This window comes from Narcine bancroftii, unplaced genomic scaffold, assembly GCF_036971445.1.
Source record: "Narcine bancroftii isolate sNarBan1 unplaced genomic scaffold, sNarBan1.hap1 Scaffold_164, whole genome shotgun sequence".
NCBI lineage: Eukaryota > Metazoa > Chordata > Chondrichthyes > Torpediniformes > Narcinidae > Narcine > Narcine bancroftii.
In genome coordinates this window covers 1,127-120,590 of record NW_027211899.1, presented here as the reverse complement: position 1 = coordinate 120,590, position 119,464 = coordinate 1,127, and the positions used below count along the sequence as shown (strand labels likewise).

At 41.9% G+C, this 119,464-nt stretch overlaps 3 protein-coding genes across 7 annotated transcripts; 1 reads left to right on the top strand and 2 right to left on the bottom strand.

Moving 5' to 3' along the window:
• Positions 1-12,945: 12,945 nt before the first annotated feature.
• LOC138750530 (uncharacterized) lies at positions 12,946-18,825 on the bottom strand. The gene is made up of 2 exons (XM_069912617.1): positions 13,598-18,825; positions 12,946-13,492 (listed from the first exon to the last, which is right to left on the bottom strand). The coding sequence occupies exons 1-2, from the start codon at positions 13,943-13,945 to the stop codon at positions 13,076-13,078; spliced, it is 765 nt and encodes a 254-aa protein (XP_069768718.1). The 5' UTR covers positions 13,946-18,825; the 3' UTR covers positions 12,946-13,075.
• Positions 18,826-23,615: 4,790 nt separating this feature from the next.
• LOC138750529 (microtubule-actin cross-linking factor 1-like) lies at positions 23,616-53,775 on the bottom strand. Of its 2 annotated transcripts, XM_069912614.1 has the most exons (8): positions 53,409-53,775; positions 42,824-43,033; positions 38,409-38,637; positions 37,878-38,194; positions 36,850-37,017; positions 34,101-34,224; positions 32,500-32,595; positions 23,616-27,625 (listed from the first exon to the last, which is right to left on the bottom strand). In XM_069912614.1, exons 1-8 carry the CDS (start codon positions 53,604-53,606, stop codon positions 27,618-27,620), a joined length of 1,350 nt encoding a protein of 449 aa, XP_069768715.1. In that variant the 5' UTR covers positions 53,607-53,775; the 3' UTR covers positions 23,616-27,617. The 2 variants fall into 2 exon arrangements, with proteins under 2 accessions (XP_069768715.1, XP_069768717.1); XM_069912616.1 differs by lacking the exon at positions 32,500-32,595 and having other exon boundaries at positions 23,617-27,625.
• A 9,145-nt stretch (positions 53,776-62,920) lies between these two features.
• LOC138750531 (microtubule-actin cross-linking factor 1-like) lies at positions 62,921-111,413 on the top strand. 4 transcript variants are annotated; one of them, XR_011349377.1, is made up of 9 exons: positions 62,921-63,290; positions 72,571-72,780; positions 77,048-77,276; positions 77,509-77,825; positions 78,689-78,856; positions 83,962-84,085; positions 85,636-85,731; positions 91,412-91,513; positions 104,044-111,413. XR_011349377.1 is itself a non-coding variant. In XM_069912618.1 (8 exons), the coding sequence occupies exons 1-8, from the start codon at positions 63,093-63,095 to the stop codon at positions 91,417-91,419; spliced, it is 1,350 nt and encodes a 449-aa protein (XP_069768719.1). In that variant the 5' UTR covers positions 62,921-63,092; the 3' UTR covers positions 91,420-98,781. The 4 variants fall into 4 exon arrangements, 3 of the variants coding, with proteins under 3 accessions (XP_069768719.1, XP_069768720.1, XP_069768721.1); XM_069912618.1 differs by lacking the exon at positions 104,044-111,413 and having other exon boundaries at positions 91,412-98,781; XM_069912620.1 differs by lacking the exons at positions 62,921-63,290; positions 104,044-111,413 and adding an exon at positions 67,104-67,160 and having other exon boundaries at positions 91,412-98,781.
• The last annotated feature ends 8,051 nt before the right edge of the window (positions 111,414-119,464 follow it).

Here is a 119,464-nt window from a genome sequence, read left to right as displayed (position 1 = left end):
ATGAACCTTCTCCAACTGTGAACATGGTGTCACTGTATCTGCCTCAGTCTTCCGTACATGACCATTAAATTTTCTCCCAACTGTGAACCTGGTGTCACTGTATCTGCCTCAGTCCTACCATACGTCACTGTTAAACCTTCTATCTTCTGTACACCTGGTGTCACATTATCTACCTCAACATACCATACATCACCGTTAAACCTTCTCCCCACTGTACTCCTGGTGTCACATTATCTACCTCAACATACCATACATCACCGTTAAACCTTCTCCCCACTGTACTCCTGGTGTCACATTATCTACCTCAACATACCATACATCACCGTTAAACCTTCTCCCCACTGTACACCTGGTGTCACATTATCTACCTCAACATACCATACATCACCATTAAACATTCTCCCCACTGTACTCCTGGTGTCACATTATCTACCTCAACATACCATACATCACCGTTAAACCTTATTCCCATGTGAACCTGGTGTTACAGTATCTGACACATTTCATAGTATATCACTGTTAAACCTTCCCACGAATGTGAATCCTATTATAAAATAATGCTCCCCTTCTAAATCTCACAGTATTCTAATCCCCACCTATTTAAAAGATTCCAAAAAAAAGAGAAAAATCAATCCCCAAACGAGCTACTCAAAAGTAGTAGCTCCTTAAAAATCTGGGTGTGGTAAAGTCCACAAGTGGCAGGTGACTAAAGGACTCAGTGTCAGCCACTCCCCCTGTCAGACTTTCACAAAGTATTGAAACAAAAACATTCAACCCAGTGATTCCAGTCCCAATGATTGTTCCGGATCTTCAATATCGAGAAGACTTTGCGTCAATTCAACTTTTTCATATTCTTTCCATATTTTCCAATCTTCCCATTTCCATTACCATTGACCCTTCTCTTCGGTGACATTGGTGACGATCGCCCATTTCCTTGTACATCTGGCAATGAATCAGCAAATAATAATGCATCATGGTCATTTTCAAAAAACTGAGATTGAAAATTCCCATAAAAAGCTTTCAATACTGCCGAGTAATGAAAAGCAAATTTATATCCCTTTCTCCACAATACTTTTTAAGCCGAATTAAATTCTCAGCATCTTCTGATAATTTCTTGACTCAGATCTGCATTAAAAAAAAACCCTATTATTTTGAACCATCGTTGGAGCCTGATTTTGCCGGGCTTTCTGCACCGCCAAATGGAATATCATCTTCCTGTCTTGATATTTAAAACAGCAAATAAAAACTGCTGGTGGTAATTGGCCTGGAAATGGTTTCTTCCTTAACACTCTATTTGCTCGATCTAATTCCAGTCCATCCGGAAAGAATTCCCAGCCCAACACTTCCGGGATCCATTTCTTAAAAAACTTCACCGGATCCGAACCTTCCATATCTTCCAGAAGACCAACTATCTTAACATTACTTATTCGACTTTGGTTTTCCAATGAGTCAAACTTCTTCAATAATTCCTTCTTCTGAATCCCCCAATCTACAAAAGGATCTTCCACTTTTTCCATTTTTTACTAATGACGCTCCACTTGACTCTTGCATTCAAGAAACCCTCCTCAATCTTTTTAAAATGATCTTGCACAGTATCCACTGATGGTGTCCATCTCGTAACATCACTCTTAACTGCATTAATATCTTCCTTCGGAAAAGTTACTTCTTCACAAACAGTGTTCATTTTAGTTTTCATTTCCGAAAATCCTTGAGTCATCTGATGAGTCATCTGCATTGACATATTTGACATATCGTCCATGAGCTGAGCAATCCCTTCCAGAATTGGAAACACAGAATCCAGTCCAGGATCGATCACCTCCCTTGAGGCCGACCTTCTTTTCCCTCAGACCCAGTTCTTCAAACTCTAATGAAGTTGAGCTTTCTTCTTCCTCCAAAGCAGTAGGTCCTCTTCCGGTGCGGCTGCAGGTCTGGACACCCAACGACAGTGTGCCAACATCATCAGCTCACCGTCGCTTGGGCTCCCCCACAGCCCACACCTTCTCCAAAGGTCCGTGGACCCTTGACGCACTGCGCTTGCCCGGTAGGTCTACCCACACGCAGGTGCGTCATCCCCGGACCACCAGGCAATGCTGTGGGCTCGCGGGCCTGTCATGCGCCCGGGTTCACGAATACACGATTCGAAATTGGGCAAACTCAATGCTAAACTGGTGTAATACTTAGCTGGGCAGGAGTTCTATGAGGCTTGGAGACTCCAGTCGACGATTCTGTTGCTTCAACTTGATAGGTAGGCCTCAATTCTTTAACACTTTTGTAAGGTAATTTCTTCTGTAACTGAGTTTTCGATTTTTTTCACATTTGCAGCCGTTTTGATAGTTCACTATTCCAACGTCTATGAACAGTATTTTAATCACTTTTACAACTTTAAAAATTGACCATTTTATAGTCTAACTGGGGAAGGTGGCTTTTTGTCACAGTAGCTGACACAGTTTGGAGTAAATCACTGTTAAAGCTTCACATTACTCTGAATGCTGTCTCACAGTTTCTGCCTCAGTCTACCGTTCATCAACGTTAAACCTCCTCCCCCTGTTAACTTGGTGTGAAAGTTACTTTTTTAAGTTTACCACACATCACCATTAAACCTTCTACCCACTGTGAACCTGGTGTCACAGTGTCTGACATCACTGTTAAACCTTCTCACCACTGTGAAAACTTTCTCACAGTTTCTACCTCAGTTTGATGTACATCTACTTTAAACCTTCTCCCCCTGTGAAGCTGGTGTTACAATATCTGCCTCAGTTTCCCGTAGATTACCAGTAAATCTTCTCCCCATTGTGAGACCAGTTTTACTGTATCTGCCACAGTTTATCGTACATCACTATTATACCTTCTCATTACTGTGAAATCGGTGTTACAGTGTCTGCCAAAGTCTACCGTACATCACCAGTAAACCTTATCCCCAATGTGAGCTTGGTGTTACTGCATCTACCACAATTTCTTGTAAATCACCGTTAAACATTCTCCCTTTTGTGAACCTGGTGTCACTATATTCGCCAAAGGTTATCGTACAGCTCTGTTAAACATATTCCCCACTATTAACCCGGTGTCACAGTAACTGTCTCAGTTTCCCATACATCACCAATAAACCTTCTTCCCAGTCTGAGCCCAGTATCAACGTATCTACGTAGTCTCCCATACATCACCATTAACCTCTACTGTACAGAGTCATCCAGCATTCAGGATCCACCTTCACACCAGACATTAATGTAAGAGGGAACTGTTTACTGTGGACAGATTAAAGCCAGCACACCTCAACCCCAATGAGCCAGCGGTCGCGGCTCAACCCAAGAAGCGAGGCTGCCCGACAAAAAAGGCCATTGGCACCGGTTCTGGGGGGGGGCTGTGTGGCGCATGCCATTAGGCATGTGATCCAGCCCCTCATGTCATGCATGCGGTGGGGCAGCCGTCCAAAATGGCACCGTCGCGGGTTTCTCCCCTACCTCGGCACCAGGCTCAGAAGCCCGTGAACTGCGGCCCACGTGACCCCCCGGTACGCTTCTCAGCCAAGTCTGGGCTGGGAACATAAGACCAGCCATGCAAACCTGAATAAAGGAATTTTTGCTCACTGAACTCAACCTGCCTGGTTGTAGCTGCCGCTACTGTAGTATCTTAGTTTCTTTTCCTTTCTTTTCTTTTTTATATATTATCAACATATATTTGTAAGCTCTGTAACATTGTGATTTGATTTTTAATTGTTATAACTTTCATATATATGTTGATTTAAATAAAATATTCAATGAAAGAAAATTCTTCAAGAATTGTGCAGAAGAAAATTTGGATGGGATGAAACTATCTCAGAATCCATCGCACAAGATTGGAGAAATTGGATTGAGTGTCTTCAAATACTTGGACGTTTGAAGTCAACAGACTTTGGAGTGGCCACGTTTGCTGTTACACCATTTTGCTGATGTAGTGAAGGTGATTTTGATCCTGTCAGTTACTGAGTCCTGTGAAAACCAAGTGCGAGTACATGGTGGATTTGTAATGGGAAAAGCCAGAGTTACTCCATTAAAGTCAGTCACCAGACCTTGAATGGAATTGACTGCTGCTACTACGGTGAGCAAAATGGACACTATGTTAAGAAGAGAATTACAGATGGAGTTAGCAGATTCTGAGTTTTGGCCTGATAGTACATCAGTGCTTAAATATATTAATAATGAAATCATGAGGGTTCATATCTTTGTGACTTACAGAGAGAATGAAAACCTGGACAACAACAAATGTCTGATTTACCACAGGCCAGAGTTTCACCTGATTAATTCCCTTTTACATACGTGGAAGTTGATTATTTTGGTCCTTTTATATCCCAAGATCTTCCCATGATCTTCCAGTTTAAAGTGTAGTGTTACCAATGAAATTGCTGGGTCTGTCAAACATATCAGGACATCATCTGCAAATAGATTAATCTCATCTTCTTCCTGGTTTATTTACCCACGATCCTTTAATGTCTGGATCTCAGTGAATATCTTCCACCAACGGTTCTCGAATCAAAATGAAGGGAGCTGGAGATAATGGGCATCCCTGCCCACTACACCTGGTTCATGGGAATGCTGAGGACATTTGTCCATTAGGTACAACCCTAACTTTGGGCTTATAATATAATACCCTGATCTAATTTATAAAATTGGACTATTGTCTGATTATTTTAAACCCTTTTCTGTTTATTTAATGAATACATAAAAACCCTTCAGGTCTGTAATATTTCAATATTATATATCTATTATAAAAGCCCTCTCTGCTCAGCAAGTTTCTGCCATTAAATACTGGGCCAAAATAACAAATTAAATCTTGCTTTGGATCCTGTTTTTATCGGTTCATTTGATCCAAGATAGACCTTTGCTCCAACTATGAACTTTATGGCCTGTGTGAAGAGGGGATAACAGAGCCAGTTCCTTGTTACTAGTTGTAATTCCCCAACTTCTGCTGGGAATGTAATAAATGGAAAGAGTATAGCATTTGGATCAGGCTTGCTTTAGATAATTTTGGAAAAATCAGTGAATCGCCCTTCATGGGCCATGACGGAATTACAGTTTTCCAAAAAAGTTCTACAATAGGATCATTTTCACCATTTTCCAAATTTGACACATAATCCATGATTGAAAAACTGATAGAGAATTTTGGCCAATTTAGGAACTGTTTTGGGCTAAATAGTTTTACATTGGGCAACCCTATGATAGATAACCATCTTTTTCCACCATCCTTGTTGGATGTAGATTTCAAGGATTGTATAGAATAGATATTCAAAGTTTCAATTACTCCTTTATTTCAGTTAATTTTGCCACATTCAAACAATTATCAACTAAATTTTGAACTTAGTTATCACTCTTTTTTGACATTGAAAATTTAGACATTTTCTTCAACCTAAGATGTTGGATTTTCCGTGAATTTATAAGACTAATATTCTTCTTCTATTTCTTTAAATTTATGGCATTATGTTCATGGTGGATTAATAGCATGTATTTATAATAATGTATTGGGTTTAAAATCCAATATTAAGAGCAGTTGGGAATGAGATTTAAATATAAAATTTCCAGAAGTAGCTTGGTATTCTATTCTCAATCGGATCAATGACTCTTCACTTTATGCTAGGCATTTATTTTTACAATTTAAGATGGTACAGGAATACATATGTCCAAACTGAAACTATCTCGCTTGTATGCAGGTGTTGATTCACTATGTGAGAAATTTAAAATTTTCCAAGTCTCTTTAATTCCTCTGTTTTTGGAATGCCCAAACTTAGAGAAATTCAGGAAAGGCATTTTTCAAACTTTATCAATGGTTCTTACTATCAATTTTGAACTTGTCCGTTAATTGCACTGTTTGGTTTTTCTCGTGATCCAGATAAACCATTGTCGGCAGCTCAGGAAAAAAAATTTGAGCTTTTGCTACGTTAATAGCCAGACGAGCAATGTAATTGAAATGGAAAGATGATTCTTCCCTGACCCATACACAGTGATTACATGATGAAATGTCCTTTTAAGTTTAGAGACAATCATATCTAATATTAAAGATAGAAAGTTCCAATTGATGAAATAATGGGGGCCCATTCTTAGATTTTCTACAATTGGAGGAACTAAATGTGTGTTTTGGCCGTTCATTGCCTGTTCTCTGGGGGCTGCCAGCTGTTCCACACGATTGGTCTTTTCTTCATTACATAAGGTAACCTTGATTAGAGGGAGAGGTTGGATTAGACCTAATTTTTAGTTTTTTTTTAGTTTTAGCTTTTAATTTTTTCTTTTTTCCTTCCATTTAATTTATTTCAGTAAACAGGTTCGACGGTGTTCTATAGATTATTTCTGATCAATTGTTTTGGAGGTTAATGAAACAGTTTGACATTGTGTTCAAGATGGTTAAAAGAGAGAAAGAGTAAACACTCTTTATTCTGAATAAGATGGCATCTAAAGGATGACATGGTTGGTGTGGAAATTAGCACAACACCATCACAGCACCAGTGATTGGGACCGGACCTGGGTTCAGGTCCTCCACTGTCTATAAAGAGTTTGAAAGTCTTCCCTGTATCTGCGTGGATTTTCCCCAGTGGCTCTGGTTTCCATGATCCATTCAAAATGTGCAGGGGGTGTAGGTTAATGGTGTAAATTGGGCAGCATGGCTTCAGGGCATGAGATGTTCTGCTACCGTGCTGTATGTCTAAATTAAAAATTAACTGAATATGCAATATAAACGTAACTCCTTTTATGGCATCACGTGCGCATGTGCCTTCTCATAACATTTACTGGGTGATCTCTAAAATTTCTTGATTGATCAAGAACTGTCTCTTCTCCTTTCTGAAACCTCTCATGTCTGAGTTCATCCCGGTAACCATGTGTGTGTCCTCTCATCAAATTGTTTAAGAATCAGTGGCCATAACTAAATCTTTCAGGTTCACATCCTTCCTCCCAGTTTTGTAGTTGAGTCTAATTCTTTGAATGATATTGTCATTACATGTACAACATAGATGTTGTATTTAAAATATAAAACAATCCACATCAGTCATCAAGGTGCCATTTACACCTACCTGAGGGATGTGAGAGGACATCAGTACCCAGAGGAAAAAATACAAAGTGTAATCTATAACTACCCTCTACTACCTCCCTCCTCCCCCTCCCATCTCTCCAAGCACCTATAACCCTCACCCCTACAGAGCTTATATTAAAAAACTGAATGACATCGTCTCATAACAGGCTGTTACGGTGCGCCATCCATTTACATCTTGCAACACGTATAAGGCTTTTACTTAAAATCTCAAACCATACATTCCAAATACCAACTCCACATCTTTATAAAAAAAGAATAATTATTTTGCAAATTATACATTATTTTCTTAAAGTAAATACATGATTGAATTTCATTGTGTCATCTATAAATACTCAATTCGACATCATTTTTCCAAGTTGCAGCTATACATTTTCTAGCCACTGCTAATTCTAAACGAATATATGCAATTTGAGGTTTCTCCAAGCGTAAATTTGCCATAATTGTATTCATGTATCCCAGTAATCATACCCATGGATCCACATATAAATCTATTTGAAAAGAAATCGCAAAAATTTAATCACTTTTTACCAAAAGGGCTTCAACTTTAAACATTCCCACGCTGAGTATAAAAAAAGTACCTGTCTGATCACCAAATCAAAAACACAAATCTGACCCACTAAATCCATATTTTGTCAGTTTTTCAGGAGTTCAATATAACTGATGCAGAAAGTTATAATTAACTAAACTATATCGTACATTAATTAATTTCATAACACTAACCAAACACATGTAAGACCACTCATCCACAGAAATAGGAACACATAAATCCTTCTCCCATCTATCCTTTATTTTAAATATATCTACCTTTTTCATCTCTTTGTGTAATAACACATCATTTCAGAAACAAATCCCTTTTTTCCCCTTATCAACAATGAACCTCTCAAATTTCATTTGACCAGGTTATACTAAATTTCTACCAAAGCATTCCAATAATAAATCTTGTACTTGATAGTAAGCAAATAAAGTATTTTGCGATATTCCAAATTTCTCTCTGTCTATTAAACCAAAGAAGTGAATCGACTTCAAAACAGTCCTCCAATAATATCACTTCTTTTGATTCCCAATCGTTCAAATAAGAATTATTCATAGAAAATGAAATTGTCTGATTCTGATATAATGGTGTCTTAGCTGAAATCTTACCTTTCGATCCTATAAACTGATTCCATTTATACCATACTCCTATCAAATGTTTCAATACTGGCAGTTGATACTACTGCAAAAGCAGAGGATTCCATTTATATATAAAATAATGTATTGTTCTTTCTTGTATTTGATCCCTCTCCACATTCACCCACATCGGAGGTTGGTCAATATCAAACACTCTATTAATAAATTTTAATTGTGCTACTTGATAATAATTTTGAAAATGTGGTAATTGATGACCTCCCAAAACATACCTCCATGTTAACTTTTGCATAGAGATTCGAGACAACATACCATTCCATAGAAAGAAACAATCTGCTTTATTTAATTCCTGAAAGATCTTTCCCAGTATAACACTCAGAATAGATTGAAACAAATACTGAATGCGAGGATATATATTCATTTTAATACAATTTACCCATCCAATCAGTGTTAGCAGTAACTCCTTCCATCTATTTAAATCAAACTTAATCTTATTTAATAATGGTACATAATTTAAGCTGTATAAATTTTGATACTCTTTATCCATTATAATGCCCAAATAATTTTATTTGACCATTTAAACTTCATAAGTTGTTTACAATCTGAATAATATCCATCTGATATTAGTAATATCTCACTTTACTTTATAACCTGACATTACCCCGTATCTTTTCAACAAATTTTGTAATGGTTCTAAAGAATTCTTAGGTTGAGACAAATATATCAACACATCATCTGCAAACAGATTAATTTTATACTCTTGCCCACCAATTGTAATTCCCTTAATATTCATTTCTTGCCTAATTGCTTGGTTCTATAACTAATGCAAATAAGGCTAGTGACAGCGGACGACCCTGTCTAGTGGATCTAAACAAATTAAATGCCTTCAAAATCTGTCCATTCGTCACCACCCGAGCAAAGGATTAGAATATAATGCCTTAACCCAACTGGTAAAGAGTGGTCCAAATTTATATTTTTCTAACACCTTAAATAAAAATTCCACTCCACACTGTGGAAAGCCGTTTCCACGTCTAGCGCTAATATCATTGTCTGGTTGAGTTGTCTTGAAGCATTAATTATTGTAATTAATTTAGTAATATTATCAGCTGAACATCTGTCCTTGATAAATCCTGCTTGATCCACATGTACTAATTGCGGTAAAAAGTTAGCCAATCTGTTTGCTAAAACCTTTGCTACAATTTTGTAATATACATTCAAGATTAATATTTATTAATATTAGTCTGTATGAGACAACTTTTAATGGATCTCTGTCTTTCTTTGGGATAACTGTTATTAATGCCCTTGAAAACCACTCTGGAAATAAACCTGTATCAGTGGCTTGTTATTCCGGAAATAACAAATCATAAAATTCTTTCTAAAATTCCAATGTAAATCCATCTTCTCCAGGTGATTTTCCACTTGGCATAGATTGTAACACCTCCTTAAGTTCCAAATCAGTAAATGAACCATCCAAAGTCTTAATATCCACTTCCTCTAATAAAGGTAAATTTAAATTTGACAAAAAACAATCAATCTGCTCCATATCCGAATTCCCTTCAGATAAAGTCCCGATAAAATGTACAAAATTCATCATTAATATCCTGTGGTTTATGTTATCTCTGAATTTCTCCTAACTGCATTCTAGACACTTGTTCAGTTTCCAATTGCCAAGCTAAAACCTTATGTGCTCTCTCCCTCAACTCATAGTAGAGCTGTTTCAATCATTGAATTATTTTTTCACAATTGTATTGTAACAAAGCTTCAATTTGGACAACTGTATTTTATTATCCTCAGTTGAATTTTTCTTAAATGTCTTCTCTAATGTTGCAATTTCTTTCTCTAAGCCCTGAATTTCTGCTATATATTGTTTCTTCACTTGTTCTATATAACTAATAATTTGACCTCGTAAATATCTTTTTTAAAGTATCCCATAACATAAACTTACTTTGAACTGATCCCTCATTCGTTTCTAAAAAAACCTAATCTGATCTCTTACAAGCGTAATAATTTCAGGTTTTTTTTAAACAACGTTTCATTAAATCACCAACAATAACAAGTTTCCACCATCTCAGCGATACTACGTGAAATTAACAATAATGAGTGATCTGACAGAATCCTACTCTTATACTCAGCCTGTCTGATTCGATCCTGCAAATGGGCTGATACCAAAAAAATCTATTCTTGAAACCGAATCATGACGTGCAGAATAAAAGGAAAAATCCTTTTTGGTCGGATTCCTCCGTTCCCATATTTCCACTAAATTTAAAACCCCCATTAACTCAGTTATTCTTTTTGCCATTTTGTCTTTTTTCACAATTTTTGGAGATTTAATCAACAACGGATCCAAACAACAATTAAAATCTCCTCCAACCATAATATTCTCATTGATTGATTCAAATATAAAAATGCATCAGGAACAAAGTGAACATCATCTTCATTCAGTCCGTAAAAATTCATCCATGTCCAAGCCTCTGAAAATAGTTTCCAATTAACCTTCAAAACCCTCTCTACATGAGCAGAAAAAGATTCTAAAAAGGCACCTTTTTATGTATCTCCCGATAGTTTTTACCTGGCCCACCAGGAGTCACTGTTTTCACTTTTGTACATGGTTTTTCATTGTTTGAGAAGATTTTATAATTTGCAATGTTTTCCCGAGAATTTTAACAGCTCTTGGCTAATATTGTGAACTCCGAGTTGCGCACATATTGAAATATGAAAATAAAGTATCTATTTTGAGGAACAGAAGGAAAGGACACTGCTGGTGACACATCTCAGAGAGCAAAGGTGCAGGAAGGGGGAACATTGCAGAGTGCGTCGAAAGAACCAAACACTTGTTGATCCAAACCAAGACTTTTATTAACTAAAAGACTGGAGCATATCATAAGTGGGTCGACCAGTCCAGAATGACCTGGTCTGGCTAGGAAAAATCCTTTAAGACCTGCCAGTAGGTGTGGCTACACTCTCAGCCAATCACAGTCATCCTAAAGTACACTCTGGACAGATACACATTGGTGTTAGAATCTGTACTATCAGGGGGAACGACCAGAAGGCAATTGCTGTGTTATGTGGCTTTCTGCAGGTGTGCAGAAATGCTGGGAAACAATTCTGGGGGCCATCTCTTTTTCTTCACCCGTTACAGAGCAGCAGGTAGCTGGGAGAAAACAGCAAGGCTGCAGAGAGACAGATAGATTAGGAGAATGGAAAAAGAAGAGGCCAGTGAATTCCAAAGTAGTAAAATGTCTGGTCATGAACTTTGGAAGAAGGAATAAAAGGGCCGATTGAAAATTCTGGGGGAGATGGACCTTGGCATCGCCGTGCAGGATGCCCCATATGTTAACTTCCATGTTGGTGGTCAATCAGCTGATTGGAATGTTGGTATTCATATCACAAAGAATAGGATATAAGAGCAGGGATGTGATGTTGAGGCTTAAGAAGGCACTGGCGAGGCTGCACCTGCAGTAGCGGAGAGAGTTTTGGGCTCCTTATTGAAGAAAGGATGTGCTGGCATTGCAGAAGATTCACAAGAATGATTCCTGGAATGAAGGGATTAATATATGAGGAAGGTTTGATGGATCTTGGACTATACTCCTTGGTGTTCAGAAGAATGATGAGTGGTAGGGGTCCTAAGAAGCACTTCGAATGTTGAGAAGCCTGGATACAGTAGATTTGGTAAAATTATCTCCCATGTTAGAGGAGTCAAGGACGAGAGAGCACAACTTCAGGGTTGAAGGATTCCCACTAAAAACAGAGGTGCAGAGGGATTTCTTGACACACAGACTGCAGAACCTCTTGAATTTTTTAACTGGTGGCTGCAGTGACCAAATCATTGGGTGCATTTAATGAACTTCAACTCTGTCTGCTGCAACAGGGTGGATCTCCCTGTGGCCACCCATTTCAATGCTTACATGGCTGACCGTGGACTCAAGCACATTTAGATTCTGATGAAAACAATTCATTAAATCAGTAAAAGTTCAACCACAGCAACTGCTGGAATATAAGTTTTACAAAACTGCTGGAAAAAGCAGGTCAGGAAGCAGAGAAACCAAGAACTGGAGAAGTAAGAAAACAAGTGTATTTGAATTGACAGGCTGGAGAAAACACAGAATAGGTGTTGGGAAATTTGCAAAGAAAGTCCTGGCCAAATAATGTAAGAAGCAGCCAAGTGGAACCACAAGATGCCCCTGTTATGCAATTTTCCCAGGTGGCACATTTTTGTGGCCTTGTCTTGAGATGTGCATCTATATGTTGTGGTTAAAAACCCACCGTTAAGCTGGAGGAGCTCAGCCCGGATTTTCAGTGTCCATAGGAGATCAAGATATATTCCCAACATTTCAGTCCTGAGCCCTTCTTCAAGGAATGAGCCAGATACAGGAACTCTTAGAAAAGGCACTTTCAGGTGGCCAAATGCCCCACTTGTAAAGCCGCATATAATGGCAATATGGGCTGCCGGAAGGCCACCTGAATGCGCAGGATGCGCCTGCCAAATGAACTTGGTAACCCTCCTCCGAGAGGGATAATCGGCACAACACAGAAATGCTGTGGTGCCGGGTGGAGGTGTTTGTTGTGTTTACCATTTTTGTTTTTGTTCTGCAGTGTTCAAGTGTGGAGTGTATTTGCAATGTGATTTGTCCGTTCCATGGTTTACATCTAGTTTAAACATAATGTGAAATGTTTACATTGCTATATCGAACTCAGATATTTATGAAGCAATAAGATTTCTCAAAAAATGTTTTTTATTACATTTTTGACAAGCACACAAGTCTCATTTATATGCAACCATTACTTCACGAGAACACATAACATGCCAGGCAGTAGGTTCATGTTGTCGCATTGGGTGGGGAGGGTGGAGGGGGGAACAAGTTGTGGAAATTAGGAGCTAGGTGGCAGGGTCATACCCTTACAGGATGGACAAAATGGCAGAATGGATGGCCTGGTGCCCATGGGCCTGCTGATTGCGACAATCTGTGCTAATGGGTGCAGGACCATCTGCTTCAACCAACGTCCACTCTGACAGAAAGTCTTCCTTGTTAATCTCACATATATTGTGCAGGACACAGCGAGCAAACACAACACCTGGGACTAAGGTGGTAGAGATATCCAGACGGTTGGACAGGCACCACCGGCAGCCATTTAGACGGCAATATGCATGTTCCACCACTATCCTTGCAGAATTAAGGGCCTTGTTAAATCTTTGCTGATCCAGATCCAGTCCTTGGTGCTGTGTGAACCCCTTCATCAGCCAATTTCGTAGTGGATATGCCAGATGACCCACAAGATGCGTTGGAACCTCCACTCCATTAACATCCTTGGACACCTGCACGCACAACAATGGAGAATGTTGTTAATTCATACACATGACCGTTGACACAATAAGCATACATAAGATTGACACATGGAGCTTTGTAGGGTGAACACTCACATCAGGTGGGAAGTGGTATCCGCCCTGGTCCTCTTCCTTTCTATACAGAGGAGAGTTGGCAAGCACTCGGGCATCATGGGTACTGCCCAGCCAACAAACACATCTGAGAAGCTGTAACGTGAATGGAAAGCACAGTGAAGTGATAGACATTGAGATGTGATGTGATAAAGACCAATAAAGGCTTAGCTCACCAGAATCTGTGGTCGACCACCGCTTGCAGAACCATTGAATGCCAGCCTTTGCAATTGTAGTAGGCTGCAGCATGCAAGCTGGGGGCAATAATGGGAATATGTGATCCATCAATGGCACCGGCACACATTGGGTATCCCCTTTGCACCAAGCTGTCATTGGTCTCCTGGAGACGTGTTCCAATGGGCAGGGACATGAGACGTTTACCGAGGAACTTCGTCAAGGCGGCCGTCACCTCCTGCACCACCATGCACACGGTGCTGATGCCTATTCCAAAGATGGGACTGATGGATCGATACTCACAAGGGGTGGCATACCAGCGCAGAGCCACAGCTAATCGAAATCCCGGCTCCATGGTTGCTGCGCCTGGTCTATGCGGCTTCAGGTGAGGTTCTTAGAGTTCCAGCACGAAGTGAAAGGTGCCATGCGACATACGAAAGTGTTTCCTCCATTCAGCAACATCAAATTTGGTGTGGTCATTTCTCCAGAACTCAGTGCCCTGGGATCAGTTCAACCTCCAGAGAGACCCATGTGTCACTGACAAGCATCATTCACCTTCGTCTGTGAACAATGGTGGGCGAAACCTCTGAGCAGAAACAATTTCAAGCTGGCACTGGAAGGTGTTGTTAAGGTTACTGAACGCTTACTGTAGCTTTTGACAATTCACATCTGATAGGTAATAGACTCAATCAGCTGTGTTTGGGCGGGAAACCAATATATGAATGGGCTGCCTTTTGGAGGTTGGGACCCTGTTGGGAAGAATTGATCATTGAACCCTGTCTGGAAGATTTGCTGGCCTAAAGACTTGTATTTTCTCACCCACTCTGGAAGCCTGTGAGTGAGTAAAACCTATACTGGTTGTATTTTCATCGGAATTTATAGCTATCCTATAAACACAAACTTCTCCATGTCCGCCACAAGAGCGGGGATCTCCCAGTGGCCACCTGCTTCAATTCCCCATCCCATTCTCTTGCTGACAGCCTGTTCATGGTCTTGTCGTGACTGCAAAAGGTGGTGCTACTGAAATGAAGCACCTCCACACAGCATGAAGTGAACCAGTAACTGCCTTTATATGAACCTCTCGTGCTGCTTTTAGGGGACGACCTCATTCCTCTCTGGGGTGCGCTGGTCTAGGGGAGTGATGTCAGTGCGTTGCGGAGTTGCTGCAACCAGGATGTGGCGACATCTCCCAGGCAACATGTGTCACCAAATGCATGCTTCTCATGAGAAGGGAAGGGGGGCCTATGCCATCTTGTACCAACTGACTGGGACAGCGATTCGGCCCGCCTGACCACATGGTCGCTCGGCCTGCTATGAAAAACCTCATCCCTATCACATCCAATTAACACCTTTTGTTGGGCTGGATTTGTCCCCTAACCAGAATTCTGAGCCTTTCTGAGATTTCCTGCTTCTGGGTTATTCTGTTTATTCCTTGAAGAAGGGCTCAGGCCTGAATGCTGGAAAGAATAGCTGAGTTCCTTCAGCATGTCGGTGTGTTTGTAATTATAATCACAGCGTCTGCAGACTTCTGTGTTTCACTCATCTTTATTTGTAATACAAAGAACTGATGTTGGCAGTGGTGGTGGGGAGAGAGTGGGGGGTGGGGAACCACCTGATGGCATCCTCATTAGTACCTGGACCTACCACTTTGTGTCAGCCTATCCCAACAACTGGGAGCTACAACCCTGCGACAGTTCCCATAGAATTAGAGGACTAACAGTAGATCTGTGTGGAAAGAAGAACCTTAGCTGCTTCTTGCCCTTTCGTGTAAGACTTTATTCGTAATAAATGATCGACCACAAAAAACCCTGTTCCAAGTCTCTTTCAGCCCTTAGTATCATGTCCATACATTCCCATCATTGAACATTTTACATGCGCTCTCTGTTTGCACTCGGATGGTGAGTGGGAGCAGTTCCTTTGGTGCTTCAACCTTCTCCCGACCCCTGCACAGAAGCTGTTCTTCATCCTGCTGATGCTGGTTCTGATCCTCCTTTCTCTTCCTTGATGGGAGCAGCTGAGAGATGCTGTGGGCAGGGTCAAAGGGCTTCTCCAGGATTTGGCATGGCCTCTTCAGACAAGGATCCTGCTAGATCACACTGATGGGGAAGAGGGAGACTCCAGTGATCCTCTCTGTTGCTCTGAGGGTCCTGTGGATTGACTCCAATCCATTTCTCTGCAAGGACCCTCTCATCCAGTTTAGTTTGTACTTGTGTGGTGTTTCAAGGTCCCTCGGCCTGACGGAGATTGCCGATTCTATCGCATCTGCTGATTCCAAACGACCTTAGTTCCTCCGTCCTGTCGGGTCAGTCCGATTTAATGTTTCTCATCTTTTGTTTGATTTTTTAAGATTGTGTAGTGGATGTGTGTGGGGTATAAGTGCATGGGTGCTTGTGGGTGGGTATATGTGTGAGCGTGTGTAAGAAGGGGTGTGAGGGACAGTGTGTGTGTGTGTGTGTGTGTGTGTGTGTGTGTGTGTGTGTGTGTGTGTGTGAGGGAGTGGGAGTGTCTGTTGGCATTTGGGTGTGTGTGGTAGTGTGTGTGTGCGTGCATGTATGTGGGGGTTTTATTTACAGTGAAAAAGTATATACAGAATATTTACAATATATACAGAATATATACAGAAGAGTGAACAAATATATACAAATATATCAACGATCAAATATATACAGAACATATGTATAAAGCACAACATCGACGTCAAATGAAAAGAACTCGACAAAATTATCTCACTTATCGAACACATCCCTGATATAAAAGCACATCTACCAATTTGCCCCGAAATAGTTGGGGTTGTGTGTGGGATTTGGGATGTGTGTGTGGAGTTGTGTGGAATTGGGTGTGTGTTTGTGGACTGCATGTTCGGGTATTGGGGTGTTGGATGGAACGTGTGAGTGGATGTGTGTGGTGTGTGTGGGTGAGATTGTGCAGTGGATGTGTGTGGGTTATATGTGCATGGTTGCTTGTGGGTGGGAATGTGTGTGGGCGTGTGTAAGAAGGGGTGTGGGGGAGGGTGTGTGTGTGAGGGTGTGTGTGCAGATATGTGGGGCTTTTGTTTACAGTGAAAAAGTATATACAGAATATATACAATATATACAGAATTTCTACAGAACAGTGAACAAAGATATACAAATATATCAACGATCAAATATATACAGAACATTTGCACAAAGCACAACATCGACGTCAAATGGAAGGAACTCGACAAAATTAACTCACTTATGGAACACGTCCCTGATAGAAAAGCACATCTTCCAATTTGCCCCAAAATCATTGGGATGTGTGTCTGGAGTTTTGTGGGATTGGGGTGTGTGTTTGGGGTCTGCATGTGGGGTTATGGAGGGAATGGGTGAGGGGTTGTGTGTGGGGTGTGTGGGTAGGATTGTGTGGTGGATATGTGTGGAGTGTATGTGCTTGGGTCCTTTTGGGTAGGTATGTGTGTGGGCGTGTGTAAGAAGGGGTGTGAGGGAGGTTGTGTGTATGTATGTGTGCGTGTGGTAGGGTGTGGGAGTGGGTATGTGTGCGTGTGTGCATTTCCTTCTTTCCATTTTCCATAAGTGAACAAATATATGCAGACATTTGTACAAAGCACAACATCGACGTCAAATGGAAGGAACTCGACAAAATTATCTCACTGATAGAACATGTCGCTGATATAAAAGAACATCTTCCAATTTGCCCCGAAATAATTGGGGGGACCTATCCTGAACGATTTTCAGAACCTTTCATTCTAAAACCCGACTTCCAGACCCATATTATATTCGTCTAGGAACAAAGTCTACTTTAAATACAAGAATCTGGTTCGGAGACGGGATTAAGGGGAGAGGGAGAAAAGAGATTCTATTGGAGTGTGGATGTGTGTGTGTGTGGGGTCACTGTGGGAGTTGTCTGAGTGTGTGGGAAGTGTGTTTGTGGGTGTGTGTGAGAGGTGTGTGTGGGGTGTGTGTAAGTGGGAGTGTGTGGGTTGTATGTGAGGATTAATGTAGGGGGCTGTGGGGGTGTCTGAGTGTGTGGATGGGGGGTGAGAGTGTGTGGGATGGGTGGATGGGGGTGTGGAGGGGTGTGTGTTGTGGGTTATGTGTGTGGGAGTGTGTATGAGGGGTATGTGTGTGTGGGTTATGTGTGGTGTGTGTTTGTGAGGGATGTGTGTTTGTGGGGGGTGGATGTGTAGGGAGTGGGGTGTGTGGGGGTGGGTGTGTGTATGGTGTGTTAATGTGGTGTGTGTGTGAGGGATGGGTGTGTGTGGGAAGTGTGTGTAGATGTGTGTTTGTGAGAATATGTGTAGGGGGCAGTGTGGGGGTGTCTGAGTGTGTGGATGTGTGGGTGGGGGGTGAGAGTGTGTGAAATGGGTGGAGAGATGGTGTGGAGGGGTGTGTGTATGAGGGGTGTGGGTGTGGGTTATGTGTGGTGTGTGTTTGTGAGGGATGTGTGTTTGTGGAGGGTGGATGTGTAGGGAGTGGGGTATGTGGGGGGTGGGTGTGTGTATAGTGTGTTAGTGTGGGGTGTGTGTGTGAGTGATGGGTGCGAGAGGGGTGTGTGTGGGAAATGTGTGTAGATGAGTGTTTGTGAAGTGTAGGGGGCAGTGTGGGGGTGTCTGAGTGTGTGGATGTGTGGGTGGGGGGTGAGAGTGTGTGGGATGGGTGGAGAGATGGTGTGGAGGGGTGTGTGTTGTGGGGCATGTGTGAGGGTGTGTGTATGAGGGGTGTGGGTGTGGGTTATGTGTGGTGTGTGTGAGGGGTGTGTGTGTGGTTGTGAGGGGTGTGAGTTTGTGGGGGATGGGTGTATGGGGAGTGTGTGAAGGGTGTGGGTTTGGGGTGTGTGTGGGGGTGTGTATGTGTGAGTGGGTGTGTGTGGCAGCGTGAGTGTGTGTGTCAGTGTCTGTGTGGGGCACCAACGTATATAGGACATGGCAAGCATTGCATGCCCCCCCACCCCGCTTGTCAGCGCTACTTCCATCCCCATACTTGTCAATGACGACGTCATCTTGCACCCCTTGACACATCAGCGATGGCACCAACCTCCCTCCCTCCATCAGCGATGGCGCCAACCTCCCTCCCTCCATCAGCGATGGCACCACCCCCCTCCTTCCATCAGCGATGGCACCAACCTCCCTCCCTCCATCAGCGATGGCACCACCCCCTCCTTCCATCAGCGATGGCACCAACCTCCCTCCCTCCATCAGCGATGGCACCACCCCCCTCCCTCCATCAGCGATGGCACTAACCTCCCTCCCTCCATCAGCGATGACACCAACCCCCCTCCCTCCATCAGCGATGGCACCAATCCACCTCCCTCCATCAGCGACGGCACCAACCCCCCTCCCTCCATCAGCGAAGGCACCAACCCCCCTCCCTCCATCATCGACGGCACCACCCCCTCCCTCCATCAGCGATGGCACCAATGCCCTCACCCACACCTCCCCATGGGTCAGCGACTGCACCAATGCCCTCACTTCCACCATGGGCGCTATTTTGGGGTTTGTGTGTGTGGGGAATTTGGGTAAGTCTCTGATGTTTGGGGATGTGAGTATGGTGTGTATGTGTGGTGGGTTAGTGTGTGTGGTGGGTTAGTGTGTGGGGTGGATTTGAGTGTGGGGGTTGTTTGTGTTTGTGTGGTGTTTTTGTGTGTGAGTTTGTGTGTGTTAGGGGTTTTGTGCTTGTGTGGTGTTTATGAGTGGGGTTTGTGTGTGTGTGGGATTTGAATATAGAGAGTGTGTGTGTGGGTATGGGATGTGTGGCTTGTGTGGGGTTTGCATATGGAGGGTTGGTGTGTGTGTGTGTGTGTGTGATATACATGGAGGGAATGTGTGTGTGTCTATGTGTGAGCGCATGAGTGTGGGGGAAATATGTGTGGGGTGGTGTGGGTGGGTGGATTTGCGGGTTTGTGTGTGAGGGGGTTGTATGAGGGAGTGTGTGTGTGGGTGTATTTATGGGGTGTGTGTGTGTAGGGGTATGTGGTTCGGGATGTGTGTGTAGGGCCATGTGAGTGGGAGTGCATGTGTGAGGGACTTGTGTGGGAAGGTGTTTGTGCAGGGTCGCATTAGTGCGTGTGCATGGTGGGATTTGTCTGGCAATGTTTGTGTCAAGGGTGTGAAGGGTGTGTGTGCGGAGAAATAAGTGTGGCAGTGCATGCGAGGGAGGGAGTGTGTAGGGGGCATGATTGGGAATGGGTTTGTGCGTGGGTTGTGTGTGCAGGGGTGTGAATGCGGTGGTGAATATGGAGGGGCGTCCATGTGCTGGGTGTGTATGTGGGGTATGTGTTTGGGGGATGGGTGGAGGTCTATGAATGGGTGTGTGTGTGGTTTGTGTTGGGTGTGTGTGGGACGGGTATGTTATTGTTTTTGTGGGGAAGTCTGTAGGGTTATGATTGTGTGGGGTGTGTATGTGGGGAGTGAGTGGGGGATGTCCATTGGGGCCATGTTTTTTGGGGCAGATGTGTAGGGTTGTATTGTGTGAGTGTGCATGTATGTGTGTGTGTAGCTGGGTGTTGATTTTGTGTTGGTTGTGTGTGGGAGGTGGTCAAGTGTGAAGGTGTGTGTGTTTGGGTGTGTGTGTGAGAGGTATATGGGGTGTGGATAGGTGTGTGTGGGGGGGACTGTGTGTGTGAGAGGATGTGTGTACGGGTATGTGTGTGGGAGGTTTATCTGTGTAGGGGTTGTATTGTGTGAGTGTGCGTGTATGTGTGTGTGTAGCTGGGTGTTGATTTTGTGTTGGTTGTGTGTGGGAGGTGGTCAAGTGTGAAGGTGTGTGTGTGTTTGGGGGTGTGTGTGAGAGGTATATGGGGTGTGGGTGGGTGTGTGTGGGGGGGACTGAGTGTGAGAGGATGTGTGTACGGGTATGTGTGTGGGAGGTTTATCTGTCCAGGGGTTGTATCGGGTGAGTGTGAGTGTGCGTTTATGTGTGGGATGTGTGGCTGGGAGTTGATTTTGTGAGTTGTGTGTGGGAGGTGGTCATGTGTGAAGGTGTGTGTGAGGGGTGTATGTGGGCGGTGTTTCTGGGTTGTGCGTCGGGGTATATGTGTAGGTGTGGTGTGTGGAAGGGGACTGTGGGTGCATTGGGTGTTTGTGGAGTGAGGGTGTGGAAGGTGTGTATGAGTGTCGAAGGGTGTTTGTGTATATCTGTCAGAGGTTGTGTTTGGGGGAGTATGTGTATGGGGGATATGTGTGTGTGTGTGCGCAGAGTGTATGTGTGGGAGTTTGTGAGCGTGAGGGTGTGTTCCTGGGATGTGTATGTGTGTGTGGGGTGTGCATGTGGGAGGTGTGTGATTGTGGGGGTTGTGAGTCGGGGCTTGTATGTGTGGAATGTGTGTCTGGGGATGTGTGTTGGGGGTTGTGTGTAGGGTGTGTGTGTGGGAGGTGTGTGATTGTTGGGGTATGTGTCTGGGGTATGTGTCTTGAGTGTGTTGCAGTTTTTTCAGGGGGGGGGTCTAGTGTTTTTCATTGTTGGTTGAGGGTTTTTGTTTAAGTTAATTGTGAAAGATTGGGTGCCATTGTGTAAGTTGTAATAAGTAATTTAAGTTTTACAATTGTTAATGTTAAGGGTTTAAATCACCCAATAAAAAGGCAATGTGTGATAGATTATATTAAGAAGCTAAAAGTAGGGATTGTGGCAAGATAGCGTAGAGTCTAGACATGTAATCTCGACCTCTCTGGCCAGATTTTTAAATACCTGTTTTTTAACCCTTTGTTTTCAAGTTTAAACTTTTTAAATTTTAGTTTAAAGTATCAAGCAATTATTATGGCCACTAATGGTAAAAAGATTAAACCTCAAGTTCATAAGAATATACATTTTCGAAGTGCTGAGGATCTGGGGACTAGACGACCTGAAACAGCCCCTGGCTCAATTTCTTCATTGCCTAGACCCCAAAGATTTCCTGTGCGGGCTGAAAAAAAATCTATTGCTACCAAATGAAGGATGGCGCTGGAATTACCCATTCCCCGGAAGAAGGTGCGTGTTCCCAAGAAGTAGAAAGCCTTTTGATTTCAATGGAGGGAGCACACAGGAAAATGTCTCCATTGTTGGAAATGCATCAGGTCGACGTCGATTCAATCCAGTTAAAGAAGTTTTGTGGCATAAAGGTTATAAGTCTACTTTTCGTTACCCTGCAGTGTTGAAGGTGTTTTACGGAGTCTATCAATTTTGGTTTTTTGAAACTGATTGTGAAGCAATGATTTTTGCTGACTCATGGCCAGATATAAGAGGACAAAGACATAGTCCAGCATTATTTCCTAAAGAAAACTTTGGTAGCTCTGGAAAAGGAAGAAATGGCAAAAATGGGAAAAAAACAGGAATGGAAAGAGTCCAACTTCTGAAATGGGATTTTCAACATTGGAGTCTTTTGGGTTAAAAGAATTTTCTTATTCTATTTTTTCTTTTGTTCTTATAATATTTTGATGTTACTGACTGTTTGGCTGGGCAAGGAGAGATTTGGACTTTCTTTACTAGTCATCAGCCACTGGTGGGTGACCCACACCCAATTTTTGTTTAGGGGATTACTACCTTTTGGTAGTTTTTTTTGGGGGGGGGTTTCTTTTTTTTTCCTTTTTCTTTATTTTTTAATTTTTTTGTAGTTTTTAATTTGTGATTTTTTTATTGGAGGGCCTATATACATTAATTTGAGTTTTTATATAAAGATATTATTGGTATTTAGTAATAATAGTAGATATGTCAAAGTTGAGGTTTGCTACTTTTAATGTTCGAGGATTAAATAGTTAGATTAAACGTAAGCGGGTCTTGGCATATATTAAGAAAAAGAAAATTGATATTGCTTTTTTACAAGAAACACATTTGAATGTGATGGAAAGCGTGAAATTAAAAAGGAACTGGGTTGGGCATGTATATTCTTCTTCATTTAATTCTAAGGCTAAAGATGTAGCTATTTTGATACGTAAAAATGTATCTTTTGAATTACAATCAAAGGAGAAAAAGGCAGAAAAAATAAAAATTTAAAGAAGCTAAAAGTAGATATTGTATTTTTGCAAAGGACTCATTTGACAGAAAAAGAACATTTGAAGTTGAAGAGAGATTGGTCAGGACATGTCATTTTGTCTTCATTAAACTCTAAAACTAGAGGCGTGGTGATATTAGTTAATAAAAAAAAAACTTTTTGCTGTGGATTTTTTTTTTGATAATGTTGGAAGAGTACTGATTGTTAATTGGAAGATTTTTTTCTGAAAGTTGGACTTTAATGTATGTTTATGTACCAAATGAAGATGATCAGACATTTATTTCAGGGACATTTTTAAATTCGAATCAGGCATATGGGAATGTGTTAGTCGGAGTAGATTTTAACTGTTGTTTGGATCCCTTGTTGGACAAATCTCCAAAAATTGTTGAAAGAACTAAAATGGCAAAAAGACTGTTTAAGATGATGGAGTATTTAAATTTAGTGGAAATTTGGAGGAAATTAAATCCAACTGAGAAAGATTATTCACTTTATTCAGCTCGGCATAATTCTTTCTCTAGAATAAATGTATTTTTGATTTCTGTGCATTTACAAGTAGATTTAATTTTGCAGAATATAAAAGTAGGTTATTCTCATATCCTTCATTAAATGTTTAGGGATTGAATTAACTGAGACAGCTTATCGATGGAGGTTTAATGAAAAGTTATTGAAGACCAGATTTCATTTAGTAGATGAGAGATCAAATTATTTTTTATTTACAAATGAAAGAAAATTCAGTTCAAAGTAAATTTATTTTGTGGGATGCTTTAAAAGCATATTTGAGGGGACAAACTATTAGCGATACAACTAAGAGAGAAAAAAACTATTTATTCGTAAGTTTAAATTTGGAAAAGGAAATCGAAGGCTTGGAGAAGAAAATTAAAAAAAATTATACAGAGGATGAAAGGATAAATTTATCTAAAGTGAAATTACGTTATAATTTACAAACGTATAAATATGAGAAAATGATTTTGCAGTCTAAACAATGTTATTATCAATTGGGAGAAAGAGTGCATATGGTTTGGCATGGCAATGTAAAACTGAGCAAGTATCAAGGACAATTAATGCTATTAGGAAGAATGGAGAAATTACATAAATGAATACTGATGAATTTTTAAAATTTAATGAAAATTTATATATGTCAGAGGGTTATCAAAAAATGGATCAAATTGATTTATTTTTATCTAGTTTAAATTTGCCAGTGTTGAATGAATTTGAGGTAAAGAATTTAGATATTTTATTTACTGAATTAGAATTGAGAGAAGCTTTGCAATCGATGCCTGATGGGAAATCTCCTGGAGAGGATGGATTTAAGGTGGTGTTTTATAAAAAATTTAATGATTTATTATTTCCATTATATAAAGATGTTTTGAAACAAGCAACTAAAATGGATGTATTTCCAGAATCTTTCTCAAAAGCATTGATTACAGTTATACCTAAAAAAAGAAAGGAACTCTTTAAAAGTGTCACCTTACAGACCGATATCATTATTAAATGTTGATTATAGATTGGTGTCAAAAGTTTCAGATAATAGGTTAGTGAATTATTTGCCAAATTTTTTTACGTAGCAATCAGGTAGGGTTTGTCAAAGACAATATAGTTAAATTGTCATCAGATAATATAGTTAAATTGATTTCATTAATTAATGCTAAAAACAACAAGATAATCAACCAACGGATATATCTTTGGATGCTGAGAAGGCATTTGATCGAGTTGAGTGGAAGTTTTTGTTTAAAGTATTGGAAAAATTTAATTTTGTTCCATTTTTTAGGGGTTGGGTTAGGGCTTTATATGCAGAACTTACGACAAGGGTAATAACGAATGGTGAGATTTCAAAATCTTTTAATTTATCTTGTTCTACAAGACAGGGTTTTCATCTTTCACCTGCTTTACTTGCTTTGGTGACAGAACCTTTAGCTCAGGCTGTTTGACATGATTTTGGTGTAAGAGGACTTAAAGTGAGAGAAAATAAAAATAAAATTAGCTTATTTACACATGATGTTTTTGTATATTTAACTAATCCAAAAACTTCACTAAAATTATCACAGGACTTGTTGAATAAGTATGGTAAATTATCGGGATATGAGATTAATTGGGAAAAGAGTGAGGTTTTACCAATAGCAGAAGAAGATTTTATGGATTGTAGACAAATTACTAAATTTAGATGGTCAAATAAAATTAAATATTTAGGAATAGTTGTAAATAAAAATGATCATGAATTATTTATTTTGCATTATGTACCTTTATTAAATAAGGTTAAAATTGATTTAGATAAGTGGAAAGATTTACCACTGACCTTAATAGGAAGAGTGAATTGCATAAAGATGAACATTTATGCTGGAGTACAATACTTTTTTCAATTTATTCCTTGCATAGTTGGGTTATTCTTATGGAAAGGTAAATTATCGAGGGTTTCTTTCCAAAAATGGACTTGGCATTATAAATTGGGTGGTTTGCAATTACATTGTTTTTATAATTATTATGAGGTGGCACCGATGAAGTTTATTAATTGGTTATTTTATAATCAACAATCTCCTAGGTGGGCAAAGATAAAGATGGCTCAGATTTTGGAAAATAATATTAATCATTTCATTTATAAATGGAATCATTTATTGTTACAAGAATTTAAATTATCCGTTTTTCGACATATAATGAATATTTGGTAAAATCGCAATTTAATTCTTGATTCTATCGGAATAGTTTCGATAAGATCACCATTATATCAGAATAAATTAATTCCCTTTTCATGATAGAATCCTTACTTAAAAGATTGGGAAATTAAAGGATTAGTGAATGTAATAGATTGTTTGAAGCAGGGAGGTTTTGTTCATTTAAAAGGTTGCAGGAAAGATATGGTATTGCATCAAATTCTTTGTTTATTACCAACTTTGAGATTATTTAAAGAAGAATTATGGGAAGGAAATAAATTTACCAGGTCAAAAGAAATTTGAATTATTAATTGCAGATAAAGGTGAAAAATGCTTTATTTCTGATATGTATAGGTTGTTGCAGGAGAAAATGGAAGAAGACAAATGGGAAAGAATTAAATATTATTTTGACATGGGAGGAATCGTCAAAACTGTGTGTTGACGGTGTTAGCAAGTTAATTAATGTGAGGTATACTATGGTCAATTAGAATTTTTTGCATCAATTATATTCAACCCCTGAGAAATTGAAGAGATATGGATTCAGTTTAACAGATTTCTGTTTTAGATGTAGAGAGCAGAAAGTTACTTTTGTACGTTCTGTTTGGTCGTGAAATAAAATTAAGCATTTTTGGGAGGAAATTATTAAATTTTTGAGGGATTTGTTTCAAAGGGATATTTAATGGATCCAAAAATATGTTTGTTGGGTTATGTTAATGTTCCATTTGTTGATTCAAAATGCCTAAACCATATTTGGCTTTGTTAAGATTTGGGTTAGCAGTAGCGAGAAAATATATAGCTGTCACATGGAAGAATATAAACTTGCAAAGATGGCATAACGGATTTCACTCTTGTCTATATTTAGAAAAATTAACATATAATGTAAGTAATTACTCTTTTTTATTTATATGTGGTGTTTATATTTGAAACACATGGCTATAGAAATTAAATCAATGTTGTAATGTTGGCAGACCAATCAGGGAATATTTGATACATTTCTCTAAGGTTTTGGGGGAGGAGAGGTTGTTTTTTTTTCTTTATTTTGGTTATTTTTTTCTTTTTTTGGTTTTTATTGTATTAGTAAGGGGGAGGGGATGTAGTTTACAGTTATTTTATGTGTATTTGATTTTCTTTATGTAATTTGAGAATATTAAATAAAATCTTTCAAAGAATCGAGTGTGTATGTGTGTGTGTGTGGTGCGTGTGCGTCAGGGTTTGTGTGTGTGGGGGTGTGGTAGGAACTGCCGCTGATCCCCGAGTCCTCCCCACTGCCGCCGCTGATCCCCGACCCCTCCCCACTGCTGCCTGACACATCGATTCCTCCAGACGCTCGAGATTCCAGCCGGCTTCTCTGAGCAGGGTGTCACGGTTGATGTAGTGGTTAGGGCAATGCCTTTACATGGCCAGTGGTCAGGACTGGACCTCAGTTTGAATTCTGCGCTGTCTGTCAGTAAGTTCTCCTCCTCGTTGCTATCAAGTGGCTTCTGTGTTCAATCTTGCCTTTGAAAGTTCTTCTGCATTCAGGACAGGTTGTTCCAGATGGCAGATCAGGCTTGGGTTGGTACGGCCTCTCCTCTCATCTTCTTCTATTTCTGCACATCTGCTGGCTTCAAAGGTTGCTGTTCCCTCTCAGATGATGGTTTGCCAGACCTTTCTGTCCATGGTTCATCCACCCTTTGACAGGTCTTGTTTTTCATCCTGCAGGGTGTCTAGCCACCCTCCTCACCAGGCAAGCCTGGTGGGGGAGCCGGTTTAGTCGCCGACCACTCGACCATGCAACAGGTAGTACTGGGTTACATGGTACCAGTAGCACTCAGGCGAGTGACCTGACACAGATCCTTGTTTACTCTTCACTTCATGCAAAAAGGCTCCCAAGTGCTCATGTTGACCACGACTGTGGCCAATATGCCTTTGTTGAAGAGCCTCAGGATCCGTACTTCCATTTCTGTTCATCTAATACTAGAAGGGGTGTCCTATAGTTGTTTCCTTGATGCAGAGTTAAAGGCTTTGGTGTGGGTGATGAATGACGTGTACAAAGGTTGGATCTGTTCACTACATTTTTTTGGAGTTGTCGAATTTTTAGGTGTTGGCAGAAATCTCGCTTGAACTTTGTTGAGATCCTCCAGGACTGGATGTAGAAATACCTGAACATGTTGATTGTGTTTCCAAGTGTGGCTGCCTTATTGACAGTTGGTCCTGCTACCAGCTCGACTTCCAGCACAAGTTGTTGTCCTCCCTTCTGCGCTTCACGAATCTACAAGCAATGGAAACAAAAGTCATTCAAGGGAAGAGATGAACAGAGTTGAGGAAGATCACGCGAAGACGACCAATGGTCTTCAGCTCAAAATCATCTTCACTTTTTCGTAAAGATTCAGAGACAATAGAAACCCATTAATCCCCTATCCCTCTATCCCTCCCCCTTCGTCGACAACTCTTCCTCCCTCTCCCTCCCTCTCCTTCCCCTCTAACTCTCACTCTCTACGAATATCCCTCCCCATCCTCAAAAACTCTCCTTTCCTCTCCCTCTCCTTTTCCCCTCACCCTCTCCCTCTATCACTCCCCTTTCCTCGACAACTCTCCCTCCCTCTACTTTCCTCTCCCTCTCCCCCTCACCCTCTCCCAAAATCCCTCCCCTCAAAAAATTTCCCTCCCTTTCCTCCTCTTTCCCCTCTCCCTCTCCTTCCCCTCTCCCTCTCCTTCTCCTGCCCTCACTCTCTCCCTATATCCCTCCCATTCCTCAAAAACTCTCCTCTCCTTTCCTCTCCCTCTCCTCCTCTTCCCCTCACCCTCTCCCAAAATCCCTATCCCTTCCTCAACAACTCTCCCTCCCTCTCCCTTTCCCCCTCCTTCCCCTCCCTCACCTTCCCCTCCTCACCCTCACCCCATTACTCCCCCTTCCTCGAAAACTCTCCCTCACTCTCCTTTCCTCTCCCTCTCCTTTCCCTCTCCTCCTCTTCCCCTCACCCTCAGCCTATATCGCTCCCCCTTCCTCACCAACTCTCCCTCTCTCCTTTCCTCTCCCTCTCCATCTCTTATCGCTCTCCTTCTCCTCTTACCCTCACTCTTCCCTATATCCTTCCCCATTCCTCGACAAGTCTCCCTCCCTCTCCATCTCCTTCCTCTCTCCCTCTCTTTCTTCTCACCCTCCCACTATCCCTCCCCTTCCTCGACAACTCTCCCTCCCTCTCCCATTCCTTCCACTTTCCATCTTCTTCTCCTCCCCCACTCTCTCCCTATATCCCTCCCCCTTCCTCAATAACTCTCCCTCCCTCCCTCTCCTTCCCTTCCCCTCACAATCTCCCTATAACCCTCTGCCTTCCTTGACAACTATCCCTCATCCTCTTTCCCTTCTCCTTCTCCTTCCCCTCACCCTCTCCCTATATTCCTTACCCTTCCTCGACAACTCTCCCTCCCTCTTCTTTCCTCTTCCTCTCTTTCCCCTATCCATCGACTTCTCCTCTTCCACTTCCCCTATCCCTTCCCTTCTTTGACAACTCTCCCTGCCTCTCCCTCTCCTCTTCCCCTCTAACCCACCCCCTTCTTCGACAAGTCTACCTCCCACTCCATTCTTCTCTCTCTCCTTCCCCTCTCTTATGCCCCTCACCCTCTCCCTATATTCCTCCCCCTTCCTTTACAACTCTTCCTCCCTATCCTTTTCTCTCCCTCTCCTTCTCCACTTCCTCTCCTTCTCCTCAAACTCTCCCTGTATCCTTCCCCCCTTCCTCGACATTTCTTCCTCTCTCCTTCCCCTTTCCCTCTCCTCCTCTTCCACTCACCCTCTCTCCCTCTATCCCACCGCCTTCCTTGACAACTCTCCCTCCCTCTCCTTCCACACTCTCTCTCTTTTTCCTCTTCCCTTCACCCTCTCACTATATCCCTCCCCCTTCCTCGACAACACTCCCTCCCTCTCTTTTCCTCTCCCTCTCCTTCCCCTCTCCCTCCTCTTCCCCTCTCCCTCCCCTGAGTGAGGTGCTGGATTTGGGAGGGGGGGAGGTCAAATGCAAGGGAAAGTCTACAATATATCCTTTCTAGCATTGATGGAGAGAAGGATTTTGAGCTGAACGCTCTCTGCACCCTGAAAGAGACAACATGGTGGAGAGGATGGTAAAAAAACATCCAGCCTGCTGGACTTCATGATTTGGGGCACTGAGTGTAAAAGTTGGTGAGTCAAGTTACAGCTGTATAAAATTTTGGTTCGCCGCATTTGGAATATTACGTAGTGTTCTGGTCCCTGAATTCACGGAAGGATGTCGAAGATCTTGTAGACCTCTATCACGTCTCCTCTAATCCTTCTACACTCCAGCTCTGCGAACCTTGCCTCATGAGAATTGTTTCCCAATCCAGGCAGCATCCTGGTAAATCTCCTCTGTCCCCTCTCCTTCCTATAATGAGGTGACCAGAACTGAACATAATATTCTAAGTGAGTCATACCAAAGATTTATAGATTTGCAACATGACAACTCTACTCCTGAATTCAAACCACCTATGAAGGAATCTCAGCACACCATAATCCTTCTTCACTCTCCTATCAAACTGTGCGGCAACCTTGAGAAATGTGTAGATTTGCAACCCAAGGTTCCTCTGTTCATCCACACTCTTAAGTAACTGACCATTAACTCTGGACTCAGCCTTCTGCTTTGTCCTTCCAAAATGCATCAACTCTCAGTTATCTGGATTGAAATCCATCCACCACTTTTCTGCCTAACTCTGCATCCCACCTTCATCATTTTGTAACCTTTAACAGCCTTCATCTCCATCCACAACTCCTCCAAACCAACCTCCGTGACATCCGCAAACTTACTGACCTATCCATCCGCCTCTTCATCCAGGTGACATGAAAATCACAAAGAGCAGGGGTCGCAGAACAGATCCCTGCGGCACCAACCTCCAGGCAGAATACTTTCATTCCACTACGACACTCTGCTTTCTTCCGACATGACAGCTTTTATTTCATGCAGGTAATTTTTCGCTCATCCCATGACTCAGGACTTTCCGAAGGAGTCTCCTGTGACCGACCTTCTCAGACGCCTTGCTAAAATCCTCGTAGACCTCATCTATCACCGTACCCTCATTAATTTCTTTTGTAACCTCCTCCAAAGACTGAGTTAGATTTGTGAGGCCCAAGCTTGCCTTCACAAAGACATGCTGACTATCCTTGAGTAGAGTGTATTTCTCCAGATCTTCATAGATCCCATCCTTAAGAATCCCTTCCATTAGTTTACTCACCAATAATGTAAGACTAACCCTAATTCCCAAGATTCTCCCTATTACCTTTTTTAAACAAGGGGACTCTATTTACCATTCTCCAATCCACCCGAGTCGCGCTGCCGTCTATCTCCCTCCTTGCCCACGTGAGTGGTGCTGCTGTCTCACCCCCCCCCCCCACACATCTGGGTCACGCTGCTGCCTCTCCAACCCACCCCCCCACCCCTTCACCAAGGGTCGATATCGACCACTTTGGAGACCCCTAATATGTTATTTAAAGTAACTTAATGTCACTTTATTCGATTCAGCAAAGAGTGGGGCAGGGAGGCAAGGTTAGGGGGGCTTTACTAAAGCTCAGCCTGGAGTGGTAGTTAATCCGCCACAGTTGACATGGCGTTGCAGTCGTGCTCCAATCTTCAAATATACCTGGATGCAGCAGGCATGGATAATTGCCGATGATTTGCCACAACCCATTTTTTATACACTTGTGGATGCATGAAACTATGCACCAGCTTTGATCTTTTTCAAACTTCGAACATGCGAGGCAGAAGCTTTAATAGTAAGAACCCATTTACTTGTTTCAGATGGTGAAGAGAAGCAACATCCACGTCATTCTGTGCATTTCTAAATGGCACATTGGGGAAGTAGTGAAATCAAATTGCATGAGTGGATGCAATTGCTTTGGATGAGACCTTAAACCACATCCTATATGGTTTTTAAAGAACATACAAGATTCTATCGTACAATAAATTCTGTTCTTTACCCGGCCTCGGGCCTAGTCGGTTCGAGCAGTGAGTCGGAGGAGGCGGAGACCAGAGTTTGGGCAGTGTTCGGAGGTGGAGCGAGTTGAGAGTGACAGGTTTAATTGGTCAAGGCCGATAAAAGGAGGGAAACGCAAAGGAGAGGCCAGCGAGGAGTGGCCCAGTGAGTAGTGGCCTGGTGAAAGAGTGGGGTTTCGAGGCTTTGGCTTGAGAGGGTTCAGCGAGTAGAGGCTGAGGTCGAGTGTATCTAGATTAAGGTAAGACTATATTTTTTTGTTATTTTCTCTTTCTAAGGTGAGGGGGAAGAGAGAAGGGTTGAGTGTGAGAGCAGTTTGCTCTTTTCAGTGTCAGATGTGAAAGGTCCTGGAGTCTTCGACCTCCTGGACATCCACGATTGCACTAGGTGTACTGAGCTGCAGCATCTCAGGGACCGTGTTAGGGAATTGGAGCTGCAGCTCAATGACCTCGACCTGGTCAGTGAGAGTGAGGCCATCATAGATAGGAGCTATAGCCAGGTGGTCTCAACAGGGCCACAGGAGGAGGATCAGTGGGTTCCAGTTAGGAGAGGGGAAAGGGAAGAGACAGATACAGGAGGGGGCACCTGTGACTGAAGCACTCAACAAATGGTACACCTCCTTGAGGAGCATTCAGGCTGGGGAAGGAATCAGTGGCTGTATCTCTGGCACAAGGTCAACCTCTGTTGCCCAAAAGGGTAGGGAAAGGAAGAGGAGGGTAATAGTTATAGGGGATTCGATGGTCAGGATGACAAATTGGGGATTCTGTGGATACGATTAAGGAAACAGATTGGTGCCAGGGTCTGGGATGTAACTTCCTGTGTCATTTCAGAACAAGTTGGATAGCTGCATGGATATGAGGGGATTGGAGGGTTATAGACAGGGAGTGGGTAAGTGGGGCTAGAGGAGCCCACTTAAATCGGTGTGGACTCGAGGGGCCGAGATGTCCTGTATCTGGACTGTAATTGTCTCAGCCAAGATTTATCTTGCAATCAACATCATTAGGTCATTCCTGCATTGCTATTAGGGACCAGTTATGTGTGCAAAATAGCAATGTTTCTCAACTAGGTCAACGACCCTGCTTCATCAATCCAGAAATAAAACATTTCCAAAATCGCAGTGGTGAGAAGTGCCAGGTAAAAGTAAACCTTCAAGATCTTCCACTTGGACATTTGTCCGTTCCAACGTCCTCTTCTGCTCTGATGTTTCCTGACGCAAACACTGGAATCTCTGTTCGATGGTAGCTAAAATGAACACAAGGTTCTGTTACACATACATTTAAAAATGTCTTCAAAGATTTACCATGTTTCCGGTGTTTTCTTCCCAAGAAACACATTTTTTTGTTTTGGAGAGAGAACTGTGGGTTTAGTAATATTTAAAGCAATGCAGAACAGAAGATGACGAGAGAAAAGGTGAGCAAGGAATGAAAAAAGTTTGGAGGGAATCAGCGTGAAATAGCAGACAAGTGAAATGAAGAACAGTGAAAAGGAAGGGACATTTGCAAAAGAAAATGGAGAGAGAAAGAGAGGGACAGTTGTGCAACTCTGTTGAAAACATGTTGACTTCAAGGCCTTTTACTCATCGAGAGGAGCAGGTGAAGTGGGGGGGAGCTGGGGCCGGGGAGGAGCAGGAACAACAAAGAATACCCTGCTGAATAGAGAAGACTCTGAGAGCAGCTGCAACCGTTCTCACCAGAACTGTATCCCGCCCTTCAGGTGCTCAGATGCATGGATCTTCAGTGCCCTCCCAGCACAGCATGAGAAATCCCCTCTCATTGGGGGGTCTTTGAGACATCACAGCCCTAAACACTTCCTTGGCTGCATGTTTGCCAGATGTTCACACTTGGTAAATGGCCGCTGCTTAACCTTCTACCATTTCTACATACCCTCTATTTCTATTAATAACTGATCAACAAGACAAACGGAAAATATAGAATTTCTGAGGTTTAGGAAAGGAAACAAAAATGTATAAAAATAAATGAGCTGATAGAGCATCTGGAAAAAAGAAAAGCAACATTAACATTTCGATGGAGCTCGTGACTTCACCGCCTTGCTGGCATATTTTAACATATGTTTCCTATTTCCAGTCTTGTTTCTATGATTGGAAGTTGTCTGGTTTCCAATCATTCAATCTTCTCTTTAATTGATGAGCCACGGACAAGTATGCATGACTGGAGCCTGGCTGCTTTATTAAATAATCGCAGAGCATCACTTTCAACGAATTCACTGCAAGAATTCCCATTTGCCGCCATTTTCATTTCCAACGCTCCAAATATGGTTCTCAATTCAGTACCTTTAATGCAACAATTTTATAAGACCCAACACTTCTAAGATGCACCACTCGAGCAGAAATTTCATTCAATAAACACACATTTTGCAATACTATTGCGATTCTGGCCTACGAGTCTGAATCACTGACCACAATTCAGTGGAGAAAGTTCGATTGAACTTTCTTAAATACTGCATTTTATTCAAACATTGAAGTGTGCACAGTTCTTTAGTAAATGGTCATTTTCAGAGCTGTTTATGAAATGATAGCCTATTTATGACGTGCTAGGTAAAGATGATTCAACATTTGAAATCCAATCAATTGCAAGAAATATTTTAGAATGGTTCAAAGAGGTTGGTGGGTCCCCACTGGTAATTTGCACAATTTGAAAATGTCTAATTTACCAGCTGGAAGCATCACTTGTATTTGTTGGAATTAGAGAACCACCTTTTGATCTAAACATCAAATGTTGAAATGGTACCTGTGGTCTTTCGAAGCTGGACTATATTTGGAACAACGTCATTGCTCAAATTCAGCAGGCACTTTGCTGCCTCCTGTAACTTTTCGACACCATCTTCATGTTCAGAAATTTCTCCCTGAAGAACCTGTGATTTCAAAATGACACAATGACTCATTCACAATAAAATTAATATTTATTTCTGTATATCTTAGATTTGCCGATGCCTTGGTTAATTTCGATATTGTCTTTGGGTCAAGGAGATAAACAGCCTGTGAAGGCGATTCTATAAATTATCATAAATACCAACAACTCTCTGGCCTGCTTTGGGGTGAGGAGGCGAACATTTTCAAGGACCCAATAACCACAGGATATTGGAATTTTCTCAAACAACCAGATCAAACTTTCTATTGATCATTACTCATTACTCATTAATGCTTCGAGGTATTTAATACGCCTGATGTTTGAGCATCTTCTGATGCTGTTGAGCTCATCATCTTTATCTTGTCTACATCTCTTGACCGGCCCTGAAGTCCCCTTGCAAACCATCAAGGTCACAAGAAAATATTTAAAAATGTTCTGATACTTAGATTTACATCAGCATTGATAAAATAATGCTGAAGAACTCATTTGGCTTTTCACCACTAATGGACATAGATTTGGCTGCAGAGGGTTATTCTGCATTATCGTTTTTCTGCCTGTCTACTTTTACTCCAGATGACCCCTCTCCCCAATCCATCATCCTTCAAAGGTAAATATGTGTTCTCCCTCAGCAATCCGACCCGTTTGCAACTCCTATTCTCTCGAGCACTTAATGGCCCACAGCTTTTCTCCATGACCATCAATCCCAGGCCATTATTGCAATAAATGGTCCGATTTTTCTCTGACTGCAAGACCAGAAATGCCCTCCACCTCAATAAAGCAAAACTTTCTGATTTGTCTTTCTGATGCAAATTCCAATTCCTCAAACATCAACTCCAGTCAACATGATGCCATTAGTTTCGTTAATGATAGAGAAGGATAGGTCTGGGACTCGGGTTGAGATTTTAAATTGGAGAAAGGCCAATTTGAGGAAATTAGAAAGGAATGAGAAGGTGTTGACCTGGAAAAGTATGTGCGGGGTGAGTGGAAGACCTACAAAGGTGAAATTTGGAGAGTACAGACTTTTCATGTTCCTGTCAAGATTAGCAGGCTTAGGAATCTGGTTTGGAAGAAGAGAGGTGTGCAGCAGGTATAGACATCACAGAGCAAATGAGGTGCTTGAAGAGTATAGAAAATGCAAGAAAAAACCTCAAGAAAGAAACCAGGAAGGCTATGTGGATGATAATGGGGTAAATTGGATGAGTAAGCTTGCAGGTGTTGTGGACACTAAAGAAGGTTTTCAAAGCTTGAAGAGGGATCAGGACCAGCTGGAAACATGGGCTGACAAATGGAATTTAATGCAGATGAGTGTGAGGTGTTGCATTTTGGAAGGACAAGCCAAGAAAGGACATACATGGTAACCAGTCGGGCAGTGAGGAGTACGATAGAACAGAGGGATCTGGGAATACAGACACCTCATTCTCTGAAAATGGTGTCACATGTGGATAGGGTTGCAAAGAGAACTTTTGGCACATTGACCTTGATGAATCAAAGGATAAAGTATAATTTTCATTGGTGAGACCCAATTTGGATTATTGTGTGCCGTTTGGATCACCTAACTGCAGGAAGGATGGCAATTGTGCAGAGATTGACTTGGATGTGGCCTGGACGTCAGGAGCAGAGTTGTAGGAAAAGGTTAAACAGGTTATGATTTTATTCCCTGGAGTGTAGAATGAGGGAAGAATTGAGAGAGAGATTTAAAATGATGTGGAGGACAGAGTAAATATAGGTAGGCTTGTTCCACTGAGAGCAAGTGAAATACAAACCAGAGGACATGGGGTAAGGGTGAAGGGGATAAATTTAGGGGGAACATGAGGGAGAACGTCTTCACACAGAGTGAAGAGGTGGGAGAGTGGAACAAGCTGTCCGTTGAAGTGGTGACTGTGGGCTCAATTTTTAATTTGAAAAGAATTTGGACTGGTACATGGATGGGAGAGGTATGGAGGGCTATGGACTAGGTGCGTCAGAGGGCCTCGGCAGAAAAAGGGTTCGGAACAGACAAGAAGGGCCAAATGGGCCTGTTTCTGTTCTGTAATATTGTAAGGTTCTATGGTTCGAATACTTCTTTGGAATAAATCAATCTCTGCCACTTTGCAAACAAATCTTACCTCCAAATGTGCTCCAAATCACCACTTTCCTCCCACCCCCCTTAACCTGTTCCTGAAACCCCCATCTATGGAGTTATCGTCTCTTCACCTGATGATCCCATTAATGATTTGCTGAGATTTTTTGCTCTGCTGTTATAATCTTGGAGGTCGTCCAAAATTCTGCCACCATTTTCTTAGGCCCCCATTAAACATGGATAAGGTCTGAGGAAACCCATACTGAAAATAGACACACAATGAGAGCAGAACTGTTTGGCTTCTTTGTTACAGTTTCCAATCTCGCCCCCACCATCTGGAAGCAAATTGGCTGTTGGATCTTCATCAGGCTCCCATTAAAACCTGATCAAGTTGGAATGAATGGAGCTCAACTTCCTATTTCAGGTGCCAAACTTACAACCTCCCATGTGGCCTTAACCACTGTTATTGGATGTGCACATTATCATTATTTCAAAGCATTCATCATTCTACTCGTAAATTAGAATAAGCAACATTACACAGTGATTTATGAAATAACAACTTTAATTTACCATGATATTTTCAAGTTCTTGCTGCAAGATTTCTGGATTAGGGATGGCCTCCAGCTGAACCATTCGTCTTTCTCTTTCTACTCTCTCTAGCCACAAACGCAGCTCATCTGCCTTCTCTTGCCATTGTTCAAATACCTTGGTGCTAAGACGGATTCCAAGTCCAATGCACTATAGAGTGAAAGAAATGAATGAGTATGTGGATTTTTAAAATGTACGATTTTGTGATGCGATCAAATATCGAGTGTCCAATCGATCCAAAATGGGTCAAGCGATACATTACTGGTCCATTACTTATGCCAACTATCATTTTTTTGTTCCCTGCATCAAGTTTTTTGAGGGTCACAGACAAAAAGGCAATGTTAACTCCTCACCAAAGGTGAAATGCCTGTTACCCTGCCGTACTGTTCCATTTTCTTGTTATGTCAATAAATCTTTTAATTAATATTTTGAGTTTGCTTTCAAAATAAACTGATGGTCAGGAATATATCAGAAGCATTGAAAACCTTCACAAATTTAGTGTGTCAGTGAAGATTAGACAGAAATTCTTTTGGGGCTGGGCTTGTTCCAGCCGAACACTCTGCATTTATGTTATGCCATTCAAGCCTAACCCTTGGGTTTAGGACATACTGAGCCAGCGAGGTGACCTTTATGGATTGGACACATTACACCGTGTTCAGTGACAAATGCACGTGGGAGGCCAGTCTGGAAAATCTTCACCAATTATGATCTGTTCGACATTTGATTTTATTAAAAAGAAATGAGTTCATGACTTATTTTCTGCAGTGGTCTCTGTCCAACTCGAGTGAGTTTGGCCACCAAGAGAGCTCCACAATACTGGAAAGATTTGATCATTGTTCCTGTTCTTCATGGGTATTATTAATCACAGCCGCAAACCTTTTCTAGAGCCACTCTTATAAGACTAAAACTTACATAAGTTGCTCAGTCTATCAAAATGCTCTCATGTTACTGATCTAAAGTAAAATTGGAGTTTAAATGCTATTAGTCAAAAAAAAGGAGATATGTCATACTTCTGATCGAAGTGCGTTGAAGCGAGCATCGGCGCTTTCAACCGTCTCCTCCACACGTTGGCTTATGGCATCAGGATCAATTGGGATCTTGTAGCTTTCAATTGCATTCCTGATTTCAAAGAGAAAGGCAGCATCGAAGAGACTTTTCCAAGATCGTCTGAGGTATCTTAGATCCCCTTTGAGAAACTGAAGATCATTGAAGAGGAATTTCTGCTTCTTAAGTTTGAATGTCAATGACGTGGAGTCAAATTCCTCAGCTTTTATTTTTCGTAGTTCCTTTTCTGAATGAATCATTAATGTTTCAAATTCATCATGATCTGTTTAAAGGAATATAATGGTGAAATAATCAAAATGATCAAATAATACCAGATTATATAGACTTTGACACATTGACAGGATCCTGTAATAATTACAAGTTGGGGTTATTCCAAACCACATGTAGCTTTCAGTTGTCTTACTTAGAATTCTTTTTAACTCTCAGTAAATAGTATTTTATAGTAATCTGGAAAATAAATGAATACTTTCCCTCACCTTTTCGGAACTTCTGCAGTTCTAGATGCAGATCCTCAATCACGTTTAATTGAGAATCTGCACTTGATAAAGCGGATTCGTACTCCTCCATCAAGACATTCAAGTTCTCCTGCAGTGCAACTTCCTCGTCTCGCAAAGGGTCCTGGACATTTTGTTCCAGGAAAGTCTGAGCTGCCTCTATGGCCAAAACCAACTCTTGCTCTTTCTGGGACAACTTTTGGCGATGTTCCTAGAAAAGAAACAATCCTAGGTTCATTTTTATTGCTCCAAGTTGTCTTGGGGGAGGTAAGGTTTCTATTTATTGCATTTGCAATTGAAATAAAATATTCAGGTTTCCCAATTTATTAAAAATCAGGGTACCAAAACACCCTTAAATACACACAGGAAACGTACTTCAAGTCCAGAAATCTAAATGGTTTTATGCTTTCGGAGGTTTAATCAACTACCTTGATCTACAATTCTTTGCTTGTGTCAAAGGATGAATCCTGCTGAGATGGAGTAGAATATATTACATATTTAATTTGACTGACAAGAAAATAAATCCTCTCCTTCAGTATTTGTACACAGTCCCTTCCCTGTCAAACAGACGTACTTTTATTTAAACTTAAGCACATTAAACTTTTGTCATTTGAATGATCTCATCCTTAACTTTCAATTCAGGGATTTAATATTCTTTCATGACGTAAAAGAGAACACGTGAAATCTAACGAGAGGTGACTGTGATCTAGTCAGGAGAATGTGAACTAGTTTGTAACTGTGTAAGAATGCACCCTTCTCACTGAAGTAACTGTGGGGTGGATGTCTATGTATATGAGTGTGTCAACATTTTTAAGAGATGGTGGATCTTCTTGTCTTTTTTCTTCACTGGTATCACTGTTTCCTTCACGCCAGACTTGCACATCTTCGCCCAGTGGTTTGCTATGCCGTAGGCTCCACATTCAGAACCGTGTGCGGGGCAATCATTTTGGTCACGGAGGGGTGTTGTCCGCTGCCCTTCCTACAGGTCCTGGGGGTGGCACTTTTCTGATTGTATTTTTTATAGCATCAACCCTTCCTTCTCTTTGCTGTGGGTGGGTCTGCATTGATAGGGATTTCATTTGCGTCCTCGTGGATTCGAAGACTCTGCCTGTTTCTATATCTTTGGCCAGTTTCAAGCTATCCTTCCCTATAAGAGACTTTTGCACTTCAGGATGGGAATATTAGTGGATCAGCTAATCTTTCCTCTATATCCTTCCATCTGCATTTTGCAGCATTAATTTTTGGTGTAGTAAGGACGTTAGTAACAGTCTCATCAGTCTCTTACACAAAACCTTGAAATTCATTGCATTCAAGTCTAGGATTAGAGCTGAGTTCAAGGTGAGAAACAACCTTTGCAAATATCTGCTCTGGATCATTTTTCTCCACCCCGTAAGCTCTCAGCTATTAAATAAGTCACGGCCTGGCTCCCCTGTCCAGACATGTATAGAACTAACCTTCTCCTCGCTGTTGCATTTTTAAAATAGCTTTTAACTGCTAAATTGTACATCTGCTGAAACGTTTTCAACGATTCAACAATGTCTTCAGCCTCCCGTCCATCACTGGGTGAACTGCTGTTGCACCAGCCATTCATTTCCAGGTGTACTTTTTCTCTTCTTCCCCTTCAGATTTCAGTCACTTCCAATCAATTTTATAGTTTTATTCTTGTTCTCTTAGACCGACCACTGCCAACATGTTCTGTCTCCGTGTTACCTGGGAGGATTCTTAAATAACTTAAAGAAGCAAGATTCAAATAACAGAAGGGAGTTTACTTACTGATGCCTTCCACCATCTCAGGAAACTGTTCACACTCATACTCATGTATAGGTGCCCCCCAGTAGTGCACGACGGTTACCACAGTGAGAAGGGTGTATTCCTAGGAAGTTACAAAAGAGTTCACATGATCCTGACGAGATAACACACCCTTCTCACTGTCGTAAATGTCATGCACCAATGTGGGGTGCATGTCTATGTGAGTATGAACATTTCCTGGCATGGTGGAAGGCATCAATAAGTAAAATCTCTTCTGCTATTTGAATCTTGCATCTCTAAGAAGATGCAAGATTCAAATAGCAGAAGAGATTTTACTTCTGCTATTTAAGAAGCCTCCCACACAGAGACATAACGGTGACTTTATTGTATTGATCTTTAGCATTTTGTTCAACATCCTTTGGACTTTTCAAGACTTTATTCAAGTCGCCTTATTCCAAAACAAACCAGGCTGTCAAGCACACACAGGGCAATAATTTGCATACATGTTAAGCAATGCTTTACGAAAAGAAGATAACATCAATTGGTAAATGTTTAAAGATCTTTGCTCTTTTTTAACGATGAAAATCTGACTTGAGCACTGCATATTAAGGAATGACAAACGTGAAAATCTATCCCCATTTTAGTGAAAACATTCTGGGTAATTATCATTTTCACATTAGTGCTTCAAGATGCAGGTGTCCCTGCCAGGGCCCAAACTGAACGAACGGCAATATCTTTCCCAGTTAGAAGGGAGAGGAGTGTGGAGGGGAATCAGCAGGTAGTAATGTTCCTACGGACCTAATGCACGTCCCTCTCCATGTCAGAAGGCTCCTCTTTGGACATATTCTTGGAGTCGAGTAGATGTCGTTCACTCCGTTGATAGAATACAGGACTACCTCAGTGGAGAGAATGAATGGAGGGCTAATCAAGCCAACTGCTTTGCTCTGCTGTTGAGGTCCTTGGGCCCTTTGGGAATTGTGCTCATTCTGTCAAGTGCGGAGCAAAGGTTCGCCACCTACTGCTTGACAGGTAGCCTCTGATCTGTTTTAGTTATCACAGTACTCAAAGTGGCTGGTCCATGTTAGGACCACAGTGAGAAGGAGACCTGGAGTCATGTGACAAAACCCAATTGAAGTACCATTATGCAGGTTATTGGTGAACAATGCCACTTTATGTCACAGTGTGTGCGACACACTTTCCATCGGGCAGCTGATTAAATAAAGTATGGCTTTGTCCTGCTTTTGGTAGATGGACCAGATACCTGAAGAATTTGCCACTTTGTCAGAAGGATGTCAGTGGATCAACTGTGACAAGAGGTGCAAAAAAATCTAGACTGAACTTCTCCAGTACTTCGAATGTGATGGAGTCTGGTCCTATTTGTCTGCTGCACTTGGTGTTCCTAAGTAAATCAAATAGGGTGAAAGTGATTTCTGTGATGGTGTCGGAAGAACCTGATGGAACATGCTAGAAAGTGTCTTAACCCCAACATTGTTATTCAGAAGCTGAGGCCTACCACCACTGAGAATGAGGAGACCCTTGGTCCCTCTTTTCCTGTTTACTGTTCATGACCCAGCCGGAAGGACGACAGAGCTCAAATTTCATCAGCGGTTAATTCTGTCTTTGGAATGTTATTTTTTTTTCTGCATTGCCTGCCCACTGTCCAGTGTTGTAAGATTATCAGTCTGGCACCTCATGTGCATCTGCATTCCCTATTAAACCATGGTGATGACTTGTCTTGGTTGTAATGGGAGAACTAACGATGGTAAGTAACACTTTCCTGCTGCAAATGTTAAAGGCCCATCGTACCTTTTGGCCACTGTGATTCCAGCTGTCAATTTATTCTGAATCTATCCCATTTAGCACAATGGTGCTACCACACATCAGAATTGAGGGAGCCCCTGGAGAAACATGGGATGAGTCTTTCTGCTCCTGCTGTCACCAACAGTTGCCTCAACAACAGGAAAATTGTGGTAGTGAGGGGGTGTAGCCTTACTCACTCTCTTTTCCAAACCAATCCCTAGATCTGCACAAGGATCTGGCCTGGTTGAGTGGACGAACAGTGACGTTGCTACGCCAGAATTCATTCCGGTGGTGTATGCTTCCTCAACCCTTTTTGGTTGTGAATAGCTTGCATGGCCCATTCAAGGGGTTATAAAGAGTTAATCACATGAGTGGGTGCTGGAGTTATCAAAATAGGGGAGGAGGTTCTTCCCTTTACAACATCAAGATCCACATTATCTGAGAATACAGCATTACTGAGGTGAAGAGTTTTTGTTAAGAAGCTGCCATGGTGAGATTGTTAGTGAAGGGGCTATGTGACCATTGTCAATCACTGCCCCTTCACTAGTGAGTTAATCATATTCCCGTCATCTCTCATCACTTGCGTGACTGGGCCAGAGCAAAGAACAGAAAGTAGGACTGAGTTAGAAAGAGGATCTGCTAGATCTTTGAATAGGATTGGGAGAAGATCGTCAAAATTCAATTCAACATTATTTGGAAATTGTGTTAGTCATTATTTAAGTGAAATTTAGTCAGTTGCCTTTCATCAAATCTGTACTGATCAGAGGTTCTGATGAAAAGTCCAATCCAAAATATTTTTACAATTGTTCGAATATACACTTATCCAAAACACCTGGAAGTGTTCATACCTTCAGGCCTTGCTGGTGGTCATTCAGTCTTTCGCCCATCTCAGCAAATGACCCCATCGCATCGTCCTCTTCCTCCATCTGGAAACCATCACCTAATGCGTAGAATTCGTCTTCGGTGATATGAACTCCATAGTGACCCTCGACTGCCAACCATTTCAGAAGATCACCTACTGTCTTCCGATGTTTTTGTAGGTGATCTTCTGTTGTTTCCTACAAATTGCAAAATCCTGTTAGTTTGAAGACGTGTTGTACTTTCCTGGCAGCAATTCCATATTCCCTCATCTATTTGCAAACCCTTGGGATTGAGGAGGATGTGAAACCACTTGAGTGGAAGATGCCTGTTTATAAACAGTGGCCATTCCACACCATTTCATCGGAATATGCACATGGGCAACACGTGGTCTTGCCCAGTCTTGGATCAATACGAAAAGGATGGAAAATACTAAAGACCAGCCTCCTATACACACACACGGGCATCGACAGAATTCCGCTTCATCATTTCCCTGCTCATGTCTCCCTAACACTGCCTTCATTTCTCGGGCCCCTTCGTCTAATCCCTCCCCTTTCATTTCAAAGGCCTTCTCTGCGTCTAAAGCAACTGCTACTGTTGGCGCTTTACTCCCTTCTACTGCATGAATTAAGTTAATAAATTTACAAATATTGTCTGTTGTGCGTCTTTTTTTAATAAATCCAGTTTGGTCTAGATTTACCATTTTAGGTACATAATCTGCTAATCTGTTTGCTAATAGTTTAGCTATTATCTTATAATCTGTGTTAAGTAATGATATTGGTCTATATGATGCTGGTGCGAGTGGATCTTTCCCTTGCTTTGGTATTACTGTAATTATTGCTGTTTTACATGAATCTGGTAAGCTTTGTGTTTTGTCAATCTGGTTGATTACTTCCAGGAGGGGAGGAATTAATAAATCTTTAAATGTTTTATAGAATTCTATTGGGAATTCATCCTCTCCTGGTGTTTTATTATTTGGTAGTTTTTTTTTATTATCTCTTGTATTTCTACTATTTCAAATGGTTCTGTTAATTTATTTTATTCCTCTATTTGTGATTTTGGTAGTTCAATTTTAGTTAAAAATTCATCTATTTTGCCTTCTTTCCCTTCGTTTTTAGTTTGGTATAATTGTTCATAGAATTCTCTAAAGTTTTCATTGATCTCCGTTGGATTATATGTGATTTGTTTGTCTTTTTTCCTTGATGCCAATACCATTTTCTTAGCTTGTTCTGTCTTAAACTGCTATGCTAGAATTTTGTGCGTTTTTTCCCTTAGTTCATAATATTTCTCTTTTGTCTTCATTATATTCTTCTCCACCTTATATGTTTGTAGTGTTTCATATTTTATTTTTTGATCTGCCAATTCTCTTCTTTTAGTTGTATCTTCCTTCATTGCTAATTCTTTTTCTATATTTACTATTTCCCTTTCCAACTGCTCTGTTTCCTGATTATAGTCCTTCTTCATCTTGGTTACATAACTTATTATTTGCCCTCTAATGAACGCTTTCATTGCATCCCATAGTATAAACTTATCTTTCACTGATTCCGTATTTATTTCAAAGTACATTTTAATTTGTCTTTCAATGAATTCTCTAAAATCCTGCTTTTTAAGTAGCATGGAGTTTAATTTCCATCTATACATTCTTGGAGGGATGTCCTCTAACTCTGTTGTCAATATCAAGGGTGAATGGTCCGATAATATTCTAGCTTTATATTCTGTTTTTCTTACTCTATCTTGCATACGAGCTGATAACAGAAATAGGTCTATTCTTCAGTATGTTTTATGTCTACCCGAATAATATGAATATTCCTTTTCCTTTGGGTGTTGTTTCCTCCATATATCCAAAAGTTGCATTTCTTGCATCGATTTAATTATAAATTTGGTTACTTTGTTCTTTCTGTTAATTTTTTTCCCAGTTTTATCCATATTTGAATCCAAATTAAGGTTGAAATTCCCTCCTATTAATATGTTCCCTTGCGTATCTGCTATCTTCAAAAAAATATCTTGCATAAACTTTTGATCTTCTTCGTTAGGTGAATATACATTGAGTAGATACCAAAACTCCAAATATATCTGACATTTTATCATTACATATCTCCCTGCTGGATCTATTATTTCCTCTTCTATTTTAATTGGTACATTTTTACTGATTAATATAGCTACTCCTCTTGCTTTTGAATTATACGACGCTGCTGTTACATGTCCTACCCAATCTCTCTTTAATTTCTTGTGCTCCAATTCAGTTAAATGTGTTTCTTGCACAAATGTTATATCAATTTTTTCTTTTTTCAGTAAATTTAGCAGTTTCTTCCTTTTGATTTGGTTATGTATTCCGTTAATATTTAAAGTCATATAGTTCAACGTAGCCATTTCAAACTTTGTTTATCTTCCCTTTCCGTTTCTCCATCATCACCTTTCCTTCTTATCCATTTCTGTTTTCTTGTTTTGAACACTTTATAAGACAACATTTCTAAAACATCAAACATTTTCCTTATTCTCCTATTTAAAACTTCTTTAACCCCATTCTCCCCTCCCCCTCCTGAGTTGCCCTTTATCTCTTGTTGGGCAAACACATCTCCCCTCTCCATTTGGATTTGCGAATTCACTCGCAAATGTCAACTGATTTTGCAGTGACCGTAACTCATCCCCAACCAGCCCCCCCGGAAAAGATTTCAATTTTCATATGTAACAAAGGTCACTCTTTTAATTCCCTCCTTATTCCCTCTATTCCCTTTCATTCCCTTATTAATTCTTATCTATACTCTATATATTTTCCTCTAAATACGTATACATTCATGTATACACACGCATACATACACATCTACATATATATATATATATATATATAAAATATATATTAATATATATATATATAAAATATATATATATTATATATATATATAATATATACATACATATACCCATATACACACATACATATAGTTCGTGGTCATTTTTACTCTCATTACATGTCTTCATCTCTCTGCTTGTTTTGTAGTTGTTCTGCAAATTTTCGTGCTTCCTCTGGATCCGAGAATAGTCTGTTTTGTTGCCCTGGAATAACTATTTTAAGTACCGCTGGGTACTTTAACATAAATTTATATCCTTTTTTCCATAAGATCGTTTTTGCTGTATTGAACTCCTTCCTCTTCTTCAGGAGATCAAAACTTATGTCTGGATAGAAAAAAAATTTTTGACCTTTGTATTCCAGTGGCTTTTTGTCTTCTCTTATTTTCTTCATTGCTTTCTCCAATATATTTTCTCTTGTATATCTTAAAAATTTTACTAAAATGGATCTTGGTTTTTGCTGCGGTTGTGGTTTCGGGGCTAATGTTCTATGTGCCCTCTCTATTTCCATTTCTTCCTGTAATTCTGGTCTTCCTAGGACCCTGGGGATCCAATCTTTTATAAATTCTCTCATATTCTTGCCTTCTTCATCTTCCTTAAGGCCCACTATCTTTATATTATTTCTTCTAATGTAGTTTTCCATTATATCTGTCTTCTGAGCTTACAGCTCATGTGCCTCTTTAACTTTTTTATTAGATTCTTCTAATTTCTCTTTTGTCCTCTACTTCCATTTCTACGATTATTTCTCGTTCTTCCACATTCTCCACTCTTTTTCCTATCTCTGATATGACCATTTCTATTTTATTCATTTTTTCTTCTGCATTCTTAATTCTTCTTTTTATCTCATTAAATTCTTGTAATTGCCATTCTTTCACTGATTCCATATATTCTTTGAAAAAAGATACATCCATTGTCTTGCCTTTCTCTTCTTCTTCCACTTGTTTCTGTTCTTCTTCTTCTGGATTGACCATCTGTTGTTTCCTTCTTTTCTTTTTACCATCTTCTTTCTTGTTGTCGTTATTGTCTCTGTTCTGCACCAGCTGCTGTGCTGCAGGTGTCTCTCTCAGCTGTGGAGATCGACTCCGCAGCTGTTTCCCCCTCCCGTCAGTGTGTTTTTTTTCTTGCGCGGTTGCGCACCTTTACTCGGCTCTGCGAGCCATTTTTGTAGTCCCAAGCCCGGGACTTCCACTGACCTGAGGGAGCGGGCTTCTCTCTCCGCGGCGGGCCTCCTCGGACAGGTAAGGCCTTCACCTTCTTCTTCCGACGTTCTTTCTTCTTCTCTTCTTCCCGTTGTTTTCGACTTTTCTCTCTTCGCTGCCATTTTCTTCTCACCTTTATTTTTACTTTGTTTTAAATTTTAATCTTGTACCTTTGTATTTTGTGCGTTTTTTTTAAACTTTTCCGGAGAGGGCTGGAATTCCCTGACCGGCCACTACTCCATCACGTGACTCCCCCAACTGGATCATCTTCAGCTGTCATCATTTTCTTAGTCACAGACCTAGTTACCGCACATGCAGGATATATCTCACCATCCTCTCTAACCACATCCTTACTAGGCCAATTTGTCAATCTTAAAACTGACCCAACTTTATTCTCTGACAAATCATTCCCCAGCAAAAACGAGACACCTTGCATGGGTAACTCCTACTACAACAGTTCCTTTGACTAATTCTGAATTTAGCACAACCTTGTGAAGCAATATTGACCCTACCTCATCTCCAACACCTTTAATCAAAGTTGTCTCCTCTGTGTCTGTCCTTTGATCCACAGTTAAAACGGTTTCTAACAACAATGACTGAGCAGCCTCAGTATCTCTAAGAATGTTAACTGGAACCTGTGGTTCTCCCTCCTTTATTGAGACAAAGCCCTCTGACACAAAAGGCTTGAAAACATCCATGACCTACTGATCAGGTTATGCACCTCTGCTCTCCTTAAATTCCACTGTTTCTGTATACATGGATCTGGTTAAACCTGTTTTTACCTTTTCTGTTTCAAGACTAGACAGTCACACGACCAGCTTTCTTACACAAATGGCATATAAATACAGAAGTTCTGTCCTTTCCTACCTTTCCTTCATCTTTTTACTGAACATTTTCTCCAGACTTTATTTCAGCCCTACTATCCTGCTCCATCCTAACCTTATGAACAGGTTTATTAATCTGGTCCACATGAGCTCTCTGAAAATGCCTATTATTCTGGAATGTCCTTTTGTGAGTCTTCCTCAACAAATTTTCCTTCACATGTAATATTTCACTATTATAATCCTCTACGTTTGTACTTTTCTCATCCAATGTTTAACTTCAACAATTTTCAATGCCTCAGAAATAGCCATCACTTCCTATTTTCTCACCTTCTGCAGTTCTGCAGGTGATGGTTGTAACAAAAATGTATCAACATCCATTGCTGCAGTTTTTCCAGACACAAGCTTTCTGTAAGCTTGTAAAAATAGCCTGCAAAAACATCCCAATCAACTAATAAATCATGAAACTGCAATGTTCAAATCCTAAAGGATGAGCCCCCATAAAATGTTACGGAGTCCAGATGACCCCAAAAACCAGTAGCAATAGATATGCACGACAACACAGGGTTATTTAAACAAAAGTAGTTTAGAATTTTATTTGAACATGAAAACAGAATTGAACTTTAACTTATTACTTAACCTACCTAACCCACTTAATCCGCCCTCAAATACTAAGTGCAGGTGAGTGTAATGTGTATTGAAGATTAGAAAAGTTCTTTGGATCACAGTCCAATCTCACTGGTTGCAGGCAATTCTTGCAACAGTGCTCATACATTAGCATTAACAAAGTTCACCAAGCTTTGGTGTTTAACAGACATATGGTTACCACTCAGAAGGGCTCTTGCTGGTTTTCAGAGAGAGAGATTCCATTTCCAGAGCATCTGCAACTGATTTCTTCTTAATTCTGTCTTTCTGACAGAACTTGCCCCCTTCAGGGTTCTCCGGATGATCCTTTTTCTTTCAGGTCATCTTTCAGACCTACAGTCTTCTCCTTTGACCAGGCAGCCTTCCAAAGTTTGGCAGCTTGTCCCTCTGGAACAGATTTCTCTGACTCCTTCTCTCTCACTCCCTCCCTCTCTGAGAGCAAAGCTATTCTAACTCTGCCTGCTAACGCCACATGCTCTCCTAGGCAAGCTGTATGTGGATACTTTGTTGCTCCTTTGCAAAAAGCAGGATGCAATAATCCTGCTAAAATTCTGGCTTTTCAAATGTGTGTGTGTGGAAGCTGCTCGAGTAATTCATTCCAAGCTACCTCTAAAACTCTTGTCACACTGCACATTCAGAGATCTGAGAAGAACCCTTGGCCGAGCCAACTTTGCTTGAAAGTAAACAACAATCACTAGCGATCTGTGGTCGTCTCAGCCTTCTTTAAGATAGGTTGCAGACACCACTTTATCAATTAGTGCATTGGATCAGGTAGTGCCGGAAATACACAGAGAAGCCGCTGTGTGGAGATTTCACAGAAATACAGTTTAGAAGCAGGAAAGGATCAGATGTTATTGAACAACAATGAAAGGAACTATTAGCATGTGGTCTACAAAGTAACCTTTTTGTATACTTTATTTAAAATCAAATTCAAAATCCACAATAAAATACATCATATTAACATACAAAAATTTCCCCCATATATACCCCCCTCCCACCCCCTCTCTTAGCTCCCTCCCATCCTCTACAACCTCAAACTAAAGAAACAAACCATCATAGTCGGGTTTGATGTCACCAATCAACCATGACATATTTAGACCCATACATTTCACAGAGGGACCCGCACATTAACAAAAATGGTAGACGCATAGCGTAAATTGTAAGTTATCTTTTCCAATGGAATACATGATTGCAAGTCCATGTGCCATCTCTGAATACTTAATTCAATTTAATCTTTCCAGGTTATAGCTTTACATTTTCTCGCTACTGCCTATTCCAACTGAATAAATGCAATTTGAAATGTATCCAATTTCATTTCCAAACTCCAATTTACTTCATATGTCCCAATAAAAATTCCATAATTCCATTCAGAAAGGGTTTCACCTGATCACCTAACCATACTGAATGTAAAAAAGACCCTATCTATTCCCCACATTGAAAACACATATCCAAAGAGATAAATCTATACCTCTTCAACTTCTCAGGTGTTAAGTAAAGTTGATGAATAAAATTATAATGAACGAATCTTTATCTTACGTTTACTGGCTTAGTCACACTGTCCTCACATAATGTCATCCAATCATCCTGAGAAATTAAAACCGACAGATCCTTCTTCCTTTTACTTCTCACTTTATAAATATCCGACTTAGGCATCTTATTTTGTAATAAAGCATACATTTGTGTAATCAATCCCCTTTCCCCTCCTTCAATAATTGAACATTCAAATCTCTTCCTTCGAGGTAATCTCAAACTGTGTCCAAAATTATCTAGTAACAAAGTTACTAAGCATGGACCTGATCCATTTTTTCATTCTATCACTGATATGAAACAAAATTTCCAGCTTCATAACAATCTTCGGCCAAGATAATACCTTTCTTTTCCCAAATATTCAGGAATACGTGATTTATTTTTATACAAAGCTTATTTTAATACAAAGGGTTTTAGCCGAAATTTTGCCCTCAGCACCAATAGCAACGTTGGTCCGATACCATATTTCCATGAAATGTTTTAACACCGGTAAAGGATAATTTTGGAAAAGTTGAGCATTCCATTTATAAATAAACTGTTGCATTCTTTGTTCATGAAGCTGAGCCATTTGGATTTTAGCCCAACGTAAAGATTGTTGTGATCCAACCATTCTATTAATAAACTTGAATTGTGCCGCTTCATAATAATCCTGAAAATGTGGTAATTATAAAACTCCAAGTCAATTTTTGTATAGATACTCTTGCCAATTTACCTGTTCATAATAAAGATCTTCCCAGCACATGGAAATCCTTAAAACCTTTTAGGAATCCCACATGTAATTGATTGACAAAAATACTGAATACGGGGGAAAACATTCATTTTAAAACACTGTCGTGATGGACACAACCAAGAAAGACTCAGCCACCACATTGAAAGCCATTAATGACGTTTTTATTCAAATTCAGCCCGCGCCCGCTTAAGGGCAGCCTAAGCTCAGTCACCTCGTGCATTGTGATATCAGAATCGCTGCCCCAGGCGTGCGCTGGGCAGGTGACTTGAGGCAGGGAGAAAACCTTGACAGCGCCATCTTCCCATGGCTGCTCCACCATGTGGCGTTATACACCATGGGAGACTGCGCCGCCACATCGCCCTATTAAAGTTATCAGTAAATCTTTCCTCCTATTTAAATCTAATTTAATTTTATGCTATAATAGTCTATAATTCAACTCATATAAATGATTATAATTATCATCTACATTTATCCCAAAATACTTAATTTTATCCAACCGCTTAAATGTAACAATATCTGCAGTTTGCATAATCCATTCTTGTCAAAGGCATCATTTCACTCTTATCCCAATTAACCTTATATCCTGATAATGCACCACACTGTTCCAACCTTGCATGTAACCTTCCTAACGACTGCGTAGGATTTGTTAAATATATCAAAGCATCATCGGCAAATAAATTCATTTTATACTCTTCCTCATTTGCCTTAATATCTTTAATATCACCATCTTGTCTAATCATTCGCGCTAACGGTTCAATAACCAAAGCAAATAAAGCCGGTGACAAAGGACACCCTGTCAAGTTGATCTAGATAATATAAAGGAAGAAGATACTTGTCCATTTGTCACCACTCTAGCCAATGGATTTTTATATAAGGCCTTCACCCAACCAATAAAGAGTGGCCCAAATTTAAATTTTTCCAATACCTTAAACAAAAATCCCCATTTTACTCTGTCTGCAAGGTAACCTTGATTAGAGAGAGGCATTAGATTAGATGTATTTTTTAGATTTAATTTTTCGAGTTGTTTTCTTTTTCTTTTTATTCTTTTGTTTTGTACAATTTATTTCAATAAATGGGTTCACCATATAGATTATTTCTTATTACATTACAACTCCGATTATCTGAAAGGGCTGTGACCAACCGGCTGCTGCCGAGAGGCCGCTCTCCTGGATGACGGCAGGACAAGGGATTCTTCCAACCACTTGCTGGGAGTGAGTGGTGTGCAGTTTGATGGGAGAGTTGGAGAGAAAAGTCAATAGGGGAAGGTAAAGAAGGAATAGAAAAAGAGAGGGGAGGGAGTTACCTGAAACGAGAACAATCGATGTTCTAATTTCACGTGCAATAATTTTTTTTTCAACCTGAGAGGTTAGTTTGTCTCTGAAAAATATTTCAGATAAATGCAGATTCCTGATTTGTTTTGGATATCTTCATTTATTTGAATTTTTGTAAACTTTTGGATAAATGAGGATTTCAGCGAATCTGATTTTGGATGATTGGAGTTGGAGTGTAATTGTTTTGGAGGTTAACAAGTCATCCTGAATGTAGTTTCATTAACTTTGTTTTCTTCGCGTGTCCTTACTCGTAATGGAATGAATTGTCACGTGGTTTTCAGATTTCTGTATGTATGCTTATATGTTAAACTCAATAAAAACATTTTACCAAGAACAAGCATGTGGTCGTGAAGGTAAAAGTCACAGTTAAAACTTTATGACTATTTTCAAATCCACTGCAAAGCATTATCTTCATCATGTGAACCATGGCAGTGAACAGAACAAAAGTATCTGGAAAAAGCAAGGCAAAACACCTTTCAGGATTGGCCCAATGAACATTGGTTCAAGGGTTGCTGAAGGCATTGCAACTGAACACATGGCACAGGGTCAATCCCCAGAGACATTCAGATTTTACACCTATACACTCAAGGCTGAGGTTTCTGACTTGAATTTGATGAAAGGCAAACCACAGATTCTTGGTGCATCTTTACGAAGAACACTCTTGTTTTGATTTCAGCTAGAAAACCAGGACTCCAGTCTTTCATCAGTCTTTCTTCCAGGGCAGAAACCAAAGGAAAGGGCACATTCTTCTGGGGGTCCTTGGTTAATATTTACTCTTAAATCACCATGGCAGAAACACAGAACATAGAACACTGCAGCATAGTACAGGCCCTTCAGCCCTTGATGTTGTGCCAACCCATATATTCCTTCCTAAAAAAAGCACTAAACTCTCCCTACTCCAAAACAATAAAGAGAATTTAATTCCTGCCTTTGACAGCCAATTGTTCCCAGAAGAAATATTAAAAATAATTATACTTCAAATGTAACAACAGAAAATGTTGGAAATAGTCAGCAGGTTGGTCACCTCCTGACTTGCTGGGAGTTTCCAGCCTTTTCTGTTCTTATTGAAATATCCAGTAATTCCAGTTTTATCATTTACACTTTAAACCTTGGGGATCCTTTGTGCTGTGAAAGGAAAGAGAATGTTTTTCATTTTAATTTACAAAAATAAGACTATCTGGACCCATTTATTAAGTAGGAATGTATAAATTCCAAGTAGGATTCACTTGTTGATGACCTTGTTTAAGTTTCAGAATAAATGAAGCACCCAATCTGTAGATGCTTTGGAAAAAGATAAGACAAAGCATAACTGATTTACCAACACTGAATTGGAGGTAATTAGCTGCGAAACACCAAACTCTCCTTATAGGATGAGTGTCTGATGTTTACGTGAGTAATGAACCTTGTGCACACAGTACAACTTATGTTCATTTCGACATTGCCTCATAGAAGGGTTCACACGTGACCGAGAGTACCTGCTGCGTGTTTTCTTCCCTGCGGTCGACATTGAAGTCTGACGATTCCTCCGCAGCAACTCGGGAATGAAACCACCTGCCTCTGATCTTCTTGCAGCAGTTGCACGTCATTCTTTTCCGAGGAGTGAGGGATCTCCTACTCTGCTCCTCTTCCCCAGCCACTCGTGCCACTCGTAGACAGCACAAGGCATTGCCCATTTTCCTGCAAGTCACACGCGAGGTGTTTCCAGTGACGTGTGATGTAGTAATTCAAATACGTCACCACCGTGAGCCTCACTTGGCCAAAAAGCCCTGGTATTCGGCAAAGACTGTGCCACGCGCTCGCACCACGTTCAACCCTCACAATGAACACGACTGCAGTCTCAGCAACTGGGTTTGCTGGCTGTGTGATGTCATCAATGGGTTTATTGTTACACAATAATACAGAAAGACAAGTGAAACCATGGCAATCTCCCAATATTTACTCTCTCGCTATGATGTCACAATGAGACCCCAACCCCCCCACATTCTCGGAATGAATGTACTCAAGGGGCAGTTTATATTTGAGGGTCTCCCGCCAACCATTGTTGTCGGGGCAGCCAGGTGGACTCCTCTTGTCATTGCCCCTCCCTCCCAGGTAGTCTGCACCCACCTGGATCGGGTGCCAGGGGGCTATAAGGAGATCGGGGAAGTGATTGATACCCTCCTCTATGAGGGGGTGTGATAAGACAGCCCAATCTGGCCTGTCTGTAATAAAAATGGCACGTGGTGTATGATACTGTAAATTGGACAAATTCACTCCCCACCCCCCCACCCCCACCCCCCCCCCTACTCACTCTTGCTCCGGTCGTTTTCGATGTGGTTAAATTGGTGGAGGATATCACGGGCAGGGGCGACAAACCCTGGTATGCCGTGGTCAACATCGACAATGTGTTCTTCTCTAACCCATTAAGCCCCAACTCCCAGGACAATAGTGGAATCCTACACAGGTGTTCTGTGGGCACTGCCCTTCGGGCAGGTTGACCAGGACAGCAGCATTCAGGGGCTGAAATACCTCTCTTCCATTTATGGAACACCAGAGGATTGCACTGGCTTCTTGCTGGGAAGATCACATTCGGAGAGTACAGTTTTGGGTTGGACGTGAAGATGAATGGAAGATAGTAAATTCTGTGACAAAGAGCCGTTACGACACATTCACATCCTTCACCGTGCTGGAGAAAAGGTCAAGATACCGTAAACCAAAAGTTAACATCGCATAGTGATTCCCAAAGTGGGTGCTGCCTCCCCTCTATGGGCATTTAAGAGACCCTTAGACTGGCACCTAGATTAGCGAATAATAGAGGGTCACAAGGCAGGAAGACTTTAGTATTTTAGTTTGGAACGAATATATGGGTCTGCACAACATTAAGGGCATAAGGGCCTCTACTGTGCTGTAGTGTTTTATGTTCTAATGACATCATTCTTTTCACCTTCAAAGAATAGGCACCTGACCTGTCTTGCCCTTCTTTATAAATGTTCTGCATTTATATAAGTGGAGAATATACTGTGGTGATATGCTATTACTCCTCTAGGTCACCAGCACCACCACCTGACAACCTCATATATAAAGCCGACCAATCCTAGGCTCCTCCATTCTGACCTGGGCTTGCACAGAGGCAAGAACTTGCTTTATATACTTGTCTATTAAAACTAGCATTTAACTTGGACTCTGTCTAATGTGGTTGATGTTAGTCACAATTTAATAGACTAATATATATATATTTTATATATATATACATATATATATATACAGCTCCGCCTGTTAGTTAATTCAACGGAACCGGGATTGGCCGTGCAACCACCTGGGTTTCTGACTTACAATTAAGGATCGCGACAAGCACGGGCAGAAGGCGTACGACAAGTCGCCCTCCTGATCATGATCTACTACCAGGATCTCCTGGATGGGTTGCTAACTCTGAGACACCCCTAGCCAACCCCAATGTCCCACAGGGTGCACACGCTTGCCCAGGACCGAGTGTCCGCATGGCGAAGGGATCAGTTGGTAGGTGTCCACTCACAATCTGACCATGACATTAACCTTCCATTTGTTTTCAGGCAGCAGAGGAACTCAATCTAATGTATAATAGGGACAAGTGTGTCTTTAGCACTAGGTAACTGGCCATCCTGGGATATGTGGTACAGAACGGGGAAAATCAGCCCAGACCCTGTCCGCATGCACCTGCTCCCAGACCTCCCAGTCCCACACTAACAGAAAACCTTAAAGAGATATTTGGGACATTTTGCATATTATGCACAGTGGGTCCCCAACTATGAGGACAGGGCTTGCCCACTGATAAAAGCCTCCGGTTCCCAACCTGCCCAGCAGCTGTCAAAGCCTTCACAGATATTAAGGACCTGACTGCAAAAGCAATCCTGCCATCCATAGATGAGACGATCCCATTCCAAGAGGAGACCGATGTATCAGATGTAGCGCTAGCTCCTACACTGAACCAGGAGGGGCGACCGGTAGCCTTTTTCTCATGGACCCTACAGTGGTCAGAGGTGAGAGACTCAGCAGTGGAAAAGGAGGCTCAAGCCATTGTGGAAGCAGTAAGGCACTGGAGAGATTATCTGGCATGGAAACCTTGTCAGGACCAATGATCTATGGCTTTTACGTTCGCCAACCAGAACAGGAGAAGATAAAAAAACAATAAAATCTTGTGCTGGAGGATAGAATTGACTACATATAATTACGACATTCTTTACCATCCAGGGAGGCTCAATGAGCCCTCAGATACACTGTCCAGGGACAACTGTGAGGCCCTCAACCACATGTCCCAACTGCAGAGCTTGCACAATGAGCTGGGCCACCCGGGAGTCACTAGACTGTTTCACTTCAAAAGGACCCAAAATCTCCCATTCTCGGGAGAGGAAGTAAGGACAGTAAACAAGGGCTGTCCCATCTGTGCGGAATGCAAACTACAATTGTACTGGCCGGATAAAGCTACACTTATGAAAGCTACTAGATCTTTTGAGCACCTCAGCCTTGTCTTTAAAGGCCCGCACCCTTCCTACGACAGGAATGTCTATTTCCTTAATGCCATAGACGAATACTCCCACTGATCTTTTGGAATCCCATGTCCCCACGTATCGGCAGCCACAGTAGTAAAGTGCCTGCAATCCATTTTCAGCATGTGTGAGTACTCCAGCTATGTACACAAAGAGGGGTTCCGCTTTATGAATTCCGAAGTCGACCCAGTACCTACAGGACAGAGGTTTTGCCACCAACTGCACCGCAAGCTACAGTTCCAGGGGAAATGGGCAAGTAGAAAGGGAAAATGCCTCTCTCTGGAAAACCATCCTGTTGATCTGAAAGGCAAAAGACCTACTCGTGACAAGATGGCAAGATGTGTTACCAGAGGCTTTACATTCTATACGCTCGTTATTGTGTACCACCACTAACACAACACCACATGACCATATGTTTTCCTTTACGAGGAAAGCCGCGACAGGCACAGTGCTGCCTAGATGGTTGATGACACTGGGACCAGCACTCCTCTGGAAGCACTGCCCAGACCCACAAAATGGACCCACGGGTGGACCCAGTGGAGTTGAGCCAGGCGAATCCCCACTATGCATTTGTCACATTCAGGGACGGACGGGAAGACTCGGTGGCCACCAGGGACTTTGCACCGGTTGCAATCGTGGACAATGTGGGAGACTCACAGTCCCCTATGGATCAGCATGAAGGCAACAGACACTAGGACAGCCAACCATCACATCACCCCAAAGGGCCCCGCCAAACAATACACTCCCAACAACCAGTACTCGTACAGAAAACCATACACCCCCTCCCACCCTGCAACCGACAGGAATCCCTACACCCCCTCAGCATACTCCCACCTTGCAACCGACAGGAAGCCCTACATCCCCTCAGCATACTCCCACCCTGCAACCGATGGGAAGCCCTACACCCCCTCAGCATACATCCACCCTGCAACTGACGGGAAGCCCTACACCCCCTCGGCATACTCCCACCCTGCAACTGACATGAAGCCCTACATCCCCTCAGCATACTCCCACCCTGCAACCGACGGGAAGCCCTACACCCCCTCAGCATACTTCCGCCCTGCAACCGACGGAAAGCCCTACACCCTGTCTTGGGTAAACTTATACCTCTCATTTTGTTCGTTTTAGATTGGTCACAGTGTTTGAGCTACCGAAAGAAAATAGACACACACACACTGAGAGCAGTTCAGTTTATACAAGGCTTTATTACTAAATTTAAATCTGAATTCACACTACAATATGCAAGCCCTTCCCAATTATACATCAACACCTGGACTGGTCCCAACTGCTGAAGCAAGGCAACGACTGCACATTTGTAGAAGGTTGTCGGGGCGCTGGTAGCAGCTTCTCCACCTCCCTTGACCGGGACGTTAGCTGGATTCTTGAAGTTCTTCTTCTTGCTGAGAGATGTTGCCACCTCTTGGAGAGTCTCAAACTTCAGCAGTGGGACCATGGCTTATATTACCCCAAAAGTTGTTTACTTCAGATCTTATCTCTTTGAATAAATGATTTAATTATCTTCAAGGTCTCCTGACAGTCTGCGACCAACAAAAGACAACTGCATCTCTGGGCCTCATGAGGGAAGTTGGATAATGTCTACTGATTCATATGCATCCCTGGGCCCCATAGTGTAAATTTAGATAATGTCTACTAATTCATATGCAACAAGCAGGTTCTCAGCCTTGCAGGAGCAAAGGCTGCAAAAGTAAGAAACATGGTTTAAATCTTCCATTACACACCCCCTCATCATGCTCCCACCCTGCAACCGATGGGAACACCCCCTCAGCATACTCCCACCCTGCAACTGACGGGAAGCCCTACACTCCTTCAGCATACTCCCACCCTGCAACCGATGGGAAGCCCTACACCCCCTCAGCATACTCCCACCCTGCAACTGACGGGAAGCCCTACACCCCCTCAGCATACTCCCACCCTGCAACCAATGGGAAGCCCTACACCCTCTGAGCATACTCCCACCCTGCAACTGACGGGAAGCCCTACACCCAATCATCATATTCCCACCCTGCAACCGATGGGAAGCCCTACACCCCCTCAGCATACTCTGGGGAGCAGGGCACCAGAAATGGAGAGAACATCCCTGTTAAGAAGGTGAAGCTTGGGATATGATTCCACCGGCCAGTGACCATAACAGTGGATCAGAAATGGGTTCAGCGGCTAAAGGAGCCACACAGGCTGCACATGAGTTATGTTCATGGGAACCGCTCAGGCTGCGGGCTGCTGGAGACTGGCTCATGGGAATCCCCGTAGGAAATGGGATACGAGAGGGTGCTGAGGGCAAAAAGGGCTTCTGAAGGGTCTCGGATGCTGAAGGCTTCCTGATCATGTCGGAGGTTTGGATCTGGAGCTTGTGTTACACAACACCAATCGTTGTGGACCCTGACATCATCAACAACACACTGCCGCAACTACCTGTCCTAGCGGAGCTAGATGCTGAATTTACCATCACCGATGTCATAAAAGCAGTCCATTGCATGAAAAATAACAAATCACCTGGAATCAATGGTATCTCTTCTGAGATCTTGAAGATTGGTGGCGAAGCACTTACCTCCGAGCTCACAATACTATTCAAAACATGTTGGCTCCACCGTTACATCCCCAAAGATCTGCGGGACGCAAATATTGTGACCCTTTCCAAGAACAAAGGTGACCACCAAGACTGCAGTAACTACCATGGCATCTCACTGCTCAGCCTTGTAGACAACATACTCTGTTGTGCAATCCCATTCAACCCCCCCCCCACCCCCACGTCTGCCAACCATCGCCAACAGAATACTGCCTGAAAGCCAATGTGGCTTTCGGCCATCTCCATCAACTATCGATTTGGCCTTCGACTTCCAACAACTGCAAGAGAGATGCATTAAACAACGCAAACCTCTCTATATGTGCTTCATCGACCTGACCAAGGCCTTTGACTCACATCTATTCCATGTCTTAAAACATCTTGGCTGCCCTGACACACTACTGTCCATCATCGTCCAGTTTCACAACATCATAGAGGCCACTGCCCAATTCGATGGCTTGAGATCAGAAGAGTTCCCAATCCAATGCAGCATAAAACAGGGTTGCGTACTCGCTCCAGTTCTGTTTGGCATTTTCATCTCTGCTCTTCTGCGCCATGCCTTTCCAGAAGCTTCAGGCACAGCGCTGCACACAAGGAGCTCCAGAAAACTTTTTAATCTGTCACGGCTCCGGGCCAGGACATAAATCAGAAGAGTTATGATTTGAGAACTGCTCTATGCAGATGATGCTGCCTTCATGGTTCACTCCCAGCCAGAGCTGCAAGTATTGTGTGATGCATTGCATCTGCCTGCACTGAATTTGGTCGGAAAATGAGCCTGGGCAAGACGGGCATCTTTAGCCAACAAACCCACGACACTCCATCAGTTACGATCAATGGGTCAGTGCTCGCCAACATAGACAAATTCTGCTACTGAGGCTTCACTGTGACAACAACGAACTCACTTGATGCAGAACTGGACACAAGCCTGGGAAAAGCATCCACTGTCTCCATGCCCATGTGTGGGAAAACTGCCACCTCTCCACCAAGTTGAAAATCCGAGTCTACGAGGCCTGCGTGCTGAGTACGCTTCTCTACAGCCTTGAACCCTGGGTCACATACATAAAGCATGAACACTGCCTAACGCATTCCATTTCTGCTGCCTCAGATCCATCCTAGGCTACTCATGGCACGACAGAGTCACAAACGTCCAAGTCCTGGAGAAGACTGGAGGTACGGACCTCTACTCAATCATTCGCGCTCACTGCCTGCGGTGGGCTAGCCACATTGTCTGTATGCAGGATGGCCGATTGCCCAAAGATGTCCTCTACGGTGGGCTACCAGATGCTCCCCGCAATGTTGGCCGCCCACGTTTTCACTACAAAGACGTAATCAAGTGCAATCTCCAGTCATTCCATGTCAACCATACTGACTGGGGGGACCTCACCAATAAAATCGCACTGCATGGCGTCTGCGATTCGCAGTGGAACATCACAATGTGCCAACGACTACAAAAAGTTCCGTGAGGGCAGAAGAGCGACAAGACACTGTGTTCATGTTCACTTGCGAAGGGATGGGCCACGATGTTGTCAATGAATTAAACAGGAGACTGTGCAGCCGCAGAGGCTGAGGGAGCATAGGAGGAGAATTCACAGACCGTGGCTCTGAACAGAGGTTGTTTTGATTCCCTTTCTACTCCAATAGCTCAGTGCTTAGAGCACTGGCCTTGTCAACCATTCCTTGCTGGGGCCTCATTTCTGCAAGGGGAGCTGGACAAAGTGGTGACTCTCCGTCTGCCTAAAATAAAAGGAGTCTTGAACCTTGAACCTCAGTCAGAAGTGAGGAGCTGTTTGGAAAGGCTGGGTGCTGAAGCCTATCAGCTCCTCTCTGAGCGGTGAAATGGATCGGTTCCAATTTGCAATCGTAGCAGTAGGTCTATGGTGGATGCCATCTCACTGGCACTACACAAAGCCCTGGAACTCCTGGACAGCAAAGATGCATACTTCAGGATGCTTTTTATCGACAACAGTTTGCCATTTAACACCATCATTCCCTCAAAATTGATCATCAAACTCCAAGACCTTGGGACTCAACACCCCACTGTGTAATTGGATGCTGAATTTCCCTCTCCTCCTGTCCACAATCAGTGAGGATCAGTAAGAACATCTCCTCTACAATCTCCACCAGTACCAGAGGGCTGTGTTCTTAGTCCCTGCTTTCTCTCTATAAACTTATGACTGCGTGGCTCAGTACAACAAAGCCAATGCAACTGATGCTACCATGGTAGTGGATTGTATATAATGGGGCGATGAGACAGCATACAGAAGGGAGAATGAAAACTTGGCTGAATGGTGCATGAACAACCAACTCCCACTCAATGCCACCAAAACCAAGGAGCTGATTGTGGATGTCAGGAAGGGAAATCCAGAGTTGTATGGTTCAGTGATCATCAGGGGATTAGTGGTGAAGAGGGTGAGCAAATTTCAGATCTTGAAAGTCATTATCTTGGACCCAACACACAAATGGCATTGTGAAAAAAAGACGTCGACACCTGTACTTCCTCAGGGATTTGCGGAGCTTTGGTACGACATCGGAAACCCTGGCAAGTTTCTACGGAGGTGTGGTAGAAAGTGTGCTGATCGGCTCCATCCCAGTTGGGTATAGGCACATCAATACCCTTGACTGAAAAGCCCTCTGAAAGGAAGTGGACACAGCCCAAGACATCACAGGCAAAACCCTCCTCACCAACGAAAACATCTGGAACTCTGCCATCGGAAGGCAGCATCAATGTTCAAGAATCCACACCACGCAGCACACACTCAGGAAAGAGATATCGGTGCCACAAGACCCGCACCATAAGGTTCAGGAACAGCTGCTACCATCAGACTCCTCAACAACAAACTCAGTTCAGGGACTTATGTAAGGAGGGTACTTTTACACTTTATTGATGTTTTTCTCTCTGTATCGTACAGTCGGTTTGTTTAAATTTCTTTATTTGTTTACATCTCAGTGTTGAGTCAGCTTTATATGGCATTGCCAAGAAGGGTTAATTCTGCATGGCCCACAGCAAAAATAATTTCAGGGATGGATGTGACGTCATGTATGAACTCTGACAAAAAATCTGAAATCCGAAATTGGAAATGTCAGATGTTTTACACGTCTGGACATGGCAAAAGAAACCTTTTCAATGCACTGTTGCCAAAAGTGACTTTAGTTAGGGAATATTCTGGGATTTGGAGCTTTCATAATGTGACAAAGACAAGGCCATTTCCTAACCCCTGTTGATCTAACTAATGTGAATTAAACATCTGCGATCCTAGCTCCATGAAACAAGCCTTTGATAAGTTGGGTCAGTCTTATGGTGCCATGTTCTCCCAGAGTAAATCATCTCTGATACCAAACTTTTTTTCCCCTCCAAGAGCAGTTTAATGATTTTGGGAGATGTAATGGTGTCAAATAAACATTCCATCATCTGGAATCCAATGAAGTGGTTCAACCACATCGGAAACGACCACAGCAAGAGTGAGTTGAGGAGGGGAGTGAATTTGTCCAATTTGCAATAACATTCACCACGTGTCATTTTTCTTACAGACAGGCCAGAATGGGGTGTTTTTGGGGGGCACGGCGGGTCTTATCACAGTCCCTCATAGAGGAGGGTATCAATCACTTCCCCGATCTCCTTATAGCCCCCTGGCACCCGATCCAGGTGGGTGCAGACTACCTGGGAGGGAGGGGCAATGACAAGAGGAGTCCACCTGGCTGCCCCGACAACAATGGTTGGCGGGAGACCCTCAAATATAAACTGCCCCTTGAGTACATTCATTCCGAGAATGTGGGGGGGTTGGGGTCTCATTGTGACATCATAGCGAGAGAGTAAATATTGGGAGATTGCCATGGTTTCACTTGTCTTTCTGTATTATTGTGTAACAATAAACCCATTGATGACATCACACAGCCAGCAAACCCAGTTGCTGAGACTGCAGTCGTGTTCATTGTGAGGGTTGAACGTGGTGCGAGCGCGTGGCACAGTCTTTGCCGAATACCAGGGCTTTTTGGCCAAGTGAGGCTCACGGTGGTGACGTATTTGAATTACTACATCACACGTCACTGGAAACACCTCGCGTGTGACTTGCAGGAGAATGGGCAATGCCTTGTGCTGTCTACGAGTGGCACGAGTGGCTGGGGAAGAGGAGCAGAGTAGGAGATCCCTCACTCCTCGGAAAAGAATGACGTGCAACTGCTGCAGGAAGATCAGAGGCAGGTGGTTTCATTCCCGAGTTGCTGCGGAGGAATCGTCAGACTTCAATGTCGACCGCAGGGAAGAAAACACGCAGCAGGTACTCTCGGTCACGTGTGAAACCTTCTATGAGGCAATGTCGAAATGAACATAAGTTGTACTGTGTGCACAAGGTTCATTACTCACGTAAACATCAGACACTCATCCTATAAGGAGAGTTTGGTGTTTCGCAGCTAATTATCTCCAATTCAGTGTTGGTAAATCAGTTATGCTTTGTCTTATCTTTTTCCAAAGCATCTACAGATTGGGTGCTTCATTTATTCTGAAACTTAAACAAGGTCTTCAACAAGTGAATCCTACTTGGAATTTATACATTCCTACTTAATAAATGGGTCCAGATAGTCTTATTTTTGTAAATTAAAATGAAAAACATTCTCTTTCCTTTCACAGGACAAAGGATCCCCAAGGTTTAAAGTGTAAATGATAAAACTGGAATTACTGGATATTTCAATAAGAACAGAAAAGGCTGGAAACTCCCAGCAAGTCAGGAGGTGACCAACCTGCTGACTATTTCCAACATTTTCTGTTGTTACATTTGAAGTATAATTATTTTTAATATTTCTTCTGGGAACAATTGGCTGTCAAAGGCAGGAATTAAATACTCTTTATTGTTTTGGGGTAGGGAGAGTTTAGTGCTTTTTTTAGGAAGGAATATATGGGTTGGCACAACATCAAGGGCTGAAGGGCCTGTACTATGCTGCAGTGTTCTATGTTCTGTGTTTCTGCCGTGGTGATTTAAGAGTAAATATTAACCAAGGACCCCCAGAAGAATGTGCCCTTTCCTTTGGTTTCTGCCCTGGAATGAGATGAGATGAGAGACTGGAGTCCTGGTTTTGTGGCTGAAATCAAAACAAGAGTGTTCTTCGTAAAGATGCACCAAGAATCTGTGGTTTGCCTTTCATCAAATTCAAGTCAGAAACCTCAGCCTTGAGTGTATAGGTGTGAAATCTGAATGTCTCTGGGGATTGACCCTGTGCCATGTGTTCAGTTGCAATGCCTTGGGCCAATCCTGAAAGGTGTTTTGCCTTGCTTTTTCCAGATACTTTTGTTCTGTTCACTGCCATGGTTCACATGACGCAGTGGATTTGAAAATAGTCATTAAGTTTTAACTGTGATTTTTACCTTCAAGACCACATGCTTGTTCTTGGTAAAATGTTTTTATTGAGTTGGAAGGTTGGAACAGTGTGGTGCATTATCAGGATATAAGGTTAATTGGGATAAGAGTGAAATGATGCTTTTGACAAGAATGGATTATGCAAACTGCAGAGATATTGTTACATTTAAGTGGTTGGATAAAATTAAGTATTTCGGGATAAATGTAGATGATAATTATAATCATTTATATGAGTTGAATTATAGACCATTATTACATTAAATTAAATAAGACTTAAATAGGTGGAAAGATTTACCGATAACTTTAATAGGGCGCTGTGTTGGCACAGTCTCTCATGGTGTATAACGCCACATGGCGGAGCAGCCATGGGAAGATGGCGCTGTCAAGGTTTTCTCCCTGCCTCAATTCACCTGCCCAGCGCACGCCTGGGGCAGCGATTCTGATATCACAATGCACGAGGTGACTGAGCTTAGGCTGCCCTTAAGAGGGCGCGGGCTGAATTTGAATAAAAACATCATTAATGGCTTTCAATGTGGTGGCTGAGTCTTTCTTGGTTGTGTCCAGCACGACAGTGTTTTAAAATGAATTTTTTCCCCCGTATTCAGTATTTTTGTCAATCAATTACATGTGGGATTCCTAAAAGGTTTTAAGGATTTCCATGTGCTGGGAAGATCTTTATTATGAAAAGGTAAATAGGCAAGAGTATCTATACAAAAATTGACTTGGAGTTTTATAATTACCACATTTTCAGGATTATTATGAAGCGGCACAATTCAAGTTTATTAATAGAATGGTTGGATCACAACAATCTTTACGTTGGGCTAAAATCCAAATGGCTCAGCTTCATGAACAAAGAATGCAACAGTTTATTTATAAATGGAATGCTCAACTATTCCAAAATTATCCTTTACCGGTGTTAAAACATTTCATGGAAATATGGTATCGGACCAACGTTGCTATTGGTGCTGAGGGCAAAATTTCGGCTAAAACCCTTTGTATTAAAATAAGCTTTGTATTAAAATAAATCACGTATTCCTGAATATTTGGGAAAAGAAAGGTATTATCTTGGCCGAAGATTGTTATGAAGCTGGAAATTTTGTTTCATATCAGTGATAGAATGAAAAAATGGATCAGGTCCATGCTTAGTAACTTTGTTACTAGATAATTCTGGACACAGTTTGAGATTACCTAGAAGGATGAGATTTGAATGTTTAATTATTGAAGGAGGGGAAATGGGATTGATTACACAAATGTATGCTTTATTACAAAATAAGATGCCTAAGTCGGATATTTATAAAGTGAGAAGTAAAAGGAAGGAGGATCTGTCGGTTTTAATTTCTCAGGATGATTGGATGACATTATGTGAGGACAGTGTGACTAAGCCAGTAAACGTTATATAAAGATTCGTTCATTATAATTTTATTCATCAACTTTACTTAACACCTGAGAAGTTGAAGAGGTATAGATTTATCTCTTTGGATATGTGTTTTCAATGTGGAGAATAGATAGGGTCTTTTTTACATTCAGTATGGTTATGTGATCAGGTGAAACCCTTTCTGAATGGAATTATGGAACTTTTGCAGGGGTTGTTTAAATTTAAGCTTTCATTAGAGCCGTTAGTATTTTTATTGGGACATATGAAGTAAAATGGAGTTTGGAAATGAAATTGGATACATTTCAAATTGCATTTGTTCAGTTGGAATAGGCAGTAGCGAGAAAATGTAAAGCTATAACCTGGAAAGATGAAATTGAATTAAGTATTCAGAGATGGCACATGGACTTGCAATCATGTATTCCATTGGAAAAGATAACTTACAATTTACGCCATCCGTCTACCATTTTTGTTAATGTGCGGGTCCCTCTGTGAAGTGTATGGGTCTAAATATGTCATGGTTGATTGGTGACATCAAACCCGACTATGATGGTTTGTTTCTTTAGTTTGAGGTTGTAGAGGATGGGAGGGAGCTAAGAGAGGGGGTGGGAGGGGGGTATATATGGGGGAAATTTTTGTATGTTAATATGATGTATTTTATTGTGGATTTTGAATTTGATTTTAAATAAAGTATACAAAAAGAAGATTACTTTGTAGACCACATGCTAATAGTTCCTTTCATTGTTGTTCAATAACATCTGATCCTTTCCTGCTTCTAAACTGTATTTCTGTGAAATCTCCACACAGCGGCTTCTCTGTGCATTTCCGGCACTACCTGATCCAATGCACTAATTGATAAGGTGGTGTCTGCAACCTATCTTAAGGAAGGCTGAGACGACCACAGATCGCTAGTGATTGTTGTTTACTTTCAAGCAAAGTTGGCTCGGCCAAGGGTTCTTCTCAGATCTCTGAATGTGCAGTGTGACAAGAGTTTTAGAGGTAGCTTGGAATGAATTACTCGAGCAGCTTCCACACACACACATTTGAAAAGCCAGAATTTTAGCAGGATTATTGCATCCTGCTTTTTGCAAAGGAGCAACAAAGTATCCACATACAGCTTGCCTAGGAGAGCATGTGGCGTTAGCAGGCAGAGTTAGAACAGCTTTGCTCTCAGAGAGGGAGGGAGTGAGAGAGAAGGAGTCAGAGAAATCTGTTCCAGAGGGACAAGCTGCCAAACTTTGGAAGGCTGCCTGGTCAAAGGAGAAGACTGATGGTCTGAAAGATGACCTGAAAGAAAAAGGATCATCCGGAGAACCCTGAAGGGGGAAAGTTCTGTCAGAAAGACAAATTAAGAAGAAATCAGTTGCAGATGCTCTGGAAATGGAATCTCTCTCTCTGAAAACCAGCAAGAGCCCTTCTGAGTGGTAACCATTTGTCTGTTAAACACCAAAGCTTGGTGAACTTTGTTAATGCTAATGTATGAGCACTGTTGCAAGAATTGCCTGCAACCAGGACTGTGATCCAAAGAACTTTTCTAATCTTCAATACACATTACACTCACCTGCACTTAGTATTTGAGGGCGGATTAAGTGGGTTAGGTAGGTTAAGTAATAAGTTAAAGTTCAATTCTGTTTTCATGTTCAAATAAAATTCTAAACTACTTTTGTTTAAATAACCCTGTGTGGTCGTGCATATCTATTGCTACTGGTTTTTGGGGTCATCTGGACTCCGTAACATTTTATGGGGGCTCATCCTTTAGGATTTGAACATTGCAGTTTCATGATTTATTAGTTGATTGGGATGTTTTTGCAGGCTATTTTTACAAGCTAACAGAAAGCTTGTGTCTGGAAAAACTGCAGCAATGGATGTTGATACATTTTTGTTACAACCATCACCTGCAGAACTGCAGAAGGTGAGAAAATAGGAACTGATGGCTATTTCTGAGGCATTGAAAATTGTTGAAGTTAAACATTGGATGAGAAAAGTACAAACGTAGAGGATTATAATAGTGAAATATTACATGTGAAGGAAAATTTGTTGAGGAAGACTCACAAAAGGACATTCCAGAATAATAGGCATTTTCAGAGAGCTCATGTGGACCAGATTAATAAACCTGTTCATAAGGTTAGGATGGAGCAGGATAGTAGGGCTGAAATAAAGTCTGGAGAAAATGTTCAGTAAAAAGATGAAGGAAAGGTAGGAAAGGACAGAACTTCTGTATTTATATGCCATTTGTGTAAGAAAGCTGGTCGTGTGACTGTCTAGTCTTGAAACAGAAAAGGTAAAAACAGGTTTAACCAGAACCATGTATACAGAAACAGTGGAATTTAAGGAGAGCAGAGGTGCATAACCTGATCAGTAGGTCATGGATGTTTTCAAGCCTTTTGTGTCAGAGGGCTTTGTCTCAATAAAGGAGGGAGAACCACAGGTTTCAGTTAACATTCTTAGAGATACTGAGGCTGCTCAGTCATTGTTGTTAGAAACCGTTTTAACTGTGGATCAAAGGACAGACACAGAGGAGACAACTTTGATTAAAGGTGTTGGAGATGAGGTAGGGTCAATATTGCTTCACAAGGTTGTGCTAAATTCAGAATTAGTCAAAGGAACTGTTGTAGTAGGAGTTACCCATGCAAGGTGTCTCGTTTTTGCTGGGGAATGATTTGTCAGAGAATAAAGTTGGGTCAGTTTTAAGATTGACAAATTGGCCTAGTAAGGATGTGGTTAGAGAGGATGGTGAGATATATCCTGCATGTGCGGTAACTAGGTCTGTGACTAAGAAAATGATGACAGCTGAAGATGATCCAGTTGGGGGAGTCACGTGATGGAGTAGTGGCCGGTCAGGGAATTCCAGCCCTCTCCGGAAAAGTTAAAAAAAAACGCACAAAACACAAAGGTACAAGATTAAAATTTAAAACAAACTAAAAATAAAGGTGAGAAGAAAATGGCAGCGAAGAGAGAAATGTCGAAAACAACGGGAAGAAGAGAAGAAGAAAGAACGTCGGAAGAAGAAGGTGAAGGCCTTACCTGTCCGAGGAGGCCCGCCGCGGAGAGAGAAGCCCGCTCCCTCAGGTCAGTGGAAGTCCCGGGTTCGGGACTACAAAAATGGCTCGCAGATCCGAGTAAAAGTGCGCAACCGCGCAAGAAAAAAAACACACTGACGGGAGGGGGAAACAGCTGCGGAGTCGATCTCCACAGCTGAGAGAGACACCTGCAGCACAGCAGCTGGTGCAGAACAGAGACAATAACGACAACAAGAAAGAAGAAGGTAAAAAGAAAAGAAGGAAACAACAGATGGTCAATCCAGAGGAAGAAGAAGAAGAAGAACAGAAAGAAGTGGAAGAAGAAGAGAAAGGCAAGACAATGGATGTATCTTTTTTCAAAGAATATATGGAATCAGTGAAAGAATGGCAATTACAAGAATTTAATGAGATAAAAAGAAGAATTAAGAATGCAGAAGAAAAAATGAATAAAATAGAAATGGTCATATCAGAGATAGGAAAAAGAGTGGAGAATGTGGAAGAACGAGAAATAATCGTAGAAATGGAAGTAGAGGACAAAAGAGAAATTAGAAGAATCTAATAAAAAAGTTAAAGAGGCACATGAGCTGTAAGCTCAGAAGACAGATATAATGGAAAACTACATTAGAAGAAATAATATAAACAGGGTCCTAGGAAGACCAGAATTACAGGAAGAAATGGAAATAGAGAGGGCACATAGAACATTAGCCCCGAAACCACAACCGCAGCAAAAACCAAGATCCATTTTAGTAAAATTTTTAAGATATACAACAAGAGAAAATATATTGGAGAAAGCAATGAAGAAAATAAGAGAAGACAAAAAGCCACTGGAATACAAAGGTCAAAAATTTTTTTTCTAACCAGACATAAGTTTTGATCTCCTGAAGAAGAGGAAGGAGTTCAATACAGCAAAAACGATCTTATGGAAAAAAGGATATAAATTTATGTTAAAGTACCCAGCGGTACTTAAAATAGTTATTCCAGGGAAACAAAACAGACTATTCTCGGATCCAGAGGAAGCACGAAAATTTGCAGAACAACTACAAAACAAGCAGAGAGATGAAGACATGTAATGAGAGTAAAAATGACCACGAACTATATGTATGTGTGTATATGGGTATATGTATGTATATATTATATATATATATATATATATAATATATATATTATATATATATATATATATATATATATGTAGATGTGTATGTATGTGTGTGTATACATGAATGTATACGTATTTAGAGGAAAATATATAGGGTATAGATAAGAATTAATAAGGGAATGAAAGGGAATAGAGGGAATAAGGAGGGAATTAAAAGAGTGACCTTTGTTACATATGAAAATTGAAATCTTTTCCGGTGGGGGGCTGGGTGGGGATGAGTTATGGTCACTGCAAAATCAGTTGACATTTGCGAGTGAATTCGCAAATCCAAATGGAGAGGGGAGATGTGTTTTCCCAACAAGAGATAAAGGGCAACTCAGGAGGGGGAGGGGAGAATGGGGTTAAAGAAGTTTTAAATAGGAGAATAAGGAAAATTTTTGATGTTTTAGAAATGTTGTCTTATAAAGTGTTCAAAACAAGAAAACAGAAATGGTTAAGAAGGAAAGGTGATGATGGAGAAACGGAAAGGGAAGATAAACAAAGTATGAAATGGCTATGTTGAACTATATGACTTTAAATATTAACGGAATACATAACCAAATCAAAAGGAAGAAACTGCTAAATTTACTGAAAAAAGAAAAAATTGATATAATATTTGTGCAAGAAACACATTTAACTGAATTGGAGCACAAGAAATTAAAGAGAGATTGGGTAGGACATGTAACAGCAGCGTCGTACAATTCAAAAGCAAGAGGAGTAGCTATATTAATCAGTAAAAATGTACCAATTAAAATAGAAGAGGAAATAATAGATCCAGCAGGGAGATATGTAATGATAAAATGTCAGATATATTTGGAGTTTTGGAATCTACTCAATGTATATTCCCCTAACGAAGAAGATCAAAAGTTTATGCAAGATATTTTTTTGAAGATAGCAAATACGCAAGGGAACATATTAATAGGAGGGGATTTCAACCTTAATTTGGATTCAAATATGGATAAAACTGGGAAAAAAATTAACAGAAAGAACAAAGTAACCAAATTTATAATTAAATCGATGCAAGAAATGCAACTTTTGGATATATGGAGGATACAACACCCAAAGGAAAAGGAATATTCATATTATTCGGGTAGACATAAAACATACTCAAGAATAGACCTATTTCTGTTATCAGCTCGTAAGCAAGATAGAGTAAGAAAAACAGAATATAAAGCTAGAATATTATCGGACCATTCACCCTTGATATTGACAACAGAGTTAGAGGACATCCCTCCAAGAATGTATAGATGGAAATTAAACTCCATGCTACTTAAAAGGCAGGATTTTAGAGAATTCATTGAAAGACAAATTAAAATGTACTTTGAAATAAATACGGAATCAGTGAAAGATAAGTTTATACTATGGGATGCAATGAAAGCGTTCATTAGAGGGCAAATAATAAGTTATGTAACCAAGATGAAGAAGGACTATAATCAGGAAACAGAGCAGTTGGAAAGGGAAATAGTATATATAGAAAAAGAATTAGCAATGAAGGAAGATACAACTAAAAGAAGAGAATTGGCAGATCAAAAAATAAAATATGAAACACTACAAACATATAAGGTGGAGAAGAACATAATGAAGACAAAACAGAAATATTATGAACTAAGGGAAAAAACGCACAAAATCCTAGCATAGCAGCTTAAGACAGAACAAGCTAAGAAAATTGTATTGGCATCAAGGAAAAAAGACAAACAAATCACATATAATCCAACGGAGATCAATGAAAACTTTAGAGAATTCTATGAACAATTATACCAAACTAAAAACGAAGGGAAAGAAGGCAAAATAGATGAATTTTTAACTAAAATTGAACGACCAAAATCACAAATAGAGGAATAAAATAAATTAACAGAACCATTTGAAATAGTAGAAATACAAGAGATAATTAAAAAGAACTACCAAATAATAAAACACCAGGAGAGGATGAATTCCCAATAGAATTCTATAAAACATTTAAAGATTTATTAATTCCTCCCCTCCTGGAAGTAATCAACCAGATTGACAAAACACAAAGCTTACCAGATTCATGTAAAACAGCAATAATTACAGTAATACCAAAGGCAGGGAAAGATCCACTCGCACCAGCGTCATATAGACCAATATCATTACTTAACACAGATTATAAGATAATAGCTAAACTATTAGCAAACAGATTAGCAGAATATGTACCTAAAATGGTAAATCTAGACCAAACTGGATTTATTAAAAAAAGACGCACAACAGACAATATTTGTAAATTTATTAACTTAATTCATGCAGTAGAAGGGAGTAAAGCGCCAACAGTAGCAGTTGCTTTAGACGCAGAGAAGGCCTTTGAAATGAAAGGGGAGGGATTAGACGAAGGGGCCCGAGAAATGAAGGCAGTGTTAGGGAGACATGAGCAGGGAAATGATGAAGCGGAATTCCATTGATGCCCGTGTGTGTGTATAGAAGGCTGGTCTTTAGTACCATCCTTTTCGTAATGATCGAAGACTGGGCAAGACCACGTGTTGCCCATGTGCATATTCCGATGAAATGGTGTGGAATGGCCCCTGTTTATAAACAGGCATCTTCCACTCAAGTGGTTTCACATCCTCCTCAATCCCAAGGGTTTGCAAATAGATGAGGGAATATGGAATTGCTGCCAGGAAAGTACAACACGTCTTCAAACTAACAGGATTTTGCAATTTGTAGGAAACAACAGAAGATCACCTACAAAAACATAAGAAGACAGTAGGTGATCTTCTGAAATGGTTGGCAGTCGAGGGTCACTATGGAGTTCATATCACCGAAGACGAATTCTACGCATTAGGTGATGGTTTCCAGATGGAGGAAGAGGACGATGCGATGGGGTCATTTGCTGAGATGGGCGAAAGACTGAATGACCACCAGCAAGGCCTGAAGGTATGAACACTTCCAGGTGTTTTGGATAAGTGTATATTCGAACAATTGTAAAAATATTTTGGATTGGACTTTTCATCAGAACCTCTGATCAGTACAGATTTGATGAAAGGCGACTGACTAAATTTCACTTAAATAATGACTAACACAATTTCTAAATAATGTTGAATTGAATTTTGACGATCTTCTCCCAATCCTATTCAAAGATCTAGCAGATCCTCTTTCTAACTCAGTCCTACTTTCTGTTCTTTGCTCTGGCCCAGTCATGCAAGTGATGAGAGATGACGGGAATATGATTAACTCACTAGTGAAGGGGCAGTGATTGACGATGGTCACAGAGGCCCTTCACTAACAATCTCACCATGGCAGCTTCTTAACAAAAACTCTTCACCTCAGTAATGCAGTTTTCTCATATAATGTGGATATTGATGTTGTAAAGGGAAGAACCTCCTCCCCTATTTTGATAACTCCAGCACCCACTCATGTGATCAACTCTTTATAACCCATTGAATGGGCCATGCAAGCTATTCACAACCAAAAAGGGTTGAGGAAGCATACACCACCGGAATGAATTCTGGCGTAGCAACGTCACTGTTCGTCCACTCAACCAGGCCAGATCCTTGTGAAGATCTAGGGATTGGTTTGGAAAAGAGAGTGAGTAAGGCTACAACCCCTCACTACCACAATTTTCCTGTTGTTGAAGCAACTGTTGGTGACAGCAGGAGCAGAAAGATCCATCCCATGTTTCTCCAGGGGCTCCCTCAATTCTGATGTGTGGTAGCACCATTGTGCTAAATGGGATAGATTCAGAATAAATTGACAGCTGGAATCACAGTGGCCAAAAGGTACGATGGGCCTTTAACATTTGCAGCAGGAAAGTGTTACTTACCATCGTTAGTTCTCCCATTACAACCAAGACAAGTCATCACCATGGTTTAATAGGGAATGCAGATGCACATGAGGTGCCAGACTGATAATCTTACAACATTGGACAGTGGGCAGGCAATGCAGAAAAAAAAATAACATTCCAAAGACAGAATTAACCGCTGATGAAATTTGAGCTCTGTCATCCTTCCGGCTGGATCATGAACAGTAAACAGGAAAAGAGGGACCAAGGGTCTCCTCATTCTCAGTGGAGGTAGTCCTCAGCTTCTGAATAACAAAGTTGGGGTTAAGACACTTTCTAGCATGTTCCATCAGGTTCTTCCGACACCATCACAGAAATCACTTTCACCCCATTTATTTTACTTTGGAACACCAAGTGCAAATAGGACCAGACTCCATCACATTCGAAGTACTGAAGAAGTTCAGTCTAGATTTTTTTGCACCTCTTGTCACAGTTGATGCACTGACATCCTTCTGACAAAGTGGCAAATTCTTCTGGTATCTGGTCCATCTACCAAAAGCAGGACAGAGCCATACTTTAATAATCAGCTGCCCGATGGAAAGTGTGGCCCACACACTGTGACATAAAGTGGCATTGTTCACCAATAACCTGCATAATGGTACTTCATTTGGGTGTTGTCACATGACTCCAGGTCTCCTTCTCACTGTGGTCCTAACATAGACCAGCCATTTTGAGTACTGTAATTACCAAAGCAGATCAGAGGCTACCTGTCAAGCAGTAGGTGGCGAACCTTTGCTCCGCACTTGACTGGATGAGCACAATTCCCAAAGGGCCCAAGGACCCTAACAGCAGAGCAAAGCAGTTGGCTTGATTGGCCCTCCATTCATTCTCTCCACTGAGGTGGTCCTGTATCCTATCAACGGAGTGAACGACATCTACTCGACTCCAAGAATATGTCCAAAGAGGTGCCACCTGACATGGACAGGGACGTGCGGTAGGTCTGTAGGAACATTACTACCTGCTGATTCCCCTCCACACTCCTATCCCTTCTCAGGGGCTAAATTCAGAACTCCCAACCTTAAAACTTTGTAGAAAGAACTTGACAAGTAGCATGACAGCTATTCAAGAAGGTGGTCCATGATGACATTGCCGGCAGTGAGGCAGAACTAATCAGTTTGGGCCCTGGCAGGGACACCTGCATCTTGAAGTACTAATGTGAAAATGATAATTACCCAGAATGTTTTCACTAAAATGGGGATAGATTTTCATGTTTGTCATTCCTTAATATGCAGTGCTCAAGTCAGATTTTCATCGTTAAAAAAGAGCAAAGATCTTTAAACATTTACCAATTGGTGTTATCTTCTTTTCGTAAAGCATTGCTTAACATGTATGCAAATTATTGCCCTGTGTGTGCTTGACAGCCTGGTTTGTTTTGGAATAAGGTGACTTGAATAAAGTCTTGTCAAGTCCAAAGGATGTTGAACAAAATGGTAAAGATAAATACAATAAAGTCACTGTTATGTCTCTGTGTGGGAGGCTTCTTAAATAGCAGAAGTAAAATCTCTTCTGCTATTTGAATCTTGCATCTTCTTAGAGATGCAAGATTCAAATAGCAGAAGAGATTTTACTTATTAATGCCTTCCACCATGCCAGGAAATGTTCATACTCACATAGACATGCACCCCACATTGGTGCACGACATTTACGACAGTGAGACGGGTGTGTTATCTCGTTAGGATCATGTGAACTCTTTTGTAACTTCCTAGGAATACACCCTTCTCACTGTGGTAACCGTCGTGCACTACTGGGGGGCACCTATACATGAGTATGAGTGTGAACAGTTTCCTGAGATGGTAGAAGGCATCAGTAAGTAAACTCCCTTCTGTTATTTGAATCTTGCATCTCTAAGTTATTTAAGAATCCTCCCAGGTAACACGGAGACAGAACATGTTGGCAGTGGTCAAGAATAAAACTATAAAATGGATTGGAAGTGACTGAAATCTGACGGGGAAGAAGAGAAAAAGTACACCTGAAAATGAATGGCTGGTGCAACAGCAGTTCACCCAGTGATGGACGGGAGGCTGAAGATATTGTTGAATCGTTGAAAACGTTTCAGCAGATGTACAATTTAGCAGTGAAAAGCTATTTTAAAAATGCAACAGCGAGGAGAAGGTTAGTGCTATACATGTCTGGATAGGGGAGCCAGGCCGTGACTTATTTAATAGCTGAGAGCTTACGGGGTGGAGAAAAATGATCCAGAGCAGATATTTGCAAAGGTTGTTTCTCACCTTGAACTCAGCTCTAATCCTAGACTTGAATGCAATGAATTTCAAGGTTTTGTGTAAGAGACTGATGAGACTGTTACTAACTTCCTTACTACACCAAAAACTAATGCTGCAAAATGCAGATGGAAGGATATAGAGGAAAGATTAGCTGATCCACTAATATGCCCATCCTGAATGCAAAAGTCTCTTATAGGGAAGGATAGCTTGAAACTGGCCAAAGATATAGAAACAGGCAGAGTCTTCGAATCCACGAGGACACAAATGAAATCCCTATCAATGCAGACCCACCCACAGCAAAGTGAAGGAAGGGTTGATGCTATAAAAAATACAATCAGAAAAGTGCCACCCCCAGGACCTGTAGGAAGGGCAGCAGACAACACCCCTCCGTGACCAAAATGATTGCCCCGCATATGGTTCTGAATGTGGAGCCTACGGCATAGCAAACCACTGGGCGAAGATGTGCAAGTCTGGGGTGAAGGAAACAGTGATACCAGTGAAGAAAAAAAGACAAGAAGATCCACCATCTCTTGAAACTGTTCACACACTCATATACATAGACATCCACCCCACAGTGGTGCACGACATTTACTACAGTGAGAAGGGTGTATTCTTACACAGTTACAAATTAGTTCACATTCTCCTGACTAGATCACAGTCAACTCTAGTTAGATTTCACGTGTTCTCTTTTAAATCATGAAAGAATATTAAATCCCTGAATGGAAAGGTAAGGATGAGATCATTCAAATGACAAAAGTTTAATGTGCTTAAGTTTAAAGTAAGTCTGTTTGACGGGGAAGGGACTGTGTACAAATACTGAAGGAGAGGATTTATTTTCTTGTCAGTCAAATTAAATATGGAATATATTCTATTCCATCTCAGCAGGATTCATCCTTTGACACAAGCAAAGAATTGTAGATCACGGTAGTTGATTAAACCTCCGAAAGGATAAAACCGTTTAGGTTTCTTGACTTGAAATACGTTTCCTATGTGTATTTAAGGGTGTTTTGGTACCCTGATTTTTAATAAATTGGGAAACCTGAATATTTTATTTCAATTGCAAATGCAATAAATAGAAACCTTACCTCCCCCAAGACAACTTGGAGCAATAAAAATGAACCTAGGATTGTTTCTTTTCTAGGAACATCACCAAAAGTTGTCCCGGAAAGAGCAAGAGTTGGTTTTGGCCACAGAGGCAGCTCAGACTTTCCTGGAACAAAATGTCCAGGACCCTTTGCGAGACGAGGAAGTTGCACTGCAGGAGATCTTGAATGTCTTGATGGAGGAGTACGAATCCGCTTTATCAAGTGCAGATTCTCAATTAAACGTGATTGAGGATCTGCATCTAGAATTGCAGAAGTTCCGAAAAGGTGAGAGAAAGTTTTCATTTATTTTCCAGATTACTATAAAATACTATTTACTGAGAGTTGAAAAGAATTCTAAGTAAGACAACAGAAAGCTACATGTGGTTTGGAATAACCCCAACTTGTAATTATTACAGGATCCTGTCAATGTATCAAAGTCTAGATAATCTGGTATTTTTTGACCATTTTGAATGCTTTAAAACATTTAACTATTTGACCATTATATTCCTTTAAACAGATCACGATGAATTTGAAACATTCATGAGTCATTTGGAGAAGGAACTAACAAAGATTAAAGCTGGGGAATTTGACTCCACGTCATTGACATTCAAACTTAAGAAGCAGCAATTCCTCTTCAAAGATCTTCAATTTCACAAAGGGGATCTAAGACACCTCAGACGATCTTGGAAAAGTGTCATCGATGCTGCCTTTCACTTTGAAATCAGGAATGCAATTGAAAGCTACAAGATCCAAATTGATCCTGATGCCATAAGCCAACATGTGGAGGAGACGGTTGAGAGCGCCGATGCTCGCTTCAACACACTTCGATCAGAAGTATGACATATCTTCATTTTTTTTTTAGATTAATAGCATTTAAACTCCAATTTTACTTAAGATCAGTAACTTGAGAGCATTTTGATAGACTGAGCAACTTGTGTAAGTTTTAGTCTTAGAAGAGTGGCTCTGGAAAAGGTTTGCGGCTGTTATTAATAATACCCATGAAGAACAGGAACAATGATTAAATCTTTCCAGTATTGTGGAGCTCTCTTGGTGGCCGAACTCACTCAAGTTGGACAGAGACCATTGCAGAAAATAAGTCGTGATCTCATTTCCTTTTAATAAAATCAAATGTCGAACAGATCATAACTGGCGAAGATTTTCCAGACTGGCCTCCCACGTGTATTTGTCACTGAACAAGGTGTAATGTGTCCAATCCACAAAGGTCACATCGCTGGTTCAATATTCCTAAACTCAACGGTGAGGCTTGAATGGCATAACAGAAATGCAGCGTGTTCGGCTGGAACAAGCCCAGCCCCAAAAGAATTTCTGTCTAATCTTCACTGACACACTAAATTTGTGAAGGTTTTCAATGCTTCTGATATATTCCTGACTATCAGTTTATTTTGAAAGCAAACTCAAAATATTAATTAAAAGATTTATTGACATAATAAGAAAATGGAACAGTACGGCAGGGTAACAGGCATTTCATCTTTGGTGAGAAGTGAACATTGCCTTTTTGTCTGTGACCCTCAAAAAACTTGATGCAGGGAACAAAAAAATTATAGTTGGCATAAGTGATGGACCAGTAATGTATCGCTTGACTCATTTTGGATCGATTGGACACTCGATATTTGATAGCATCACAAAATCGTACATTTTAAAAATCCACATACTCATTCATTTCTTTCACTCTATAGTGCATTGGACTTGGAACCCGTCTTGGCAAAAAGTTGTTTGAACAATGGCAAGAGAAGGCAGATGAGCTGCGTTTGTGGCTAGAGAGAATTGAAACAGAAAGACGAATGGTTCAGCTGGAGGCCATCTCTAATCCAGAAATCTTGCAGCAAGAACTTGAAAATGTCATGGTAAATTAAAGTTGTTATTTCATAAATCACTGTGTAATGTTGCTTAATCTAATTTACGAGTAGAATAATTAATGCTTTGAACTAATGTTAATGTGCACATCCAATAACAGTGGTGAAGGCCACATGGGAGGTTGTAAGTTTGGCACCTGAAATAGGAAGTTGAGCTCCATTCATTCCACCTTGATCAGGTTTTAATGGGAGCCTGATGAAGATCCAACAGCCAATTTGCTTCCAGATGGTGGGGGCAAGATTGGAAACTGTAACAAAGAAGCCAAACAGTTCTGCTCTCATTGTGTGTCTATTTTCAGTATGGGTTTCCTCAGACCTTATCCATGTTTAATGGGGGCCTGGTGACTAAGGATATGGTGGCAGAATTTTGGATGACCTCCAAGATTATAACAGCAGAGCAAAAAATCTCAGCAAATCATTAATGGAATCATCAGGTGCAGAGACGATAACTCCATAGATGGGGGTTTCAGGAACAGGGGAAGGGAGGTGGGAGGAAAGTAGTGATTTGGAGCACATTTGGAGGTAAGATTTGTTTGCAAAGTGGCAGAGATTGATTTATTCCAAAGAAGTATTCAAACCATAGAACCTTACAATATTACAGAACAGAAACAGGCCCCTTTGGCCCTTCTTGTCTGTTCCGAACCCTTTTTCTGCCGAGGCCCTCTGACACACCCAGTCCATAGCCCTCCATACCTCTCCCATCCATGTACCAGTCCAAATTCTTTTCAAATTAAAAACTGAGCCCACAGTCACCACTTCAACGGACAGCTTGTTCCACTCTCCCACCTCTTCACTCTGTGTGAAGACGTTCTCCCTCATGTTCCCCCTAAATTTATCCCCTTCACCCTTACCCCATGTCCTCTGGTTTGTATTTCACTTGCTCTCAGTGGAACAAGCCTACCTATATTTACTCTGTCCTCCACATCATTTTAAATCTCTCTCTCAATTCTTCCCTCATTCTACACTCCAGGGAATAAAATCATAACCTGTTTAACCTTTTCCTACAACTCTGCTCCTGACGTCCAGGCCACATCCAAGTCAATCTCTGCACAATTGCCATCCTTCCTGCAGTTAGGTGATCCAAACTGCACACAATAATCCAAATTGGGTCTCACCAATGAAAATTAGACTTTATCCTTTGATTGATCAAGGTCAATGTGCCAAAAGTTCTCTTTGCAACCCTATCCACATGTGACACCATTTTCAGAGAATGAGGTGTCTGTATTCCCAGATCCCTCTGTTCTATCGTACTCCTCACTGCCCGACTGGTTACCATGTATGTCCTTTCTTGGCTTGTCCTTCCAAAATGCAACACCTCACACTCATCTGCATTAAATTCTATCTTCCATTTTTCAGCCCATGTTTCCAACAGGTCCAGATCCCTCTGCAAGCTTTGAAAACCTTCTTTGCTGTCCACAACACCTCCAATCCTAGTGTCACCTGCAAACTTGCTGATCCAATTTACCGCATTATCAACCAGATAGCCTTTCTATCTTCATTGAGGATAACTTCATTGAGGATTTTTCTTGCATTTTCTATACTCTTCAAGCACCTCATTTGCTCTGTGATGTCTATACCTGCTGCACACCTCTCTACTTCCAAATGATTCCTAAGCCTGTTAATCTTGACAGGAACATGCAAAGTCTGTACTTTCCAAATTTCACCTTTGTAGGTCTTCCACTGACCCCGCATATACTTTTCCAGGTCAACACCTTCTCAATCCTTTCTCATTTCCTCAAAATTGGCCTTTCTGCAATTTAGAACCTCAATCCGAGTCCCAGACCTATCCTTCTCCATCATTAACTAAACTAATGGCATCATGTTGACTGGAGTTGATGTTTGAGGAATTGGAATTTGAATCAGAAAGACAAATCACTAGTTCCAGTTTTGCTTTTCTGAAGTGGAGGGCTTTTCTTCTCATGCAGTCAGAGAAAAGTCGGACCATTTATTGCAGTAAATGGCCTGGGATTGATGGTCATGGAGAAAAGCTGTGGTCGAGAGGAGTCACGTGATGGAGTAGTAGCCCTCTCCAGAAAAGTCGGGAAAAACAAAGGAAAACACAAAGGAACAGAAATAAAAGTTACAGAAAAGTGAGTATAAAGGTGGAAAGAAGATGGCGACTAAAAAAGAAAAATTGAAAGCAACGGTAAGAAGAGAGGAAGAGAAGACAAAGGAGGAAAAAGGTGAAGGCCTTACCTGTCCGAAGAGGCCCGCTGCGGAGAGAGAAACTCGCTCCCTCAGGTCGGTAAATAATGGACTACAAAAATGGCTCGCTGAGCCGAGTAAAAGTGCGCAACCGCGCATGCGCGAGGAATCGCGCATGCGTGATGCGAATGAAAAAAACACACCGACGGGAGGGGGGACCAGCTGGGGTGTCGATCTCCACAGCCGGCAACGACAGCTGCAGAACACCTGCAGCAAGAAGAGACCACAGAAGACAATAGAAACAAGAAAGAAGAGAAGGAAAGGGCAAAAAAGAAACAACAGATGGCCAACCCAGAGGAAGAAGAAGAGGAAGAGGGAGAGTACAGTGAAATAGAAGAAGAAAAGAAAGGCAAGATAAAGAAGGTACTTTCTCTTATTAAAGGATACATGGAGTCATTTAAAGAATGGCAAACACAGGAATTTAATGATTTAAGAAAAAGAATAAACAACACAGAAGAGAAAATGAATAAAATAGAGATGACCTTAACAGAAATGGGAAAGAAAATGGACAAGATGGAAGAGCGGGCAGTAGCAGCAGAAATGGAGGTAGAAGACTTAAAAAAGAAATTGGAGGAATCTAATAAAAAAACTAAAGAGACACAAGAACTACTAGCTCAAAAAATAGATACAATGGAAAATTATAACAGAAGAAATAACATAAAGATAGTGGGCCTTAAGGAAGATGAAGAAGGCAAGAATATGAGGGAGTTTATAAAAGAGTGGATCCCTAAGACCCTAGGATGTCCAGAACTACAGCAAGAAATGGAAATAGAAAGGGCACATAGAGTATTGGCCTCTAAACCACAACCACAACAAAAACCAAGATCTATTGTAGTAAAATTCCTAAGATATACTACAAGAGAAAAGGTACTGGAGAAGACAATGGAAAAAGTAAGAGAGGGCAAAAAACCACTGGAGTATAAAGGGCAAAAAATCTTCATTTATCCAGATATAAGTTTTGAACTCCTAAAGAAGAGAAAAGAGTTCAATACAGCAAAGACGATTTTATGGAAGAAAGGGTATAAATTTATACTAAAGCATCCAGCGGTATTGAAAATATTTATTCCAGGACAACAAAACAGACTATTCTCGGATCCAGAAGAAGCACGAAAATTTGCAGAACAATTACAAAAATAGACTGAGGGAGGAAGACGGGTAATGAGAGTAAAAATGATCACGATTGATATGTATGTGGGTAAAGACAAAAATAGACTGAGGGATGAAGACGGGTAATGAGAGTAAAAATGATCACGATTGATATGTATGCGGGTAAAGAGGTATAAGAGTGAATAGAGACAATGTGCATACGTGAATGTATCTGTACTTAGAGGAAAATATAGATAGTATAGACAAGAATTAATAAGGGAAGGTAATGGAATAGAGAGAATAAGGAGGGAATTAAAAGAGTGACCTTGGTGACATATGAAAAGTGAAATCTTTTCTGGGGGGGGCGGGGTGGGGGGAAATAGCGGTCACTGCAAAATCAGTTGACGCTTGCGAGTGGATTCGCAAATCCAAATGGAGAGGGGAGATGTGGTTGTCCGACAAGGGATAAAGGACAACTCAGGAGGGGAAGGGGAGATTGGGGATAAATAAGATAGAAATAGGAGAATAAGGAAAATGTTGGATGTTGTAGGAATGTTGTCTTATAAAGAGTTGAAAATAAGAAAACAGAAATGGAAAAGGAGGAAAGGTAATGATGGAAAAACGGAAAGAGAAGATAAACAAAATATAAAAGGGCTACGCTGAACTATATGACTTTAAATATTAATGGAATACATAACCAAATTAAAAGGAAGAAACTACTAAATTTAAATGAATAAATGTATTCCATTAGAAAAAATAACATATAGGTTAAGAAATAATATTGAAATATTCGAACAAGTATAGGAGCCTTACATTAAATACAATAGTGAGAACCTACCGGGGACAAACATTACCTAAGTTGATGGAAGGAGAAGGAAAGAAAAGAATGGACTCAGTAGAATTTCTGGTGTATTTTTGTTGAATGACAACATTGTCTGACTGGCTTAATGCAACCTAGATTGTATACCTAAAATGGATGAGGGGGGGTGGTGGGGGGGTGGCTTGGGAGGAGGGGGGGGGGAGAAAAAGTCACTGTATATGTGTGAAAAAGAAATAGTGTATATCATGGCTAATGTGATTTAGGGTGTGAAAAATAAAAAAAATTAAAAAATAAAAGAGAAAAGCTGTGGTCCATTAAGTGCTCGTGGGAATAGGAGTTGCAAATGGGTCAGATTGCTGAGGGAGAACACATATTTACTTTTGAAGGATGATGGATTGGGGAGAGGGGTCATCCGGAGTAAAAGTAGACGGACAGGCCGAAAAGCGATAATGCAGAATAACCCTCTGCAGCCAAATCTATGTCCATTAGTGGTGAAAAGCCAAATGAGTTCTTCAGCATTATTTTATCAATGCTGATGTAAATCTAAGCATCAGAACATTTTTAAATATTTTCTTGTGACCTTGATGGTTTGCAAAGGGACTTCAGGGCCGGTCAAGAGATGTAGACAAGATAAAGATGATGAGCTCAACAGAATCAGAAAATGCTCAAACATCAGGCGTATTAAATACCTCGAAGCATTAATGAGTAATGAGTAATGATCAATAGAAAGTTTGAGCTGGTTGTTTGAGAAAATTCCAATATCCTGTGGTTATTGGGTCCTTGAAAATGTTCGCCTCCTCACCCCAAAGCAGGCCAGAGAGTTGTTGGTATTTATGATAATTTATAGAATCGTCTTCACAGGCTGTTTATCTCATTGACCCCAAGACAATATCGAAATTAACCAAAGTATCGGCGAATCTAAGATATACAGAAAGAAATATTAATTTTATTGTGAATGAGTCATTGTGTCATTTTGAAATCACAGGTCCTTCAGGGAGAAATTTCTGAACATGAAGATGGTGTCGAAAAGTTACAGGAGGCAGCAAAGTGCCTGCTGTCCTTGAGCATTGACGTTGTTCCAAATGTACTCCAGCTTCGAAAGACCACAGGTACCATTTCAACATTTGCTGCTTAGATCAAAAAATGGTTCTCTAATTCCAACAAATACAAGTGATGCTTCCAGCTGGAAAATTAGACATTTTCAAAATGTGCAAATTACCAGTGGGGACCCACCAACCTCTTTGAACTATTCTAAAATATTTCTTGCAATTGATTGGATTTCAAATGTTGAATCATCTTTACCTAGCACGTCATAAATAGGCTATCATTTCATAAAAAGCTCTGAAAACTCTAAAATTAATGGAAAGACCATTTACTAAAGAACTGTGCACACTTCAATAAATGTTTGAATAAAATGCAGTATTTAAGAAAGTTCAATAGAACTTTCTCCAGTGAATTGTGGACAGTGATTCAGACTCGTAGGCCAGAATCACAATAGTATTGTAAAATGTGTGTTTATTGAATGAAATTTCTGCTCAAGTGGTGCATCTTAGAAGTGTTGGGTCTTATAAAATTGTTGCATTGAAGGTACTGAATTGAGAACCATACTTGGAGCGTTGGAAATGAAAATGACGGCAAATGGGAATTCTTGCAGTGAATTCGTTGAAAGTGATGCTCTGCGATTATTTAATAAAGCAGTCAGGCTCCAGTCATGCATACTTGTCCGTGGCTCATCAATTGAAGAGGAGATTGAATGATTGGAAACCAGATATCTTCCAATCATAGAAACAAGACTGGAAATAGGAAACAAATGTTACAATATGCCAGCATGATGGTGAAGTCACGAGCTCCATCGAAATGTTAATGTTGCTTTTCTTTTTTTCCAGATGCTCTATCAGCTCATTTATTTTTCTACATTTTTGTTTTCTTTCCTAAATCTCAGAAATTCTATATTTTCTGAAGAGTGTGTTTGTCTTGTTGATCAGTTATTACTAGAAATAGAGGGTATGTAGAAATGGTAGAAGGTTAAGCAGCGGCCATTTACCAAGTGTGAACATCTGGCAAACATGCAGCCAAGGAAGTGTTTAGGGCTGTGATGTCTCAAAGACCCCCCAATGAGAGGGGATTTCTCATGCTGTGCTGGGAGGGCACTGAAGATCCATGCATCTGAGCACCCGAAGGGCGGGATACAGTTCTGGTGAGAACGGTTGCAGCTGCTCTCAGAGTCTTCTCTATTCAGCTTTGATTGTTGTTCCTGCTCCTCCACGGCCCCAGCTCCCCCCCACTTCACCTGCTCCTCTCGATGAGTAAAAGGCCTTGAATTCAACATGTTTTCAACAAAGAGTTGCACAACTGTCCCTCTCTTTCTCTCTCCATTTCCTTTTGCAAATGTCCCTTCCTTTTCACTGTTCCTCATTTCACTCGTCTGCTATTTCACGCTGATTCCCTCCAAACTTTTTTCATTCCTTGCTCACATTTTTGCCCCTACTTGTTGCTCGTCATCTTCTGTTCTGCATTGCTTTAAATATTACTAAACCCACAGTTCTCCTTTCTCCAAAACAAAAAATGTGATTGTTGGGATGAAAACACCGGAACCTTGTGGTAAATCTTTGAAGACACTTTTAAATGTATGTGTAACAGAACCTTGTGTTCATTTTAGCTACCATCGAACAGAGATTCCAGCTTTTGCGTGAGGAAACATCAGAGCAGAAGAGGACATTGGAACGGAGAAATGTCCAAGTGGAAGATCTCGAAGGTTTACTTTTACCTGGCACTTCTCACCACTGCGATTTTGGAAATGTTTTATTTCTGGATTGATGAAGCAGGGTCGTTGACCTAGTTGAGAAACATTGCTATTTTGCTCACATAACTGGTCCCTAATAGCAATGATGCTGGTCCCTAATGATGTTGATTGCAAGATAAATCTTGGCTGGGACAATTACAGTCCGGATACAGGACTTCTCGGCCCCTCGAGTCCACACCGATTTAAGTGAGCTCCTCTAGCCCCACTTACCCACTCCCTGTCCGTATCCCTCCAATCCCCTCACATCCATGCAGCTATCCAACTTGTTCTGAAATGACACAAGAAGTTACATCCCAGACCCTGGCACCAGGGAGACAAACTACCAATCTGTTTCCTTAATCGTATCCACAGAATCCCCAAATTGTCCTCCTGACCATCGAATCCCCTATAACTATTACCCTCCTCTTCCTTTCCCTACCCTTTTGGGCAACAGAGGCCGACCTTATGCCAGAGATACAGCCACTGATTCCTTCCCCAGCCTGAATGTTCCTCAAGGAGGAGTACCATTTGTTGAGTGCTTCAGTCACAGGGGCCCCCTCCTGTATCTGTCTCTTCCCTTTTCCCTCTCATAACTGTAATCCACTGATCCTCCTCCTGTGGCCCTGTTGAGACCACCTGGCTATAGCTCCTATCTATGACGGCCTCACTCTCACTGACCAGGTCGAGGTCATTGAGCTGCAGCTCCAATTCCCTAACACGGTCCCTGAGACACTGCAGCTCAGTACACCTAGTGCAATTGTGGATGTCCAGGAGGTCGAAGACTCCAGGACCTTTCACATCTGACACTGAAAAGAGCAAACTGCTCTCACACTCAACCCTTCTCTCTCCCCCTCACCTTAGAAAGAGAAAATAACAAAAAAATATAGTCTTACCTTAATCTAGATACTCGACCTCAGCCCCTACACGGTGAAGCCTCTCGAGCCAAAGCCTCGAAGCCCCACTCTTTCACCAGGCCACTCTCTCATTGGGCCACTCCTCTCTGGCTTCTCCTTTGCCTTTCCCTCCTTTTATTGGCCTTGACCAATTAAACCTGTCACTCTCAACTCGCTCCTCCTCCGAACACTGCCCAAACTCTGGTCTCCATCTCCTCCGACTCGCTGCTCGAACCGACTATCGTATCTATTGTACGATAGAATCTTGTATGTTCTTTAAAAACCATATAGGATGTGGTTTAAGGTCTCATCCAAACCAATTGCATCCACTCATGCAATTTGATTTCACTACTTCCCCAATGTGCCATTTAGAAATGCACAGAATGACGTGGATGTTGCTTCTCTTCACCATCTGAAACAAGTAAATGGGTTCTTACTATTAAAGCTTCTGCCTCGCATGTTCGAAGTTTGAAAAAGATCAAAGCTGGTGCATAGTTTCATGCATCCACAAGTGTATAAAAAATGGGTTGTGGCAAATCATCGGCAATTATCCATGCCTGCTGCATCCAGGCATATTTGAAGATTGGAGCACGACTGCAACGCCATGTCAACTGTGGCGGATTAACTACCACTCCAGGCTGAGCTTTAGTAAAGCCCCCCTAACCTTGCCTCCCTGCCCCACTCTTTGCTGAATCGAATAAAGTGACATTAAGTTACTTTAAATAACATATTAGGGGTCTCCAAAGTAGTCGATATCGACCCTTGGTGAAGGGGTGGGGGGGGTGGGTTGGAGAGGCAGCAGCGTGACCCAGATGTGTGGGGGGAGGGGGGTGAGACAGCAGCACCACTCACGTGGGCAAGGAGGGAGATAGACAGCAGCGCGACTCGGGTGGTTTGGAGAATGGTAAATGGAGTCCCCTTGTTTAAAAAAGGTAATAGGGAGAATCTTGGGAATTAGGGTTAGTCTTACATTATTGGTGAGTAAACTAATGGAAGGGATTCTTAAGGATGGGATCTATGAAGATCTGGAGAAATACACTCTACTCAAGGATAGTCAGCATGTCTTTGTGAAGGCAAGCTTGGGCCTCACAAATCTAACTCAGTCTTTGGAGGAGGTTACAAAAGAAATTAATGAGGGTAGGGTGATAGATGTGGTCTACGAGGATTTTAGCAAGGCATCTGACAAGGTCAGTCACAGGAGACTCCTTCAGAAAGTCATGAGTCATGAGATGAGCGAAAAATTACCTGCATGAAATAAAAGCTGTCATGTCGGAAGAAAGCAGAGAGTCGTAGTGGAAAGAAAGTATTCTGCCTGGAGGTTGGTGCTGCAGGGATCTGTTCTGCGACCCCTAGTCTTTGTGATTTTCATGTCACCTGGATGAAGAGGCGGATGGATAGGTCAGTAAGTTTGCGGATGTCACGGAGGTTGGTTTGGAGGAGTTGTGGATGGAGATGAAGGCTGTTGAAGGTTACAAAATGATGAAGGTGGGTTGCAGAGTTAGGCAGAAAAGTGGTAGATGGATTTCAATCCAGATAAGTGAGAGTTGATGCATTTTGGAAGGACAAACCAGAAGGCTGAGTCCAGAGTTAATGGTCGGTTACTTAAGAGTGTGGATGAACAGAGGAACCTTGGGTTGCAAATCTACACATTTCTCAAGGTTGCCACACAGTTTGATAGGAGAGTGAACAAGGATTATGGTGTGCTGTGATTCCTTCATAGGGGGTTTGAATTCAGGAGTAGAGTGGTCATGTTGCAAATCTATAAATCTTTGGTATGACTCACTTAGAATATTATGTTCAGTTCTGGTCACCTCATTATAGGAAGGAGAGGGGACAGAGGAGATTTACCAGGATGCTGCCTGGATTGGGAAACAATTCTCATGAGGCAAGGTTCGCAGAGCTGGAGTGTAGAAGGATTAGAGGAGACGTGATAGAGGTCTACAAGATCTTCGACATCCTTCCGTGAATTCAGGGACCAGAACACTACGTAATATTCCAAATGCGGCAAACCAAAATTTTATACAGCTGTAACTTGACTCACCAACTTTTACACTCAGTGCCCCAAATCAAGAAATCCAGCAGGCTGGATGTTTCTTTACCATCCTCTCCACCATGTTGTCTCTTTCAGGGAGCAGAGAGCGCTCAGCTCAAAATCCTTCTCTTCATCAATGCTAGAAAAGATATATTGTAGTCTTTCCCATGCATTTGACCTCCCCCCCTCCCAAATCCAGCACCTCACTCAGGGGAGGGAGAGGGGAAGAGGAGGGAGAGGGGAAGGAGATGGAGAGGAAAAGAGAGGGAGGGAGTGTTGTCGAGGAAGGGGGAGGGATATAGTGAGAGGGTGAAGGGAAGAGGAAAAAGAGAGAGTGGGGAAGGAGAGGGAGGGAGAGTTGTCAAGGAAGGCAGTGGGATAGAGGGAGAGAGGGTAAGTGGAAGAGGAGGAGAGGGAAAGGGGAAGAAGAGAGAGGAAGAAATGTCGAGGAAGGGGGGAAGGATACAGGGAGAGTTTGAGGAGAAGGAGAGGAAGTGGAGAAGGAGAGGGAGAGAAAAGGATAGGGAGGGAGAGTTGTAAAGGAAGGGGGAGGAATATAGGGAGAGGGTGAGGGGCATAAGAGAGGGGAAGGAGAGAGAGAAGAACGGAGTGGGAGGTAGAGTTGTCGAGGAAGGGGTGGGTTAGAGGGGAAGAGGAGAGGGAGAGGCAGGGAGAGTTGTCAAAGAAGGGAAGGGATTGGGGGAGTGGGTGTGGGGAAGAGGAGAAGTAGATGGATAGGGGAAGGAGAGGAAGAGGAAAGAAGAGGGAGGGAGAGTTGTCGAGGAAGGGTAAAGAATATAGGGAGAGGGTGAGGGGAAGGAGAAGGGAAAGAGGATGAAGGATAGTTGTCAAGGAATGCAGAGGGTTATAGGGAGATTGTGAGTGGAAGGGAAGGAGAGGGAGGGAGGGAGAGTTATCGAGGAAGGGGAGGGATATAGGGAGAGAGTGGGGGAGGAGAAGAAGATGGAAAGTGGAAGGAATGGGAGAGGGAGGGAGAGTTGTCGAGGAAGGGGAGGGATAGTGTGAGGGTGAGAAGAAAGAGAGGGAGAGAGGAAGGAGATGGAGAGGGAGGGAGACTTGTCGAGGAATGGGGAAGGATATAGGGAAGAGTGTAAGGGTAAGAGGAGAAGGAGAGCGATAAGAGATGGAGAGGGAGAGGAAAGGAGAGAGGGAGAGTTGGTGAGGAAGGGGGAGCGATATAGGCTGAGGGTGAGGGGAAGAGGAGGAGAGGGAAAGGAGAGGGAGAGGAAAGGAGAGTGAGGGAGAGTTTTCGAGGAAGGGGGAGTAATGGGGTGAGGGTGAGGTGGAGAAGGAGAGGGAGAGGGGAAGGAGAGGGAGGGGAAGGAGTGGGAAAGGGAGAGGGAGGGAGAGTTGTTGAGGAAGGGATAAGGATTTTGGGAGAGGGTGAGGGGAAGAGGAGGAGAGGGAGAGGAAAGGAGAGGGAGGGAGAGTTGTCGAGGAAGGGTAAGGAATATAGGGAGAGGGTGAGGAGAAGGAGAAGGAGAAGGGAAAGAGAATGAGGGATAGTTGTCAAGGAAGGCAGAGGGTTATAGGGAGATTGTGAGGGGAAGGGAAGGAGAGGGAGGGAGGGAGAGTTATCGAGGAAGGGGGAGGGATATAGGGAGAGAGTGGGGAGGAGAAGAAGATGGAGAGTGGAAGGAATGGGAGGGAGGGAGAGTTGTCGAGGAAGGGGAGGGATAGTGGGAGGGTGAGAAGAAAGAGAGGGAGAGAGGAAGGAGATGGAGAGGGAGGGAGACTTGTCGAGGAATGGGGAAGGATATAGGGAAGAGTGTGAGGGTAAGAGGAGAGGGAGAGCGATAAGAGATGGAGAGGGAGAGGAAAGGAGAGAGGGAGAGTTGGTGAGGAAGGGGGAGCAATATAGGCTGAGGGTGAGGGGAAGAGGAGGAGAGGGAAAGGAGAGGGAGAGGAAAGGAGAGTGAGGAAGAGTTTTTGAGGAAGGGGGAGTAATGGGGTGAGGTTGAGGTGGAGAAGGAGAGGGAGAGGGGAAGGAGAGGGAGGGGAAGGAGGGGGAAAGGGAGAGGGAGGGAGAGTTGTTGAGGAAGGGATAAGGATTTTGGGAGAGGGTGAGGGGAAGAGGAGGAGAGGGAGAGGAAAGGAGAGGGAGGGAGAGGGTGTGGAGAAGGAGAAGGGAAAGAGAATGAGGGATAGTTGTCAAGGAAGGCAGAGGGTTATAGAGAGATTGTGAGGGGAAGGGAAGGAGAGGGAGGGAGGGAGAGTTATCGAGGAAGGGGGAGGGATATAGGGAGAGAGTGGGGGCAGGAGAAGGAGAGGGAGAGGGGAAGGAGAGGGAGAGGGGAAAGAGGAGGAAAGGGAGGGAAAATTTTCGAGGAGAGGGATTTTGGGAGAGGGTGAGGGGGAGAGGGAGAGGAAAGTAGAGGGAGAGAGAGTTGTCGAGGAAAGGGGAGTGATAGAGGGAGAGGGTGAGGGGAAAAGGAGAGGGAGAGGAAAGGAGAGTTTTTGAGGATGGGGAGGGATATTCGTAGAGAGTGAGAGGTAGAGGGGAAGGAGAGGGAGGGAGAGGGAGGAAGAGTTGTCGACGAAGGGGGAGGGATAGAGGGATAGGGGATTAAAGGGTTTCTATTGTCTCTGAATCTTTACGAAAAAGTGAAGATGATTTTGAGCTGAAGACCATTGGTCGTCTTCGCGTGATCTTCCTCAACTCTGTTCATCTCTTCCCTTGAATGACTTTTGTTTCCGTTGCTTGTAGATTCGTGAAGCGCAGAAGGGAGGACAACAACTTGTGCTGGAAGTCGAGCTGGTAGCAGGACCATAAGGCAGCCACACTTGGAAACACAATCAACATGTTCAGGTATTTCTACATCCAGTCCTGGAGGATCTCAACAAAGTTCAAGCAAGATTTCTGCCAACACCTAAAAATTCGACAACTCCAAAAAAATGTAGTGAACAGATCTGACCTTTGTACACGTCATTCATCACCCACACCAAAGCCTTTAACTCTGCATCAAGGAAACAACTATAGGACACCCCTTCTAGTATTAGATGAACTGAAATGGAAGTACGGATCCTGAGGCTCTTCAACAAAGGCATATTGGCCACAGTCATGGTCAACATGAGTACTTGGGAGCCTTTTTGCATGAAGTGAAGAGTAAACAAGGATCCGTGTCAGGTCACTCGCCTGAGTGCTACTGGTACCATGTAACCCAGTACTACCTGTCACATGGTCGAGTCGTCGGCGACTAAACCGGCTCCCCAACTAGGCTTGCCTGGTGAGGAGGGTGGCTAGACACCCTGCAGGATGAAAAACAAGACCTGTCAAAGGGTGGATGAACCATGGACAGAAAGGTCTGGCAAACCATCATCTGAGAGGGAACAGCAACCTTCAAAGCCAGCAGATGTGCAGAAATAGAAGAAGATGAGAGGAGAGGCCGTACCAACCCAAGCCTGATCTGCCATCTGGAACAACCTGTCCTGAATGCAGAAGAACTTTCAAAGGCAAGATTGAACACAGAAGCCACTTGATAGCAACGAGGAGGAGAACTTTCTGACAGACAGCGCAGAATTCAAACTGAGGTCCAGTCCTGACCACTGGCCATGTAAAGGCATTGCCCTAACCACTACATCAACCGTGACACCCTGTCGGCTCAGAGAAGCCGGCTGGAATCTCGAGCGTCTGGAGGAATCGATGTGTCAGGCAGCAGTGGGGAGGGGTCGGGGATCAGCGGCGGCAGTGGGGAGGACTCGGGGATCAGCGGCAGTTCCTACCACACCCCCACACACACAAACCCTGACGCACACGCCCCACACACACACACACATACACACTCGATTCTTTGAAAGATTTTATTTAATATTCTCAAATTACATAAAGAAAATCAAATACACATAAAATAACTGTAAACTACATCCCCTCCCCCTTACTAATACAATAAAAACCAAAAAAAGAAAAAAATAACCAAAATAAAGAAAAAAAAAACAACCTCTCCTCCCCCAAAACTTTAGAGAAATGTATCAAATATTCCCTGATTGGTCTGCCAACATTACAACATTGATTTAATTTCTATAGCCATGTGTTTCAAATATAAACACCACATATAAATAAAAAAGAGTAATTACTTACATTATATGTTAATTTTTCTAAATATAGACAAGAGTGAAATCCGTTATGCCATCTTTGCAAGTTTATATTCTTCCATGTGACAGCTATACATTTTCTCGCTACTGCTAACCCAAATCTTAACAAAGCCAAATATGGTTTAGGCATTTTGAATCAACAAATGGAACATTAACATAACCCAACAAACATATTTTTGGATCCATTAAATATCCCTTTGAAACAAATCCCTCAAAAATTTTATAATTTCCTCCCAAAAATGCTTAATTTTCTTTCACGACCAAACTGAATGTACAAAAGTAACTTTCTGCTCTCTACATCTAAAACAGAAATCTGTTAAACTGAACCCATATCTCTTCAATTTCTAAGGGGTTGAATATAATTGATGCAAAAAATTCTAATTGACCATAGTATACCTCACATTAATTAACTTGGTAACACCGTCAACACACAGTTTTGACCATTCCTCCCATGTCAAAATAATATTTAATTCTTTCCCATTTGTCTTTTTCCATTTTCTCCTGCAACAACCAATACATATCAGAAATAAAGCCTTTTTCACCTTTATCTGCAATTAATAATTCAAATTTCTTATGACCTGGTAAATTTATTTCCTTCCCACAATTCTTCTTTAAATAATCTCAAAGTTGGTAATAAACAAAGAATTTGATGCAATACCATATCTTTCCTCCAACCTTTTAAATGCACAAAACCTCCCTGCTTCAAAACAATCTATTTCATTCACTAATCCTTTAATTTCCCAATCTTTTAAGTAAGGATTCTATCATGAAAAGGGAATTAATTTATTCTGATATAATGGTGATCTTATCGAAACTATTCCGATAGAATCTAGAATTAAATTGCGATTTTACCAAATATTCATTGTATGTCGAAAAACGGATAATTTAAATTCTTATAACAATAAAGGATTCCATTTATAAATAAAATGATTAATATTATTTTCCAAAATCTGAGCCATCTTTATCTTTGCCCACCTAGAAGATTGTTCATTATCAAATAACCAATTAATAAACTTCATCGGTGCCACCTCATAATAATTATAAAAACAATGTAATTGCAAACCACCCAATTTATAATGCCAAGTCCATTTTTGGAAAGAAACCCTCGATAATTTACCTTTCCATAAGAATAACCCAACTATGCAAGGAATAGATTGAAAAAAGTATTGTACTCGAGCATAAATGTTCATCTTTATGCAATTCACTCTTCGTATTAAGGTCAGTGATAAATCTTTCCACTTATCTAAATCAATTTTAACCTTATTTCATAAAGGTACATAATGCAAAATAAATAATTCATGATCATTTTTATTTACAACTACTCCTAAATATTTAATTTTATTTGACCATCTAAATTTAGTAATTTGTCTACAATCCATAAAATCTTCTTCTGCTATTGGTAAAACCTCACTCTTTTCCCAATTAATCTCATATCCCAATAATTTACCATACTTATTCAACAAGTCCTGTGATAATTTTAGTGAAGTTTTTGGATTAGTTAAATATACAAAAACATCATGTGTAAATAAGCTAATTTTATTTTCATTTTCTCTCACTTTAAGTCCTCTAACACCAAAATCATGTCAAACAGCCTGAGCTAAAGGTTCTGTCACCAAAGCAAGTAAAGCAGGTGAAAGAGGAAAACCCTGTCTTGTAAAACAAGATAAATTAAAAGATTTTAAAATCTCACCATTCGTTATTACCCTTGTCATAAGTTCTGCATATAAAGCCCTAACCCAACCCCTAAAAAATGGAACAAAATTAAATTTTTCCAATACTTTAAACAAAAACTTCCACTCAACTCGATCAAATGCCTTCTCAGCATCCAAAGATATATCCGTTGGTTGATTATCTTGTTTTTAGCATTAATTAATGAAATCAATTTAACTATATTATCTGATGACAATTTAACTATATTGTCTTTGACAAACCCTACCTGATTGTTACGTAAAAAAATTTGGCAAATAATTCACTAACCTATTATCTGAAACTTTTGACACCAATCTATAATCAACATTTAATAATGATATCGGTCTGTAAGGTGACACTTTTAAAGAGTTCCTTTCTTTTTTTAGGTATAACTGTAATCAATGCTTTTGAGAAAGATTCTGGAAATACATCCATTTTAGTTGCTTGTTTCAAAACATCTTTATATAATGGAAATAATAAATCATTAAATTTTTTATAAAACTCCACCTTAAATCCATCCTCTCCAGGAGATTTCCGATCAGGCATCGATTGCAAAGTTTCTCTCAATTCTAATTCAGTAAATAAAATATCTAAATTCTTTACCTCAAATTCATTCAACACTGGCAAATTTAAACTAGATAAAAATAAATCAATTTGATCCATTTTTTTATAACCCTCTGACATATATAAATTTTCATAAAATTTTAAAAATTCATCAGTATTCATTTATGTAATTTCTCCATTCTTCCTAATAGCATTAATTGTCCTTGATACTTGCTCAGTTTTATGTTGCCATGCCAAACCATATGCACTCTTACTCCCAATTGATAATAACATTGTTTAGACTGCAAAATCATTTTCTCATATTTATACGTTTGTAAATTATAATGTAATTTCACTTTAGATAAATTTATCTTTTCATCCTCTGTATATTTTTTTTTAAATTTTTTCTCCAAGCCTTCGATTTCCTTTTCCAAATTTAAACTTACGAATAAATAGTTTTTTTCTCTCTTAGTTGTATAGCTAATAATTTGTCCCCTCAAATATGCTTTTAAAGCATCCCACAAAATAAATTTACTTTGAACTGAATTTTCTTTCATTTGTAAATAAAAAATAATTTGATCTCTCATCTACTAAATAAAATCTGGTCTCTTCAATAACTTTTCATTAAACCTCCAACGATAAGCTGTCTCAGTTAATTCAGTCCCTAAACATTTAATGAAGGATATGAGAATAACCTACTTTTATCTTCTGCAAAATTAAATCTACCTTGTAAATGCACAGAAATCAAAAATACATTTATTCTAGAGAAAGAATTATGCCGAGCTGAATAAAGTGAATAATCTTTCTCAGTTGGGTTTAAATTCCTCCAAATTTCCACTAAATTTAAATCCTCCATCATCTTAAACAGTCTTTTTGCCATTTTAGTTCTTTCAACAATTTTTGGAGATATGTCCAACAAGGGATCCAAACAACAGTTAAAATCTACTCCGACTAACACATTCCCATATGCCTGATTCGAATTTAAAAATGTCCCTGAAATAAATGTCTGATCATCTTCATTTGGTGCATAAACATACATTAAAGTCCAACTTTCAGAAAAAAATCTTCCAGTTAACAATCAGTACTCTTCCAACATTAGCAAAAAAAAAATCCACAGCAAAAAGTTTTTTTTTATTAACTAATATCACCACGCCTCTAGTTTTAGAGTTTAATGTAGACAAAATTACATGTCCTGACCAATCTCTCTTCAACTTCACATGTTCTTTTTCTGTCAAATGAGTCCTTTGCAAAAATACAATATCTACTTTTAGCTTCTTTAAATTTTTATTTTTTCTGCCTTTTTCTCCATTGATTGTAATTCAAAAGATACATTTTTACGTATCAAAATAGCTACATCTTTAGCCTTAGAATTAAATGAAGAATATACATGCCCAACCCAGTTCCTTTTTAATTTCACGCTTTCATTCACATTCAAATGTGTTTCTTGTAAAAAAGCAATATCAATTTTCATTTTCTTAATATACGCCAAGACCCACGTATATTAATCTAACTATTTAATCCTCGAACATTAAAAGTAGCAAACCTCAACTTTGACATATCTACTATTATTACTAAATACCAATAATATCTTTATATAAAAACTCAAATTAATGTATATAGGCCCTCCAATAAAAAAATCACAAATTAAAAACTAAAAAAAATTAAAAATAAAAAAAAATAAAAAAATAAAGAAAAAGGAAAAAAAAAGAAAATCCCCCCCCCCAAAAAAACTACCAAAAGGTAGTAATCCTCTAAACAAAAATTGGGTGTGGGTCACCCACCAATGGCTGATGACTAGTAAAGAAAGTCCAAATCTCTCCTTGCCCAGCCAAACAGTCAGTAACATCAAAATATTATAAGAACAAAAGAAAAAATAGAATAAGAAAATTCTTTTTACCCAAAAGACTCCAATCTCGAAAATCCCATTTCAGAAGTTGGACTCTTTCCATTCCTGTTTTTTTCCCATTTTTGCCATTTCTTCCTTTTCCAGAGCTACCAAATTTTTCTTTAGGAGATAATGCTGGACTATGTCTTTGTCCTCTTATATCTGGCCATGAGCCAGCAAAAATCATTGCTTCACAATCAGTTTCAAAAAACCAAAATTGACAGACTCCGTAAAACACCTTCAACACTGCAGGGTAACGAAAAGTAGACTTATAACCTTTATGCCACAAAACTTCTTTAACTGGATTGAATCGATGTCGACCTGATGCATTTCCAACAATGGAGACATTTTCCTGTGTGCTCCCTCCATTGAAATCAAAAGGCTTTCCACTTCTTGGGAACACGCACCTTCTTCCGGGGAATGGGTAATTCCAGCCATCCTTCATTTGGTAGCAATAGATTTTTTTTCAGCCCGCACAGGAAATCTTTGGGGTCTAGGCAATGAAGAAATTGAGCCAGGGGCTGTTTCAGGTCGTCTAGGCCCCAGATCCTCAGCACTTCGAAAATGTATATTCTTATGAACTTGAGGTTTAATCTTTTTACCATTAGTGGCCATAATAATTCCTTGATACTTTAAACTAAAATTTAAAAAGTTTAAACTTGAAAACAAAGGTTTAAAAACAGGTATTTAAAAATCTGGCCAGAGAGGTCGAGATTACATGTCTAGACTCTACGCTATCTTGCCACGATCCCTACTTTTAGCTTCTTAATATAATCTATCACACATTGCCTTTTTATTGGGTGATTTAAACCCTTAACATTAACAATTGTAAAACTTAAATTACTTATTACAACTTTCAGAATGGCACCCAATCTTTCACAATTAACTTAAACAAAAACCCTCAAACAACAACAAAAAACACTTAAATCCCCCCCCCCGAAAAAACTGCAACACACTCGAGACACATAGCCCAGACACATACCCCAACAATCACACACCTCCCACACACACACCCTACACACAACCCCCAACACACATCCCCAGACACACACTCCACACATACAAGGCCCGACTAACACCCCCCACAATCACACACCTCCCACATGCACACCCTACACACACATACACATCCCAGGAACACACCCTCACGCTCATAAACTCCCACACATACACTCTGTGCACACACAAACACACACACATATCCCCCATACACATACTCCCCCACACACAACCTCTGACAGATATACACAAACACCCTCCGACACTCATACACACCTTCCACACCCTCACTCCACAAACACCCAATGCACCCACAGTCCCTCTCCCACACACCACACCTACACATATACCCCAATGCACAACCCAGAAACACCGCCCACATACACCCCTCACACACACCTTCACACATGAGCACCTCCCACACACAACTCACAAAATCAACTCCCAGCCACACATCCCACACATAAACGCACACTCACACTCACCCGATACAACCCCTAGACAGATAAACCTCCCACACACATACCCGTACACACATCCTCTCACACTCAGTCCCCCCCACACACACCCACCCACACCCCATATACCTCTCACACACACCCCCAAACATACACACCTTCACACTTGACCAACTCCCACACACAACCAACACAAAATCAACACCCAGCTACACACACACATACATGCACACTCACACAATACAACCCCTACACAGATAAACCTCCCACACACATACCAGTACACACATCCTCTCACACACACAGTCCCCCCCACACACACCCACCCACACCCCATATCCACATACATACTTCCCATCCCCCCATATGCACCACCACACATACCTTAGAACATACCCTAACATTCATACACTCCCACAAATACATGCACACACAGCCACTCCAAAATATTTACCACACACACACATCCCACCATGCACACAACCCCATACATCTGCCCCAAAAACATGGCCCCAATGCACATCCCTCACTCACCCCCACATACACATCCCACACAATCATAACCCAACAGACTTCCCCACAAATACAATAACATACCCGTCCCACACAAACCCAACACAAACCGCACACACACCCATTCATAGACCTCCACCCATCCCCCAAACACATACCCCACATACACACCCAGCACATGGACGCCCCTCCATATTCACCCCTGCACAGACCCCTGCACTCACATCCACACACTCGCACCCTCCACACTTGCAACCCCTACACTCACACCCCTGCACACACAACCCACACACAAACCCATTCCCAATCATGCCCCCTACACACTCCCTCCCTCGCATGCACTGCCACACATATTTCTCCGCACACACACCCTTCACACCCTTGACACAAACATTGCCAGACAAATCCCACCATGCACACGCACTAATGCGACCCTGCACAAACACCCTCCCACACAAGTCCCTCACACATGCACTCCCACTCACATGGCCCTACACACACATCCCGAACCACATACCCCTATACACACACACCCCATAAATACGCCCACACACACACTCCCTCATACAACCCCCACACACACAAACCCGCAAATCCACGCACCCACACCACCCCACACATATTTCCCCCACACTCATGCGCTCACACACACACATTCCCTCCACGTATATCACACACACACACACACACACCAACCCTCCATATGCAAACCCCACACAAGCCACACATCCCATACCCACACACACACCTTCTATATTCAAATCCCACACACACACAAACCCCACTCATAAACACCACACAAGCACAAAACCCCTAACACAGACAAACTCACACACAAAAACCCCACACAAACACAAACAACCCCCACACTCAAATCCACCCCACACACAAACCCACCACACACACTAACCCACCACACATACATACCATACTCACATCCCCAAACATCAGAGACTTACCCAAATTCCCCACACACACAAACGCCAAAATAGCGCCCATGGTGGAAGTGAGGGCATTGGTGCAGTCGCTGACCCATGGGGAGGTGTGGGTGAGGGCATTGGTGCCATCACTGATGGAGGGAGGGGGGTGGTGCCGTCGCTGATGGAGGGAGGGGGGTTGGTGCCGTCGCTGATGGAGGGAGGGGGGTTGGTGCCTTCACTGATGGAGGGAGGGGGGTTGGTGCCGTCGCTGATGGAGGGAGGGGGATTGGTGCCATCGCTGATGGAGGGAGAGAGGTTGGTGCCATCGCTGATGGAGGGAGGGGGGGTGGTGCCATCGCTGATGGAGGGAGGGAGGTTGGTGCCATCGCTGATGGAAGGAGGGGGTGGTGCCATCGCTGATGGAGGGAGGGAGGTTCGTGCCATCGCTGATGGAGGGAGGGGGCTGGTGCCATCGCTGATGGAGGGAGGGAGGTTGGTGCCATCGCTGATGTGTCAAGGGGTGCAAGATGACGTCATCATTGACAAGTATGGGGATGGAAGCAGCGCTGACAAGCGGGGTGGGGGCGCATGCAATGCTTGCCATGTCCTATATACGTTGGTGCCCCACACAGACACTGACACACACACTCACCCTGCCACACACACCCAATCACACATACACACCCCCACACATGTCATGAGTCATGAGATGAGCGAAAAATTACCTGCATGAAATAAAAGCTGTCATGTCGGAAGAAAGCAGAGAGTCGTAGTGGAAAGAAAGTATTCTGCCTGGAGGTTGGTGCTGCAGGGATCTGTTCTGCGACCCCTAGTCTTTTTGATTTTCATGTCACCTGGATGAAGAGGCGGATGGATAGGTCAGTAAGTTTGCGGATGTCACGGAGGTTGGTTTGGAGGAGTTGTGGATGGAGATGAAGGCTGTTGAAGGTTACAAAATGATGAAGGTGGGTTGCAGAGTTAGGCAGAAAAGTGGTAGATGGATTTCAATCCAGATAAGTGAGAGTTGATGCATTTTGGAAGGACAAACCAGAAGGCTGAGTCCAGAGTTAATGGTCGGTTACTTAAGAGTGTGGATGAACAGAGGAACCTTGGGTTGCAAATCTACACATTTCTCAAGGTTGCCACACAGTTTGATAGGAGAGTGAACAAGGATTATGGTGTGCTGTGATTCCTTCATAGGGGGTTTGAATTCAGGAGTAGAGTGGTCATGTTGCAAATCTATAAATCTTTGGTATGACTCACTTAGAATATTATGTTCAGTTCTGGTCACCTCATTATAGGAAGGAGAGGGGACAGAGGAGATTTACCAGGATGCTGCCTGGATTGGGAAACAATTCTCATGAGGCAAGGTTCGCAGAGCTGGAGTGTAGAAGGATTAGAGGAGACGTGATAGAGGTCTACAAGATCTTCGACATCCTTCCGTGAATTCAGGGACCAGAACACTACGTAATATTCCAAATGCGGCAAACCAAAATTTTATACAGCTGTAACTTGACTCACCAACTTTTACACTCAGTGCCCCAAATCAAGAAATCCAGCAGGCTGGATGTTTCTTTACCATCCTCTCCACCATGTTGTCTCTTTCAGGGAGCAGAGAGCGCTCAGCTCAAAATCCTTCTCTTCATCAATGCTAGAAAAGATATATTGTAGTCTTTCCCATGCATTTGACCTCCCCCCCTCCCAAATCCAGCACCTCACTCAGGGGAGGGAGAGGGGAAGAGGAGGGAGAGGGGAAGGAGATGGAGAGGAAAAGAGAGGGAGGGAGTGTTGTCGAGGAAGGGGGAGGGATATAGTGAGAGGGTGAAGGGAAGAGGAAAAAGAGAGAGTGGGGAAGGAGAGGGAGGGAGAGTTGTCAAGGAAGGCAGTGGGATAGAGGGAGAGAGGGTAAGTGGAAGAGGAGGAGAGGGAAAGGGGAAGAAGAGAGAGGAAGAAATGTCGAGGAAGGGGGGAAGGATACAGGGAGAGTTTGAGGAGAAGGAGAGGAAGTGGAGAAGGAGAGGGAGAGAAAAGGATAGGGAGGGAGAGTTGTAAAGGAAGGGGGAGGAATATAGGGAGAGGGTGAGGGGCATAAGAGAGGGGAAGGAGAGAGAGAAGAACGGAGTGGGAGGTAGAGTTGTCGAGGAAGGGGTGGGTTAGAGGGGAAGAGGAGAGGGAGAGGCAGGGAGAGTTGTCAAAGAAGGGAAGGGATTGGGGGAGTGGGTGTGGGGAAGAGGAGAAGTAGATGGATAGGGGAAGGAGAGGAAGAGGAAAGAAGAGGGAGGGAGAGTTGTCGAGGAAGGGTAAAGAATATAGGGAGAGGGTGAGGGGAAGGAGAAGGGAAAGAGGATGAAGGATAGTTGTCAAGGAATGCAGAGGGTTATAGGGAGATTGTGAGTGGAAGGGAAGGAGAGGGAGGGAGGGAGAGTTATCGAGGAAGGGGAGGGATATAGGGAGAGAGTGGGGGAGGAGAAGAAGATGGAAAGTGGAAGGAATGGGAGAGGGAGGGAGAGTTGTCGAGGAAGGGGAGGGATAGTGTGAGGGTGAGAAGAAAGAGAGGGAGAGAGGAAGGAGATGGAGAGGGAGGGAGACTTGTCGAGGAATGGGGAAGGATATAGGGAAGAGTGTAAGGGTAAGAGGAGAAGGAGAGCGATAAGAGATGGAGAGGGAGAGGAAAGGAGAGAGGGAGAGTTGGTGAGGAAGGGGGAGCGATATAGGCTGAGGGTGAGGGGAAGAGGAGGAGAGGGAAAGGAGAGGGAGAGGAAAGGAGAGTGAGGGAGAGTTTTCGAGGAAGGGGGAGTAATGGGGTGAGGGTGAGGTGGAGAAGGAGAGGGAGAGGGGAAGGAGAGGGAGGGGAAGGAGTGGGAAAGGGAGAGGGAGGGAGAGTTGTTGAGGAAGGGATAAGGATTTTGGGAGAGGGTGAGGGGAAGAGGAGGAGAGGGAGAGGAAAGGAGAGGGAGGGAGAGTTGTCGAGGAAGGGTAAGGAATATAGGGAGAGGGTGAGGAGAAGGAGAAGGAGAAGGGAAAGAGAATGAGGGATAGTTGTCAAGGAAGGCAGAGGGTTATAGGGAGATTGTGAGGGGAAGGGAAGGAGAGGGAGGGAGGGAGAGTTATCGAGGAAGGGGGAGGGATATAGGGAGAGAGTGGGGAGGAGAAGAAGATGGAGAGTGGAAGGAATGGGAGGGAGGGAGAGTTGTCGAGGAAGGGGAGGGATAGTGGGAGGGTGAGAAGAAAGAGAGGGAGAGAGGAAGGAGATGGAGAGGGAGGGAGACTTGTCGAGGAATGGGGAAGGATATAGGGAAGAGTGTGAGGGTAAGAGGAGAGGGAGAGCGATAAGAGATGGAGAGGGAGAGGAAAGGAGAGAGGGAGAGTTGGTGAGGAAGGGGGAGCAATATAGGCTGAGGGTGAGGGGAAGAGGAGGAGAGGGAAAGGAGAGGGAGAGGAAAGGAGAGTGAGGAAGAGTTTTTGAGGAAGGGGGAGTAATGGGGTGAGGTTGAGGTGGAGAAGGAGAGGGAGAGGGGAAGGAGAGGGAGGGGAAGGAGGGGGAAAGGGAGAGGGAGGGAGAGTTGTTGAGGAAGGGATAAGGATTTTGGGAGAGGGTGAGGGGAAGAGGAGGAGAGGGAGAGGAAAGGAGAGGGAGGGAGAGGGTGTGGAGAAGGAGAAGGGAAAGAGAATGAGGGATAGTTGTCAAGGAAGGCAGAGGGTTATAGAGAGATTGTGAGGGGAAGGGAAGGAGAGGGAGGGAGGGAGAGTTATCGAGGAAGGGGGAGGGATATAGGGAGAGAGTGGGGGCAGGAGAAGGAGAGGGAGAGGGGAAGGAGAGGGAGAGGGGAAAGAGGAGGAAAGGGAGGGAAAATTTTCGAGGAGAGGGATTTTGGGAGAGGGTGAGGGGGAGAGGGAGAGGAAAGTAGAGGGAGAGAGAGTTGTCGAGGAAAGGGGAGTGATAGAGGGAGAGGGTGAGGGGAAAAGGAGAGGGAGAGGAAAGGAGAGTTTTTGAGGATGGGGAGGGATATTCGTAGAGAGTGAGAGGTAGAGGGGAAGGAGAGGGAGGGAGAGGGAGGAAGAGTTGTCGACGAAGGGGGAGGGATAGAGGGATAGGGGATTAAAGGGTTTCTATTGTCTCTGAATCTTTACGAAAAAGTGAAGATGATTTTGAGCTGAAGACCATTGGTCGTCTTCGCGTGATCTTCCTCAACTCTGTTCATCTCTTCCCTTGAATGACTTTTGTTTCCGTTGCTTGTAGATTCGTGAAGCGCAGAAGGGAGGACAACAACTTGTGCTGGAAGTCGAGCTGGTAGCAGGACCATAAGGCAGCCACACTTGGAAACACAATCAACATGTTCAGGTATTTCTACATCCAGTCCTGGAGGATCTCAACAAAGTTCAAGCAAGATTTCTGCCAACACCTAAAAATTCGACAACTCCAAAAAAATGTAGTGAACAGATCTGACCTTTGTACACGTCATTCATCACCCACACCAAAGCCTTTAACTCTGCATCAAGGAAACAACTATAGGACACCCCTTCTAGTATTAGATGAACTGAAATGGAAGTACGGATCCTGAGGCTCTTCAACAAAGGCATATTGGCCACAGTCATGGTCAACATGAGTACTTGGGAGCCTTTTTGCATGAAGTGAAGAGTAAACAAGGATCCGTGTCAGGTCACTCGCCTGAGTGCTACTGGTACCATGTAACCCAGTACTACCTGTCACATGGTCGAGTCGTCGGCGACTAAACCGGCTCCCCAACTAGGCTTGCCTGGTGAGGAGGGTGGCTAGACACCCTGCAGGATGAAAAACAAGACCTGTCAAAGGGTGGATGAACCATGGACAGAAAGGTCTGGCAAACCATCATCTGAGAGGGAACAGCAACCTTCAAAGCCAGCAGATGTGCAGAAATAGAAGAAGATGAGAGGAGAGGCCGTACCAACCCAAGCCTGATCTGCCATCTGGAACAACCTGTCCTGAATGCAGAAGAACTTTCAAAGGCAAGATTGAACACAGAAGCCACTTGATAGCAACGAGGAGGAGAACTTTCTGACAGACAGCGCAGAATTCAAACTGAGGTCCAGTCCTGACCACTGGCCATGTAAAGGCATTGCCCTAACCACTACATCAACCGTGACACCCTGTCGGCTCAGAGAAGCCGGCTGGAATCTCGAGCGTCTGGAGGAATCGATGTGTCAGGCAGCAGTGGGGAGGGGTCGGGGATCAGCGGCGGCAGTGGGGAGGACTCGGGGATCAGCGGCAGTTCCTACCACACCCCCACACACACAAACCCTGACGCACACGCCCCACACACACACACACATACACACTCGATTCTTTGAAAGATTTTATTTAATATTCTCAAATTACATAAAGAAAATCAAATACACATAAAATAACTGTAAACTACATCCCCTCCCCCTTACTAATACAATAAAAACCAAAAAAAGAAAAAAATAACCAAAATAAAGAAAAAAAAAACAACCTCTCCTCCCCCAAAACTTTAGAGAAATGTATCAAATATTCCCTGATTGGTCTGCCAACATTACAACATTGATTTAATTTCTATAGCCATGTGTTTCAAATATAAACACCACATATAAATAAAAAAGAGTAATTACTTACATTATATGTTAATTTTTCTAAATATAGACAAGAGTGAAATCCGTTATGCCATCTTTGCAAGTTTATATTCTTCCATGTGACAGCTATACATTTTCTCGCTACTGCTAACCCAAATCTTAACAAAGCCAAATATGGTTTAGGCATTTTGAATCAACAAATGGAACATTAACATAACCCAACAAACATATTTTTGGATCCATTAAATATCCCTTTGAAACAAATCCCTCAAAAATTTTATAATTTCCTCCCAAAAATGCTTAATTTTCTTTCACGACCAAACTGAATGTACAAAAGTAACTTTCTGCTCTCTACATCTAAAACAGAAATCTGTTAAACTGAACCCATATCTCTTCAATTTCTAAGGGGTTGAATATAATTGATGCAAAAAATTCTAATTGACCATAGTATACCTCACATTAATTAACTTGGTAACACCGTCAACACACAGTTTTGACCATTCCTCCCATGTCAAAATAATATTTAATTCTTTCCCATTTGTCTTTTTCCATTTTCTCCTGCAACAACCAATACATATCAGAAATAAAGCCTTTTTCACCTTTATCTGCAATTAATAATTCAAATTTCTTATGACCTGGTAAATTTATTTCCTTCCCACAATTCTTCTTTAAATAATCTCAAAGTTGGTAATAAACAAAGAATTTGATGCAATACCATATCTTTCCTCCAACCTTTTAAATGCACAAAACCTCCCTGCTTCAAAACAATCTATTTCATTCACTAATCCTTTAATTTCCCAATCTTTTAAGTAAGGATTCTATCATGAAAAGGGAATTAATTTATTCTGATATAATGGTGATCTTATCGAAACTATTCCGATAGAATCTAGAATTAAATTGCGATTTTACCAAATATTCATTGTATGTCGAAAAACGGATAATTTAAATTCTTATAACAATAAAGGATTCCATTTATAAATAAAATGATTAATATTATTTTCCAAAATCTGAGCCATCTTTATCTTTGCCCACCTAGAAGATTGTTCATTATCAAATAACCAATTAATAAACTTCATCGGTGCCACCTCATAATAATTATAAAAACAATGTAATTGCAAACCACCCAATTTATAATGCCAAGTCCATTTTTGGAAAGAAACCCTCGATAATTTACCTTTCCATAAGAATAACCCAACTATGCAAGGAATAGATTGAAAAAAGTATTGTACTCGAGCATAAATGTTCATCTTTATGCAATTCACTCTTCGTATTAAGGTCAGTGATAAATCTTTCCACTTATCTAAATCAATTTTAACCTTATTTCATAAAGGTACATAATGCAAAATAAATAATTCATGATCATTTTTATTTACAACTACTCCTAAATATTTAATTTTATTTGACCATCTAAATTTAGTAATTTGTCTACAATCCATAAAATCTTCTTCTGCTATTGGTAAAACCTCACTCTTTTCCCAATTAATCTCATATCCCAATAATTTACCATACTTATTCAACAAGTCCTGTGATAATTTTAGTGAAGTTTTTGGATTAGTTAAATATACAAAAACATCATGTGTAAATAAGCTAATTTTATTTTCATTTTCTCTCACTTTAAGTCCTCTAACACCAAAATCATGTCAAACAGCCTGAGCTAAAGGTTCTGTCACCAAAGCAAGTAAAGCAGGTGAAAGAGGAAAACCCTGTCTTGTAAAACAAGATAAATTAAAAGATTTTAAAATCTCACCATTCGTTATTACCCTTGTCATAAGTTCTGCATATAAAGCCCTAACCCAACCCCTAAAAAATGGAACAAAATTAAATTTTTCCAATACTTTAAACAAAAACTTCCACTCAACTCGATCAAATGCCTTCTCAGCATCCAAAGATATATCCGTTGGTTGATTATCTTGTTTTTAGCATTAATTAATGAAATCAATTTAACTATATTATCTGATGACAATTTAACTATATTGTCTTTGACAAACCCTACCTGATTGTTACGTAAAAAAATTTGGCAAATAATTCACTAACCTATTATCTGAAACTTTTGACACCAATCTATAATCAACATTTAATAATGATATCGGTCTGTAAGGTGACACTTTTAAAGAGTTCCTTTCTTTTTTTAGGTATAACTGTAATCAATGCTTTTGAGAAAGATTCTGGAAATACATCCATTTTAGTTGCTTGTTTCAAAACATCTTTATATAATGGAAATAATAAATCATTAAATTTTTTATAAAACTCCACCTTAAATCCATCCTCTCCAGGAGATTTCCGATCAGGCATCGATTGCAAAGTTTCTCTCAATTCTAATTCAGTAAATAAAATATCTAAATTCTTTACCTCAAATTCATTCAACACTGGCAAATTTAAACTAGATAAAAATAAATCAATTTGATCCATTTTTTTATAACCCTCTGACATATATAAATTTTCATAAAATTTTAAAAATTCATCAGTATTCATTTATGTAATTTCTCCATTCTTCCTAATAGCATTAATTGTCCTTGATACTTGCTCAGTTTTATGTTGCCATGCCAAACCATATGCACTCTTACTCCCAATTGATAATAACATTGTTTAGACTGCAAAATCATTTTCTCATATTTATACGTTTGTAAATTATAATGTAATTTCACTTTAGATAAATTTATCTTTTCATCCTCTGTATATTTTTTTTTAAATTTTTTCTCCAAGCCTTCGATTTCCTTTTCCAAATTTAAACTTACGAATAAATAGTTTTTTTCTCTCTTAGTTGTATAGCTAATAATTTGTCCCCTCAAATATGCTTTTAAAGCATCCCACAAAATAAATTTACTTTGAACTGAATTTTCTTTCATTTGTAAATAAAAAATAATTTGATCTCTCATCTACTAAATAAAATCTGGTCTCTTCAATAACTTTTCATTAAACCTCCAACGATAAGCTGTCTCAGTTAATTCAGTCCCTAAACATTTAATGAAGGATATGAGAATAACCTACTTTTATCTTCTGCAAAATTAAATCTACCTTGTAAATGCACAGAAATCAAAAATACATTTATTCTAGAGAAAGAATTATGCCGAGCTGAATAAAGTGAATAATCTTTCTCAGTTGGGTTTAAATTCCTCCAAATTTCCACTAAATTTAAATCCTCCATCATCTTAAACAGTCTTTTTGCCATTTTAGTTCTTTCAACAATTTTTGGAGATATGTCCAACAAGGGATCCAAACAACAGTTAAAATCTACTCCGACTAACACATTCCCATATGCCTGATTCGAATTTAAAAATGTCCCTGAAATAAATGTCTGATCATCTTCATTTGGTGCATAAACATACATTAAAGTCCAACTTTCAGAAAAAAATCTTCCAGTTAACAATCAGTACTCTTCCAACATTAGCAAAAAAAAAATCCACAGCAAAAAGTTTTTTTTTATTAACTAATATCACCACGCCTCTAGTTTTAGAGTTTAATGTAGACAAAATTACATGTCCTGACCAATCTCTCTTCAACTTCACATGTTCTTTTTCTGTCAAATGAGTCCTTTGCAAAAATACAATATCTACTTTTAGCTTCTTTAAATTTTTATTTTTTCTGCCTTTTTCTCCATTGATTGTAATTCAAAAGATACATTTTTACGTATCAAAATAGCTACATCTTTAGCCTTAGAATTAAATGAAGAATATACATGCCCAACCCAGTTCCTTTTTAATTTCACGCTTTCATTCACATTCAAATGTGTTTCTTGTAAAAAAGCAATATCAATTTTCATTTTCTTAATATACGCCAAGACCCACGTATATTAATCTAACTATTTAATCCTCGAACATTAAAAGTAGCAAACCTCAACTTTGACATATCTACTATTATTACTAAATACCAATAATATCTTTATATAAAAACTCAAATTAATGTATATAGGCCCTCCAATAAAAAAATCACAAATTAAAAACTAAAAAAAATTAAAAATAAAAAAAAATAAAAAAATAAAGAAAAAGGAAAAAAAAAGAAAATCCCCCCCCCCAAAAAAACTACCAAAAGGTAGTAATCCTCTAAACAAAAATTGGGTGTGGGTCACCCACCAGTGGCTGATGACTAGTAAAGAAAGTCCAAATCTCTCCTTGCCCAGCCAAACAGTCAGTAACATCAAAATATTATAAGAACAAAAGAAAAAATAGAATAAGAAAATTCTTTTTACCCAAAAGACTCCAATCTCGAAAATCCCATTTCAGAAGTTGGACTCTTTCCATTCCTGTTTTTTTCCCATTTTTGCCATTTCTTCCTTTTCCAGAGCTACCAAATTTTTCTTTAGGAGATAATGCTGGACTATGTCTTTGTCCTCTTATATCTGGCCATGAGCCAGCAAAAATCATTGCTTCACAATCAGTTTCAAAAAACCAAAATTGACAGACTCCGTAAAACACCTTCAACACTGCAGGGTAACGAAAAGTAGACTTATAACCTTTATGCCACAAAACTTCTTTAACTGGATTGAATCGATGTCGACCTGATGCATTTCCAACAATGGAGACATTTTCCTGTGTGCTCCCTCCATTGAAATCAAAAGGCTTTCCACTTCTTGGGAACACGCACCTTCTTCCGGGGAATGGGTAATTCCAGCCATCCTTCATTTGGTAGCAATAGATTTTTTTTCAGCCCGCACAGGAAATCTTTGGGGTCTAGGCAATGAAGAAATTGAGCCAGGGGCTGTTTCAGGTCGTCTAGGCCCCAGATCCTCAGCACTTCGAAAATGTATATTCTTATGAACTTGAGGTTTAATCTTTTTACCATTAGTGGCCATAATAATTCCTTGATACTTTAAACTAAAATTTAAAAAGTTTAAACTTGAAAACAAAGGTTTAAAAACAGGTATTTAAAAATCTGGCCAGAGAGGTCGAGATTACATGTCTAGACTCTACGCTATCTTGCCACGATCCCTACTTTTAGCTTCTTAATATAATCTATCACACATTGCCTTTTTATTGGGTGATTTAAACCCTTAACATTAACAATTGTAAAACTTAAATTACTTATTACAACTTTCAGAATGGCACCCAATCTTTCACAATTAACTTAAACAAAAACCCTCAAACAACAACAAAAAACACTTAAATCCCCCCCCCCGAAAAAACTGCAACACACTCGAGACACATAGCCCAGACACATACCCCAACAATCACACACCTCCCACACACACACCCTACACACAACCCCCAACACACATCCCCAGACACACACTCCACACATACAAGGCCCGACTAACACCCCCCACAATCACACACCTCCCACATGCACACCCTACACACACATACACATCCCAGGAACACACCCTCACGCTCATAAACTCCCACACATACACTCTGTGCACACACAAACACACACACATATCCCCCATACACATACTCCCCCACACACAACCTCTGACAGATATACACAAACACCCTCCGACACTCATACACACCTTCCACACCCTCACTCCACAAACACCCAATGCACCCACAGTCCCTCTCCCACACACCACACCTACACATATACCCCAATGCACAACCCAGAAACACCGCCCACATACACCCCTCACACACACCTTCACACATGAGCACCTCCCACACACAACTCACAAAATCAACTCCCAGCCACACATCCCACACATAAACGCACACTCACACTCACCCGATACAACCCCTAGACAGATAAACCTCCCACACACATACCCGTACACACATCCTCTCACACTCAGTCCCCCCCACACACACCCACCCACACCCCATATACCTCTCACACACACCCCCAAACATACACACCTTCACACTTGACCAACTCCCACACACAACCAACACAAAATCAACACCCAGCTACACACACACATACATGCACACTCACACAATACAACCCCTACACAGATAAACCTCCCACACACATACCAGTACACACATCCTCTCACACACACAGTCCCCCCCACACACACCCACCCACACCCCATATCCACATACATACTTCCCATCCCCCCATATGCACCACCACACATACCTTAGAACATACCCTAACATTCATACACTCCCACAAATACATGCACACACAGCCACTCCAAAATATTTACCACACACACACATCCCACCATGCACACAACCCCATACATCTGCCCCAAAAACATGGCCCCAATGCACATCCCTCACTCACCCCCACATACACATCCCACACAATCATAACCCAACAGACTTCCCCACAAATACAATAACATACCCGTCCCACACAAACCCAACACAAACCGCACACACACCCATTCATAGACCTCCACCCATCCCCCAAACACATACCCCACATACACACCCAGCGCATGGACGCCCCTCCATATTCACCCCTGCACAGACCCCTGCACTCACATCCACACACTCGCACCCTCCACACTTGCAACCCCTACACTCACACCCCTGCACACACAACCCACACACAAACCCATTCCCAATCATGCCCCCTACACACTCCCTCCCTCGCATGCACTGCCACACATATTTCTCCGCACACACACCCTTCACACCCTTGACACAAACATTGCCAGACAAATCCCACCATGCACACGCACTAATGCGACCCTGCACAAACACCCTCCCACACAAGTCCCTCACACATGCACTCCCACTCACATGGCCCTACACACACATCCCGAACCACATACCCCTATACACACACACCCCATAAATACGCCCACACACACACTCCCTCATACAACCCCCACACACACAAACCCGCAAATCCACGCACCCACACCACCCCACACATATTTCCCCCACACTCATGCGCTCACACACACACATTCCCTCCACGTATATCACACACACACACACACACACCAACCCTCCATATGCAAACCCCACACAAGCCACACATCCCATACCCACACACACACCTTCTATATTCAAATCCCACACACACACAAACCCCACTCATAAACACCACACAAGCACAAAACCCCTAACACAGACAAACTCACACACAAAAACCCCACACAAACACAAACAACCCCCACACTCAAATCCACCCCACACACAAACCCACCACACACACTAACCCACCACACATACATACCATACTCACATCCCCAAACATCAGAGACTTACCCAAATTCCCCACACACACAAACGCCAAAATAGCGCCCATGGTGGAAGTGAGGGCATTGGTGCAGTCGCTGACCCATGGGGAGGTGTGGGTGAGGGCATTGGTGCCATCACTGATGGAGGGAGGGGGGTGGTGCCGTCGCTGATGGAGGGAGGGGGGTTGGTGCCGTCGCTGATGGAGGGAGGGGGGTTGGTGCCTTCACTGATGGAGGGAGGGGGGTTGGTGCCGTCGCTGATGGAGGGAGGGGGATTGGTGCCATCGCTGATGGAGGGAGAGAGGTTGGTGCCATCGCTGATGGAGGGAGGGGGGGTGGTGCCATCGCTGATGGAGGGAGGGAGGTTGGTGCCATCGCTGATGGAAGGAGGGGGTGGTGCCATCGCTGATGGAGGGAGGGAGGTTCGTGCCATCGCTGATGGAGGGAGGGGGCTGGTGCCATCGCTGATGGAGGGAGGGAGGTTGGTGCCATCGCTGATGTGTCAAGGGGTGCAAGATGACGTCATCATTGACAAGTATGGGGATGGAAGCAGCGCTGACAAGCGGGGTGGGGGCGCATGCAATGCTTGCCATGTCCTATATACGTTGGTGCCCCACACAGACACTGACACACACACTCACCCTGCCACACACACCCAATCACACATACACACCCCCACACACACCCCAAACCCACACCCCTCACACACACACTAACACACCCATGATGCACTCCCCACACACCCACCCCCCACAAGCACACACCCCTCACAACCACACACACACCCCTCACACACACCACACGTAACCCACACCCCTCATACACACACCCCTCCACACCATCTCTCCACCCATCCCACACACTCTCACCCCCCACCCACACATCCACACACTCAGACACCCCCACACTGCCCCCTACACATATTCTCACAAACACACATCTAAACACACTTCCCACACACACCCCTCCCCCACCCATCCCTCACACACACACCACATTAACACACCATACACACACCCACCCCCACACACCCCACTCCCTACACATCCACCCCCCACAAACACACATCCCTCACAAACACACACCACACACACCCACAAACACACTTCCCACACACTCAGACACCTTCCACACTGACTCCACACAACACACAGACCACACACAATTCCCACACACACTCCACATACCCACATACTTACACACACTTCCCACACACACTCCCACTTACACACACACCCCACATCCCCACACTTACCAAACACTCACCCCACACAAACCTCTCACATCCACTTCTCACACACTCAATCCACACACTCAGACAAATCCCACAGTGACCCCACACACACACATCCACACTCCAATAGAATCTCTTTTCTCCCTCTCCCCTTAATCCCGTCTCCGAACCAGATTCTTGTATTAAAAGTAGACTTTGTTCCTAGACGAATATAATATGGGTCTGGAAGTCGGGTTTTAGAATGAAAGGTTCTGAAAATCATTCAGGATAGGTCCCCCCAATTATTTTGGGGCAAATTGGAAGATGTTCTTTTATATCAGCGACATGTTCTATCAGTGAGATAATTTTGTCGAGTTCCTTCCATTTGACGTCGATGTTGTGCTTTGTAGAAATGTCTACATATATTTGTTCACTTATGGAAAATGGAAAGAAGGAAATGCATACACACACACATACCCACTCCCACACCCTCCCACACGCACACATACATACACACAACCTCCCTCACACCCCTTCTTACACACGCCCACACACATACCTACCCAAAAGGACCCAAGCACATACACTCCACACATATCCACCACACAATCCTACCCACACACCCCACACACAACCCCTCACCCATTCCCTCCATAACCCCACATGCAGACCCCAAACACACACCCAAATCCCTCAAAACTCCAGACACACATCCCAATGATTTTGGGGCAAATTGGAAGATGTGCTTTTCTATCAGGGATGTGTTCCATAAGTAAGTTAATTTTGTCGAGTTCCTTCCATTTGACGTCGATGTTGTGCTTTGTGCAAATGTTCTGTATATATTTGAGCGTTGATATATTTGTATATATTTGTTCACTGTTCTGTATATATTCTGTATATATTGTATATATTCTGTATATACTTTTTCACTGTAAACAAAAGCCCCACATATCTGCACACACACCCTCACACACACACCCTCCCCCACACCCCTTCTTACACACGCCCACACACATTCCCACCCACAAGCAACCATGCACATATAACCCACACACATCCACCGCACAATCTCACCCACACACACCACACACATCCACTCACACGTTCCATCCAACACCCAATACCCGAACATGCAGTCCACAAACACACACCCAATTCCACACAACTCCACACACACATCCCAAATCCCACACACAACCCCAACTATTTCGGGGCAAATTGGTAGATATGCTTTTATATCAGGGACGTGTTCGATAAGTGAGATAATTTTGTCGAGTTCTTTTCATTTGACGTCGATGTTGTGCTTTCTACATATGTTCTGTATATATTTGATCGTTGATATATTTGTATATATTTGTTCACTCTTCTGTATATATTCTGTATATATTGTAAATATTCTGTATTTACTTTTTCACTGTAAATAAAACCCCCACATACATGCACGCACACACACACTACCACACACACCCAAATGCCAACAGACACTCCCACTCCCTCACACACACACACACACACACACACACACACACACACACACACACACACTGTCCCTCACACCCCTTCTTACACACGCTCACACATATACCCACCCACAAGCACCCATGCACTTATACCCCACACACATCCACTACACAGTCTTAAAAAATCAAACAAAAGATGAGAAACATTAAATCGGACTGACCCGACAGGTCGGAGGAACTAAGGTCGTTTGGAATCAGCAGATGCGATAGAATCGGCAATCTCCGTCAGGCCGAGGGACCTTGAAACATCACGCAAGTACAAACTAAACTGGATGAGAGGGTCCTTGCAGAGAAATGGATTGGAGTCAATCCACAGGACCCTCAGAGCAACAGAGAGGATCACTGGAGTCTCCCTCTTCCCCATCAGTGTGATCTAGCAGGATCCTTGTCTGAAGAGGCCATGCCAAATCCTGGAGAAGCCCTTTGACCCAGCCCACAGCATCTCTCAGCTGCTCCCATCAAGGAAGAGAAAGGAGGATCAGAACCAGCATCAGCAGGATGAAGAACAGCTTCTCTGCAAGGGTCGGGAGAAGGTTGAAGCACCAAAGGAACTGCTCCCACTCACCATCCGAGTGCAAACAGAGAGCGCATGTAAAATGTTCAATGATGGGAATGTATGGACATGATACTAAGGGCTGAAAGAGACTTGGAACAGGGTTTTTTGTGGTCGATCATTTATTACGAATAAAGTCTTACACGAAAGGGCAAGAAGCAGCTAAGGTTCTTCTTTCCACACAGATCTACTGTTAGTCCTCTAATTCTATGGGAACTGTCGCAGGGTTGCAGCTCCCAGTTGTTGGGATAGGCTGACACAAAGTGGTAGGTCCAGGTACTAATGAGGATGCCATCAGGTGGTTCCCCACCCCCCACTCTCCCCACCACCACTGCCAACATCAGTTCTTTGTATTACAAATAAAGATGAGTGAAACACAGAAGTCTGCAGACGCTGTGATTATAGTTACAAACACACCGACATGCTGAAGGAACTCAGCTATTCTTTCCAGCATTCAGGCCTGAGCCCTTCTTCAAGGAATAAACAGAATAACCCAGAAGCAGGAAATCTCAGAAAGGCTCAGAATTCTGGTTAGGGGACAAATCCAGCCCAACAAAAGGTGTTAATTGGATGTGATAGGGATGAGGTTTTTCATAGCAGGCCGAGCGACCATGTGGTCAGGCGGGCCGAATCGCTGTCCCAGTCAGTTGGTACAAGATGGCATAGGCCCCCCTTCCCTTCTCATGAGAAGCATGCATTTGGTGACACATGTTGCCTGGGAGATGTCGCCACATCCTGGTTGCAGCAACTCCGCAACGCACTGACATCACTCCCCTAGACCAGCGCACCCCAGAGAGGAATGAGGTCGTCCCCTAAAAGCAGCACGAGAGGTTCATATAAAGGCAGTTACTGGTTCACTTCATGCTGTGTGGAGGTGCTTCATTTCAGTAGCACCACCTTTTGCAGCCACGACAAGACCATGAACAGGCTGTCAGCAAGAGAATGGGATGGGGAATTGAAGCAGGTGGCCACTGGGAGATCCCCGCTCTTGTGGCGGACATGGAGAAGTTTGTGTTTATAGGATAGCTATAAATTCCGATGAAAATACAACCAGTATAGGTTTTACTCACTCACAGGCTTCCAGAGTGGGTGAGAAAATACAAGTCTTTAGGCCAGCAAATCTTCCAGACAGGGATCAATGATCAATTCTTCCCAACAGGGTCCCAACCTCCAAAATCTGTGATGTCTTCCTTAATATTTTTAACACAGTAGCGCTAACTGAATATCGATCGAGTCAATGAGCTGCCAAAAGGCAGCCCATTCATATATTGGTTTCCCGTCCAAACACAGCTGATTGAGTCTATTACCTATCAGATGTGAATTGTCAAAAGCTACAGTAAGCGTTCAGTAACCTTAACAACACCTTCCAGTGCCAGCTTGAAATTGTTTCTGCCCAGAGGTTTCGCCCACCATTGTTCACAGACGAAGGTGAATGATGCTTGTCAGTGACACATGGGTCTCTCTGGAGGTTGAACTGATCCCAGAGCGCTGAGTTCTGGAGTAAGGACCTCACCAAATTTGATGTTGCTGAATGGAGGAAACACTTTCGTATGTCGCATGGCACCTTTCACTTCATGCTGGAACTCTAAGAACCTCACTTGAAGCCGCATAGACCAGGCGCAGCAACCATGGAGCCGGGATTTCGATTAGCTGTGGCTCTGCGCTGGTATGCCACCCCTTGTGAGTATCGATCCATCAGTTCCATCTTTGGAATAGGCATCAGCACCGTGTGCATGGTGGTGCAGGAGGTGACGGCCGCCTTGACGAAGTTCCTCGGTAAACGTCTCATGTCCCTGCCCATTGGAACACGTCTCCAGGAGACCAATGACAGCTTGGTGCAAAGGGGATACCCAATGTGTGCCAGTGCCATTGATGGATCACATCTTCCCATTATTGCCCCCAGCTTGCATGTTGCAGCCTACTACAATCGCAAAGGCTGGCATTGGGTGGTTCTGCAAGCGGTGGTCGACCACAGATTCTGGTGAGCTAAGCCTTTATTGGTCTTTATCACATCACATCTCAATGTCTATAACTTCACTGTGCTTTCCATTCACGTTACAGCTTCTCAGATGTTTTGGTTGGCAGGGCAGTACCCATGATGCCTCAGTGCTTGCCAACTCTCCTCTGTATAGAAAGGAAGAGGACCAGGGTGGATACCACTTCCCACCTGACGTGAGTGTTCACCCTACAAAGCTCCATGTGTCAATCTTATGTATGCTTATTGTGTCAACGGTCATGTGTATGAATTAACAACATTCTCCATTGTTGTGCCTGCAGGTGTCCAAGAATGTTAATGGACAAAAGCGTAGAGGTTCCAGCGCATCTTGTGGGTGATCTGGCATATCCACTACGAAATTGGCTGATGAAGGGGTTCACACAGCACCAAGGACTGGATCTGGATCAGCAAAGATTTAACAAGGCCCTTAATTCTGCAAGGATAGTGGTGGAACATGCATATTGCCGTCTAAATGGCTGCCAGTGGTGCCTGTCCAAGCGTCTGGATATCTCTACCACCTTAGTCCCAGGTGTTGTGTTTGCTCGCTGTGTCCTGCACAATATATGTGAGATTAACAAGGAAGACTTTCTGTCAGAGCGGACGTTGGTTGAAGCAGATGGTCCTGCACCCATTAGCACAGATTGTCACAATCAGCAGGCCCATGGGCACCAGGCCATCCATTCTGCCATTTTGTCCATCCTGTAAGGGTATGACCCTGCCACCTAGCTCCTAATTTCCACAACTTGTTCCCCCCTCCACCCTCCCCACCCAATGCGACAACATGAGCCTACTGCCTGGCATGTTATGTGTTCTCATGAAGTAATGGTTGCATATAAATGAGACTTGTGTGCTTGTCAAAAATGTAATAAAAATCATTTTTTGAGAAATCTTATTGCTTCATAAATATCTGAGTTCCATATAGCAATGTAAACATTTCACATTATGTTTAAACTAGATGTAAACCATGGAACGGACAAATCACATTGCAAATACCCTCCACACTTGAACACCGCAGAACAAAAACAAAAATGGTAAACTCAACAAACACCTCCACCCGGCACCACAGCATTTCGGTGTTGTGCCGATTATACCTCTCGGAGGAGGGTTACCAAGTTCATTTGGCAGGCGCATCCTGCGCATTCAGGTGGCCTTCCGGCATCCCATATTGCCATTATATGGGGCTTTACAAGTGGGGCATTTGGCCACCTGAAAGTGCCTTTTCTAAGAGTTCCTGTATCTGGCTCATTCCTTGAAGAAGGGCTCAGGACTGAAATGTTGGGAATATATCTTGATCTCCTATGGACACTGAAAATCCGGGCTGAGCTCCTCCAGCTTAACGGTGGGTTTTTAACCACAACATATAGATGCACATCTCAAGACAAGGCCAGAAAAATGTGCCACCTGGGAAAATTGCATAACAGGGGCATCTTGTGGTTCCACTTGGCTGCTTCTTACATTATTTGGCCAGGACTTTCTTTGCAAATTTCCCAACACCTATTCTGTGTTTTCTCCAGCCTGTCAATTCAAATACACTTGTTTTCTTACTTCTCCAGTTCTTGGTTTCTCTGCTTCCTGACCTGCTTTTTCCAGCAGTTTTGTATAACTTATATTCCAGCAGTTGCTGTGGTTGAACTTTTACTGATTTAATGAATTGTTTTCATCAGAATCTAAATGTGCTTGAGTCCACGGTCAGCCATGTAAGCATTGAAATGGGTGGCCACTGGGAGATCCACCCT

What these genes read in the sequence shown, in the direction of transcription:
- LOC138750530 (XM_069912617.1), bottom strand. Translation starts at nt 13,945, where the DNA reads ATGACAGCTTGGTGCAAAGGGGATACCCAATGTGTGCCGGTGCCATTG. An exon ending in GATACCACTTCCCACCTGAT is followed by an intron (nt 13,493 to 13,597) that starts GTGAGTGTTCAC and finishes TTGTGCGTGCAG; the next exon opens with GTGTCCAAGGATGTTAATGG.
- LOC138750529 (XM_069912614.1), bottom strand. Translation starts at nt 53,606, where the DNA reads ATGGGCAATGCCTTGTGCTGTCTACGAGTGGCACGAGTGGCTGGGGAA. An exon ending in TCAACGCACTTCGATCAGAA is followed by an intron (nt 37,018 to 37,877) that starts GTATGACATATC and finishes TTCACTCTATAG; the next exon opens with TGCATTGGACTTGGAATCCG. An exon ending in CCAGCTTCGAAAGACCACAG is followed by an intron (nt 32,596 to 34,100) that starts GTACCATTTCAA and finishes TGTTCATTTTAG; the next exon opens with CTACCATCGAACAGAGATTC.
- LOC138750531 (XM_069912618.1), top strand. Translation starts at nt 63,093, where the DNA reads ATGGGCAATGCCTTGTGCTGTCTACGAGTGGCACGAGTGGCTGGGGAA. An exon ending in ACCACCAGCAAGGCCTGAAG is followed by an intron (nt 72,781 to 77,047) that starts GTATGAACACTT and finishes TTTCTTTTCTAG; the next exon opens with GAACATCACCAAAAGTTGTC. An exon ending in TCAACACACTTCGATCAGAA is followed by an intron (nt 77,826 to 78,688) that starts GTATGACATATC and finishes TTCACTCTATAG; the next exon opens with TGCATTGGACTTGGAACCCG.